This window comes from Thermobia domestica, chromosome 1, assembly GCF_964235325.1.
Source record: "Thermobia domestica chromosome 1, izTheDome1.hap1.1, whole genome shotgun sequence".
NCBI lineage: Eukaryota > Metazoa > Arthropoda > Insecta > Zygentoma > Lepismatidae > Thermobia > Thermobia domestica.
In genome coordinates this window covers 91,470,688-91,592,583 of record NC_137454.1, presented here as the reverse complement: position 1 = coordinate 91,592,583, position 121,896 = coordinate 91,470,688, and the positions used below count along the sequence as shown (strand labels likewise).

The window sequence follows — 121,896 nt, the reverse complement described above, 5'->3', positions numbered from 1 at the left end:
TTTGATTTTAGTTTAGCGTCCCTTTCAGCAGCTAGGCTATATGAGACGTGGACCTACTGATTAACGTGGAATCCGAACCACATGAGCTCCCGCTGGGAATCGAACCCGGGTCTGCCACGCCAAAGGCGCGTACGCTAACCGCTTAGCCACGAAGGAGCTCGTTTTCCCGGGTTTTCCACATTCACACCAGGCAAATGTCGGGGTAGTACCAAAGTTACAGGTCCTAGGCCACTTCCTTCCTTCCCCCATTCTTTGTTCCTTGCCTATCCCCAGATTGTGTGCTTGGCGAGGGACGTCATCCCTCAAGACGTGAAGTGCTAGCTGGCCTTAAATGCCGCAAGCCCGGAAACCTAAATCCTCACTTCCCCTATTAGCAATCAATATATACTATTAAAATAAACGTTCGAAGAAGGAATAAAAATGCTATTAAAGAATTTCATGTTTATCGAACCCATGTCTCCTGCTCACCAGTCCCACGTGCTTCCACTAGACTACTTAATTCCTCACGTTTTCACTGTTCTACTTACTGCTCACATAGTACCGGTACGTAGGGGGCCAATATCTATGAAATTGCACCTCAAAAATCAGAATAGTAATGTGTTTATATATGCGCTTTTTAAAGAGTATCATTGTGGAAATCACGTTTTATTAGCTGATTTGAATAAATAATAGTACTGTATTTTGAGTTAATCGTTCTGCTATTATTATATTTATATAATTTAGTAACCGGAAGAGGCGCTGCAGTGTTTCGTTCGTGTGTTTATATATTTCAGTATCTTCGTTCGTCTGTTGCTTTCTTCCTGTTTCGAACAGTGCATGCCTTTTGCAGATCATAGTGTTTTGAATCGCAGTGTTTACTTGTGTTAATTATGTGAGTACTTTCTTTATTATTCTTTCTAGCTTTATATGAAGGATGATTTGTATATATAAATTGGGATCGCACATGAAGTTTTAATAAGATTCTCTCGGATGGGTGAATATTTATTTGTCAGGTCCGTTTGACTTTCCATATTTGTTGTCAAATGAAGTATTACTTGCGAAGAATATCGGCATTCGAGGTTTGTTATTTGTTATTTACTATTTGTTAATGTGTAAAATGTATAATTTTAGGGAATTATTATTGTCATTTATCTCTAAAGTTTGAATCATAGTTAATTGTTCTCAGTGGCGTTTTTACGATTTTGTTTCGGGAGGGGCTTCGCTATCTTTCGGGGGGGGGGCTTTGCCTGAAAATATAAAAATTCTGCAAGATATTTCATATACTTTACTATAGTAAGTAAGATTTCGGGGAGGGCTTAAGCCCGGAAGCCCCCTCCCCCTAAATACGCCACTGATTGTTCTGATAGTTCCCGAAACATAAGAAGAGAAAGTTTGACAGACATGTTCAGGGTGTCGTGTGAGGAACGGGTTAATTCGTATATCGTGAGAAAGGCGCAATTTTGGTTGCAAATGAAGTGTGGAAATTGAAATAAAATAAAATCTTTGAATTTTATTTCCCACGGTTATGCCGGCGAGGCTAAAGGAGACGGTGATGATGAGAAATGGATGTAATGGTGGAATGAAGAAAGTGGGAGAACCCTCAGGGAACCCAAGCACAGGGTGTTTGTCCACCACAAAGCTCACATGGCGCGATCTGGGATTGAAGCACAGACCACGAGCACCAGAGGTGAATGTTCTACGACTGAGCCACCGCGGCCCCGAAGTGTCGAAATTGTTCGTTGTTTTGAAACGCTCGTTTGTATGGTAGTTGGCATGTTTTTGAATGAACTTGATCTGCGTTATGTACCATCTGGCACTGGCGGATCCAACGGGGGCGGAGGTGGCAACCGCCCCCCTCCCCAAAGGTCTGGATTTTACTTCCAGCATTTATCGTTGAAAAATACGAATATGGTCTTTTCCCGACCAATTCAATCTGTGTGACAAGCCCAACAGTCGAATCAAAATGTGTGGTACTTAGTAGAACTTAATACAGACAGATTTGAAGTGTGAATACTTACGTCCTTAGTTCATTGAGGCGGTCACCATAAGGCCCAAAGGATTGAGAATATGATTCATTCGTTGGGCGAGCAGCTGTAGGAAGGAGAATAAGACGCCTCACTCTTTGAACTAAAAAGATATATTTTAAAATTGTGTTCTAGAAAAAGGATATGGAAATGGAATACGTATCCCGAAACTTCAAGTACCTGTACCTTGAATAAAAAGAAATATAGAATCTAAACCTAAAAGCTCTCTGAATCTAAGACTTTTCGGTTGGTTGATTGGTTGATATGTATTTACTTCGTTTGTTAAAAGCGATGCTTCACAGAACGAGAACTAGAGTTTAAAGTTGGATTTGAACTACTATAGTGCGTTCTATGGTCATTCACCGGGAATCAAATCACAGAACCTCATGCATCAAAGATCAAAGATACGTTCGCTAGCTACTAGATCAACGAAGAGAGCCCCGACTTTTGGGGTACAAACACGGAAACTTTAGAAAGGGACCAGGGATTTATTGTGACTTTTAATGGCATTTCATCTTTTCTTGAGAAATAATACAAGCTGTTATATAAAAGACGAAGTCCTGAGTGAGTAACTGATCGCACAGGCCAAATCGCTCAAGCTAGAAACTTGGAATTCGGACTGTAGATAAGATTTCTGGTGTAGAGTATCACTAAGGAAGAATTTCTTGGAAATTCAAAGGGAAGCGGTGGCCATCTCTCCGAATCCCTTAAGGATGAAGACGTTTTTTGATACTTTAGTAAAATGTGGAAAAAAGGGAGGGGAAGAAAAGGGGGCGGGGTTTGCAATTATAAAAATAAGATATCAATATCTAAGAATCTTCGAAGATTAGAAATATGAAATTTGGTGTATGGACTTCTCACTCAAAATAATTCAATATGTATTTCAGCGCTTTTGATATTTTACCTAGATTATTATTATTATTATTATTATTATTATTATTATTATTATTATTATTATTATTATTATAAGATGCTCATATCTCGGGATCCTTTACGGTTAGAAAGTTGGTATTTTAATTTTTCAATTAAAATAATTAAACATATTTGAGCGTTTTTTGCCACTTAACGTAGAAGAGAAGGAAAATAGGTGGGGGTGGTTCATTAAAATGCCTTACGAGGTGTTTGAATTTCGTGACAGAGTTTTAGCTCAATCCAATGCTATATGAAAGAGATACGTAGAAGGAAGAACGCGAAAATTGTGCCACGGTAAAACGTAGGAGCATTTGCTATACTGTGTGAGGCCGTATGCAGAACAAATTGGGGGTCTGGGGGCGAAGCCCTAGCTAGGCGAAGGCTATTATAATATAATTTTATTGTTGTAAGCATAGCTATAATTATGTTTCTAACAACTGAATTTAAGAAATTACCTAATAGAGCCAATTTCCAACCTCGTATTCCTAGTCTGGTATAATTTTTTTCTTTACATACTCAATTATACCACTGCAAAAGAGGGGGCGTATTCGTACAAAATACCCTATACAAAGCATCAGCCGAGAGAATATTTCAACACTAAAGAGGTTGAAGACATGGCTTCTGTCCTGGATGGGTGCAGAATGACTTAACGACCTGGCACTACTATATGCGCACCAAGACAAACTTAGATTACGATCGTGTCATCGACAGATTTGCCAGGAACAAGATAGGGCGTAGATTTGAGTTTGTGCTGTAACTTTCACAGAGATGAACTGCAAGGTGACTAAGGCTGTTGTTTGGTTTTCGCCCGTCGTGGTGTTTGCTCGTAATTATTTTCAACTTGTGGATACTCCACAAAAGTCATGAGCGTGAGTATAAGTTGAACTCCTTGGATGTATCTGAATCGCAAACAAAATCAAGAAAGATGAACGAACTCGAAAAAGTTTCTGAAATTGCTTTTTTAAAATCTTTAACTGAAACAAAAGGGCTCAACCACAATCGTAAAAGATGTGTACCGGCATATAGGCTATATTATATTTTTAATAAACAGTTTTATATTATACATATGATATTTGTTTGTTTAACGCCCCACGTGTGCGTCAGTACGGCTAAAGGAGATGTGGACCTACTGATTATAGTGGAATCTGAACCACTTTTTCGTTCAACTGTACTCCCACCGGAAATCGAATCCGGGACCACGCGCACAAAAGGCAAGCGTGTTAGCCATTAGACCAAACGGGGTCCATATTATATCTGAGATGAAAGAAAAACAAGTTATACGTACTTTATTCTCTATTGGTAATTTCGTTTAAAGGTGATATTTTTTTTTCAAAATTAAATTTTAATTTGCATTTTTTTTAAAAAAAAATATCTGACATTGTCAAATAATATCGCCAGTCGGTATGTTTTAGGAAATATAGTTTGTGTGCTGTAATGAACGGAAACATCACTTTGATTTTACATTTCTGATCTTCTTTCGTTCATTTTGTTGTATACTTTGCTAATCTTTCAGAGTCTTCTTTACTAGTTATACATTATAATAGCTTGTATTGTAATTCTATATAATTTTAATTCGTGTACATTTTATATACATTTCGTGCTAGATCCGACAAAATTTCTGTTGAGTTTGTGTAAGAGATAGTTTAGTATTGATATTTTTGTTATTACATTATTTGCAGTATTTACTGATTAGATTGTACGTTTACCTTCGTAATGATTTATATGGTTAAGGAGTACTGCAATATGTTATATTTATGTAGGATTTATCTTCACAATTCATTTCTTTGTATGTTAATGTTGTAGATTAACATTAAATCGTCGCTCTGGATTTCTGTTAGTAGTGCAGTACAATGCTCAAATGCAGCTATGATTAGTATTATGTATTAGAAAGTGTATCCATTCCATTCTTCTGTACTTGATCTGTGCCCTTGAATGCGCAGGCCATAGTTCTTTTAAGGCAAAAGCCATAACATCCTTATTTCAAAGGGAAAGCCACGAAATTCAAGTTCGGGCAATCACTACTACGAGGAATAATCACGGAGCCACTAAACATCCTTGGAGTTCAGTTTGAATATTATATTTCTTTCTTTTCAATTTTCGATTTGCTGAATTATATCTGATATAAACAGAAATGAAAGCAATATGTAAAGATTGCTCCCCTATATTTTGGCCCATTTGAACACTGTGAGCCATAGACTATTAAACATCATTTTATAATTAATGTATTATTTTTAAGCTACAAGAAAAGTATACAGAAATAGCATAATGTATTTTGTTATTTGTTGGGGCCGCGGTGGCTCAGTGGTAGAGCGTTCACCTCTGGTGCTTGGTTCGATCCCAGCCTCCGCCAAGTGAACTTTGTGGTGGACAAACACCGTGTGCGTGGGTTTTCTCGGGGTTCTCCCGTTTCCTTCCACTTTCTTCATTCCACCATTTCATTCATTACTCATCATCACCGTCTCCTTTACTCTAACCGGCATAACCGTGGTACGTAAAACTCAAAGATTTCATTTCATTTTTGTTATTTGTTGACATTTTGTATTATTCTTTATGCATGTATACATGTGATATTGATTTTTGCGTACACCGAATCTGTCGTTTTTTTTTTTTTTTTCAACTGCTATTCCCAATTGTTATTCAAAATATAAATGATTTGAGCCAATTGTACACTTTTCCGCTAAAATGAATGCCATAGTCAATACAGTATTTTCTTTTGTGCAAGTACTGTGCAAGACAGAGCATCTGATATATTGGAGTGACTAGTAAATCATGACACCGCCATGTTTCCGAAATAAAAGTGCGTATTTAATTTATAGCTAAATCAGGGTTAGATATCCCCCTAAAGTCCCGCATTCATATGCGTCCGATTTTTGCAAAGTAATCTTCTGGTCACCTTGAGGCTACGCTTATCTTCCAGGAAGCTTACCGCGCCCCCCCCCCCAAACGATCCTTCTGGATCCGCTAGTTCCATCTGGAGGTAAGAGATGGTCATTATTCAACGTATTACGTTGGGTGGGAGTAAAACGTCGCGTTAGTAAGTGAGATACCGCGTTCGATTTTCGCGAAAAGGTTGTTTTGTCTTGTATGTTCGTATTTTAATTGTTTTGTATTTAGAAAGAAGAGTTTTGTATTGCGCGAAGCAAATATTTCTCTATTACATACGTAGAGTGGAGGGTACTTTTTGTGCGGCAATTGTTGACATGGTATCCATATAAAATTGAATGTTTGTTTTACGTCCCACATTTGTGGGGCATAGGCTGAAGGAGAAAGTGACGATAAGAAATGATTCAAGCGGTGTAATGAAGAAAGTGGAAGGAAACGGGGGATGCTCGAGAAACGCCACGGACATGATATTTGTTTAAAATAAATTTCAATTCGCGTACGCTTGAATCGAAGGAAGGACCGCATGATAGAGAGGTGAACGCTCTAGCATTGAGCCACCAAGGTCCTGGCATGATCTCGAGACGAGGTAGTATGTTAGTATGAAGCTTCGAGACGATACAGAATCGGAATAAGTTGAAGAACATACTGACCAGGCAAGATAACGTGAAATTTTCTATCGTCAGAAGTAAGGATGGTATCGAGACGAAACGAGACGAGACTTTGTACAGTCTCGGTCTCGTCTCGGTTGATAAATAACAGTCTCGGTCTCGTCTCGGGTACCAAGTCTTAGTCTCGTCTCGAAAGTCTCGAAATAAATAGTGTGAAATTAAAATAGTGATATTCTCGTACAGTCTGTCGTTCCCGGTTATTTTTCCTTTCATTTTGACTTAGAATTATGGTATAGTGTATCTCTTCATAGCTAATTTGCTAGTGCTAATGCTATTTCAGGTTCAATGATTAGTGGGTATATCACCCAAAAACCCTAATAGAACCCATATTTCACTTTCAGCAATAGACTTTGTCTCATATAGCCTCAGAACTATACAATTAAACTCTATTAAATTAACTCCAGTACTATACAGTAGTTTATTTCCTTCCTTTGAATCAGAATTGTTCAATACCTCCTAACGGATAACGCAACACATAGCAGCACGAATGTATTAATTCGTACCGAAATTGAAACTTTACAATTTTTCATTATTCAATACATTCTGCTTTGACTGTAATTTTAAAAACAGAATATAACGTTCATATTTTAACAAATAGGGTAAAGTATTACTACAATATACGTATTTTGTTTCAAATTAATGAAATGCTTTATTACTTTTTCACATCTCTGTGTTTAATTGACACTTTATAACACGAACGTCCTGAACCTTGTGGCGGGAGCTACTACACTCATCTTTGCTATCTGAGGTCTCGAGTTGGATCACAAAACAAGTTAGATTCAAAGTCCGATGTTTCGCATAGTTTGCGTTTCATTTTAAGTGCATTCTGTTTCTTATACAAGTACATAAGGTCGTAATGCATTACGTAAGCACATATCCAGTGCCGTAACATAAGATTAATCTTATTCCTGAGCTCTCAGCGGAGCATGCAATCTTTATTCAAGAAAATTAATCGTGTGTTCATTACGTTGAAATTTTATATTGATTGAAAATTACTTGCAAAACATGGACATACATATTATATAAGTATATAGGTAATTCGAGTTATTTGTATCTATTTTTTCTCACTCGCCAAAACAAGTGATTCTCAACTTTCGTTTTATTTTGTATTAATTTTCGTAGTTTTGCTGCAACATGAAGGATTGAATAGTCAAAAAGATATTTTCGCTCTACGACTTTCATTAAATTTTGGATCCATTTTTACCCTAACCTACCATGCTAAGTCACTTTTTGGCCGAAATTGAGTTAAGAATGCTCTTTTTTAATAGACTATGTTCTTTCTAGTGATGTAATAATGTAACTTTGTAAGCATCCTACTACTTTGTAACTACTTAGTATGTTTGAAAAACAGTACTACAGATCTCAGTTGAGGAACCGGTTTTTCGCTTGTGTAAAATTATGAAATTATGACTTGATTTAGTTTACCCTTGAGGTCCAGATATAATAAATTCATTACCATCATCATAATCAACCATTATCAATCCACTGCTGGATGAAGGTCTTTTCAAGTCTTCTCCACAACTATCTAACTTGGGCAATTCTTTTCCAGGTTACTCCTCAGTGGTTCTTGATTTCGTCACACCTTCTTGTATGCGGAGGTTTCCTAGGCTCTCTTTGTCTCGTGGTATCCAGTCTAAAATTGTTTTCGTCCGTCGATCATAATTTATTCTTGCAATACGTCCAGCACATTTTCCAGCTCATATTAAATTATTTCATTAGCACCATCAGTATTCATTTCTACATATTTGGGCTACAAATAGTTCGAATTCGGTACTTTCGGAATACAGACACGCTACTTTTTAATTCTCGGATCTGGCAACATGACTCAATGATTTAAATCAACAGAATGTGAGGACCCCCATTTGGTCTAGCGGATAGCCCACTTGATTTCGGTTCGCATGGCCCCGAGTTCAATTTCCGGTAGGGGTAATGTTGAACGACCGAAGTGGTTCAGATTCCACTATAATCATTAGCTCCACGTCTCCTTTAGCCGCCCTAGCATAACTTTGAGACATCAAGTGAAACAAAACAAAAATGAACACTGTGTATTACTAACTGTAAGTCCTAGAATAATTACATATAGCTATATGGTATGGATCGAGTTTGAGGTGGTCGGTGGTCCAACTAAAGCAAGTGAAATGTAATTAGGGTGTCATTAGAACATTTAATTAAGCACGGTCTTAACCTAAAGTGTTACTGAAAATGTATCAGTTACGTTTAATTTCAGTTACAATTTGCATTTACATGTATTTGTGGAACGAAGACTTAAACATTAACATTATAAGTAGCCCAAAGACTATGAAAAACGTCCTCTCTTGAAATCATTCTTGCACCATAAAACAAATTACGAGTAATTTTAAAATATTTTGCAGTTTATCTACGTTATTTGCACATATTTAGAATAATATTTAGCAATTTATTTAAGTGGACAACACTGCTTAAAATAATGTAACTGCGACTTGTAATTAAAACCACCAAAAACTATTGTTGTAATGTTATAGAAGCAAAGGAAAGCAATAATAATTATAAAAATTTAATACAAATACGTCATTTTAAGCAGTATGATCACCACTACTAATGTGTTTGGTATCTCTGAAACGATTTGAAATAACAATTGTTGTAAATGGCGTTATAAGAATTTGTCTTTTGGAAGCATCTACATGATGAGACCATACCATGAGACTCCATACCATTTGAGTTATTAGCGATCTCCAAAATGTTGATGTTAGTGATACTGTATTGTCCTTTGTTATACTAAATAATGTATGGGCTATTGTGGTTTTGTTAAATAACTAAATTAGAAATATGTAATACTTTACGTAGCGCAATTTGAGAAAATACAACTTTATTTTGCTTTAGCAACATTGCTTGTTTATCTAGTGGTATTGCAGAGATTTTTCCGACTTGGTACAAAATTTCAGCATTTTTAATATATATATCGCAGATCCTAGGGGAAGGCTATAGGGACTATAGCCCTCCTTAACGCTTAGGTATACACTGGATAAAATGGGCTTCAATCCTACTTTCTTTACACTGGATAAAGCGGTAAACCATGGTTTAGCCCCTCCCTTGATCATATACTGGATCCGTGGCTGTATATATATATATATATATATATATATATATATATATATATATATATATATATATATATAAAGAGAGAGAGAGAGCAAGGATGGCCCATTTTAATCTTTCCACGAAGATATCTGGAAAACGATTGAACATAAATGAACCGAACAAAAACTCAAATAGGAAATGCCATGGGGCACACCGAATGGTTTGGTCGCAGTGCCTCCCGGGCTCGACCTTCATGGGGTTCCAGGACCAAACTTTAAAATTTTAAATGGAAACATGGGGCGAGTAACACCTCGTTCCATAGATCTTTAAAAAGTAAAAAGCGTTGGGGCAAAGGATTTTTCATATCGGTCATCATATTCAAAATGGCCGCCAAGACGTGGTGCCTGTATCTGATAAAATGTCCAGTACCACTAATATGAAAGCAGTTGGAGATAAACGAACAGTCAAAAAGTGAAACAGGAAAGCATGGGGCGCGTCTAGTAATGTTCTCGCAGTGCTCCTAGGGCTACCTTTCAAGGTGGCCAAACTTAGAAATTTGAAACCGAAATATGGGTTAAGTGATACGTCTTTGGATAAATCTTGAAACATTAAACAGTGTTGTGGCAAAATATTTTTCATATGGGTCACCATTTTCAAAATGGCAGCCAAGACATGGTGCCTGTATCTGATAAAACGTCCAATAGTACTAGACCCCTAATATGAAAATAGTTGGAGATAAACGAACAGAATAAAACTCGCATAGGAAAGCACAGAGGGTATTTATCATTCCACAGCTCAAGTTAAATGCAACGGAGAGAAAGATTATTAAAGTATAATTGACATGATGCAAAAGAGGAAACGATAGAAAATTATCTTTCCGATCTCTGTCCGTAAGTAGGTGAAGCGGGAATGAATGGTAAAATCTCAAATGAGAATCTCACTTTTATTTGCAATAGATATGGTTTGTCTGAAACACTTGTGTGTACAAATGATTGGTACTATAATGAATAAAAACAAAGTGAAATAAGGCGAAATTCAAGTTTAACAACATTTTGCCCGCCCTTGATAATTTAACGCAATGCGTGCAAGATTTTTGGGGCATATCTGCATCAGTATGTACCGTTTCGTTACTAAGGATCACAGCTGAAATTACCAAGTTACTCGGAATGTAACTGTGGACAACATCTCAGTGAAACTCATATTCTATCACTTGCAAGAAGACATAGAAGAAAAAGAAGCGAACCAATGTCATGCAGACGACTGTTGAACAAAACCAACGTTTTAAATATTGTTCTAAAATTGCATTGTTCGACAATTTTGTTTCGCATTTCATTTGATTCATTTTTGCATTAAACCATTGCCTGCAATCAAAATGGAAGGTACCATTTAACAAGAATTTTACATACTTTATCCCGTTACAGACCCATTTATCTCTTATAAACACACATTTCAAATAACTTTGTTTCGTAGATACAATTTGCAAAAACTAAGGCTCTCATCTGCAATTCCACCGATCCTTCCCGTTTCACTCACTTACGGAGGTTGGAGCAATAATTTTCTAGGAGTTAGATTTCTTCCTTTCCATTATGGTACTTTCACTCTAATAATCTTTTTGACTGTTGCAACATTCCCGAGATATAGAATGATAAATACCCTCTGTGATTTTCTATTCGAATATTTGTTCTGGTGTTTTCCTATTAGTGATACTGGCCGTTTTATCTGATGCAAGTACCATGTCTTGGTGGTCATTTTGAAAACGGTGATCCATATGAACATCTTTTGCAACAGCACTCTTTAGTTTTTAAAGATATGTCGGACGAGGTATCACTCACCCCATGTTTCCATTTACAATTTTGAAGTTACGCCCTGGGCCCCCATGAATCGCCCTGGGAGTCTCTGCGACAATATCAATCGATGTGCCACATGACATTTTCTATTTGAGTTGTTATTCCGTTCATTTATGTTCAACCGTTTTCATATTATTGGTACTGCACGTTTTACTGTATCTGGTAGAGGCAACATGTCTTGGCGGCCATTTTGAATACAGTGCCCGATATGAAAGATCTTTTGCCAGAACGCTTTTTAGTTATTAAAGATATATCGAACGAGGTACCACTCACCCCTTGCTTCCATTTAAAATTAAATTTGGGCCCCGGGAACCCATGCAGGGCAGTCCTGGGTGGCACCGCGACCATATATATATATATATATATATATATATATATATATATATATATATATATATATATATATATATATATATATGGAGAGAGAGAGAGAATTATATTTGCATCAGCAGTGGATTTTGTTTAGGGAGAGGCTTGAGGAACGAGTAAGAAACATTTGCGTTGTACGTGCAATGCAAAAAATGATCACAAATTTATTTCGGGAGGGGTTTGAGCCTGATAACCACCCTCTAAATACGCCACTGTACATCACTCAACCGTTCTCATATTACCTAACACAGGAACGAAACAAATTTTTAATGAAGATAATTTTAGTATACATCAATATCAATATTCGAGACGAGACCGAGACTTTCGAGACTGACCTAAGTCTCGTCTCGGTCTCGTCTCGATTTATAGAGGTCTGTCACGGTCTCGTCTCGGTATTTAAAAGTCCGTCTCGGTCTCGTCTCGGTATATAAAAGTCCGTCTCGGTCTCGGTACCATCCCTAGTCAGAAGTCTGAGTGTTGCAAACAGTGGCGTCGTGTATGGGGGCAGGAGGGGGCAAATGCCTCCCCAAGGCGTTTGAGGAGTACGTATACTTAAATCGATTGTTTAGTAATATACAAGTACAAAACGTGGAAATCTTATGTAGGTGGTGCTCTTGTTTCCTCAAGCGAAGTCTGAAATGGCGCCCCTGCTTGCAAAGTGGATATTTGTTGATATCTCGTGAACGATGAGAAAAATCGCAAAAATATATCAGAAACATCTTTTCTTTAAGATCCCATGTCGATTCTCGTTAATACAAATGTATATACTAAGTTTGAAATTTATTGCAGAACACGAGCAAAACCGGAAGTACGCCAATATGTAAACAACGGTTCGGAACATAATCATAATAAATTATGAAAGAGCATCAAATTAAGTTTAGAATGAGACACACAGACGCAAAACGACTTTTGCCGATTGTTTCGCGCTACAAAGCTGTTACCTCCAAATTTAGGTAAAATCTCGGAAACGTTGCGAAAATCGCTAAATTGATCGAAAAAAATATAACGTTTTATACTCGTTGTCGATTCTGATTGGCATAGATGCATATACCAAGTTTGAAGTCTATGCAAAAAATCCAGCAGGAGAACCGGAAGTACGCCAATATGAGAAGAACGGTTCGGAAAATAATACACCGTGAAAAAGCATAAAGTTATGATTAGAAGGAGACACATACATAAATAAACGACTTTTTTTCCGAGAAATCTAACTGCAGAACCGGAAGTACGCCAATATCTGAATAACGATTCGGATTCGGCATTTACTATTGTGATACGAAACTGTGAACTGCAAACCATAAGTTAGTTAATATCTCGGAAAAGATGCGGAAATCTCACCTTTTATATGTGTTGTCGATTCTGATTAATATAGATGTAAATTTCCCCAAAAGCAATAGAATTATCATTTGAAGCAAACACACATAAATATAAACGACTTTTGGCGATTGTCTCGTGTGGGATTTACTATTGCGCTACAAACCTTGAGCTGCATACCGGAAGATCTCGGAATCTTTGCGGAAAAATCTGAAAACGATTCTCATAAGTTTTCCCTTTTTTATTCCTTGTCGAGTTTTGTTACCATAGGTGATTACACCAAGTTTGAATTCCATTACACAACTGTAGCAGCAAAAGTACGCCAATATTTGAACGGCAGTTCGGGAAATAATGAGTACAGATTGTAAAAAAGCTTGAAGTTATGTTATGAATTAAACAGAGACAGAAATTGCTTTTGGCGATTGTCTCGTGCGGCATTTAGTATTTTGCTACGACACTATGACGTGGAAAATAGATATTAGGTAATATTTCAGAAATGATACGGAATATCGCGAAATTAATCCCGAAACTCTTCCCTTTTACATCCCTTGTCGATTCTCGTTATCACAGATGAACATACCAAGTTTAAAGTCTGTTGCAGAACTCTAGCTGTAAGGGCGGAAATACGCTAATATCTGAACAACGGTCCCGATAATAATGATAATAGATCCTGAGAAAGTACACAATTATACATTTTAAGTAAAGGCATACAGACAAACGACTTTTGACGTTGTCTTTTCCGCAGCGTTCATAGTTATAGTATAAGACATATGTGGAAAAGGGCCCATTTAAATTGAATAGTTTGTCTCATGGGGAAGGTGGAAATCAACTTTCTTGTATAGTAGACACACAAGCTTATTGGCAATGAGTGCATATGACGATATAAAAATAAACGTTCGAATTAATAAAGGTAAGACGAGAAGTTTGGGGGAATCGTACCCGGATGTTCTGGTTACTATTCTGATATGTTTACATTCGAATAGACAGTTGGTTAAATTTACGGCCATTTAGTTAGTAGCGAGGTAGTAAGTAGGGGGAAGCGTGGATCGAACTTTTTTCATCTGGGTTGTTATGTACTTTTTAGACGGTAGTAGAAGATAATTTTTGAACGTAGTAGCTTGGGCGAGGGGAACACGTCGGCTTTCTAGGTGGGAGGCCCGGTTTCGCTTTTCGGACAATCCTTATTTTTGTATTTTTTTTTCCTTATCACGATTGTTTTGTATTAGAGATGTTTTTGTTTGTATTGCGTAAACAAATGTTTTCGTTATTACATATGTAGAGGGAAGGATGATCTTTATACGGTAACCTTTGAGATAGTGTCGAGACGAAGAGTATGTTAGTGTGAAGCTTCAAGGCGAGACGTAATTCTTTGCATACAATCATATGTAGCTTTCGACGCGAGGCATCAGTTGGAAGACATTCTGTCCATGGTGGAAAGACTACAAGGTGGTTGCATGCGCATGTCGCCTGGAGCGCTGTCGTGACTGTGACGTCATCTGGTTTGCAAGAGACAACGGGAAACGGCGCGGCTTTAAGTGACAAGTGGAAACTCTTCGTTACTTTGTTCTACGGCTGTAGTAATTATTACAGAAAAACTAAAGGAACTAATATAAAATATTATAGATTTCCTCAAGAAGAGGGGGAATGTCTCCAGAAATGGATTTTAGCTTGCAGGCGACAAGACAAAATAAACCTAAAATATGGTTAAGATTTATATAAAAATAATAAATAAATGCAATGTTAAATGAAATTCTATAAAGACGATTTCATTATGTACTTTATTTTTAATATAGTATATAGGGCTAAAGTAGCTTGTGTTGATTCTGTATACAAAAATCCAATAGTACGATTTAAAAAGACAAACTTCGAGGTAAGACCCGGGTTCAAAATCATGAGGGAGGGGGAGCGACAGAGGTGATCATTTCTATCATCATTTCCTTCTACATAAGATATTGAGACAAAATTTTCCTCACAGTGGCAGGCATATAACTCGAAAAGGGACGCACGGCGACCTAGGGGGCTTACCTCCCTCGAGTTACGCAAATGAAGAGCATTGAACGCGTTAAAGCCGGTCAAGCCCCATTTCATTCTGGAGGTCTGCATTCCCTGTAGCCTCGGTGCTAAAACGGGACGTTGCACTTCAAATTAACTAACGAATGGAAGGTTCGTAATAGCGATTAACGGTTACAAAGATATATAACAACGTATTAGATCAAGAGAATAAAGTAACCACCTACCATGTCAGGGCAACATTGTCGGGAGATTTTTACACTCAGATTTTGAAATTTTTGTTCATTTTAATCATGGATAATTTACTTTGGATACATATTTAGGGGTTCCCTCCAGAATAACAAAATTAAGAATGACTGCAGTAAATTTGAAAATATGGTAGATTCTCAACCAATCAGGGAAGCACGGTGGCTCAGTGGCAGAAGGCTCACCTCTGGTGCAAGGGGTACTGGTCCGCTTCTCGGCCAAGTGAGTTTCTGGTGGACAACATCGTGTCCGTGAGTTTCTCGGGGTACTCCCGCATTCTCATTCCATCAAATTCCACATAATCATTCACTTGCATTTATCTTTTGTCTTCTTTAGTCCACGGGACAGAAAAGAGAAAACTTAAGAAAATTATGTAATTTTCTGGTTTATATGTTTTCTAGTCTAGCTGTAACACCCCTACATCATCTTCACCTACGCCTAGTACTTTGTTTCTTGTTTGAAATAGTCATGTTGCAATTTCTTTGTTTGAGGTGCTTTGTATATACATATTTATTTCTATATATTTTTAGAACACAATAGTATACGTAACGTTTTATTTCGAACAAATGTTTAATAATACAGTTTGTTATGGCGTAAAATTTGACACTAATATTCAGAGAACTGTCAGTTTCACCAAACCTTTTGTTCAGATACAAATTCTATAAATAAGCGATCAGCGATTTCAAATAAGATGATTTTTTTTTATAAATCAAAAACGATGTTTAAAATATGAAATACGCGCGTCCCTGCTCAATAAAGTTTTTAACTTCCCCTGAGATTCTGACGAAACTTACATGGGAGCAACCTCTTAAAAAAAAAAAAAAAAAAAAACTGTCCAAGCATAAGGAAAATATACGTACGTGCATTTCTATTTACGAAAAGAATGAATTTTCCCTTGGGATATTCTCAAAATTTATATGGGGTCATCAGTAAAGAATTCTCTTTCAAGCAAAATAATAATAATAGTAAATCAAAACCGATCGATGTGTTACGAAAATATACTTGAGTATACATAAATATATAATAATGAAATGCATTAACGACACTCTGTGTTATAGATTATTCAGGCCTATACATACTCGAGTGTATTACTTCAGATGTTTAAAAAAGAAAAGAAAGAAAGAAAATAAAAGAAAGAAAAAGCAGAAAATGTAGTGAGTAATATTGGCTTGTTCAAGCTTCAAAGTTGTTTAATATGAACTGGTATTGCTGTTTCTTTTGCTATTGTAAATATCTTCCTTTGAGTTCACTTAGCTTAAGCATTGATTACTTTACGTTTATATAATTATTGTTTGTACTAAATGTTTACTTCGTTGAAGATCACTATAAATAGAAGATAAGTTTGCGTGTAAGATACCAGCGAGCAAGAGCTTGTTAAAAGTTCATCTGACTCTCGCTGGTCACGTCTGAGACCAAGATGACGTCATGCGCCAGAGTGACAAGAATGTACAGCGGGGGACACTTCTAAATGGTACACCTTAGCCGTAAATCTCCATATGGCTGTACCATTTAGAAGTGTCCCCCGCTGTAGTACTGCATTGCATCCACCTTGTAGTCTTTCCACCATGATTCTGTCGAGACGACACGACGCTAAACTTGGTATCTTGATAAGACTACGTGATGGAAACCAGAAGTTAGTTAATGTTTCGGAAACGTTGTGACAAGCAAAAAATGTTTCTTTTTATACCATTTGTCGATTCTCGTTAACATAGAAGAATATACTAAATTTGAAGTGTATTCCACACGTCTAGCCATAAAACGGGAAGTACGTCAATATCTGAACAATGGTACGGAAAATAATGATAATGGATACTGAACAAACAAAATTATACGTTCTGAATCTCACACAGACAAATGACAGTGTACATAGTCGTAACATACGAGATATGTGCAAAAGTGCCACTTTAGAGTCAATGTTTTATTTTTCTGCCCGCGAAAGTTGGAATTAACTTCCGTGGATAATAGAGACACAAGATTATTGGAAATTAATAGATATAACGTTGTAAAAATAAACGTTCGCAAAAATAAAACTAAGAGAAAACGTTGGTGAGAATCGAACCGGGATATACTGGTTAGTACTTTAATGTTTACACTGTACTACACGATTCGCTAAATTTTGAACTTTCTTGTTACTGCGGAGTTGTACACGAGGGCAATTGCAAAGGTTATGCAACTACTTTTTCTCGAAAATAGTAACGAATAAAAACATTCTTTTATATGCGAATGGAAGGTTAGTTCATATGTAAACATTGCATATAGGGAGATGGATGAAGGCACACATTACCATATAGATATACCACGAGAAAAAAGACGAAAAAATATAGTTTCAAACGTGTTTTACTGTCAATTGCAACAGTACATAATAGTACATTAGAAACCACGCACATTCCATGACATGAGGAGTTTCTCCAAGAATCCACAAGATGGCAAGTTACCATGACACGTGTTCCTGCCTTGTACTATTGTGTACTGTTGCAAATGACTACTGTTTGAAACGACAAAAATTTTTTCGTTTTTTTTCTCGTGCTATATGTTTATGGTAGTGTGTGTGTTAATCCATCTTCCTATATGTAGTGTTTACATGTGAACTAACCTTCCATTTGCATATTTCAGAATTTTTTTTCCGTTATCATTTTTGAGAAAAAGATAGTTGCCATGACTTTCGCAATGGCCCTCGTATAATATTTTAATAAGATTATGGAATAAAGGATTTTGATAAGTGAGTATAATAATATTTGCCATTAGGAGTATTATGTTATGCAAATGTTATTATTATTATTTAATTTAGTAATCGGAAGAGGCGCTGGAGTGTTTCATGGATGAGTATGTATATTTCAGTATTGTTTCTTCTTTTGCCGTTTTACCGTTTCCATAAGCAGATGTCTATCGGAGAATGTTTTAGTGATAGTGTTTCTTTATGTTAAATTGGTGAGTAATAGTTTTATTATTTACTCTAAGATAATTTATATATATATATATATATATATATATATATATATATATATATATAATGTTTGTGTGTGTGTGTTTGTGGTAAGTCGGCTCGTACTTGAACTTTGAACGCGTTTTACTCGCATCGATGGATGTTTATATGTGAGATGCGTTCGATTTCGCGTATTTGTTGTCAAGTGAAGAATTTACGTGCGAGGAAAAGCTTAATTGCATATTTTCATTTAGTATTTGTTAATCAGTGGAACTTGTAATTTTAGAGAAGTACTTTGTAACATTGAAAGGAAGATTCTGGTGAATTTATATAATAAAAATGTGTAAGGAAGTGAAATAAAATATTGTGTTGAAGTCCGACATTCGTCCTCCCTGAGTAAAGGACACAATAGCGAGAAGAAGTAAATGAAGATTATCTAGTGAAGAATATAGTAGAAAATGGGAGAAGTCCGAGAAAACGCACGAATATAATGTTTGTGCAGAACAATCTAATTGGCTTTTGCAGGGGTGGTATGAGAGATCGAACGCATAAGAGGTAGGTCTGAGATATCATGGCCGCATCGATTAAGGATATATATACGGTTAGATTTGAACATTACTCGTGGTTAATTACGGGTATGGTAAATGTGGATAATTTGCCAAGTGACAGTTTATTTCGTATAAATAGTAAAACGAAGATGTAATGTATTCAATAAAGTTTAAAGTGAATGATGATTTGCTTACCATATATTATTATTATTATTATTATTATTATTATTATTATTATTATTATTATTATTGTGTGTGATTGGATAGCCTATTCTGGTTTTGATTTTTTTTTAAATAAAATTAAGAAGGAAGAAGGAAAATGAAATAGCAACGAAGTGTTCATTTATTTCAGAGTTGTGTTCGTTCCATATTGTTTTTGTAAGTATTAGCTAATTAGTTTCATTCCTCTTCTTTCGTGCTCTCTTGCGTAATTTTAGTTTCTAGTGGTAGTTTGTTGTTATAGTTTATATGTATAGTATAGTTTGTGGTTATAGTGTGTAGTTGTAGGTTGTAGTTTATTATAAATTATAGTTTGTAGTTATAGTGAGTAGTTTCTAGTATTAGATCTAGTTTGTAGGTATAGGTTTTGTGTTATTTGTTAGTTAGTCTACGTGTAGATTAGTTAGTCTTGTTAGTCTAGGTGTAGATTAGTTAGTGTACATGTATGTTACTTAGTCTTGTTAATGTAGGTACAGATTAGTTAGTCTAAGTCAGCGTTTCCCAACCGGTGTGCCGCGGCACACTGGTGTGCCGCGAATGGGCCGCTGGTGTGCCGCGAGAAGATCGAAAGAAAATTAATAATTAATTCTATAACAATCAAATTGCAAGACATTGGAAAAAATGTATATTTGTATTTCACATTATACCCTACTAAGAACCTCTACTATAAATCTACAATTTTAAGTTTCATGCTCTGTTACTTTTCTGCACATTTTTAATGTTGTTAAAAGTATTTGTTATCATTGATATGACCATTATCGCTTCTTTATTGTTGCAGACTATTTCGTAACTTGAAATTTTAAAATATCATTCAATCCTTTTGCAAAGCAAACATGCATACAAATTACCTACATTTGTGTTTTGAAAGTAAAAGAGATTTGTTTGTTCGTTCCTTATTTAGTGATCTTCGTTCTTAGTGAAAGGTTAGATACAGTTTTCGAAAAAGAAAGTGTATTTTTAAAAACCTGAGTCATTCTTATTTCATTGCAATTTTTTTTTCTATTTTTAAATTAGAATGAAAAATAAGCATAATGATTTACCACGGGGAAAACCAGTGATCGAGCTTTCTTCTCTGTGGAAAGGATATCAGTAATCACAGAAAAAATACCACTGTATTTTATATTTACAAATAATAATAATAATAATAATAATAATAATAATAATAATAATAATAATAATAACATCTATACGAGTGTGCCGCGAGAATTCAAGTTACACATGTAGTGTGCCGCAAGTTGAGAAAGGTTGAGAAACGCTGGTCTAAGTGTATGTTAGTTAGTCTAGGTTTGTTCTTTTTCTGAAATTCTGTTACTTTTCTGTTAAGTTTATTATTGTTATTGTTATATTTATATTGTTGAAAGTTAGTATTGTAAAGTTATTGTTAAATTTATATTGTTATTGTTCTTTCTGTTGTTGGCATTTAATTTTATTCGTTGACGATAAGTTTACTGTGAACAATGGATGACCTTACTGAACATAATGGAGGTGATAGAGCTAGAGGCCAGGTGTTTCTGATAGAGGAGGTAAAAGTTTTGTGTTCGTAGCTCGTGGAGGCCTTGACCAGAGATTTTTTAATAGGGGGCGGAGCACACAGTGTGTTGCTAATTCAGCATGTGTTATTTATTTCGCAATGCTGATTCGCAAGAATTTGATGAGTGAGGCTGAGATATACAACTTGCTACGTGAAGGGAATGGCTTGTATATGCTGATAATCTCTGATCCTGGATTTCCTGCAGGAAAGGTTTATTGGGATGTGTATGAACTCCTGTTAGAAATGACTTTTTCGGACGTCGGGTTCATGTTGACTATGAGGAACTTTATGGAGATTCATTTCCTGCTTATGAGAGGGAGAAAAAGGCTGCAGAGGTGGAACTTGCATCTAAGTTATCAGTATTGTTTCGCATGTATGGCAATAACTGTGGGTTTATTTCGGTTGGCCAACTTTATAGTGTGGCTTTTTGGAGTGCTGGTGTAAGGTATTATCTACGTAATCATCACGCAGTAGGCGAGAATAGGCAAAAAAGTGAGGGTGATATCTGTGCTAATGTTGCTACTTTGTTCTAGTGTACCACACAGAGAAGTTTTGCATACTTCTTGTTGCTGGATTCTGCTTATGGTAATGCACGGCCCTACCAGATACATACGTATTCAGTTACTGGTGTTCATAATTTAACGGTAGATTCCTCCGCAGTTGGGGAACCTGCGGAGAGGGTTGCTGGTATTGTTATGAAGGCAACAGATACAGAACAACATATCGCTCATGATGAAAAGTGGACAAAAGTTCACCGTAGGGGCCATTGCGGAAGAAACCTCGAAGGTTCACAGAGTCTCAACAGCCTAAAGACGGATTTATGGTAGAAATAAAGGACTCTGTTCTGGGTGTTGGTTTCACTAGTGAAAGCACTGACGTTAATGAACAGGGCATTGAACATATGAGCAGTGGAAGGCCAGTTAATTAAAAACGTGGGACTAAGAGTGTGTTGAGGATGATGGTGAAAGGAGGACTATTCGTGTCTTAAGTCCACAACCTTCCGTTAACGCTGAACGTAGAGGAGTGGCTGTTGTTAGCAAGGAAGCTTCAGGAGTGTAAAAGAAGGGAAATGTTCAGCATATTCCGGCTGCTTAGCGTCGGGAAAGGCATATTGGTCTTGGTACTCAATTGGATGCTGTGCAATTGTATGTATTTAAGAAAGTTAGTCTTTTGTACTCTGACACTTATAGGTGCTCGTATTGTGGAACAAGTCTGTTTGAGGAGGAAAAAGTAGGAAGAAATTGTGTTGTGCAGAGGGGCTGTTCAAGGTAGTTTATTTTCCTCCACTGGAAGCGCCGTTTCTCATTTCGAATTTTTAAAGAATGTAAGGTATTACAACGATTTATGTTCCTTTAGCGCTTTAGTAATACTTCGGAATATGGGCGTCCTAGATGTCTTTCATTTGTGAAAATACTTGAAATATATATATTGATGACGGGGCAGCGAGAAACCAGTTGGTTGAGAAGTCGCAGCTTAATCCGGTGATAGTGAACGAAATCGGTGAGAATTTGGTTAATGTTGCTAGGAACCCATACATTGAACAGTTCAAACAACCATCAAATGAGCCCTCAGAATGCGTATCTGGTCTTTGAGAACACAAGTAGGGCTGTACATGGGGCAAATATATTAGGTCGTCCTGTTGCCCATGAGGTAGCTGTTGTTTTAAGTCGGGAGGAGCAGGCATAGTATCCGAAGAAGTTGGCTATATGAAAGATTGGAAATAGGCGTCCTCATTTGATAGACATTGTTCATTCATTGTATGGACCTTTCCAGTATGCGTTGTTCTACCCTCATGGTACACCAGAATGGCATGTGGGACCGGAGAGTAATGATAAGAAGTTGAGTAAACTAAAGTATACGAGATGTCTTTTATTGTCCAAACCAAGATTTCGAGAGTTTGAGCGGCTGTCAGAGTCTTGGCTTGTAGATATGTACACAGGCATTGAAGAGAAGAGCTACTTTGCTTAAGTTGGAGGTAGCTATCAGTAGTCATGACGTTTCCGCTGGAGAAAGAAGTGGTAAGAGAACTTGAACAAAGTGAAGGTGGATTTGTACCAGGGAAAGTGTATTTAACGAACACTTTTACGGGAGGATCTCGGTACATGAAGTTGAAGTATTTCAATGCTGTGTCAATTGTTAGTCGTCTTGGGGCTTCGACTTTTTTTTCTGACTATAGCAACTTCAGCTTCTTGGTTGGAGATCCGTGAGTCGAGGCGTACAGGCTGAACGAATAGCCCCGATGTCGTTTGCAGGATTTTTACGTGAAGTTTGAAGAACTGTTGCGTGATATAAGATCAGGTGCATTTTTTGGCCCACTGGTATACATAATGTGGGTTAAAGAATTTCAGAAGCGTGGCTTTCCACATGCGCATGTTTGTTTCTTGGTGTGCAATTCACCGGTCCAATCAGATGAGATTGATTCTTATATCAGAGCAGATATTCCAAGTCCATCTGAGACAGAGGTAGATTAAGGGAGTAAGTAACATATGATTCACGTTCCATGCGGACCCCCATAGAACGAACTTGCCCTGCTGGGAAGCTGAAGTTAAGAAATGTTCGAAGTATTTTTCCAAAAGAACAACAGAGGTGACGTATAAGGATGCGAATGGAATTGTTTATGAAAGGAATGAGGCAACAAGGCTGTCATTAAGTATGTTAGATGCGATGTTCAAATTGATGACAGATGGGTGGTTCCGTATAATGCTGCTATACTTCGACTGTCATATAAACTTGACTGAAATACGACTGTCATATAAATTTGGAATTGTCATAGAAGAGAGGTAAAATATGTTTAAATATATCACTAAAGGTATTCCGTTGGCAAATGCCACAGATGTGAATGAGGAGTCTATTAACAACGAGGTGGAAGGATAAGTTACTAGCAGGTACATAGGCGCAAGCGATGCTGCGTGGCGGGCATTGGAGTTTAAGATGACAGAGACTCAGCCTACTGTTGACATTTTACCGGTGCATTTGGAGGATCAGCAGACTATTCTATTTCAGCGTGGGCAGGAGAAGGAAGCTGTAGAGCGAAGCTCCTCTAAACTGTTACCGTATTTCCAGAGGCCGAATACAGTGGAGTTTGATAATTTAACATATGTGGATTTTTACGAACAGTACATAGTTGATAGCATCGTTTCAAAACGATCAAAGGGTGTTGTAAATTTTGATTTCCCTGATGGAGTACATCATGTTCATAAGAGGCAACGAGGAAATGTGTAGGGAGACTTTATTGGATTGCTGCAAACAGAGGCGAGCAGTATTATTTGCGTCTATTGCTTGCTGTTGTCCCTTGCCGGTTGTATGCTGATCTTTTATCTCAAGGTGGCGAGGAATGTCGAAGTTTTCAGGAGGTTGCTCGGAAGTTGGGTTTAATTAGTGAATGAGATGAATATAGAAAGTCTATGATGGAGGCATCTCTGTGTATGTTAAGCAAAAGTCTTCGATGTTTCGTCATCCTGCTATGCAACATTGGGGCGCTAGCACGTATTCTGTGGGATGAAATAAGGGGTGTACTGAGCGAAGACTTATTTGATAATGTGGTAGAAACCCTTGAGAGGGCCTATAATAGGGCGTTGATTGAGATAGACAGAGCTTTGCGTCGCCATAGCAGTAGTTTGGTGGAGCAAGGTCTTCCCCATGTAGAAGACACTACTACGGAGCTTCACCGGAAAAGGATGAGATATAGTGCCCTTGTATTGTAGGATTTTCTTGCAAAGTGGGTGCCATTATTAAATAAGGACCACCGGACACTGTATGAATATATTGTAGGGAATGAGCGTTGTGGAGCTGTTAATTTAGATGGTCAAAAAGGATATAGGAAAACGTTAGTGCTGGAGGTTACTGCAAGCCACTTGAGATGTGATAGGAAAGTTGTGCTATGTGTTGGCAGTTCTGGAGTCGTCGCATTAAACTTTGCTGGCGGAATGACTGCTCATAGTTTGTTTTGACTGTCGCTGGAAGGTTATGGCTATTGTACATACTGGAACATATCCAACGGTACAGAGCGATCATAGCTAATTCACCAATGTTCTTTAATCATATTTGACGAAATTTCTATGGCAAATCGCTGTATCATTAAAACATTGAAAAGATCTCTGAGAGATTTAATGCAAAATGAAGAGATGTTCGGAAGGAAGGCTGTGATGCTTTCAGGAGACCTGAGGCGCCTCCTGTTGTATCAGGCGCAAGGTGTTCTGCTGAAATAGTTGACGTTTCCTTCCGCTCTTCTGCATTGTAGAACTGTTAGGAAATTTAGTCTAACAAAGGCGGAGCGTAGTAGTGGAGATCCAATTGCGTGTATGCAATGCTGGAATCTGTCAGAGAACGTTCGGCGAGGGTAGAGAGAAGAAAGTATTGATAGAGTTGCCAAGGTTTATTGGAACGACTATGAATTTTCTTTATCTTCTTGATTTTGTTTTTCCCGGTTGGATTTTGGAGGATCCAGATGCGTGTGCAAAGAGGAGTATTTTGTGCAGTTTGAAAGTCAAAGTGCAAGAGATGAACGATATATTATTGGACCAGTTGAGAACAGATGCGGTTTACTTATACAGATTGGAGTCTGACAGTACTATACATCAGATCGTTGATGGGTAGTTTTTGCATCAGGTAGAAAGGAAGGGCGTACCTACTCATAAGCTGAGTCTGAAAGTAGGAGTGCTCTGTATGGCAATATGTAATCTTACCTTTGAAAAGTACCTTGTGAATGGAACAAAAGTGATTATTGAAGGAATTACACCCTTGCTGATTACTGTTCGAAAGCCTAGTGATAATGTTGTTTCTTGTATCCCTCGCATAGATTTTAAATTGTCGATATGTAGTGGGTTTCCTGAACATATGTAAAGGAGGCAGTTTCCGTTGCAAGTATGTTGCACAATGTCTATTCAGAAGAATCAAGGGCAGACCCTGGAAGTGGTGGGCGTAGATTTGCATTCGGATGTATTTGCACATGGGCAAGTAGCACTTAGCCGTGTGAGAAGGGCAGATACTTGCTAATCTTGCCTGATCGTATAATCGAAGGAAGGGCTTATGTGAGAAATGTGGTGTTAAAGGAATTACTTCGGTAAAAAAGTCGGTTTTTATACTTGTTCAAATATGTAGAGAGAATAAAGTTATGCAGGAACCAAAAAGGAACGAAATCTGGAATACTTTGAAAGCAGTTCTGTACAACTAAATGCCGCACTAAAATTGATCTTGGAGGAAAGAATAACATATTTGTACAAATCCTGAAAAATAATGCAATTTAGTAGATAATAGCCTGGATACTGCTTTCGCGGGAATAAATAAAGAGGAAATATGCTTCAAATAGATCTGACAGCAACAAATGAGTAAAAAGTGTCCTAAATACTCCTGTCAGAGATAGAAATGAGGAAATGTATTGGTATAAATCGCAGATCTGTATATGTGTCACTGATTCGGATTCTACATACTGTTATTGCATAATTCAATATCGCAAAATTTGTACAATCCCTGCAGGACAATGCCCCAAATATTAGCGTTGCACCAACGAATAAGAAAAAGTTAGTACAGTCCCTTCCCGACAATGAATCACTGTTAAACATTTAATACATATAACTCTTGGAGAGACCTCTAGGAACATATTTGTGAAAGACTTCCACCAGAAAATGTGTTAGGAAATGTGTTAAGGTTATAGTAAGAACAACCCTATAGGATGGAATACGAGCAAATATGTGTGAAGTTTGTACGAGAAAGCAAATTGTTTCGAAGGGCTCTGCTTATTACTCTTTTAGTTAAGTGTAAGAAAGAAATGTTTAGAAAGCCTGCAGAACCAAGCATTTTAGTATAAACGCCCTAAACATAAATTCTCAAGCCAGGAAAATATTCCTTTACAGAAAGTTCCCGTTACTAAATTTGTAAAGAGCTTCCAGCACAAACTATACTAGGAAAAACCATCCGAAATATAATCGTGTGCAAGGAGCACGAGCAGGTATGTATGAAGTTTCCAGGAGAAAGCATGTTGTTTAAAACTGCACTGCTTATCAATCTCACAGCTAAGTATAAGAAAGAATTTTTAAAGAAAGCCCACTGGAGCAACCATTTTAGTAAAAAAAACTAAATAAAATTATCAAGCTAGGAACAAATATTCATTTAGAAAATCCCTCCGGTACTAAATTTGTGAAAAGCCACACCAACTATGTATATTAAAAAAACATCCTAAATATACTCCTGTAAGAAGGAATACCAGCAAATATTTATGAAGCTTCTACGAGAAAGCATGCTGTTTGAAACTGATCTGCTTATTAGTCTTAGACCTAAGTATAAGAGATATTTTTAGAAAGTTTGCAGAAGCAAATATTTTACTAAAAACGCCCAAAATATTACTTTGCAAGCCATGAATAAAAATACATTTACATAAAGCCTCTTGTACCAAATTTGTAAAAAGCCTCCACCACAAGCTATCTTAGAAAAAGCATTCCAAATATACTCCTAAAGCAAGGAACACGAGAAAATATGTATGAAGTTTCCTGCACAAAGATTGTTGTTTAAAACCGCTCTTTTTATTACCTTTGCAGTTAAGTGTGTGAAAGAAATTTTTAGAAAGCCTGCAGGAGCAAACATTGCAGAAAAAGGTCCTAATTATTAAATATCAAGGCAGGAATAATAATTTCGTTACAAAAGCCTCCTTTAATAAATTTGTAAAAACCCTCAACTGCAAGCTATGTTAGAAAACAGCATGCTAAACATATTGATGTAGTAACTAATGCGATCAAGTTCGTATGAAATTTCGACGAGGAAGGGTCTTGTTTAAATCCGCTCTACTTATTACTCTTCCAGATAAATATAAGAAAGAGCTTTTTAGAATGCATGTATAAGCAAGCATTTAAGTAAAAATGTCCTAAATACAAATTTTCAAGCCTGGAATAAAAATACATTTATATAGAGCCTCATGTACTAAATTTGTAGAAAGTCTGCACCACAAGCTCTCTTACAGGAATCATGCTAAATGTACTCCTGTATGAAGGATTACGAGCAAATATTTATGAAGTTTCCTGGACAAAGTATGTTGATTAAAACCAATTCTCTCATTACTCTTACAGTTAAGCCTAAGAAAGAAATTTGTAGAAAGTCTGCAGGAGAAAGCATTTTACTAAGAAAAACCGCAAATATAAATTTTCAAAGCACGAATACAAATTCGTTTATATAAAATCTCCTTTACTATATTTGTAGAAAGCCTGCACCGCAATATACCTTAGAAAAAACATCCTAAGTATACTGCAGTAGCAACAAATATGAGCATATATGTATGAAGTTGCCACGAGAAAGGATGTTATTTAAAACTGTTCTTTATATTAGACTTGTAGCTAAGTATAAGAGGGAATTGTTTCAAAGACCGTGTAAAAGCAAGGACTTTAGTAAAGACGCCTTAAATATTATGTTTGAAGCCACCACTAAACATTTGTTTAATTAAAGTCTGCTCTACGAAAATTCTTTTTAAAAACCTCCAATACAAGCTATATTAGAAAAAACATCCTAAATATGATCTGTGGCAAAGAATACGAGAAAAAAATATGAAGTTTCCTGGAGAGAGTATGTTCCCTAGAACCGCTCCTGTTAATAATTTTCAAATTAAGTGTAAGAAAGAAATTTCTAGGAAATCTGTATGAGCAAGTATTTTAGTAAAATCGCTCTAAATATTAATTTTCAAGACAGGAATAAAATATCATTTAAAAAAGCTTCCATCACGAAATTTGTATAAAGTTTCTGCCAAAAACGGTCAGAGGAAAAGCATTCTAAATATACTCCTATAGCAAAGAATGCGAGCAAATATATATATAAAGTTTAGAGGAGAAAGCCTGTTCTTTAAAGTCTCTGTGCTTACTAGTCTTACAGGTAACTGTAAGAAAGAAATTCTTAGAAAGCCTACATATCAAGCATTTTCGTTTAAACGCCCTTATTAATATTGAAACCACGAATAAACATCTTTTTAGATAGTCTCACTTTCCTAATTTGTAACGAGCCTGCACCCCATAAGATGTTAGAGAAAAAATCGTAAATGTACAACTCTAGGAAAGAATACGAGCAAATATGAATGATGTTTGCACGAGAAAGCGTGTTGTTCAAAACTGCTCTAGTTATTACTCTTAAAGCTAAGTATGAGGAAGAATTACTTTTAGAAATCCTGCAGGAGCAAGAATTTTACTAAAATCGCCGTAAATATAGATTCTCAAGATAGGAATAAATATTCGTATAGACAAAAACCCTTTTACTAAATTTGTAAACAGCCTCCACCACAAAATATATTAGAAAAAACATCCTAAATATACAGCTATAGCAAATAATAGTAGCAGATATGCATGAAGCTTCTAAGAGAAGGCATGTTGTTTAAAACTGCTCTGCTCGTTATTCTTAGAGCTAAGTATAACAGATATTTTTAGAAAGCCTGCAGAAGCAAAGATTTTACTAAAAGAAAATCCTAAATATTTTTTAACCACAAATAAAAGTTTATTTACAAGAAGCATTCTTTACAAAATTTGTAAAAAGCCTTCAACGCAAGCTAACTTAGAAAAAGATTCTAAATATATTGTTGGAGTAACGAATACGATCAAATTTGTGTGAACCTTCGAGAAGAAAGGATCTTGTTTAAATTAGCTCTGCTTATTACTCTTACAGCTAAGTATAAGAAAGAGTTTCCTTGAAAGCCTGCGAAAGCAAGCATTTAACTAAAAATGTGATAAATATTAATGTTCAAGTTACGAATAAAAATATAGTTACATAAAACCTCCTTTACTATATTTGTAAAAAGTCTCCAAAAGAAGTTATCTTCGAAGAAGCATCTTAAATGCACTTCTGTATGAAGGATTACGAGCAAATATTTACGAAGATTCCTGGACAAATTATGTTCTTTAAAACTGCTCTTCTTATTACTTTTACAGTTAAGTGTAAGAAATTAATTTCTAGGAGACCGGCACGAACAAATATTTTAATAAAAACGCCCTGCATATTAATTGTCAAGACTCGAATAAAAATACATTTATAAAAATCTTGCTTTACTAAATTTGTAGAAAGTCAAGGGCACAAACTATCTTAGAAAAAGCATTCTAAATGTACTCCTGTAGCAAAGAATAGTAGCAAATATGTATGAATTATCCATGAGAAACCATCCTGCTTATTAGTCTTACAGGTAATTATGAGAAAGGGTTTCAAGAAAGCCTGCACAGCAAACATTTAAGTTTGAACGCCCTTAGTATTAACTTTGAAGCCAGAAATAAAAATATATTTACATAGTCTCATTCACTAAATTTGTAAAATGCCTCTACCACAAATTATCTTGAAGATTCTAAATGTACTCCTGTATGAACGATTACGAGCAAATATTTATGAAGATTCCTGGAGAAATTATGTTCTATAGAACCGCTCTTATTACTTTTATAGTTAAGTGTAAGAGATAAATTTTTGGAAATCCTGCACGAGAAAGTATTTTAGTAAAACCGCCTAATATTAATTTTCAAGACGCTAACAAAAATTCTGTAACAAAATGGTTCCTTCAGTAAACTTGTAAAAAGTCTGCGCCACAAGCTATCTTTGAAAAATATCCTAAATGTACAGGTGTAGCAAGGAATACGAGGAAATATGTATGAATTTTCCACGAGACAATATGTTGTTTAAAACTGCGCTGCTTATTACTCTTACAACAAGGTTAAAAAGGATTTTTTAGAAATCTTGCAGGAGCAAGCATTTTAGTAAAAACGCTCTTAATAAAAATACTCAAGTCACGAATAAATATTCATTTAGAAAATGCCTGCGTTACTAACTTTGTAAAGAGCCTACACCACAAACTATATTACAAAAACATTCTAAATGTAATCCTGTAACAAGGAATTCGAGCAGAAATGTATGAAACGTTTACGAGGAGGCATATTGTTTAAAACCGCTCTGCTTATTACGCTTAGAGATAGGTATAAAAGAGATTTTTTAGGAAGCCGGCAGGAGCAAGCATTTTACTAAAAGCCCATAAATATTAATTTTCAAGGCATAAATAACCATGCATTTACATAAACCACCCTTACTAAATTTATAAAAGGCCTCTACCTCAAGCTATCTTGTAGGAGAGAATGCGAGCAAATACTTATGAAGTTTCCTGTACAAAGATTGTTGTTTGAAACCACATTTGTTACTACTCTTGCAGTAAATTGTGAGAAAGAAATTTCTAGAAAGCCTGCAGGAGCAAACATTTTAGTAGAAACTCCATAATATTAATTTCCAAGGCAGGAATATCAATTCAATTACAAAAAGGTTGCTTTAATAAGTTTGTAAAAAGCCGCCACCGCAAACATCGTAAATATATTGATGTAGTAACGAATACGATTAGATTTGTATGATGTTTCAAGAAAGAATCTGGTTTAAATCCTCTGTGATTATTACTCTTACAGCTAGGTATAAGAAAGAGTATTTTAGAAAGCCTGCAAAATCAATCATTTAAGTAGAAACGCCCTAAATATTAATTTCCAAGCCACGAATTAAAATGCATTTACAAGACATCTCGTTTACTAAATTTGTGAAAAGTGTCCACCACTAGCTATCTTAAAAAAAGCATCCTAAATGTATTCCTGTAGCAAGGATTACGAGCAAATATTTATGAAGTTACCTAGACAAATTGTGTTCTTTAAAACCGGTCTTCTGATTACTTTTACAGCTAAGTGTAAGAAAGAAATTTCTACAAAGCCTGCTAGAGCAAGCATTTTAGTGAAAGCGTCGTATATATATTTTTCAAGACACGAATAAAAGTTAATTTACAAAAACCCTCTTTCACTAAATTCGTAAAATGCCTCCACCGGAAACTATCTTAGAAACAGATCCTAAATATACTTATGTAGCAAGGAATACGAGCAAGTATGTATTAAGTTTCCACGAGAAAGCGTTGTTTAAAACTGCTCTGATTATTATTCTTACAGCTACGTGTAAGAAATATTTTTTACAAAGTTTGCAGGGGCAACCATTTTAGTAAAAGAATAGAAATCCATTTACATAAATTCTCCTCTACTTAATTTCTAAAAAGTCTCCACCAGAAACTAACTTATAGAAAACATTTTTTTCAAAACTTTTGTAGCAAGCAATACGAGAAATATATATATATCTGACCTTTGCACGAGAAAGCGTGCTGTTTAAAAGCACTTTGCTTATTACTCTTACAGTCAAATATAACAAAGAAATTTCTAGAAAGCCTGCAGGAACAAGTATTTTAGTAAGAACGCTCTAAATATTAATTCTCAAGTCAGAAATAAATATCCATTAAGAAAGAGCCTCCCTTACTAAATTTGATAAGAACGTTTACCAGACATTATATTAGAAAAAACTTCCTAAATATACTCGTGTAGCAAGGAATACTAGCAGATATGTAAGTTTCTATGATAAATCATGTTGTTTAGAACTACTCTGCTTATTACTTTTAAATCCAAGAATAAGAAACACTTTTTTTTAGAAAGCTTGCAAAAAGAAGCATTTTACAAAAAGCGCCCTAAATATTAATTTTAAAGCCACGAATAAAAATTGATTTACATAAATATTCCTTAGTCAATTTGAAACAAGCCTTCATCAGAAACTATCTTGGATAAAAACATCATAAATATATTGCTGTAGTAAGGAATACGAGCAAATTTGTATGAAGTTTCGACGGGAACGGATCCTGTTTGAAATTGCTGTTCTTACTACTGTTACAGTTAAATATAAGAAAGAGTTCTTTTAGACAGAATTTAAAAGCAAACATTTAAGTAGATTGTTGTTTCAAACCGCTCTTCTTATTACACTTGCAGTTAGTGTGAGAAAGAAATTTGCAGAAAGCCAGTAGAGGCAAGCGTTTGAGTAAAAAGGCCCCAAATAATTAATTTCAAGCCATACATAATACTTCATTACAAATGTCTCCATTACTAAGTTTGTTAAAAGACTCCGCCGCAAGCTATCTTAGAAAGAAACACTAAATATACTACTGTAGTAACAAATACGATATCATTTGTATGAAGTTTCGACGAGAAGAAAATCTTGTTTAAATCCGCTCTTCCTATTACTTTTACAATTAAATATAAGACAAAGTTTTTAGAAAGCCTGTAAAAGCATGCATTTAAATATAAATGACCTAAATATTAATTTTCAAGCCTCTAATAAAGATATATTTACATACGGGCTTTTTTTTAACTAAATTTGTAAACTCTTCTCACAAGCTATCTTAGAAGAAGAATTTTTAATACAATTTTGTAGCAAAGATACCCAGCAAATACTGTATTAATGAGTATTTCGACAAATTATGTTGGATAATAGCTCTTCTCTTATTACTTTTACAGTTAAGTATAAGAAATTAATTTCTAGAAAGCCTGCACGAGTAAGTATTTTTGTAAAAACGCCCTATATATTAATTTTCATGACACAAATAACAATTCATTTACAAAAAGCTTATTTTATTAAAGTTGTAAAGAGTGCTCATGAGAAACTATCTTAGAGAAAGCATCCTTAATATACACTTGTATGAAGGAATACGAGCATATATGTATGAAGATTCCACGAGAAAAAATGTTCTTTAAAACCACCCTGGTTACTAGAATTACAGGTAATTATATTGAAGATTTTCTTTTAGAATTCTTCATTGAAATACAACAATAAATCTCCAGGAATACTGCAAGAAATAGACCATTATATATGAAACATTTCAAGAAGCTTTGCTGCAGGTAATATGTACAACTATGCCCAAGGTCACCATTGTAACGCACTGTACTATATTACAAAGAAAAACTAGTGTCCACTCAAATACTATAAACTAATCTTTAAAAAGCCTCCAACAAAATTCATATTTGTAAATTACCTGGAAACTGTAGACTTCATGGAAAATACAATAATTTAGATCCATTAACACTGCAAGTAATTGCCTAGGGTACATAAAACATTTGAACAAGTCTTACTGCAGGAAATATGTACAAGTATGCCCACGGTCAGGATCATTATGCACTCTACTTAATGACACTGTAAAACATAGTATTAAGTCAAGTGCTATGAACAAATGTTTAAAAAGCATCCAACAAATTTCATATTTGTAAATTACCTAATAAATTTTTGTGTTTATTGAAAATACAAGAACAAATACGTAGCAATACGCAAGTAATTGCGCAGTAATATGAAACCTTTCAAATAGTATTGCTGGAGGTAATATGTACAATTATGCCATAAGCCACCATTATAATGCACTCTACTGAATAACTCTGTAAAATGTAGTGTTCAATAAAATATTCTGAACAAATATTTAAAAAGCCTCCAACAAAATTGATATCTGTAAATTACAAATTGAACTCTTCATTTAAAATACAAGTGTAAAGATACATGAACACTACAAGTAATTGTCCGCCATATAACAAACATTTGAGGAAGTCTTGCTGCAGGTAATATGTACAATTATGCCTAATATCATCATTATAATATACTGCACTAAATGGCACTGTAAAATATAGTGTTCAGACAAATGCTATGAACAAATGTTTAAAAACCTTCCAACAAACTTCGTATTAATAAATTACCTACAAAATGTTACTGTTCTTTCAAAATAGAAGAACAAACACTTAGAAGAGTGGAAGTAATTATCCAGTACATACGCCACATTTGAAGAAGTGTTGCTGCAGTTAGTATGTACAATTATGCTCAAGGTCACCCTTATAATGCACTCTGGAAATGCCAGTGTAAACGGTAATGTTGACACAAATACTATGATTAAATATTTAAAAAGCTTCCAAAAAATCATATTTTAAAATTACTACAAATTGTAGTCGTTATTTGAAGTACAACAATAAATGAGCAGGAAGACTGATAGTAATTGCCAAGTATATATATGAAACATTTGAAGAACTCTTCCTGGAGGTAACATGTACGATTATGCCCAAGGTCATCATTATAACACAGTCTACTAACTTTCACTGTAAAAGATAGTGTTGACGCAAATGCTATGAACAAATGTTAAAACGCCTCCAAGAAACTTAATATTTGTCAATTACTTGTTAAATTGTAGTGTTCATTGAAAATACAAGAACACATACGTAGGAACACGGCAAGTAATTTCGCAGTCCATGAAACATTTGAAAATGTCTCGCTGCACGTAATATGTACAGTTATGCCCGAAGTCACCCTTATAACGCACTCTACCAAAAAGACACTGTCAGAAAAAGTTTCACACAAATGGTATGAACAAATGTTGAAAAAGCAAATCAACCAAATTCGTACTTGTAAATTACATACAAATTGTAGTAATAGAAAACTTAGAAAACTTACTATCCATTAAGGCTGCAAGTAATTTCCCAGTATATATAAAACATTTGAAGAAGTCTTCCTGTAGTTATGTAAAATTATGCCGAAAGTCACCATCATTATCCACTCTACTTAATGAGACTCTAAAACGTAGTTCTAAATCAAATGCTATGAACAAATATTTAAAGAGCCTCCAATAAAATTGATATATCTAAATTACCCACAAATTGTAGTCATTGAAACTATAAAAACAGATCCACTAACACTGCAAGTCATTTCCAAGAATATATGAAACATTTCAAGAACTCTTGCTGGAGGTAATATGTACAAATATGCCCAAGGTCACCATTATAATGCAAGGTACTATATTACAGTGAAAATGTAGTGTTCATTAAAATGCTATAAACTACAGTTTTAAAAGCCTTAAACAAAATCCATATTTGTGAACATCATCCAAATTGTAGTCTTCATTCACATTACAAGAATAAATCTCCAGCGAAGTCACCGGAAGCATCTGAAAAAGTCGAGCTGTCGGTAATATGCACAATTGTGCCCAGGGTCACCATTAAAATGTGCTCCATTAAATAACACTGTAAAAAGTATTGTTCACGCAGATGCTATGAACAAATAATTAGAAAGTCTCCAATAAACTTCATATTAGTAACTTACCTACTAAATTCTAGTGTTTCTTCAAAATACAAGAACGAAAACGTAGAAACACGGCAAGTAATTCCACACTGTATATGAAACCTTTGAAAATGTCTGCCTGCAGATAATATGTTAAATTACGCACATGGTCACCATTATAATGCTCTCTGGTAAGTCACTCTGTAAAACGTAGTGTTCACTGAATGTTCTGAACTAATATTTTAAAAACCTTCAACAAAATTGATATCTGTAAATTACGTACAAATTGTAGTCTTCATTCAAAATACAGGTGTAAAGATACAGGAAGACAGCAAGTAATTGCCAACCATACTAAATTTGAAGAAAGAAGTCTTGCTACAAGAAATATGTACAATTATGCCCAAGATCATCATGATAATGTACTTAAATGAAAGAGGCTGCAAAACAGTGTTGACGCAGACGCTATGCACAAATGTTTTAATTTCCTACATCAAATTTCATGTTTGTAAATAAGCTACGGAATTGTAGTGTGCATTGAACATAAAAGAACAAATAGCTAGGAAGAATGGAAGTAATAGCGCAGTATATACGAACCGTCTGAAAAAGTCTTGCTGCAGGTAATATGTATAATTATGCCAAAGGTCTCCATTATAACGAACTCTTCTAAATGAAAATGTAAAAGATAGTGTTGACGCAAATGATATGCACAAATGTTTAGAAAGCCTTCAAGCAAATGCATTTTTCTAAATTACCTAGAAAAAGTAGTCTTCATTCAAAATGCAACACTAAAGATACAGGAAGACGGCACATAAGCCCACCATATACAAAAAATTGAAGTCTTTCTGCAGGTAATATGTACAATTGTATCGAAAGTCACCATTATAATGCAGTGTACTACATTACATCGCAAAAGCACTTTTCCTTCAAATGCTATGAACAAATGTTTAAAAAGTGCCGAACAATATTCATTTTTTGTAAATTACCTATTAAAGTATAGTTTTCATTGAAAATACAAGAATAAATATCCAGAAAGGCTGAATGTAGTTACTCAATACATATGAAATATTTGAAGAAGTATTGACGCAGGAAATATGTACAACTATGCCCAAGGTCACCAATATAATGCGCTCGTGTTAACGACACTGTAAAATGTAGTGTTCGTTCAAATGCTCTGAATAAATATTTAAAAAGCCTCGAGCAATATTCATATTGTAAATTACCTACAAATTGTAGTTTTCATTGACAATACAAGAATGAATATGTACAAAGACTGCAAATAATTGTCCACCATATATGAAACATTTGAAGAAGTCCAACTGCAGGTAATATGTAAATTATGTCGAAGGTCACCATTGCAACACCACAGTAAATGACAACGCAAAATATAGTGTTCACTCAAATGCTACGAACAAATAATTAAAAAAAACCTTGAACAAAATTAATATTTGTAAATCACCTTCAAATTGTAGTCTTCATTGGTAAGACAACAGTAAAGATACAGGAAGACTACACGTAATTCTCCACTATGTATAAAACATGTGAGGAAGACTTACGGCAGGTAATATGAACAACTATACACAATGTCACCATTGAAATGCACTGTACTATATTACAACGCAAAAAGCAGTGTTTGCTCAATTGCTATGAAGAAATGTTTAAAAAACTTTCAACAATATTGGTGTTTTAAGTAACATACTAAATTGTTGTCTTCATTGAAAATACAATAATAATCAGGAAGACTGCGGGAAATTGTCCAGTATATATAACACACTTAAATTAGTCTCTCTGCCGGTAATATGTACAACTGTGCTCAAGGTCACCGTTTTTATGCACTATACTAAATTACATTGTAAATCGTAGTGTTCACTGAAATACTATGAGCTAAAATCTAAAAACTCTTCAAGGAAATTCATATTTGTAAATTACCCACACATTGTAGTCGTCAAAAGAAATACACAAATAAAAATACAAAAAGACTGCAAGTAATTGCGCAGTATACACGAAACAAATGAAGTCTAGCTGCAGGTAATATTAACAATTATGCCCAAGGTCACCATTATAATGTACTGTCAAATAACAATGTAAAACGTTGTGTTCATTCAATTGCCATGAATAAGTGTTTCAAAACCTCATAAAAACTTCATATTTTTAAAGTTATTTGCTGAATTGTAGTATTCATTGAAAATACAAGAACAAATAGCTAGGAACACGGCAAGTAATTGCGTACAGTATATAAATCCTTTGAAGAAGTCCTGCAGCAGGTAATATGCACGATCATGGCCAAGGTCACCATTATATTGCAATCCCCTAAACGATAGTGTTGACGTAAATGCTCTGAACAAATGTTTAAAAAACCTTCAACATAATTCATACTTGTAAATTACCTACAAATTGTAGACTTCATTGAAAATACAAAAATGAAGATCCATTAAACCTGCAAGTAACTTCCTAGTGTATATAAAACATTTGAAGAAGACATGCTGCAGGAAATATGTAGAATTATGCCCAAGGTCAGCTTCATTATGCACTCTAATTAATGACACTGCAAAAGATAGTGTTGACGCAAATGCTATGAACAAATGTTTTAAAAACCTCCAACAAAATTCATATTTGTAAATTACCTACAAAATGCAGTCTCCATTGAAAATGAAACAATAAAGATATGGGAAAACTTACGTAATTGTCCATATATAAAACATTTTAAAAAGTCTTGCTGCAAGTAATATGTACAATTGTGTCCAAAGACAAATGCACTGTACTATGTAAAAGCGCATAAAACAGTGTTTCTGCTAATGCTATAAGCACATGTTGAAAAAATTTCCAATAAAATTCATGTTTGTAAATTACCTGCTAGACTGTAACCCTCATTGAAAATACAAAAAAAAAAAATCTTCTGAAAGACTGCCAGAAATTGCCCAGTGTATGTGAAACATTTCAATAAGTCTTGCTGTTGGTAATATGTAAAACTATGGTCAAGGTCACCATTATAATTCACTGTGCTATATTACTTTGCAAACAGTAGTGTTCACTCAAATGCTATGAACAAATGTTTAATTAGCCTCGAAGAAAATTCACATTTGTAAATTACCTACCAAATTCCAGTGTTCATAGAAAATATAGCAGTAAATCAAGAGGAAGACTGCAAGTAATTCACGGTATATATGAAACCTTTGGAGAAGTCTTGCTGCAGGTAATATGTACAATTATGCCCAAGGTCACCATTTTAATGATCTCTACGAAATGAAACTGCAAGACGTAGTATTCAATCAAATGTTTTGAACAAATGTTTAAAAAGCCTCCGACAAAATTCATATTTCTAAATTACCTACAAATTGTAGTCTTCATTAAAAATACAAAAATTAACATCCATTACGACTGATAGTAATTGCCCAGTATATATCAAGTACTTGAAAGAGTCTTGCTGCAGGTAATATGTGCAATTGTGCCCCAGGTCATCATTAGAGTGTACTCCACTAAATGACACTGTAAAAAATATTGCTCACGCAGATGCTTTGAATAAGTGTTTAAAAAGAACTTAAGAACTTCATATTTGTTACCTACTAAATTCTAGTGTTTCTGGAAAATACAAGAACAAATACATAGAAACACGGCAAGAATTTCCCCATTATATATGAAACCTTTGCAGAATTCTTCCTGGATGTAATATGTTAAATTATGCCTAAGGTCACTATTATAATGCACACTGGTAAGTCACTCTGTAAGACGTAAGTCCACTGAATGTTCTGCATTAATATTTAAAAAGGCTCCAACAAAATTGGTATCTGTAATTGTCGTACTAATTGTAGTCTTCATTGAAAATACAAATCTAAAGATACAGGAAGACTGCAAGTAAATGACCACCATATAAAAATTTCAAGAAGACTTGTTGCAAATAGTATGTGCAATTATGCCCAAGGTCACATTATAATGCACTGTACTACATTACATTGCAAAAAGTAGTGTTCACTCACATGGTTTGAGCAAATGTTTAGAGATTCTCCAACAAAATTCATATTTGTAAATTACCTACAAATTGTGGTTTTCGTTGAAAATACAAGAATAAATATCCAGAAGGATTGCAACTATTTGCCCAGTACATATGAAAGATTTGAAGAGGTCTTGCTGTAGGTAATATGTACAATTGTGCCCAAGGTCGCCATTACAATGCAATTAATTATATGATACTGCAAAGCATAGTGTTCACGCAGATGCTATGTACAAATCTTTTAAAATCTTCCATCAAATGTCATATTTATAACTAATCTACTGTATTGTAGTGTTTATTGAAAATACAAGGACAAATAAGTAGGAAGACTGCAAGTGATTCCGCGTATATATGAAACGTCTGAAAAAATCTTGCTGCAGTAATATGTACAATAATTCCCAAGGTTCCGTTATGATGAACTCTATTAAATACTTGACGCAAATGATATGAACTAATGTTTAAAAAGCATCCAACAGAATTCATTTTTGTAAATTACCTGCAAATTAAAAATACAACAGTTAAGATACCGGAAGACGGCACGTAATTGTCCACCATATATAAAACAGTTGACAAAGTCTTACTGCATTTAATAGGTACGATTGTGTGCAAAGACTTTATCATAATTCACTGTAGTATATTACAACTCAAAAAACACTGTTCCTTCAAATACTATGAACAAATTTTTGAAAAATGCCGAACAATATTCATGTTCGTAAATTACCTACTAAATTGAAGTCTTCACTGCAAATACAACGATAAATCTCCAGGAAGACTGCCAAAAATTTGAACAGTATATATGGAACATTTAAATAAGACTTGCCCCAGGTAATAAGTACAACTATGCCCAAGGTCTCCATTATAATGCACTGTACTGCATTACAGTGCAAAAAGTAGTGTTCACTCAAATCCTATGAACAAATGTTTACAAAGGCTCCAACAAAATTCATATTTGTAAATTACGTACAAATGTAGTTTTCATTTGAAATACAAAAATAAATATCTAGGAAGACTGCATATAGTTACCCCGTACATATGAAATATTTGAAGAAGTATTGACGCAGGAAATATGTACAACTAAGCTCAAGGTCACCATTATAATGTGCTCTGCTAAATGACACTAAAACGTAGTATTCGTTGCAATGCTATGAATAAATGTTTAAAAGTCCTCAAACAATATTCATATTTGTAAATTACGTACAAATTGCAGTTTTCATTGAAAATACAAAAAAAAAATCTAGGAAGACTGCAAGTAATTGTCCACCATATATGAAACACGTGAATTAGTCTTGCTGCAGGTAATATATATAACTATGCCCAAGATCACCGTTTTCTAGCACTCTACTGAATGACATTGTAAATCCGAGTGTTCATTCAAATACTATGAGGTAAAATTTAAAAATCCTCCAAGAAAATTTATATTTCTAAATTACCCACACATTGTGGTCTTCATTGAAAATACAGGAACAGAAATACAAGAAGACTGCAACTAATTGCACAGTATATACGGAACACATGAAGTGTTGCTGCAGGTAATATGTACAATTATGCGTTAGGACACCATTATAAAGTACCCCAGTAAATGACATTCTAAAACATAGTGTTCACGGCCTGGGTATGAACAAATGTTTTACAAGCCTTCACGAAACTTCATATTTGCGGATTACCTACAAAATTGTAGTGTTTACTGACAGTACAAGAACAAATACGTATCAAGACGGCAAGTAATTGCGCAGTATGTATGAAAGGTTTGAAAAAGGCTTCTGCACGTAATATGTACATTTCTGCCCAAAGGCGTCATTATAATGGACTGTACTATATTACAATGCAAAAAGTAGTGTTCTTTCATTTTCTATGAATAAATATTTTTTAAAGTCCAGCAATATTCATATTTGTAAGTTACGTACTTTATTTTAGTCTTCATTGAGATCACAAGAACAAATATTGAGAAAGACTGCATGTAATTGTCCAGTGTATGTGAAACATTTCATGTAGTCTTGTTGCAGGTAATATATATAACTATACCCAAGGTCAGCATTAAAATGCTTTCTACCAAATAAGACTGTAAAGTATACTGTTCTTCCATATGTTATGAATAAATATTTAAAAAAGCTTCCAACAAAATTCATATTTTTAAATTACCTACAAATTGTAGTCTTCATTGAAAAGCGAAAAACAAAGATTTATTAAGACTGCAGGTAATTATCCAGTGTATATAAAACATTTGCAGAAGTTCTGCTACAGGTAATGTGTACAATTATGCCCAATGTTACCACTATAATACACTCTGTTCACTCAAGTGCTATGAATAAATGTTTAAAAAGCCTCGAACAAATTTCATATTTGTAAGTTACATACTAAATTGTAGTCTTCATTGAAAATATAACAAATCTCTAGGAAGACTGCTAGTAATTGCCCAGAATATATGAAACATTTGAAGTAGTCTTGCTGCAGGTAATATGCACAATTATGCCCAAGGTCACCATTTGCTTTCTACGAATTGAGACTTTAAGACGTGGTGTTGAATCAAATGTTATGAATAAATATTAAAAAGCCTCCTACCAAATTCTTATTTGTAAATTATCTACACATTGTAGTCTTCATTGAAATGCAAGAATAAAGATTGAGGAAGAACGCAAGTGATTTTTCACCATATATGAAACATTTGAAAGACTCTTGCTGCAGGTAATATGTACAATTCTGTCCAAGGACACTATTATAATACACTGTACTATATTACAATGCAAAGAGTAGTGTTACTTCAAAAGCTATAAACAATTGTTTAAACAATTTTGCAAAATATTTACATTTGTAAATTAACTACTAAATTGTAGTGTTCATTGAAAATACAAGAATAAATCTCAAGGAAGACTGCAAAAAATTGCCCAGTATATATGAAACATTTCAAGAAGTCTTGCTGCAGGTAATACATACAACTATGCCCAAGATCACCATTTTAATGTACTGGACTATATTACAGTGCAAAAAGGATTGATTCTGCAAATGCTATAAACAAATGTTTAAAAAGCTTCCAACAAAATTCAAATTTGTAATTTATCTGCAAATTGTAGTCTTGTTTGGGAATACATAAATAAATATGCAGGAAAACTGCAAGTATTTAGCATTTGAAGCAGTCTTGCTGCAGGTTATAGGCACATTTTTACCCAAGGTCACTCTACTAAATGACATTGTAAAAGGTAGTGTCGACGCAAATGCTGTGAACAAGTGTTTAAAATGCGTCTAATAAAATTCATATTTGCAAATTACCTACTAAATTGTAATCTTCGTTGAAAATAATTACGTAGAAAGACTGCAGATATTTTCCTACTCTTATACGACAGATATGAATTACTTTTCTTTCAGGTAGTATGTATAATGAAATCTTTAATCTTTGAGTTTTACGTCCCACAATTATGCCGGTTATGCTAAAGGAGAGGGTGATGATCAGTTATGAATGAAATGGTGAAGAAAGTGGGAGGAAACGGGAGAACACCGAGAAAACCCACGCATATGGTGTTATGTACAATGAACCGTAACGGCACCATTATAATACATTGTACTAAATTACACTGCAAAACCTAGTGTTCTCCAAAATGCTATGAATAAATCTTTAAAAAGACTGCAAAAAATATTTGTAAACAGTGTTTCTGGAAAATGCAAGGAGATTGGAAGACGGCGTGAGCTATTATGAGGCAGAAAATAAGTATTGCTTTTGTCTCTAATATGTATAGATTTGCGCAAAAACGTACATAATAAACCATGTAAATGATTGTCAGAGTACAAGTAGGAATACAGTTGTTTCTAATTAGATTGTGTATTTGCTGTTCAAAGTGAAGTGCAGGAAATAATACCGATTGAATTGAAGTGTGTGTTGCTGTCTGCTGTAAATGTAGTTAAATTCCTCAAGAGCCGTTTTCTAGAAGTTGACACAGTTGAGTTGATTTTGAGTTTAACGTCCCGTTCAGCAGCGAGGCTATATGAGACGTGGACCTACTGATTAACGTGGAATCCAAACCACACGAGCTCCCGCCGGGAATCGAACCCGAGTCTCCCACAGAAGTTGACACAGTTCATGGCAGTCATGACCGGGGGTCTGGTGGCGGAGCCCCCAGCGAGCTTTAGCAAGTATAATTAAATAGTCATGAACGAGTGCTTGGAAAGTTTCAACATACAACAATGAATGTACAGCATTAAAATCATTTCCCCAAACATCTAGTCTTTCATTTCTCTATAAACAGAGTGTTCATGAATATTTGTGTACGAACTATTGATGTTTAGATTACTAAGAAGAGTTCGTTACTGCTATGACTACGATATATTTCGCATTTGCCCCGTTCTATGTTAATTATGGAAAACACATAGCGCAACCGCAACATAGTACATAGAAAATACCAAAACAATAAAAATATTATTATCTGGCACTATTAACAGAACAAGTACCAGGTTTACAGTGTTTAGCTCTTTTATTTACACATATCTTCATGACCAAAAAGGATTTTAGAGGTTTCTAAAAGGCTAACAAGCTCGTCATTGCCCTCACAGTAAACTCTCTCCAGGAATTAGAGGTATACCGAAAAAAAAGATGTACGCTCCTGCTTAAAATTTACTTATACGGCTAATTTATCTCTAATGTTATATGAGACTTATAGCCTAAGTGTCTTGTTCTTCGCACTTCAAAACAGCTGCCCAAAACTACGGATTCTTTCCTTCTAGGGGCACGTATCTCCAAAAACCGAACGGCCCCTCGGACATTGTGGGTATGGAGATAATGAAAAGACACGTTAGTTTCCAAATATGCAAATCCCGGTGTCACATTTGAAGTTCTTCCAGTGACAGAGCTCAAAGCGGCTGGACACTGCTCATCGCTCACGGTTATTTCGACTCATGCAACAGGTGAGCTTGGTTTGGTTCTGGTTAGAACCCATTCTTGAGCTTAGTTGTGATATCCAGCAGGCCCGCATCTAGGAGTGTATTATAAGGGAGGCACAGTTCAATGTATTCCCCGAAACACAGACAGACACACTAACGAAGCTCCACTCACGCGTTGGTCGAAATAGAGCAGAGCGATCAGCAGTGTCTGTTCCAATACTCACCGATCAAGGAAGTAGGGAGTCACTGGAGATGCCCTTTAAATTAATCTTTTCGTAGAATTAATCTTTTTCTAGAAACTATATTGGAGTTCTCACCTAACCCATAGTGGTACCACATACTTAACTGCTTATTGCCCATTAAACTGTCTTCTAGGGGCATATATTAGTTTTGTGAAATTTTTCCTCCTTATACCAAAGACCCAAAAATCCATATCCATGTCTCTATGTTTATGAAGTCATCAAAAGTATAATTCTTAACACCTCGGTTACTTTATTAGATATTGACGTGGAGTTTTCAGTATTCAGCACATGTGGGTGTACTGTTTAAGCTTTCCAAAATAAATTGAAAACTAAATTATTACTATTATTATTATTCGAAAAAGACCAGAGCGATCAGCAGTGTCTGGCTGTTTCAATAATTACCGATCAAGGAAGAAAGGAGTCACTGGAGATGCTCTTTAAAATAATCTTTTCGTAGTATTAAATTAATCTTTTTGTAGAAACCATATTGGGGTTCTTACTTAACCCATAGGGGTACCACATGCTTAACTGCATATTGCCCATTAGATTGTCTACTAGGGGCATATATTAATTTTGTGAAATTTTTCCTCCTTATACCAGAAACCAAAAAGACCATATCCATAAGTCTCTATGTTTATGACGTCATCAAAAATATAGTTCTTAATATCTCGGTTACTTTATTAGATATTGACATGGAGTTTTTAGTATTCAGCACATGTGGGTGTACTGTTTAAGCTTCCCGAAATAAATTGAAAACTAAATTATTATTATTATTATTATTATTATTATTATTATTATTATTATTATTATTATTATTATTATTATTATTATTATTATTTTGTAGATCTCAATTGGGGTTCTCACTTAGCCCATAGGGGTACCATCATACCTTCCTGCAGAACGCCCATTAGGTTGTCTATTAAGATGCATATATTAGTTTTGTGGAATTTCTTCTTCTTATAGCAGAAACCCAAAAATCCATATCCAAAAGAGACTCCGTATTTTTGACGTCATGAGAAATATAATTTCTAATGTCTCGGTTAACATATTGACATAGAGTTATCAGTGTTCAACAAAGCTGATTTTAGTGTTTAACCTACTCGAAAGAAATTGAAAATCAAAAAAGAAATGGGTGTTTGGGAAACCCTGTGTTACCCCTGAACCCCATATTAGTGTACGGTTGTTATGGATTATGAGCTTTCTTCGAGTTGTTGATTGGTCTCAATAATTAGTTGTTTTTTTTTTTCAAAATTTTAACGTCTCGCACGCAAACCACAAATATATATGGCGACGCTTTTTATTTCCCCATATTTCGGTAACCATGAGGTTTAGCGAGTTGGTGTTATCAATTAACTAGTTTGTGTAGCGTCGTTAAGAACATTTCAGAGACATACGTTTCAAAATATTTAAAAGTGCAGAAATTAGGTACCCAATGGTACAACCGAACCCCATTGGGGAACCTACCAAATTTTGCTTAATTATACATTCTCAATTGTTGTTAAGCCTCAATAAGTACTTTTTCCGAAGTTCATCATTGCTCTACTCGAAACCCGCAAGTACATACCTGACCGCAGCTTTTACTTAGTCCATATATGTTACGTAGTCCATGTATGTTTTTAAGGGTTTTATTTAGCAGAAGGGGATGATGCAAGTACCTAGACCTATCATAACGTAACCAAATGTAACCTAAAATAACCTAAGCTAACATGAATTAACCTAAACTAACCTAATATGAGTAGAAATATTCGAAATTCTATCATTTTTTGGAACATTATGCAGGACTCCTACACTAGGGTTACCAACCGTCTCGTTTTTCACTACCATTCCCTGTGTCCCGAAAAAATCTCCCGGGACACCGAAATGCCCATATTTACATTGCGAAGAAAAAAATCTTTCCAAGCGCTAAAATTTCCTAATTTACATTATTATTTTCTAAGCTATGTTATTATATTGGAATTACTGAGCAACATCATTACGACGTTTGCGATGGTGGAGGTAGTGGCTGCATTATTTCCCCTCCCAAGCAGTGGCGGATCTTGCTGGGGATTGTGGGCCCTAGGACCCCAGTTTTTCAGTAACAAAAATAATTTAAGTTATTATGTACATTTTTTTGGAAGTTTATAGTAAACTCATGATAGACCTATTATTGTTTGGGTTCTGGCTGCCTCCCTCCCAGTTTTTACCTTCTAGATCCGCCTCTGCTCCCAGGCCTCCCCATTCGAAGTCCCACTCTGCAGACAACAGTGCAAGGGGCTGAAAGCTTATCAAAAACAAATGTAACCTGTTTTTGCTCTCTATTTTGGGTGGCTGAAGTCATCAGTACAGTACAGTGTTACCGTGATTTGACTAAGATTTACAAAAGGTGAACAGAAGTATAGAACTATAGGGTGAAAGTAAAAAGAAAACTAGTTGTAAGTGAAATAATGATTAAAAATAAGAAAGAGCAAATAAAAGAAGTTGAAATTCGATGCTGAATTGCTAAAAATAGTTTGTTATAATTTCTGCCGGTGACGGATTTGATCGTTCCAGCCGCAGAACTTGATACATGATTATTTAACATTGTAGTTGCCTATCTTTCCGTTGAGTAATATTATCTTCGGTCAGAGTGAGTCAAACTTTGAATCAAATAGCACTTGTTGCGGTTGTTTTACCCTGGAAACGAATTGTTTATTTTGTTACGTTCTGTGTTATCTGCTTCACAATGCCTAAGCGTGTATGCAAGTTTGAGGAGGAGCATTCTAAAGAGTGGAATCATATTAAGAAGGACGCTATGACAGTGAAGGCGAGTGCACACTTTACAGCAGTAATTGAACACTGTGATCGTCCGGACATACAACAACACATGAAATCAATAAAACATAGGAACAAGCTGAGTACGCGAAGCTGCAGCAAGTCTCAACAATTATTTTATTTAAAAAAGGATCAAATGAAGACAGAAAAGTGATAGATCAAGGGCCAAGGGGGTGATAACTCCCCCCTTTAGGAAACTTTTGCCACTATATTAGAAATGTTCCTTAGGGCCGTTAGAATCAAAAAATAGTTATTGGTAAACATATAAGTGCAACACCTGGGTCTTGGGGTCCTTAACCCTTTAGCACCGTGTATAACTACAGACATCGATGGAATCTCTTTAAATGACCGTAGACCAGACCGTTAGTGCAACACTGGAACAAGTTATACCTCGATCGATTTGTAAGATTATAGGCTTCCAGTTTACATAATGAACGGGACATTTTCATGTGTGAAGGAAAACTAATTGAGGGATATTTGAGAATATTTGTGTGAGAATTGGTGTTAAGCTTTGCAGTTTTGCAATGTCACTTTCTTGCCGCAGTTCTTTTACCTGCAAGTTTATTTTAGAAACTCTTTGCGATGAAATTTGTCATCCCAATCTGTTTCGTTTTTACATAGCATATTACAAAGAATTTTCGATTTTTCACAACACCTATCTTTTTTCCGGTTGCAAATGTCGTCTGACTGCCTGCCTTCTATTTGTTTGCCAAACTTCTCAGAATAACTCAGAACACGTGGATCTCAGAACGATTGTGCTATTATTATCAACTTACAAACAGACAAGATCACAAAGAATATAACAAATTGTTTAATGTTACGGCAATTATAGAAGACATATCACTTACTTTATTAAGTGAGATTATCTGTCTGCATATGTAATAAGAATACATGCCCTACGAAGTAACGTCGAGAGTTGTTTGATAACTTCACATACCAACAGACATGTTTGGAAGTTATATTCATTGTAGAATACCAGAACCACAGGTATTTTCAAAACAACATAATGTAACCACACAACAGTAAAAATCATTGCTTTGAAATAATTTATATTATATCATTGACCACCAAACCATCCTGGACTATTTCTCAGTACTGGGAATCTATCATAATATAATGAATGAGATAGTCAACTAGAATAACTTATTTTCTATAGAAAAATGAAACGGAACACTGACACAAAGCCATACTCGTACTTCCATGATAATCAATTATTATGAGCCCTGTGAAGACCATAAAATATATATTTCCTTTGCTGCTATTTGATGGATCAAGACGAAAAGTTCAGTTTAAGTTGAACATAATATAGGACACATAAATACATTTTATTATTCATCTAGTTTGCAGTGTTTCTACACAACAGCTAAAAGAATCGCAAGAAAGGAGTTTTTAAGGGAAATTTTCTTAAATATCCCTCAATTATTTTTCCTTTGTAAACAGAAATGTCTAGTTCAGTACGTAAATTGAAATACTACACTCTTGCAAATCTATAGAGGTATATTTTTTCCAGTGTTGCACTGACTGTCGGAACATTGGCACAAAGTTATATTCGCACTTCCATCAAAGTCAATTATTATAAACCCTGTGAAGTCTATAAAAAAAACATATATGCTCTGCTGCTATTTGAAGAATAAAGACAAAATTTTCAGTTTTAGTTGAACATAAAGTAGGGCACATAAATACATTTTATTATTCACCTAGTTTGTAGTGTTGTCACGTAATAACTACAAGAATCGGAAGAAGAGACGTTTTTAAGGGAAATTTTCTAAAATATAACTCAATTAGCCTCCCTTCGTACACCGAAATGTCCCGTTCATTATGTAAACTGGAAGCCTACAATCTTACAAATCGATCGAGGTATAACTTCTTCCAGTATTGTGCTAACGGTCTTTTCTACGGTTATTTAAAGAGATCCCATCGATGTCTAAAAATATACATGGGTATTAAAGGGTTAAAGGCCCCAAGACTCAGGTGTTGCATTTATATGTTGACCAAGAACTATTTTTTGATTCTAAGGACCCCAAGGAACATTTCTAATATAGTGGCAAAAGTTCCCTTGGGGGGAGTTATCAGCCCCTTGGCTCTTGGTCTATGAGAGCTGCTGAGCTGACTCAGGCCTACCATACGATAAAATATCATCACAGTTTTCGATCAAATGATTGTAATAATAAATTAATCAATCTTATGTTTAGTGACTCATCAATCGCATCGAAGTTCAGTTCTGCCAGAACAAAGCAATCGGCTCTAATAACTGGTGTTTTAGCTGCATTTAGCTTAAAAACTAGCATTGAAGAGGGAAATAAATCCCCTTTTTATGGCATTTCAATAGATGCGAGTAATTATAAAGCTATCACAATCTTTCTTTTTGAAATTCAGTTTTTTGACCGAAATGAAAGGGTAAAGTCAACGTTATTGAAAGTTGCTTCCCTGCCCTGTGGAAAGTCAGACGAGATACTTACAAGGTACATTCGCGTAGTGTCCCCTCGGGATTCGTGTAAAATTTATTTAAATGCAAAGTTGTCAGCGGCCCAATGTGTATTGTACTAATTTTAGCGGCCCATACGGGTAATTTGCATATTTATGGGCCTTCATATATCCGGAATTCATACACTACTATAACGCTCGATTGCTTTTAGTTTCGTTAGATATAAATGGACATGAATGTGGGTATATGCAAAACAAATTGCATCAAGTAAGGCTTCTCTGACACATGTTACTCATCCCGGCCGTCATCTTGGATCCGCCACATTGGATTTAACTTTCGGTTTTTCAAATGGGAATAGGTGCAAGTGATATATCGAATTCATGTAGAATTTTCTCGAAAATCCACTGCTGTAGTTAATATTACCGTAGCTGATACTGTTTGGAAAATATTGCATATTAAATCCCTCCAGGCACTTCGCGAATAGACATTTTAGAGTAATATCAGTTAACGTAACGATGTTGGCAAATCAAAACAATTTCCAACTGCAAGAAAACTGTATGCAGTGGCGTATTTAAGAGAGGGCTACCGGACTTAAGCCGCCCCCCCAAAATTTTATTTTAAAGTAAATGATATATCCTGCAGAATTTTCACGTTTCCAGAAATAAAGTTGCAAAGGCCGCGAAACAAAATCGTAAATACGCCACTGACTGTAGGTATAAACAAACTCTTTACAACATTGGTGTTATAATCTTATTGCATTTCCGTGAGTAATTGTTATTACTTTCATGTTATGCAATAACAAGGAAGTATTCTACTACTGTTAAAATGCCTAATGTAAATGAAGATACGACCAGATTTGGGTGAAGACCTACCATTTCCGTATTTATGTCGTGTATATGTATTTACGTTCAGGGAACATTTCGTCAACAATAAATCGTTTAAAATATTACATATACACACGGGAAACTGCACAATTATCAATTTTTTTCAACATTCGTGAAGTGCCTGACATTTAACATGCAATACCTTGCAAACGGTTCAAGCTACGTTAAAGTTAACTACACCAATGAATTTCCGAGAAAAAATTATATGAATTTGATGTATCACATGCACCTATTCCCACTTGAAAAACCGGAAGTTGAATCCAAGATGGCGACCGGGATGGGTGACACGTGTCAGAGAAGCAGTACTTGATCCTATTTGTTTTGCATATACCCACATTCATGTGCTTTATAGTAGTGGTAGATTAAATTCCGGATATATGAAGATCCATGAATATGCAAATTACCCGTATGTGCCGCTAAAAGTAGTACAATACACATTGGGCTGCGGTGAACTTTATTTTTTAATCAATTTTACACGAATCCCCAGGGGACACTTCGCGAATGTACTTTGTTAGTTTCTGCTTGAACTATATTGATGAGTTTAAATTAAATAAATACAGGTTCATTGCGTTTTGTGGTGACGACACAAACACAAATTGTGATTATTTGAACAGATAGGAAATGTAGTGTGTGTACAAAATTGAAAGCTAATTTACATGGAAATATTGATGTGAGTTGTCCAGCACATGTCTTACATAACTGCGTAGGTACAGCTGCTGATAGATTAAGTTGCGACATAGAAGGTATTGTTGTCAATTTCTTCTCTTATTTCTCTGTATGTCAATCTCTTCTCTTATTTCTCTGTATACACATTACGAACACAGAGGCTAAAAGAATTTTGTGAAATGGTTTGTCGTTGAATTTGATACTATTTTGTCACATTCCAAAACTTGTTGGTTGTCTTTGATGACTGCAGCAGAACGGATTTTAAAACTGTTAGATGCTTTAAAGGATTTCTTTTTAAGCGAGGAGAAAGCTCCGAAGATTTTGCTTACATTTTTTAATAATCCTTTAAGTGAAGCAATCCTATGGCTTATACATAGCCAGCTTAGTACTTTCCACCACAGAATTAAGAAAATTGAAGCAAACAAAAGAAGTGTTATGGAGGTCAATGATGTATTGGAAGACATGCTTAAAGCTACGTCTAAAACAAAAGAAGAACAGTTTTTATCATTTCAGGTAAAATTCGTTCTTAAAAGAATGAAATTACGCAACAGGACAAAATCAACTTCGAAAATGAAGTTAATGACTTTTATGAAACCTGCATTGAATATCTAAGAAAAATGAGTGTATCGTTCTCTACTTTTTCAACATTCAAATGGATGCAATTGAAGGACATACCCAGTTAGGGACAGATTGAAGATAGTGTTGCTTACTTCAAGGAGAAAGGTATTGAAATAAATGATTCCTTGCTTTTCTGTCAAATGCTTTCGTTGAAGGATTTTGTTAGTAATAATATAAAGAGTGAAGCAAGGAAGAAAAGAAACACTGTAGTGCCACGAGGAGTGGGTTTGTTTTTTCAAAACTTATACTAGGTCTGAGCAGCACTCTGAATTTTTAAAAATATGTCAATATGTGTTTGGGATCCCTGTCCATAATGGCAATACTGAAAGAACATTTTCGCTCATGAACATTGAAAGGACAGACGAAAGAAACAGGATGGGAGTCGAGACCCTTTCTGCAAATCTTCAAGTACTATACAATTTCAAAATGGACTGTTGTAACTTTTATAATTTTGTATCAGAAAAGAAGAAGGTTTTAAAGATGGCTAGAACAACATCTAAGTATTCTCGTGTATCTACGTCATGAAATGAACTCATGTTTTGCATTATATTATTCTCATGAATATACCTCGTTACTCATTTTAATAATTGAGAAATGTTTCATGTTTCATTTTTAGTAATGTTTTCAAATATTTCATTGTTTTATTATGTAATTAATTCTACTGCCTTTTCAATAGGTTTTAAAACGAGACGCTGTGAATTTGTCCTTTTTGTGACACATACAGAAAAAGAGGAAACGGAGAAGCTAAAAAGTAAATTTAGGGAGCAACCTATCCAAAAATAAAAGGTGTCCCGTTTTTCTTAAGTTGACAATTTGCTCACCCTATCCTACATTAACATAACAAACTAACCTAACCTAACCTAAATTACCCTAATCTAACCTAATGTGAACAGAAATTACCAAAATTTTAGCACTTTTTAGAAACAATTGCTGGACCCCTTCTGCTACACATTAGCCGCTTTTAATGTCTCACCATCGTCCTGAACACGTGTGCTAACTGATTCTTCTAACATCACCAGTAACTTCTATTCCAGTCTGTAAGGCTTGCTCTCATACTGCTTTAGAGCCTTATTTTAATAATGGTAATATGAAATGAAATAAACTCTTAAAAACTACGACTCCCGTGTCCCCATCGATATACAGGACTTGAAAAATACGGTAGATTGCGATTGTGCTGATAATTCATACACTGTGCTCTTGTATTTTTATTCTTCACGAGCAGACCGATTAAAATGGAGTGTTACAGTCAATTTCCCAGAGTGATTTCTTTTTTCTTTTTTTCGTCTAGCGTGGTACTTTAGTAGTGTCTCAATCAATATTGTTAAAATAAAATTTGGATAGTGGTGTATAGTGAAGATCTGATATCGTAGAGTTTGCAATTAACCACAATTACATTCCCAATAGGTGCAATACTTAATAAGCGAACCTGCGTGTCACCTGCGACTGATATTAAAATATAAAAAAGGGTATACATGTCGAAATAGGGTTGTACAAATCCTTGATTTTTAATCATAAAATCATTTTTTATGACATCCCAGCTGTGATGCTACTGTTAGAGAGAGCTTGATAGATTCTAGTTTTGGATCAGAAGCAACATAAACAATGTTGGAGGGGTTAGATCGTATAAATTTTGAAACAAGTTGAATTTTACTTTCCATAATTTCCTAATCTTTTAATTTCTACCAACAATACTTTGATCTTCCATAACATTGTGGCATCTTAGAGGGACTTATATATTACTTAGTCCAACACACTGATTCATATGTGTTAAACGGATTGTATTTTTGAAGTTATTGGTTAGCCTCTTAACATAAAAGCTGAAGTATATTCGAGATTTAAACTTTTACAATAATAATAATAATAATAATAATAATAATAATAATAATAATAATAATAATAAAACCTCGAGTATAATCGGACATTGTCACTGTTCAACTAAACAAAGTTTAGAAGCTCGAAAATGATCGTTTGCCCACGTTTCTGACGAGTATAGTCGAGTCTTCATTAAAGTAAGGTTTTGGGACTACGTATATCATTGTCACCTTCATTAAAAACAATTTCATTGTTACTATTAGATTTCTCCCTCATGATTGTTAGAATTTAGCAATAAAAAGTTAGATGCAAATTGAAATGCTCTTTCAGAAATAATCGACATGTTAAGGGGTTTTAAATGAGTTGGATTATTTTTAGGACAATCATTCGTACTTCCATTGAAAACTAGTGTAATGTAAAAATTGTCGTGAACACTTTCGGAAATCATTTTTGTTTAAAGTGAAGTGTCATGTTTGAAGTTCGAACTTGAAATGATAAATTTAAACCTTGTTTATCTTTTAAGTTTACTTCGATTGTGTCAAACTATTTATTCTTGATTTTTGCATTGTGGGACATGAAAAAGAATATTTTATACCCAATGATGTTAATAAAAAAAAGTTAATTTTACGAAGTAAAGGTCCATCCCTTCTTATTGTTTCACTATATCACTTGTGTTGGAATATTATAAGCAAAGTTACATGGAAATTTTCCTCGTTCAATCAGAAATTGTTCTGCGTCTCGATCCATGATAAATACAACTGAATTAAAAGAATTTGAATTTTCATTCATAGAACCGGAAATATGCTGTAAATCTTTGTTTCGATTAGAATGCACCAAAATCATGTTTTAAAAGAATGTTGAATATACACTTGATATTTGAAATGCTTATATTTTAATAAACGTACATTCTACGCGGTTAGGTTTAATATGTCTTTAATGGATGAATAATAACCTTACATTATTTTAAACAGATAAATTTTATATCCATCGTCGATAAAGGTATCAATTACAATTTCTTCATCTAGACCGACATTAGAAAAAATCCATGACATATTAATTTGTGTTAAGCCTGTACTCTTTCTCCTTCTTTAAACTCTATTGAACGCGCAAGTTATACACTAACTGATGCAGTTGCATTATCAGAGATCGATGTAGTGGAATTGGGCTGTAGAGTAACATAAATCATAAGTTGAGCTGAGTTGATTTTGAGTTTAACGTCTCTTTCAGCAGAGAGGCTATATGAGACGGGACCTACTGATTAACGTGATATCCCAACCACATGAGCTCCCGCTGGGAATCGCACCCGGGTCTCCCACGCCAAAGGCGCGTACTCTAACCGCTTAGCTACGAAGGAGCTCAACATGGAAATCATGTTTAGTCGTTGAATTCATTACAAAAACTGAATAGACTCTGATCTAATCCAAGAATTCATACTTTTTCGGACCCTAACCATCTTACAAATACCTGTTCTTGCATACGTTTAACTACTTTTTCAGTTTAATATTTGTTCTTGGAATTTATAATTACTTTTTTCTTAGTCACAAAATATTCTTTATTTTGATTTCCATTCCAGTCTTTTTTAAATTTATACGCTATAGGTTTCTATTTAGTACACTTATTTACAAGAAGTATTTTGCGGGACTAGTTTGGTAAATAACCTTTTTCAAATTCATGTTTATATTTAGTAATACTAACCTAAGCTCGTGCATGAAATTTACATGTAAATTTCTTTTAACTTAGTTACTTCCCGTACAATGTGTTACATTCCTGATACATAGCGATACATTTTTCTGCTATTACATACGATGTATTTATTTGCAATTGTCGGAATCACACTTTTTGATAATAGACACTTAATTTCTAAACGAACACTACGGTGATTAATGCCACATTCTTGAAATACATTTCTCATATAGCTATTACAAAATTCACAAGCTAAATCCCTTTGAACGGTAATCAGTAGTGGTAGTGACACTTGATTTAAGGCTGTAGTTATGAACTTACCCATTTTGGGTCTCTTTTTCGTTTTTAATGGAACACAATACACATAGCGCTAATAAGTGTCAATTGCACATATATATCTATAACTATCATTGTATTTTGCAATATTTTGCTTGCTTGCCAAGTCTAACTCTAGCGAAACACTAACATTGTTTTTGTGAAATGTTTATCGAATGGAAGCATATAATGTTTATGCATCTTGTGATTCCAACCATTGTTTAATTTTTCTTTCGAAATAATTTTATTTTCCAATGTCCTAATACTTAACAAGAAGCAGAGTCTAAATACCTAGAATATATTTTCGATAATTTTGTTATGATAAATACTCATTATATTCTACGAAACACAAAATACATGAGTTGCCGCTGCTGGCGATGAACCGTTCGGAAATTTCCCTTTACTGAAAGTATTGCCTATTTTTTTATTTTACAACTAATCTATTTCAACATACCTCATGTTACTGCTGGTGGTCCGGGTGAACGCGTGGTCATGAACTCACGAGGAACGCTAATCTCACCCAATAATAAAACTTTGAAGACTTATGGGTCGTGTTGGATATTTAAGTGTACGTACCACTTCATTCACCAAATCAATAATATTGAATGTCAGAATTGGATTTCCATGAATAGTTACTGTTTGTCTTATCCCAAGAGATTTTCGGTTAATTAAGGAGTTGTTTAACTAATAACTCTGTTTTTCTTGTTAGCGTTTTGGACACTGATTGTACTGCGTTGAGAACAAGTGGTAAGATACTACTATTACTTTCCTTAATGCTACCAGTGGTCTTATGATCTGCATTAGTTTCAACTATTAGTAAAGAAATAGATTTTCGAGGAGGTGACAATGATTTATATTGCAACTCCGCGGTTGGTGGAATGTCTGTTGATACATCTTCCATTATTGTTCAATACTAAGATCTGTATGATTTAAAATATCATTTATATCATTGTATAATCATGGTTTATATAACCCACTGGTTATTATGTAGCATTCTATTGGTCGAATAACATTTCCAGAAACTAATATTCTTTACGCAATTCTGCCATATTGTTTTCCAGATATTTATGAAGACGAAGCACCAACGAGCGTTCCGGGAACTAGTGGTAATAAAGTACTATCTTACTCAAGTAATAATTTATTTTCTTATAAGGCTTTTAACAAAAGAGTGCTCTAGGTATTATTAAGTGTACTGAGTCTTTGTTTCTGAGTATTTTTCAATGGGGAAATTTCCTTTTATAGCATTTTCACTACTTGTGAAATGGTTCGAATTAAAGCACCGTATGGGTTTTGAGAAATGTTTTCCGATGTGAGTTCTTGCATTTCAGGCGTAAACAGAGCCTGCTGTAGTACTGTTTAACCTTTAACGTATTGAAAACAAGACAAATTAAACAGGAAATCATGTGGTTTTAAAACTAGTACATATACAGAATGTATTTCTCTGGGAAATTTAAGGTTATCAGACGTAGCACATTATGCGTTTGTTATATGAAAACAAATAGTAAATAACTGTGAGGTTCACGTGTTACAACTTCAAATACTTTGCTAATATTTACTTTGTCATGGCATAATTTGTCTTAACAAACATTCTGTTTTGTAATTTGTCACGTCGGTGATTAAACAGATCAATTTAATGCGGATTTACACTTTTATCTCTTGAATGTCTGTGTTTTGGAAGAAATGTTATACAATAAATATTATTATTAATCTTTTATGGTGGTCATATTTTGTTTACAATTTTCCTACTTTCTCATTTGTTTCTGACTTTAAGTCGTTCAATATTAACAGTGAATTTCCTACTATATTAAAATTACTCATTTCTGGAATTCCTTGTAAAAGTATTGTATTTTGATTTAATTCCTAGTAAAACTGCACTATAACACCATACAATATTTTGAAATGAACTACTAAAAACGACATCCCGTTCTTTAACCATTTAACTTAAAATCACGAGTTATCTCGGGATTTTTATTTTGCCTATAAATTATGATAACGAGAATATTTGTGTAGCGCAAAAGCCTGACTGTAAATTTAAACAACGACTTCTTACGTTGCTTGTATTCAGATAAGTACACAGGTGTTCACTAGATGTAGTCAAATTTCATTTCACCAGTTTTAGCTAGTAATTTACTGATCAATCAATTAATTATTCACGTAATGACCCTAGTAAGATCGTAAGCACATGCGCATTATATCAATAATTAAATTTGCTTGTTCTGTTTCTTCGAAATAGTGGTACAGTAGAGCGTCGATTATCCGAACGTCGGTCAACCTTACGACCGCTTAACCGAACTGTGTACTCGCTCGCACCTGTTACTCTCCCACCCTACCGTCCATCATCCCCCTCACTCCCAAACCAAGTTTCCCACAGTAGTCGCCGCACTGAGCCACCGCTGGCGGAACATTGCTTCTAATGGGGCCTTCATAAGGCGCTGCTGACCGGCCAAGCCGCCAGTCGCTGTGTTTCAACAATCAGCACACTTCTGTCGGTTTGGCACTGGCTGTAGAAGTACAGTACAGTACAGTTCGATGATCCGAACAAACCAGTTTTCCGAACACCCATGTCCCCCAATTCGGATAATCGACGCTCTACTGTATTTTCTTTCACAATATTACGAATTTTTGCAATATGAATATTGAATGGAATGTTTATTTATAGTGCACTTGTTTTTCACGCTTACCACAGTTGCCACACTTGGTACAATTGCACCAAATTCAGTTCTTTTTCACATTCATTGGCCCGTTGGTACCACATTTTCAGCCCCTTTTGTGAAAACGTTGGTAGAATTCTGCCAAATTCAGCACTATTTAACAAATACATATCAGTCAATAAGACTTTTCCTACATCTCACGTTACTCATACTGTGTGTTGGACTCTTAAAAAAAAAATGATGTTGAACATTTCTGTGACGTTGCATTGCATAACGCCATGAACTTTGAGTGGAAAATTCGTAATTCGAACCATACTGGGAAACAAATGACGCTAGATGGGTGGCGCATCCTGATAGTTTATATTTTAATATTTTATTATAACGTACTGTTTACAAGTGAACTCGGAGATGATTGATTTGTTCCTCGTTTTATGTATTTTTTCATGTATTTTTCATGTTTGAAATAGAGGCGCGTTTGGTTTCCTTACAATACATACTGAAGACGATAACTATTTTCCCTTTTAATTGCCGGCCTGTGTTATACTTCCTATGTATAAGAAAAGCTTCATATTCTTCCATAGTTGTTCGGGATCCTCCTATTTGGATGTTTTCTAAAGTAATTTTTAAAAAGAGCACTTTCTTTATTTAGACTCCTGGAAGACGAGAGGAGTGTTCTAGAACTTTACTCTTTTAGAGCCACGCATTACAACTGCTATAAAGCACGCACGTAGCCAAGGGGGGGGGGTCCGGACCCCTTCCCTTCGAGACCAGAAATGAAAAAAATAAGGAAGGATGAAACAAAAAGAATAATCAGCGTTAAAAATAAAAACCTACAGCAAGCGTTTGGTTACTCTTTCTTATGAGGAGATTTGTATTACTTGCAATACATTGTTGCGAATGTCCGGGATATCCTGAAAAAGTCAGAGAATTTGAAATTTCTAGAAAAGCTACGGTATTTTCAGAATTTCTGCTACTAGTCAGGGAGACTTCAAGCTTTCGAAAGCATAGTGCCATTCTGTAACAGCGTAGACATTTTTTAGCATAATTTTTGGGCATTGCTTCTTTGCAGTATCAAACATGTTACTTCAGAGCAAACACTAGTTGACGGAATAATAAAAACAAAAAAAGTTGTGTGGAAAGAAAGTTTTGTTAACATTTGATTCAGCAGAAAAGGGAACGCAAATATTGTAAAATATTTTGCAAGATATTATTGAATATGTACTTTTTATAATAGTGAATATGTGCTTTTTATAATAGTTGAGGTCATAATGAAAGGAAAATTGTTATATTTGAAGGAACAGAGGAAGGAGCTTAGATATTGTAAAACCCGTTTCAATACTTTCTTATTATTACTTTACTCGAGGTTTCTTCATAGTTTGTTATTAAAATACTAACATATTCTCATTTTATTGTCCTAACAAACCAATGTATGTTGCCAATAAAGTAGTTTACATTGATCAAGCTCCTGGCCCTTCAATATTTCATGTTACCCCGCATTACGAAATCCTGGCTAAACGAACCAATATATGTTCCAGTAAAATAGTTAGAATAATCGAGCCCCTGGTGTGATGACTGTAGTACTTCATGTCACGGACCCCCCTTTACGAAATCCTAGCTACGTGCATGTATAAGGTAATGAATTCAGTCCTTTTTGTTTCAATTTGGTACTATTTTTCAGCCTACTCCAGGGCTAGGACTGTGGCAACACTGACGCTTACTAGAGAACATTGAAAATGGCTTTATGTGTACTATTCTGTTTCCCAGCCTTCCATACAGCAATAAATATTTAAGCACTGTTGTTCGTAAAAACATTCTCTGCCATTTAATTAGTAGCATGTGATATTGTATTCTAAAACATTTTAAAATAATTTGATATGCATTAGAATATATATTTCATTTGCTTTGCATAATATTCTAGTATAATTTGATAATACTTATTTAGAACGTATATATTTGGGATTTTAATAATTTCTTGTAGAAAGTTTCATTCTAAATTTTCATCACCCTAAATTTCAATAAAGTCAACAAGCTGTATACAATATGTTGTAAACATTCGTTTTAGCTTTATTTACACCAATAAGTCTTCAAAAAGTAACGCCAACAATAAAATACGTTTATTTATATCTTGAACGAATATACTCGTGGTTTTAAAATCTGCAATATTCAAGTGCCTATTTTGAGCCTAAATTTTGTGTAATTTTGATAATACTTGCTTTCACTCACTTATATCTTCAACGTAGAACAAAAGTAACAATGCTGAAATTTTAACATATTCCTTACAAATGACTCACTGCAAGAGAAGCTATGCATTTTCATTATTCTGGGTACGAAGAAGAATCTTTTAAAAAAGTATAAAAAATCAATGTACATAGGAAATAAATGTAATGTATACTTACGAGTGCAGTCGTTCATTGACTCCGTACGGAACAGAATATTTTGAGGAGCATTAGTCACCACATGTTTGTGTTTATGTTTTGTCTTTTAGAAGTCACCATCCTACACGTCTTCGCTTCTCCTTAAGAACATATACTCAAGTCTGGCTTTCTAATAGTTTCCATCGGGTTTTCAATGACACTTTCTTTTCTCCGTCATTCAATCATAAAAACGGTCAAATCAAGGTTGTCACTAGTTCTGTGATTAAGCGTAATTCTCCAAAGTTTATATACACATCTTTTCTCCTTAATTATTACGCAATTAAAAATGTTAAGTTCGGCGCCCAGATAGATCACTTCCTTGATTTCCCACTCATATGGTATCTCGTTTGTTAATTGTATTAAAAAATATCCTACTTTTAAGGGAACTTGCTCACATTTCCTCATGATGCTATAAATGCTGCAAGCACAATGTTCGAGAATGCAAGGCATGTGTTTTCATTTTCTGGATTTCAAGGTGTGTTTTTTCAACTAAATTCTTATCATTCACTGGTGACACTACTTGAATTTCACATTTCGGGCTGCAAGAGGACAAACAAAATCTTATATGCTTTCCATGATATCATACTGAGAGACATATCTGTCCTTTACTCCCATTTCCCCTTATGGTAGTTTAGGAAAAGCTTTGACGTATTTCTTAGTTTGGGGTTATACTCTGTTTTCACAATTTAATTTCATGCTTAAAATAATCTTGGATATATATTTTTCTTTTGCTTCTTTTGTAGTACATTCTGTGAAACCCCTGAGGCTTCATGCTTCATTTGTGAAATGCATTTCTCATAAGAACAAAATAAGTCGTCAGAAACATTATCATCTGGGATCATAAGTTGAAATTCCTACACTATGAATTTCCACCAGTTTAAATTAATCCCTAAGTACGTTATGCAATTCGGGTGTACCAAACGTGCCTGAAGATACGTGGTCAGCATTTGTATATGTACAATCAAAATCATTGTTTTACCTATAAATACATAACTTATATAAACCAGATATTAGTTTGGCACCAGCATCCAGGCACTTATCCAAGGGGAAGGGGGTCCGGACCAGAAATGAAAAAAATTAAGGAAAGATGAAACAAAATGAAATGTGAAAAAGAAAGATCAGCGTTAAAAATAAAAAAAATACAGGAAGCTTTTGGTTACTCTTTCTTATGAGGAGACTTATATTACTTGCAATACATGGTGGCGAGGTATCCTGGAAGAGTCAGGAAATTTGAAATTTCTAGAAGAGTTACAGAATTCTCAGAATTTCTGCTACTAGTCATGGATATTTCAAGCTTCCGAAAGCATAGTGCCGTTGAGTAACAGCGTGGACATTTTTTAATCATAATTTTTCGTTATCGTATCCTTGCAGAATCAAACATGTTATTTCAAAAACAATTTTCTACTGCTCCTTTAACCTGTCATTTGAAACCGACATTAGTTGACGGAATAATAAAAACAAAAATTTATATGGAAAAGGAGTTCTATTAGAATTTGATTCGACAGAAAAAAGAACGTAGATATTGTAAAATATTTTACGAAATTATTGAGTATGTACTTTTTATAATAGTGAATATGTACTTTCCATAATAGTTGAGATCATAATGAAAGGAAAATTGTAATATTTGAATAAACAAAAAAAGAAACGTAAATATTGTAAAATCTTTTTTAATACGTTTTTATCCTTTTATTACTCGACATTTCTTCATAGATTATTATTAAAATACTTACCAACATATCCTCATTATATTGTTCTAACAAACCAATATATGTTAATAGTAAAGTAGTTTACATTGATCAAGCTCCTGAGCCTTCAGAATTTCATATCACGCCCCTCCCTCCCTGTTACGAAATTCTGGCTAAACGAACCAATATATGTACCAGTAAAATAGTTTAGAATGATCGAGCCCCTGGTGTGATGATCACAGTATTTCATGTCACGGACCCCCGCCCCTTCACGAAATCCTGGCTACGTGCTTGTAGCAGCACAAGCAACATTGCAAAGTAACAATGTATTTTTACGTGTACCTCGCTTTGTTCGAAAAATACATGAGATAAGTTACTCTCAAGTATGCTTTTTGGTTCAGCATAAGTTGATCTATAGGTTCTATATGTCGCAAATTTGAATTGCATTCTAGATAAATAATAATTAAAGTTTTATAGATATGCATAATTTCGAAAAACGTTTGATTTTGTACTGTAGTTCGTCGAGTGTCCTAGTGAGAAGATGATAAATGTATACATCTTTATCAGTTTCTTTTTAGTAGGTAGCATGGTTATTATACAATTACCAATGTTTGGTTACAAAGATGTTTTTTCTGCATTTTCTCCAAAATCCTGCTTGAGGATTCACATTCTCCCATTTCAATGTGTACTTGCTTCATAAGATCTATCAATTGTTATATGCGTCATCACTGGGTGTTTCGTTCATTGCAACATATTAGAATTTTGTTTCAATGCATAATTTTCATTGATTATCATTAAAGTGAATAAATAGTATATTGTTTTGCTATTTTCTCTTCTTCTGTTACAGCCGTCTATCCTCAATCGCTACAATATCAGAGATGACCACCAGGCTGAGATATTCAAGAGAGAATTTTGGAACAGTGCGATCCTGGCTGCAAAGGCTGTTTTTTCAAAGTTGACAGTTACAGGAGTCCATAACAAATAGTTAATTCTATAGCTAATTACAGATTACAGTATGTTTCGAAACAAGATACAATTATTTGTAAAAACACTCTTTTCAATATTAATACTACTATTAAACTATGATCTTAATTTTGCATACTATAAGTTCCAAAAACCTGAAAAGCAATTATATAAATCTTTCATGTTCGACACTATTTCATCCTTGCATTGTATTCAATTTCAAACTGACACAAGAGTACATCTAATTTCATTACGTTTTGAAGACGAAAACACTATGAACATGCTGTCTAAAGCATTTGGAACATGTATTGTTCCGCAGATTAAAACTGAGAAAAAAGCATTGCATTCTTTTGAAACTAGTTCTAATCAATTTTCCGAAACACAAAGAAAAACATCACATGTTTTTGTAGTAGTACATGAACGGGAAACTCTGGATATTGTTGTAGGAAGTTTTAACGTTTCTACTACAAAGAATTATAACACAAAGTTTGTAGTTTTTGTTCACAACGAAAGTATAATATATGACATTCTGTATGAATTTGGAAGGGTAAGAATATTAAACTTTATCGTAATAGAATTGCACGCTAACAAGAGAAATGAAATATTGGTGAAATCTTACAATCCATTCATAAACGAAGTAAGCACTCAACATATACCCTTGAAGAATATTTGGGAAGTGACTTTGTTTGGTTCAACCTTATTTCCTGACAAGTTAAAGAATCTACATCAGTATCCTCTTAACCTTACAGTATATAAAGATCCGCCTTATCTTTATGAAGGAGTAGATGGAGAACTTTTCCAAGGAATGGATTGGCAATACCACAAAACTCTTTCGCAGTGGATGAATTACACTATGGGAAATATAATAATGCGCGACATTCCTGGAAAACCCTTCCGTAATAGGTCATGGTCTGGTATGATTGGTGATTTGTTAGAACGAAGAGCTGATTTCGCCCTTACTAGAGTTAGAATTGATCCTAAAAGGGCGAGTGCAGTAGATTTTACGCAACCGGCTATAGTATCGACTTTGAATTTTGCAGTTCAATCGTCAACACGCATGCCACAATGGATAACTCTAGTGTCCGTTTTCGACTGGACAGTATGGATTTGTATTCCCTTCATATTTTTCTTCACGTTGATAGTGACTTTTATATATAACAAATTGAAATTAACAACACCAACGTATGCATTTGAAAATATTTTTTACTTACTGTCTATTACTTTTAATGTGTCAATCCCACATCAGCCAACAACAGGTATATTCAGAACAATATTTTCATTGTATGTTTGGTGCTTCTTAATTATTAACTCTATATACCAAGGATCCATTATAGAGCTCTTGACTGTACCATTGTATTATGGTGAGGTTAGAACCTTAGAGCAAGTCGCAGAGTCATCTTTAATAAAAGACTGCTACTATTCACATTGTTCGTTGATAAGTAATTCATCCAGTAAAGTTTTGAAACGTATGGCACCTCTTCTACTTCAAAGGAACTCCTCAGAAGAATCCATGGAGATCGTCGCTAAAACTGGTACCAGAGCTGTGTTAGACCATTACTTTATTTTATATTTTTACACTTATTCTAAATATTATACACCTGAAGGTCGATCGTTACTGCAAATTGTTGGGGAACCTGTCCTCACCTATATCGGCGGATATCCTGTTCCGAAGGGTTCAGTGTTCTTTGAAAAGTTTAATAAGTTCACCTCTAGAATGTTTGAAGGTGGGTTTGATAAGAAATGGATCGATGATTTTGTGTTCTATTCAAAACTGACGAGCATGTTTCATATGGTTCGTTCAAAGGATATTAGACTAGCACTTCATTTAGATCATATTTATCCAATGTTTTATACTTTGTTGTTTGGAGTAATACTAAGTATTTTATGTTTTTTGTGTGAGTTTATTGTTTTTAAGAAATTGAGGGCTAAACGGAAAGAAGGGGCTAATAGACATTTTATATTTTATTTCAGGAGAAGAAATTTAAAATATTGACAGACACATTCTTTCTTTGTAAGGCTTTTTTTCTTATGTAAGTTTGTCTGCAACGAGTCACTTTTTTCACAATATTCGTAGTGTAGTTAGAAGTACAAACTATCATATGTGGTGTCCATATCAGCTGTTATGCAAAAAAATTAAAATGAGACCCATTTTTTCGTGTACACTTCAATTGAAGTAGGATAGACTACAGGAAATAGAACTAATTGTTTAAGTGATATCTACAAGAAATAGACCAAAATAAAAAAATAATCCTATTATTTGTCAAAGTTTGGTTATTAATTTATCATTATGCAAGGCGCGTTTAGGAAGTAACCGCCGATTGGTCATTGCGTGAAGCAGTAGGAGCATGCCTACCATCTTTGCATAGATGTACGCGGTAGTTCAGTCTGCATCCAGCCGTCGCAGAGTGAAGGTTATTTGACCACTAGCTCCATTTTTGTACCGTCTCAAAAGTGTGCTGCAAAGAAGATCCCGCCTTGTGCGAGATGCGAGCTGTTATACGTTTTCTTACGGCGAAACAATTTTCGGCAGCAATTATTCATCGGAAACTTTGTGCCGTGAATGGACCGAGTGGAATGAGTGAACAAGTTGTTCATTAATGGGCTCATTCATTTAAGAGTGGACGAACAAACATTGATGAAGAAGAGAAGAGTGATGGGCCATCAGTGGAGTTTTCCGATGAATTTCCAAAATTTCCAAGACTGTGTTATATGACTCAGTGACACAGACTAGGCTACAGGAAGACTTTGCATATGAAGGAGTGGCTTGGTTCTTATTGCTTAGGTGATGATGAGAAGCTGAAAGATGCTGGCTGTCACAGTCTGGCTCAAGGGACAGGCTAGTGATTTTTATGCTGATGGAATTTGCAAGCTATTATAAAGATATAATAACTGCTTGAATGTTTTTTGGAGACTATGTTGAAAAATAGAGCAAATAAGTAGTTTTCAGATGTATATGATAAATTATTTTTATTTACATTCATGTTTCTTTTTTAACCGATCGGAGATTACTTTCCGAACAGCCCTCGTAATTTCAAATTTTTTAGTAGCAACATGCGAATTTTCACACGTTATCATTTTAGTTGAAAAAGAGATGTTCCTGACAAGGAGTATTTTCAGTAAGTCAATTTGCGATCTTATTGGTGTATCATAAGTGACATATTTAGCATTTAGTTATAATTGGTTAGGGTCACTTTATCTCAGTGGTAGAGTGTTCACATATAGCTCGTAGGGTCCCTTGTTCGATCCCAGCCCACGCCAAGTAAACTTTATAATGGACAAACATCGTGTACCTGGGTTATCTCGGATTTCTCTCATAACCTCTACTAACTTAATTCTACTATTAACATCTATCTTATCAGCACAGCCTCCCTTATCCTCGATGCCTGAACACAGGACGTTAAACTAAAAAAGTGTAACTAGACCCGTGAATTTTTAGCTCCCCTCTCTTTATAAAATGTATGATCTTAAGATATATTTAAAAACTAATTTCTTATTTCTTATGATGTATATATATTAGTTTATAAAATTATATGGACATTACAACATTAAAAGTTTTGTTGCTCCTGATAAGAGTATTACTTATACTGTTCTATCTGTTGTGTACTTTTTTTTTTGTTTTGCTATGAGTATGCAATATAACGGTTTATTGTAATGTTTATTTAAAATGGTAAATATAGCATACTAAAATGTTGGACACTCAAGTTCCGTGATAACACTTCTAAAATTTTAAGGATGTTTCAACAATATAAAATGAAAATAAAATGTCCTGCGCTTGTTTCATGAAGAGTAAATGATCTAGTGATGTTGAGAGAGAATAAAATGGTGGAATAAAGAAATTGAGAGGGAAAATATAACCACCTCACATGTTGTTTGTTCACCACATAGCCAGCCAGCCCTCTTGACATGAGCTGGGATCAAACCAAAGATTCTATGCACTACTAAGCAACGTTACGCAATAAAATGCAAAGTAAATGAAAGAACTATAGATAGCCTCTGAGGAAATTATTAATATGAAGTGCTCCAATTTAATCTTAATATGGTAAAAATATTTAAATAGAAAAGTATTCATAATATGACTCTTCTAAGCAAGTGATTACTTGATTGTAGATTTTACTTTTATGTACGATTTACATTCGTAATCATGCATTACTAAGGAGTGTTTCTTTCAAATACTTTTCTTATTAGAAACTTCTTGTTGTATGAGGATGAGAAAATAATGCCAGCTCTTTCGAACGATATCACAAATCAATTTTCATAACCATGTACGGTTTGAAGATTATTAAATGATGAAATAATAAAGCTGTAGGTAAATATATTACCATTAACCTGTCAAGCGAATCAGATCATTTTATCTAATAATGCAAAGGATCAGGATTGCAGGAAACAAATGAAACTTATGTGAGCTAATCGTATTAAATAATCGTGTCATTTCATCATATCGTCGGTTGTTTCTCAAAAAAGGGGTAACTGATATTTTTGGAGAAATTGAGATAACTGCATTTTTGAACTTGTAATAAAAGACCCCATCTTCATGCAGAACGGTTATAACTACAATCCAGCCAATCCAGAGATAACTAGAGTTATAACTGACACCAAACTAGACTGTGGTTCTGTAAAACGGGTATAAGTGGTAGATGTCTCCTTATTGCATATTATCATTATAACTTTGTAACCTGCAAAGATGTGATAAATACCACTTACTCTTTTTTGCTTAACCTTTTCTCTTTCATTTTACAGTTACCTTTTATCATGAAAAATCCTTGCCTCACTCCTTTACTTATTCTTGCTTCCTTCTGATCTCTTCCTGTAGCAGCTGTCTGGTTGATATAAAGTTGGTATTACTCTTCTGTCTCTGTAAAATACTTTTAGATTCTTCAACGCTCTGAACATGATATTCCAATCTGCGTTGTCAAAACCTTTCTCTATATCTACAAATCCTACCACAGTTGGTTTGTTTATTCTGATGTGCTGTTCCATGATCAACCATAGACTCAGTATTGCTTCCCTTGTTCCTCATTTCCTCCTGAATCCAAACTGCTCCTCTGATAACGTTCTTCGATCTTCCCCTCTATTTGTTGTATGATAATTTTGCACAGTATTTTTGATGCATAGGAAAGCAAACTTAACGTTTTGTGTTCTTCGCATTTCTGTGCGCCTTTCCTCTTCGGGATAGGTACCAATATGCTTTTATAAAAGTCTCTTGGCATTTTTCCCGAGATGTACATTTCATTAATAAGATTAAATAGTTTCTTCTTTGTTGTTTTTCCGAGATTCTTAATCACTATTTGATTTATTACTGGGGCTTTACCATGTTGCATTTTCTTCAAAGTATTGTCAAATTCGCACTGTAAAATTGATGATCCTAATTGATGATGACGTCTTCTTCCTTCTCTATCTCTTCTTCGTTCACTCTGTCCCGTTTGTAGAGTTCTTCAATGTATTCCTTCCATCTTCTTGTTACCTGCTCCTCTTCTATTAGCGTTGTTCCGTCCTTGTCTATGATAATGTCTGTGTGTTTCTTTTTCTCACCGAACTGTTTTCTAACCTTTCTATTTGCCGTTTCTGTGATGCCTTTGACTATATTTTCGTCAATTTCTTTGCACAACTTGTTTATCCAGTTTTCTCTGGCTTTCTTTTCTTCTCTGTTGATGTGATTTCTGCACTTTCTGTATTCCTCTTCTTTGTTTGTTATCTTCAACTATTTTTTGCTCCATCATTTCCAATATTTCTGCTGTTATCCATTGGGTTTATATTGGTTTTCGTTTCCCTTCCTATGTGCTCATCGGCAGCTTTTATAATGCTTGTCGGATTTCGAAATGCTTGTCGGATCAGTATAGTCTATTTGATATCTTTCTTTGTCTACTGGTCTTGTTCATGTGTATCTTTTCTTAGTGGTTGTTCGAAGAGAGTGCTTGTTACAGGCAGATTGTGGCTTTTCCAGAACTCAATTAATCGTGTACCTCTTGCATTCCTTTCTCCTAGGCCAAAATTCTCAGTTACTTTCTCTTATTTGGCTTCGCCTACTGCTGCGTTCCAGTCACCTCCCAAAATTGTGAAGACTATAAGACACATATTTCCTCTGCTGCTATTTAATGGATCAGAACGAAAGTTTCAGTTTGAGTTGTACATAGAATAGGACACATAAATGCATTTTATTATTCACGTCCCTTGCAATGATGCAACGTAATCACTGTACATGGACACAAAGTCATACTCGTACTTCCATGAACATCCATTATTATGAATCCTGTGAGGACTATAAAATACATATCTCCTCTGCTGCTATTTGATGGATCAAGACGAAGTTTGCAGTTGAAGTTGAACATAAAACACAACACCTGAATACATTTTATTATTCACCTAGTTATCAGTGTTCCTACGTAATAACTAAGAGAATCGCGAGAAGAGACTTTTTTACGGAAATTTTCTTAAATATATCTCAATTATTTTTCCTTTGTACGCAGAAATGTATCGTTCGTTACGTAAACTGAAAGTCTACACTCTTCCAAATCGATCGAGGTATAACTTGTTCCAGTGTTGCACTGACGGTCGGAACATAGACATAAAGTCATACTCGTACTTTCATGAAAATCTATTATTATGAACTCTGTGAAAACTATAAAAAGCGAATTTCCTTTGCTACCATTTGATAGATCAAGATGAAATTATCAGTGTAAGTTGAACATGAAATGGGACACATAAATAAATTTTATTATTCACGTAGTTTGCAGTGTTGCCACATAATAACTATAAAATCGCGAGAAAGGACTTTTTGGGGAAATTTTCTTATTTATCCCTCAATTAGTTTTCCCTTGTACACAGAAATGTCACGCTCATAAAGTAAACTGAAAGCCTACAGTCTTACAAATCAATCAAGGTATAACTTGTTCCAGTGTTGCACTAACGGTCTGATCTACGGTCATTTATAGAGATCCCATTGATATCTGTTAATATACACGGGTGCTAAAGGGTTAAGAGCTCCAGATGTTGCACTTATATGTTGACCAACAACTATTTTTTTGATTCTAAGGACCCTAAGGAACATTTTTAATATAGTTTCAAAAGTTACCTGGGGGGGAGTTATCACCTCCTTGGCCCTTGGTCTAATGGGTATCAGGAACATGAATAATTTTCATTTTGAACGTGTTGTTATTTCAGATTGGTATTCAATTCAGAAATCTGTCCTCATTATAACAGTGCTAACGTTCCTTATTCTAGCTTCTTCGTATATAAATGATAGGTATGGTGAATAAATTTGACTGCTTTGAAACGTGAAAGTTAATTTGATTTTTTTTCAGCATTTTAAAAGATAATTCTCAGCATTTTCAAAGTATTCCTATATTTAGAAAAGTATCTTCCGCAGTTAGGCTCGAACTGCCACCGTTTGATTCTAGAATTTGAACAGCATTACTAAAGCTAATTTCTGAAGCCTTAATTATTTCAAGACATTTCATCAGATACACATACATATACATAAAATGCATGTATGTAAATACACATATACGCGTGAGAGTGTAAGTAGGACACACAGAATCACAAAAAACAATAAGAAGCGAAGACTAATCACAAAAACAAGAGACAACACTACAATACAATTGAATATCAATCGAATTATACAACAAAAAGCACGTTAGTAAACAGCTGTCGAACAGGGGGCAAATTGACGAAAGCGTAGGTCTGAATGCACTGTTTCAAAAGAGCAATGTAATCTAAAAATGTATATTGCTTGTGTCACTAGTTAATCATACGTGCTGTGTGAATAGTTAACCACTCTGTGGAAAATATTCAAAATCAAGTGAAAGTGAAGAGGTTTACTGTAAATAAACAGTAGAACAACACGAAGTATACGGGCTATGATTTCTGAAGGGCTACGCCACAAGTGCTGAACAAACGAACAGGTTTGCAATCTATAACTGAGGGTATCAGCTTTCTAACATCGGACATATTGAGTATCGTGCCGAAAACCGATTTCCCGTAAAAAAAAAAAAAAAAAAAAAAAAAAAAACACTATGCACTAAATTATATCATAAAGCTCTCAAAGCGGTGAAAAAAGAGGAATTAATATAATGCCAAATTTGCGTCCATAAACACTTAGGATGTCGAAAAACACTTTTAAGACATGTGAAGAGAAAACTTGATATTCAACTAGCAAAAGGCCATATTTGTCAAAAGAATTCAAGACACAAAAGATTCTTTACATACTGTAGCGTTTCGTGAATCATCATACCAATGAAACACGTGTCTCACATTTCGTGATGTATCTAAACTAAATTATGACTGCTATATCTTCTCCATCAACGTACTAGATATCCCTACTTCATTGCTAGTATCGTCAAATATACGACAATTGTATTGCAACTTTCAATATTTATACACATTTGGAAAAAACACATACCCAAATTTTTTCAGTAATAAACGTTAGGAGACCTATACACACTCCTACACACCAAATAACGAAAACATGTTTAATATGTTTCAGAGATATTGCAATTTTTGATTTTAGTCTTTTCTTCTCTCTCTTCATTTGTTGCCATTTTATCTGAAATTTCAAATCACTTTACCACTTTCCATGTAATCCTGACTGAAAGATCCTTTCGGAAATAGTATTAAATCTTGGCAGGTATGGAGACATTTTTGGTGCCGCGTATCCTCCTATGTATAATATCGCAGGTTCTCCCAAAATATGTGCTAATGGTTTTCCTTCTTCATTGATATATCGTGAATCTAATATATATTTCAATATTACGTAATGGTTAAGTAGAGCTGATGTTCCTAGATAAGCAACTCTAACCATAGATTCAGATGTATCAAAATTATATTGAACTTGTAGACGAGGTGCCATAGCTCGCAAATGTTCATTTGAAGAGCTTAGTATTATCGACGAATGTGTAAAATAACATTCAATATTTAAGTTGGAATCTCGAAGTTGTTTCAAACTATTGATCTGGTAATTATAAGGAGGTTTTGTAAGTATGTCAACAAGTCTTCCCCGGTAAAGGGAATTCATTATTAGAGAAAACCATACATACAAGGTGAAGATTATTCTTAATCTAAATGATGTAGGTTGGAAAGAGATAGAAATTTCGAGATAGAGTGATAACACATACAATACAGTATTTGAAGAGGCATAACTTCTCAATAGACGGAATGGGATTTTTCGAAACAAATACCAAATGAATCCTATTAATACAGAAATAGACATGCAATACAACCAAACTTCAGTTCGGAACGGAAGAACGAAAGCCATCCATTGAGGAATAAGTTTAGCTTTCGGGACTACAAAATTCATGCTTGATACAAAAGGTGGACTTGTAAACTCAGCAACTTCGGTTCGATCTGGAGCCATCCTAAACCTTATAAGTGATATATCCGCCTTATGGTAATACATATCTCCTATCATTGCAGTTCTGGTTCCATTTTCTAGCTTCTTCCCAACACTATCATGGAGAATAATTTGACCTATAGTATGGTTCATATATCGGGACAGTGTTTTATGAAATTCCCAATCTAATCCTTGAAATACTTTAGAATTGTCTTCAATAAAATAAGGAACCCCAGAAACACCTGATAACACTAAAGGATATTTTGAAAGATCTTGTAATTTATCTGGATAAAGTAATGTGAAATTTAGTTTGTCGTGTACCTGTAACACATCTGCAAGTATTATGGTATTGACTGTATCGCCTTTAAAAGGATTGAAGGAGCTGATCTTCATAATATAACAGTGATTACTTTCGTGTATGGTCAATGCTACAACATTTAATACAAAATACTTCCAGAAGGTCTTAAGTATATTCTTAATTCTATCGTTAGTGTAATTTTTTGTTCCAAGAAGGACTAGAAAACTTGCTCTTGGATTCCAAAAATCACATTTTTGCACAGCATCAAGCATTTCGTCAATGTAGATTTCATTTTCCATTAATACTAGGAATTGAGAACATTTCTCCCAAAATTTGGCTTCTTGAAAATATTTCTTTGAAGATGATGAATTTAGATACTCTAATAAAATAACTTGCTTCCTACAATCTGTGTGGATATTGCGCATAAGTACAATGGCTTTGTTACAGTTTATAGCACACAACACAAGTAAATATTTTGAAGTTGGCGATAATGTTGAACAAACATATGAAGAAAATATTGTAAATATTGACTTCGACTCAGCAATAGAATAATTGCCAGATTCGTTTAAAGACAAATTGTAAATATAATTTGCTCCTAGTAAAACCAACAGCAATGTGGGTTTCATTAGCGATGTCACTGCCATAATGGAACCTCCAGGAACCTGAAAATAAAAGCAAATAGTGACGTAATGTTGCGAAATCGTAAAATAAACAAAAGCTTAACAATTATTTTGTTTAGAAGGAGCCTTTACATGGCATATATTATATATATTTTTTCATTCTTTATATATTTTTTCTGTTGTTATCTCTTCTCGTACTATTTATAAATATTTTCAATTTTCTTTTAATAAAAATATCCTTTTGCTGCTTGTATTCTGTTTATTTGATTTGAGGCAAAGGTTCAGAGATTAGATTTTGAATTAACCTGTTAGGGACTGAGTTATTTTCTGCTTCAGAAAAAACACTTTTTGCTATTTTTTAGACACTTACGAATAAAGTGAAACAGAACTACTCAAATTTGTTGCGTAAATCATATATGTGCGTAACAGAGTGTAACCCACTGGCATAAATTCCGGGGGATGAGGCGGACATGTCCCTCTCAATCTTGTCTGGGGGGACTATCCACCCAATAATCCATTTGAAATATGTTTTCTGGGGGAAATGTGATGATTTGTGTCCGACTGTCACAAAGGAAAGTAAGATAGAATTGATGTCCCTTGCTGTATAATGTACAATAGGTTCACCTCAGAAATCAGATTCATCTACCGTAATATGATTCTCATCTCCCCAACAGAATAGAACCTAAGCTTCAAATCTGCCCGTCTCTCAATTTTAAAGACAACTCTGCTCCCTTGATCCTCTCCAGCATTGTTTTTTAACTTCATAAATCTTTTGATCATCGCTAAAAGAAAAAGATTACGGGAACAGTCTTACCCGTCCTCCAATGTTGACGACAGATTAGCGCCGATGGTGTGACGATATGGTCATGCTAGTCGTTTATGAGTACAAAGTGTAAGTATAGAAAATAGTTTATGGAGTGTATTAACTCTGCTGTGTGCTCTGTTTTAAGGCAGAATGTACATCAATACTTAGAACTATATGTGAAATGGTATCTTTTTTCTCAAGTGCAAACAATAATTATCAAAGAACCTTTAATTATATACATTGTATCAAATGTATTTCTTACCTTTAAGATGATTTATGCAGTATGATAAGGAAGGAAGAAGGAACAAAGATACCCATATTACATTTTTGCATTGTGTGCGCCAAATGCTGGTGCATTCGTCGATCGTATGTCTTATTTTCTCATCTTTCACGAACCTCTACAAAATGAGTGATACCGTTGTATCTAACCAACATCACTTAATACTCGTACGTTATTTTCCGAACGACCGGAGCCCTTCCAGAAATTTAGATATTTTAGAAGGTATGTTTGTACAAAGTCTTTCTGAAAGTTGAATTGTGATTTTTTTTTTTTACCTGACAATTCACGAATATCCAATGCATTGTGATACAATGTGATGCAAGTCATTCAAATTTATTAGTAGGGATGGGCACGAGCGAGTTTGAGCGAGTTTTCTTTGAAACTTGACTCGACCCGAAACATACATATTTCAGCTCGACTCGAAAAATTTCCTCCAACTCGACTCGAAACTCGACTCGAATTTGTTTTGAGTTTCGAGTCGAGTCTAGCCAAAACGAGCCAAATCCTGTGTGTAGTTCTAAATATTCTCTGCAAGTATCCTATACAGACAATATAATTGTTATCAATACTACTACTACTATAACACATTATTATTATTATTATTATTATTATTATTATTATTATTATTATTATTAATAATAATAATAATAATAATAATAATAATAATAATAATAATATTGTAACAACACCATGTAAAAACATGAAAGATGGGATGTTTGTATCTGAATACTAGAAACTAGTTGACTGCTTATCTCGGTAGTTGTAAAGTCGAAGAGGCAAGGATATCGTTCACAAGGTTCCGGGTTTATATTTCAGAGGAAGGTGATGGTGGGCATGGGGTAATACGTTTATAGGACCCACCAAATTAATTGCCCTAAGACATAAAGTACATTCCCAGGGAAAGTGCTTTTAGTGCCCTCAAACGGGTCGGGTTACGGTTCGGGTCGGGTCAGGTCAACTCGGGTCCGGTTATCGGGTCGGGTCAGTCGGGTCACCTCGGGTCGGGTTGTCGGGTCAGTCAGGTCAGCTCGGATCGGGTTATTCGGGTCGGGTTGTCGGGTCGGGTTAATCGGGTCAACTCGGGTCGGGTCGTCGGGTCGGGTCAATCGGGTCAGCTCGGGTCGGGTTATCGAGTCGGGTTATCGAGTCGGGTCACTCGGGTCCGGTTGTCCGGTCGGGTCAGTCGGGTCAGTTCACTTTGGTCAACTGAGTTTAGGTTGAGTTTAAACTCGGCTGGAGTGAAAAGCTGCTGTTTTTCACTAGCTGCCTAATTAAAAATAGGAATTTTCAATTGATTTTATAGAAACCATAAATCTATTTTGAACACTTGCAGCTAGTGTTTTTATGATAAATGCTTATTTTTCTACTTGTGTGTACTTTAATTTTTAAATGTGGAAGATTGATTTTACCAATCGACTGTAATATTAATATCTACGCCAATATGGAGTCTGGATTTAGAACAAAACTAGAAGTTGTTTAAGCAACGCCAAAAGAGAGATTGGATATGGACGACCAAGCTCAAGCAGGGCCGCGGTGGTTCAGTGGTAGAGAATTCATCTCTGGTGCATGGTGTCCAGTAGCATAGCTAGAGTTTTTTTCAGGGGGGGCCAATGAAGGGCCCAAGAGGATTTTGAGGGGGACTCTCCAATATATATATATATATATGTGTGTGTGTGTATTCAAGGTGAATGTTTCCATCTTTATTGTTCATGATTTTACTCTTTGGAAAACAGTGAAAATATAAGAATTTAGTACCTCAAACAACTAGGATTCATTAATGCAATTGATTTCTAATATAAGTAAATAGTTATTTAATCATGGCGTTTAAAATATGTGTAGCTGGTTGACTTAAGTGGAAGCAAATACACTTTTACAGATAAAGAAAATAACTTATAGGTTCATGCCTCTACACGATCTTTCTATTCGTGTGGGCAGCAGCAAACATATCCACAACTTGTTAAAGATCTAACGATTTAGCAATTTTCTTCTCAATATAAAGTAACACTAAGTTTTTCAACCTATCATGAGTCATTGACTTACGTATACAAGTCTTTAATCTTTTCAAAGAAGAGAATGACCTTTCACATGTAGCACTAGAAACTGATATAATCACAGAGATGATACCTAGCTTGTAGGTTTCTAGGAATGCGTTTTTGTAGACACAAAGAAGATCAACGAAATTCGTTAAGGAATCAGCTTTCGTTTTCTTCTCGTCTTCATACAACTTAATTGTTAGAGCAACCCACATTATGCTTTATTTCTTGTTTAATTATGCCTTTTTTTTAAATTATGCTTTATTGTTCATTTCAATGATTATTTTACATTAATCGTGTATAATGTATATTTATTATACATTAAATATTCTAAATATATTTATGTATTTATTGATATTTTTTGCAACTAGTTTCTCTCATATTTAATTAACTTTCTACTTAATTCATTGTAAAGAGATGTGCTTTGCTCGAATAAATTTTTTCTATCATTTGTGTGCGCCTTACAGGTACATATATACAGAAAGGGAAAGTAAAAGATGCCACCAAAAAGTACAGAAAGTGCTTAAGTTCAAAAAGTAAACATAACAATATAGTGATGACGCCAGAGGGGGGCAAGGGGGGCGAGCGTTCCCCTAGTAGCTACTTCTGCCCTCCTGTCTGCCACCTAGACTGCCCCCCCCCCCAGACTCGTACAATCTTTAAACATTCTTCATTTAGTATTATATATCAGTATCATAACCAATCTCATTGACAAATGTAGTCTACTTTCCATGAATTTACTATGTGGCAGATTAATCCTCAAGCTTTCTTCTTTGAGCGTCTGGGTATGCACACATATTTCTATTTTGTAATTTAGCCCCTTTTGAGGTAAATTTTAGTTATACTTCTTTCTTATGATTTTTAATAATTCTGCCTAGCGAACAATAGTAGATTTGGTCGACTTGTTTTCTTCTAATTGGATCAACTTCGATTGGAAACAAAAGAAAGGTAAAACCAGTTACGTAACTTGTTTGTATTTGTCCAGGTTTGAAGTTTTCAGTTTCATATTTTGTTTTATTTAAAACTTCTTTTTTCTGAAACATTATTCTCGGCTTCCAATATTCTGAGGATGTGCTTATAACAACTTAGTTTGCAACTACCAGGGCTTAATTTTTTGAAGGAGATAAAAAGAGTTGTGTTTTCCCTTCCTGCAAATGATAATAATAAAATTATGGAATGAAATTCATTCCCAATAAAATGTATTGTCAGAGTGCTGATCTTTAGTTAGTAATTGGTTTATACTAGTGCTCCTTTACTTATTTTGTTTCAAAGTACTGACGTGACGTCTACCATATTGACTAGGAACTGCTGAAAAATTCGTAGCCCAACCCAGAAGAAGTGCACGTGGATTGGTGGTTTTACTTCTTCTCTTCCTCCGAGAGTCAATATACTACCTTGTACAGTGATCCAGCTTTTGCAGAAAAGTTTTAAAAAATCTAGATTTCCTCGCACCACTGTTCGTAGCACTACCCCTATCAGATCTAAAATGGCTTCTTTCAAGTGTTAGTTAAGTTTGGGAAATAAGTACACGTAATAGTTAGACGGAGCTAAATCTGCGGAATAAGAATGATGATCTAGACATTGAAATCCTAGATTATACAATGTCAGCAGGGGCGCCGGAACCGGGGGGGCAAGGGGGGCAGTTGCCCCTCCTGAAATTTTCAAAGGGGGCAAGATACCCTTTTTGCCCCCTCACTTTCAGACTGTAGAAACATCATGCAACGCTGATTATATTAACTAAATTTTGCTTTTTATAGTAATGTGAAAAACAATCTCTATTCCAGATTAATCTTTCTCTTTGAAACAAGGGACCGGGCGCTTTTTCTGCCCCCATGTTAGACAGAAAGAGTTAGGAAAAAGAACTGAAAATTCTCTTTATTTCCATTGGTGTACATTCTCAAAACACTTTAAATTCTTTTAAAATTGTTGTTTAAGTAATCGTAAGTCTGCAATATGAAACGAGTCCTCAAGCGAGATTTTAAAGTTTGAAAAATAAGTAACACAGTTTAAATGAGAAACAGAACATTTAGGGACTAAATACATTTTCCATAAAGTTAAATTAATGTTCTTACAAACAATGTGCAGAGTGCAGTAAGTTTTATAGTGAGGAGGAAAAATGTATAAGGTAGGATTAATAATACAGAGCATATAAAAAAATGCGATCTCTATTGTCGTTTTGTTCGTTTAATCCTTTCACTACCATTTTTTTCCGAGTGAGAAACATTAATATACGGCTATTTTAAGTTGTTTTCAAACGTATAAATATATATAAAAAACATTTTCCACCGTTTCGTTTTTCGATCCCTCTGATATTTTTATGTGGGACCTGTATGTACCAGTGGTATTGACTGAATGATCATTTTGTATTTTCAATTATGAAACGTATATTGTCAGAAAAACAATTGGGTCGTATTTATGATTACAAATATTTTACATTTTGGCATCCTTTTCCAAATTACAGTTCATGCAACCACTGCTTTATCACTAGCATATTGTTCCTCACTTCCATCTGTTCCATTATCACTTTCATTGTTCACGTTCACTTCCACTACTGTCTATTTGATAATGTTAATAAGAATTCTGTGAACCATTAGCGGGCTTCTCTTTACCAGTGGATCATCAATTTATAGCAGTAAAATGTGGTAAATTACCAGGGGTCCTCTGAGAATGTATCGTGGGACACATATATCCCAGTGGTAGTGAAAGGGCTAAGATATGAGGGCAGAAACAGAACATCTATTTCAGCTCTCCTTTCAGACCAAGTTTGTAAACAAGAATAAGAAAGACAGTCACTGCTTATAATAACTAGTAGTGTTAGATATTTAGCTCCCAGTGGTCAAGCAATCAGTGGACATTTGCATAGTACGGGTAATTTGATGTCAGTCCTGGATGAAAGAAAAATGGATGTGCCTGTTCTCAACCAATGGATTAATCGACAGGATAACTGGCTTAGTGCTGATTGAAAGAATGAAATTTTAAAGATTATGGGACATGCAATATAGAGAGACTTGGTAGCAGAAGTTAGAGTCTCCATTTTATGCAATCATAGCCGACTCCACGACTGATATTTCAAAGAAAGAACAGTTGTCTCTGTGTTCGCTGTATTGACTCTGATTTATCAAACCCAACAAAATATTTGTGGAAATGATCACCCCACATGGCACAAAATCGGAAACAGAATTCACGATCAAAGATATTCTAACGAAACCTAGCCTGAATGCAGAAAATATACGCGAACAGTGTCATGATGGTGCAGCTGTCATGTCAGGACGAGTGAATGGTATGCAGAAGATAACTTCGACTCAACATCCGAAAGCTGTATACATTCATTGCAATAATCATGCGTTAGATCTTCCATTGCAGGAAGTAGCACGAAAATGCGAATCTTTGTGTGACGTGCGGGCCATAGTGAAAGACGTTTAGAAACATCAACCTGGATTCTGCAAAACGATAGACAACATACGCACGCCGACATTGTTCTTGAACCCTGTAAAACTATCAACGAAAGTAATCCTAAACATTTGCTGCCTGTTTGTCCTACTCGCTGGTGTGTTAGGCGAAAATCTCTAATCAGATTTCAATCTACTACAAACGAATTCAAATCACGTTCGAAAAGAATAATCAGTTATACAAGTGGTCCAAATGATGCTAAAAAAGTAATTCTAAAATGGCATTTGAAAAGAATGAACAAATTCGGAATATTTTTTTCTGATAAGTCAGTATACGTGCTATTGTACCTTGTGGACAACTGGCGAAAGTGCTTAAAAATTCTGATTCTTCTGCTTCTGGAGCTAAAAGAGCAGCAGCGATTCTATCTAGAGGATACTCTGAGAAACCTACGAACGGAGAGTGCATTTGAAAACATCTGTAAGGAAGCAAAGAAAAATGTAGACAGACTACACTTAAAATTGCCCACTTCATCAAGATCAAAGAGAACACCAATTAGGTTGGAGGAGACTGATAATCCTCCTATAGCAGCAACCCTAGAACCTGTATCAGATCTTCCAAAAATGTACTTCGAAATCATTGACTATTTGTTGAATGAAGTACAGCGTCGTTTCAATCAGCCAGGCTTCAAACAACTCATAGAACTCTACAAGATACTTTCTGAAGGAGCTTTATGTGCTGGTGTGCCTCTCTCAAGAGAATATTTGAAGCAGGAATTGGGAGTTCACTCGTCGGATTTTAACCTGGATAGATTATGAGCACAGCTCAGGCTGCTCCCACGTACTTTGATGACGACTGAGTCGCTAACGACCATCAGAATATTAAAAACTATTAGTGCTGAAACCCCAACTGTTCGCAGTCTTCTCGACCAAGTTGTTCGTCTAGGGACTTTCGCTCTCACCATGTCAACTTCTTGAGCATTTGCGAAAGATCATTCAGCTATTTGCGTAGTCTAAAGACATATTTGAGGACGTCCATGACGCAGGAAAGATTGGCTCATCTGCTGTTGTTGCATATGTGTAGCGACCAGACTTAAACACCATTGCAAGAGAATTAATATCAAAGACAAGCGAGAGAAAAGTTACTATTGGTCAATTTTGAAAAGAAATAAATGGGGAATTACATAAGTGAAAATATTATACGTATTATAAGTAATTATTTAAATTACAAAATAGCACTTAAAATTCAATATAAACTTGAATTATTTCTTATTAATTGTGTCGTACTTTATTAGTGTTGAAGTGAACTGAATATAATGAGATTAGGAAGAGAGGTGAATGTAATAAAAAACTGGATATACTGAAGTATGTGTAGTAAAAAATATAAATAACTCTGAATAATTAATGTAATTGAATTTTCTATATAAATTTTATGAAGTCTTTAGTGAAAATTCCATTTTTCCATTTCTGGTACGAAGTCAAGCAGGTAGAAAAAAATATATTTTCTTATTTTTTACTTAATTATGTAGCCTGTTTTATAATGTACAAGTTACTTTCTACTACAAAGTGCTACAAAGTTTGTAGTTCTAAATAGCAATTTCTGCAACACCAGAACTGGATTTTTAAAAATATAATTTTAATTTCCTTATTTCCAAATGATTTAAGTAGCTTTAAGATTCTTTAATAGTGTCCGTGTGACCATGTCCAATACAGTTAAAAATATGTACCAGTATATAAAATGGTAAAATTTGTGCTTACAAACAGTCATTGTGAGCAGTACAAATTTTACAATTTTATGTTTTTAATTCTGATTTCACTGGTTGAAAATTTCTGCACCAGACCAAAATCCAAAACAAAACTGACACGGGATTAATTAATCTAAAGATGTAAACTAAGATGCCTTTAATAGATGGAAATTTCACTCTCACGAAACTGTTTACAGGTTCATTATATTATTATTATTATTATTATTATTATTATTATTATTATTATTATTATTATTATTAATATTATTATTATTATTAACCAATCAAATCAAATTATTGTTACATTACACACATATTCGCATTATCTTACCTATGTTACATTCCCGTATCTATTTTCTAGACAGCAGTTTGCCCCCCCAGCTGAAAAATACTTCCGACGCCACTGAATGTCAGTTATGTTCGCAGGGGCTTGATGGACAGGTGTATTCTCCTGAAGGAACAGAATCCCTTTCTTTTCATTTTCCGCAGCGTTGAACTTTGAATTTTTCTTTCAGTTTTGTAAGTAATGTAGATATTCTGGATTAAATATCTGACCATTGAGGAGGTAGTCTATCATTCCATACTTATACCAGAAGAATGTTCCAAACAGTTTCTCAACCTACTTCTGTGTCTTGAACTTCTTGGGGCGATGGAGAAATGAGTGCTACTACTCCATTGACTGTTGTTCCGATTCAGGATCATAGTAGTTCAACCATATTTCATCTATGGTTACTATTCGTCAGCGAAATTGATCAGCATTACGGTCAAATTGGAAGAATACTCCTCTTAATGCCGTTACCCTTTTATTCTCCTGACATATATTTTGGGAACCCATTATGCCGAGAACTTGAGCATACCCAAGCTATTCTGAATTATGCTACCAACGAGTTCCAAAGAAATGCCCAGAATCTCTGACACAAGTTTTGCTGAGAAGGTAAAAACTGAGAAAGCGGGGTGCAGACCTCAGACTATAATAAATATAAATAGCTTAAATTATTTTTGTCACACAAAAACTGGGGTGGCCTAGGCCCTCCGGCCCCGGGCTATATCCACCACTGGCTGAAATGCTGCAATTTTCAAGAATAATGCCACAAATTGCATCCATGATTCCAGGAAGAGTCATTGCTTTTAATCATCCTGGATGTAAAGCATAATTTGTTGAGAAATTGCTACGTTTATACTAAGCCACTTACTTCTTCACCACTATATATAAAGGAGGAGAGTCCCGTGGTGTTTCACTGATTTACCTTTCCTAATTAATTTACTTCGGTAACTTTCCTTGGTGGAACAAAAATGTTATAACAGTAAGGATCTGGATGTTCGTGAAATTATCTGTTTGGGCACACATAATCACTTCAAAGGCCTGAGAAACAATAAGAATTTCATTATTAATATGAAAATTTATATTTGTACATACAGAGATATGTTTTTCTAAACTATGGTTTAATTTTTCTACCTAGTACCTACACTCCTTCTGGATTGGACTACGACATTTTCAGCAGCTCCTCGTAAATTCTCTCTCTCTCTCTCTCTCTCTCTCTCTCTATCTATCTATCTATCTATCTATATATATATATATCTATATATATATATATATATATATATATATATATATATATAGAGAGAGAGAGAGAGAGAGAGAGAGATACGTAGCATATAGACGAATGTGTTACTTGTAGCATACGCGAAAGTAATTCAATTTATGTTTAGGCTTCAAAAGTTTCATTGAAAAATATTTCATGTGCAGACATTACTTATTTGTTAGTTACAAATTTTATTTGAAATAAGTTTAATTTATAATCATATAGATCTAACATAAAAATAGCAACGAAATACACAATGTAATGTAAAATAAGTCAAACGTAATAAATATGTCATTTTTGGTATGGCAAATAGCCGCCCCCCGAAAATGTATCTCTCCCTCCTTTGCCCTCCTAAGAAGTTAAAGCTGGCGTCGTCACTGTAACAATATAGTATGGAGTTCTTGCATACTATTCATCTTTGGCGGAAAAATTTCTTCTTTTACTTTTTTCTTTTCTCCACATCAAAGGATTACACCGAAAAGTTTACAGAAATGAAAATAAGCTTTTCATTGTTGCATTATGTTCTCAATCATTTTGCATTGTAAATATTGGGTGAGCCGCAGTGGCTCAGTGGTAGAGCGTTCACCTCTGGTGCTTGGGGTCCCGGGTTCAATCCCAGCCCCCGCCAAGTGAACTTTGTGGTGGACAAACACCGTGTGCGTGGGTTTTCTCGGGGTTCTTCCGTTTCCTCCCACTTTCTTCATTCCACCATTCCATTCATTACTCATCATCACCGTCTCCTTTAGTCTAACCGGTATAACCATGGGACGTAAAACTCACAGATTTCATTTCATTTGTAAATATTGGCTTTAAAAAATATTAACACGGTATGTTAGACTTTCAATTAAAGAGAATTTTCCAAGAATTGTGCTATATATTTTAAATTATGCTTTATGCTTTATTTTCTAAAATTATGCTTTTAAAACTAGTTTCCCAATGTGAGTGCATTTTGGCGTTCACCCAGTGTCGTGACCATAGTGCTCTCAAACGGGCCGGGTTGACACGACTCGACCCGTGACCCGACCCGACCCGACTCGGATCGGGTCAACTCGGGTCGGGTTGTCGGGTCAGGTCATTCGGATCAGTTCGGGCCTGGTTGTCGGGTCAGGCTTCTCGGGTCGGGTTGTAGGGTCGGGTCAATCGGGTCAGCTCGGGTCGGGTTGTCGGGTCGGGTCAACTGGGTCAGCTCGGGTCGGGTTATCGGGTAAGGTCAATCAGATCGGATCACGGTTCGGGTCAGTCGGGTCGGGTCAGTCAATTCGGGTCACGGGTCGGGTCGGGTCGGTCTTCAACTCGACCCGACCCGACCCGTTGAGAGTACTAAGTGCATTCCTTGGCATTTCTTCACCCAGAAGCTGGTAGACCTCGGATGAGCTTAATTTCCTGCGTAATGATTCAAAACAGTATAATAATATGCAATGAAAATTATTTTCGGTGTGAGCGGTCCCGGGTTTGATTCCCGGTGGGGACACTCAGTCGAAAAAGTATAAAAAGCTTTTTACTCCAACCTTCCTCAATGAGGTTTTTCTCATTTACACCAGACCAATGCCGGGGTGATACCTAACTTATAGGTCCCAAATTGCTTCCTTCCTTACGCAATCCTTTCTTCCTTCCCTTTTCCCGGACACTGTACTCGTCGAGGAATGTCATCCCTCAAACGTGATGGGCTAAATTATCATAGATAGCGAAAGCAAAGACATCTAAAATCCATCCACAATGAAAATTATAGCATCTTTTCTGTTTCTAACTGTTCACCCTCCCTTATCCTAATAGCTTAGATAGCAGAATACACTTACAATAAAAGAACGTTTTATTGTTTAAAGAGACCTAATGTCATATGGATTGTTGTTCTGCTCTCCCCTGCCTACTTTCACGATACGCACTGATTGAAATTTCATCGACAAGCATTCAAAACACTGATAGGTCTAGATCATGACAAATCTATTACACGAGATTTCTTTGCGTAAGACAATTGGAAGTTACCTTTTAATTTTAGAACTATAATTTGTGATGCTTTTGATCTTCACTTAATTTATAACTTCAATGGTATCTTCCTCGAAAATTGGGGATGCGGAGAGTCACTCAGAGCAACCACTTTTTCGGGGCAAAATTTGGAAAACAAATGAAAGACACTTCTAGTGTCCTTTTGTGTTATAAACAATCATTTTTTTCATATTATTCTAGATACTCTTACAGCTTTAGTCCTGAAAAAGACTACAAACCTTCCTCATTCCACATAATCTATTGAATTATTCAATATATTAATGTTCGTGGCAAACACTACGTAATATTACCAGAAAAATATTATAGGCATGTCCTTTGGACAAATCACCTAGGTGGGCCGTGGTGGCTCAGTAGTAGAGCGTTCACCTCTGGTGCATGGGGTTTTTGGATCAAGCTCGTGCCAAGTGAACTTCGTGGTGGACAAACACTGTGTGCGTGAGTTTTCTCGGGGTTCTCCAGTTTCTTCCCACCTTCTTCATTCCACCATTTTCTTCATTTCTCATCGTCACTGTCTCTTTTAGCCTAGTTTGTAACGTGATTATTTTATTTGTGTCTATATTTTTATATAGCGTTACACTATAGCCCACAGTTCGAATATGTCTAAAATCTAGTCTGCTATTTTACCAAAATTCACTTAAACATTCCATCTTGATATTACCTGAGAAAAATACTGTGAACTAATAAGCCATAACCTTTTCCATATTATACACAGCTATTTTCCTGCGAATTGAAGTTTCTTTTGGAATGCGTTGAGAAATTAACATTTGCAAGAATACTCTCCTAGTGCAAGTGTATTTTAAGCACATACTAATTCTATCCCCCCTCCTTAGTCAGTATGGAAGAGGTTGTGGATCATGTGCCAGAGTTGATGACGATGGATTTTGGTGAGTCAGAGTAGGTCACAGTGGATGAGAGTGGTTCATAGTGGGTGGTGGGTCACGGTGGGTCAGAGTAGGTCACGGTTGGTGATGAATCAGTGGATCGTGGGTCACGATGGATGTTGGGTCAGTGGGTCGTGGGTTAAGTTTTCATTAACTCACGCCAACTCTGTTCCGCATACATAGCAGTCATAACTCATCCAGTGTCGAACAGCAGTGGATGTAGCGAAGCAGCTTGTTCCCATGTGTTTGTTTTATGACTTCAAAGTGGGCCTCAGTTACCACATCAAGTCACTGCATATGTCATTTATTTGCGGAAAATGCCGAGAACAAAGGAAAGGCCAGGCAATAGTTAAAGAAATATCATTCGAAAGATATTTCAGATAAATCTAGCAGTAGGTGATGACATGTGTTGGATTACGAGGCGCTGAAAGTAGTAATCGAAGAAGACAGTGGTCTAACGTGTGATGAATTTGCAGAAAGATTCCGTTGTTTACGCTGAAGCAGTCAGGCTGCATCTGCAAGGAACAGAGAAGTATACAAGTTTAGCAAATTGATATCTCATGCATTGTCGGCAGCTAACAAGGAACAGCAAGTGACAGCGTGTTTGTTCTTGTACACTCGGCACCTGATCACACCCATCTTTGATCTCTTGCTCACTGCTGACGAAAATTGGATTCGCTATGTCACTCCTATCCATATCAAACGTTGGTTGCCTCCAGCTGTTCCTGCTTCTCACATCTCAAGACAATTTTTGCACCCACGAAAGGTTTTGCTTCACTGTGTCATGCACCATATTCACCGGATCTTGCGCCAACCGATTACCACCTGTTAGATTCCATAGACGACCACCTCCGTGGGAGATGTTTCGCAAATGCACTTACGGCCTTCTTTGCACCATATCCACCGCATTTTATCACTAGCGTATTGTTGCAGGAAAGTTGCCACCAATTGAATCGTTTATTTGAGAAACCCGTCAACCGACATTTTTTCACAAAATGACTTTTGTACAGAATAAGTTACTCATATAATAAACATACATGAGTGCAAACATCAATCACCTGCCGTGGCGTCAAATGGGTTATTATTAAACCCGAACATGCCGTTTAGTGCAGAAACTCGTCAATGATATCGCATAACGTGTTTCTGCAATAAATATAATGTGCACCTCTCTTGCCAACACTGCATTGCTAGGGACATTCGTTGCGTTTGTGTTTTAGTGCACTTCATTTGACATTTTTCAACGGGTGAGGTTAAATTTAAATTGAAGCTACACCACCCAAGTGTGACGTAATGCCACGTGGTATTAGTCCATTTTGCACACACAACTTTATTGATTAAAAAAGTGAAATACTTACGCTATGAAACATAGCTGAGCGAGCGTTGGCGAGAAAAGGACGTTAGAAGCCCCGCAGGACTAGTTTAATTCCACATTTTTCACAATGATAATACCACGTGACATTACGTCACCCTCGGATGGTGCAACTTCAATGTAAATTGAACCTTACCAGAGTGACTACACTACAGGTTATGAAGAGCTCTATAACGACATCCTTCAGTTACAACGAGATACTTTGTATCGTTTAATAATTATCTGTATCTTGGGCAGAAAGTGCTTCTATAGAAGCACTATACTTGATATAATGCTAATTAAAAAATAACAAAAGAAGAATGTTTTTAATATATGTAAGAAATATACATTATTGTATAATTGGTTGCTATGTAGTTGTTTATAGATACCTAATCAACATGTATGTTTGCAAGACAGTTTGTGTGAAAATACGTTAAAAGAGAATCAACTAATAAATTATTTAATACTCATCATCGACTTGTAATTTCGATAGAAAAGGTGAGAATACTAGTGGATATAATTACTGAAGATATTTTAATGTGTAAACAATTACTGCCACTAAAGATTTACTTATATTATTAGCCGAACCAGGTTGACGACTACCTTTGGTGAGTCGTTGTACAGTGGCGAACTATAGAGTACAGAGGCCATGTGTAACGTAGACAGGAAAGTTCCAGACACACGGACATACATAGTAGTTTACAAGGGTATACTGTTGTCTTTTGTAGGACACTGATAACGTGATTAACGTTATTACTATGGGTACATTCCTATTCTAATCATCTTCTGATTATACATTAATACTCAAATACATAGGTATAGTTAATAATTTTATTTTTCTTTTTAAAGCAGAATACAATAGCAAATGTTATTTCGCTTACAAACTTTACATTTTCTTCCGACACAACTAGTTCTAATGCAGATATCCGTTAACTGAAATTTTATATATTTTTTTATTAATTACGGAATAATTGTTATAATTTAGTTACAGGCAACACCCAATTCGCGAGCAAATTAACTAACTCTCCAAATTTTGTGGAACGCTTAAATTTGTTATCGTTTTCCCCAAACTTTCGAAAAATACATTTAACGGGTTTCTGAACTATATGATTCGGTTGCAGGAACGTTAGCAAACGGTGTTGGATGCTAATAGAGATTACTTGGAAAACTGAAGGTAGATACCTTCCATTGTATTGCACTTTGTTTACCAGTGCTCTAGAACTGCAAGATCTTTCTTGTTACCTTCTCTCTCTCTCTCTCTCTCTCTCTCTCTCTCTCTCTCTCTCGATATATATATACATATACACTTAGTGTAAAAATATAACCTGCAGTATGCCTACGCCCGGAGATGAAAAGAAAAGTGGTGACATCGGAACCACAAATGGAACATGCTTCATGCAATCAGAATCCATTGTCAATATGCAAGGAGACAGTATTTGTATCAGTAACCTTTATTACCAGTTAGATGTACCAAATTTCACAGAAGTAAATCCTCACATTAAGCGGGTTGGCATATCCAGACTCCTAAGTATGAAAACATTTACATTCACTCCAACCTCAATCGTTTCATGAATTCAACCTGATTTACGTATGTTGTTAGGGCGTAAGATTGAATGTGATTTATTCTAAAAACACTTTTATACATTGCAAGAGCTGTGACGTCCAAATATTCACTGAGAACTCATAGTCGTATCGGAATAAACAAAAGCGAGTATAGAACAGTAAACTGCTTTCACGAAAATCAAAAGGTCTGCAAAGGCATACAAAATGGTCGAGTGGTTTGTGTCGATACTCTATCAATCATATTTTTGTGTGTTTAAACCCAGTAACATGTTGTTTCTTTTTTAAGTGTCTTCTTATTTTCATCCGGAGGCGGAACACATTTCTTTAAGTAACTCATTGAAAACTTCTTTTGTTTCCAATTCAATTACAACGGTACATCGTATCAATTGCAAATCTAAAATCCATAGCTGAAAACAAAATATTAAGTATGTTCACTACTCCATTATTGTCCTCTGATTTGTAGCGAAAAACTATTTATGAAAAGTTGTGATTTCAGAAAATTATCCTTGGGGGAATTTTTAATACGGGTGGATGGCATACTGGTAATCTGGTAATCCACATTAAGCACGATCGAAGATGTGGTCCCGAAGGCAGAAATTTCTTAGTGTGAGAGGGGTCTCACAATTCTCCCTCAGATCCCTCCCTGAAATTATCACTGATTAAAAGCATTTCGTAACAAATATAATATTGCATTTGTTTCTGGTTCTGCATTTTGAAATGGTAGTATCATAACTTATACAGAATTATAATAAAAACATGAAAAAATTATAATACTAATGACATAAAAGTTATTCTGTAAGTTACCAATGTTGGTTGGGATTAAATAATTTATTCGCATTGCACTTGTTTAATTTTCTTTACTAGTAACCTAGAACGACAGGGACATAAACACAGAAACATCGAGGACAGTTAAAATTTCAAAGGCTCTCCCACTAGGAATCGAACCCGGGACCCCGTACACTAAAGCGGCAAGTGCAAGCCACTGGATCAGCGGTGAGGGCATCCACTGGGCTATTGTGAGAAGTTGTGATTGTAGTGAGCGTGTTTCATGTTAAACCTTCTGTTACAGTAGGAAAGTTATTTTGTATTACCTGAAGTTTAAGCCTATTTTCGCCTGATGTAATATGTTTATTGAATTTGTTTCATGTTTACTGTATTCTTTACTTTGACGAATGATATATGTTGTTGATATTGGTTCCATTATGTATTAGTTCATAAATATTACAACAATTATTAGGATTACTTATGATCTTTCATAAAACTTTACTGGTGCATGCGCAGTAGAAACAGAAAGATATACTTTACCGATATTTCTCATACGAGTCAGAACTCAAATTTCTAACAGGTTGTCAAAATGCCTCGTTCTAAAGACTGTGGAGAACTGTCTGTTGCTCTGCGAGGAGAAATCATGGACCGAGCAACAGTGGGACAAACTCTGCCTCACATCGCTAGGAATCTGGGCTGTGACAAGAAAAGAGTCAAGAAATGGATTCATAGACATAAAAAGGTGGTGAATGGTTCAATTCTCCGTCAGGAAGGCTAAGGCCTAAAGCGACAACTGCAGCTCAAGATCAAACGTTAGTTACAGAAGTAATCAGCAGACTTCTACGCCACGCGTCGATCATTTCGGACAAAGCCATAGAATATAATTCTTCTCACGAGACAATACAGAGAAGATTATTTTGGGCTAGTTTACACTCTTCAAGACCCGCTAGGAAGACCCTTCTAACTGAAACTCAAAAGGTCGGACGAATGGAATGGGCACAGGAATATAACCCAATCTCAGTCATATAGGGACTTAGTCATCTGGACCGACGAGAAGGTTTTCAAGTCTAACCAGCAAGGCACAGTGATATTGTATAGCTCACGCGGAACCAGGTATGCTGAACAAAATATTATGAAAACTTCTCGTTCAGGACGAATATCAGCACACGTTTGGGGATACATGACGGCTGCTGGTCCTGTAGATTTGGTTGCAGTACCTGAGAGAATAAACAGCAGTGTTTATGTTAATATATTCGAAAATACGTTGTTACCGTCCTTAGAAAGGAACTTCTCTGAACAGAAAGAATATATATTTATGCATGACATGAGTGCTGTTTACACTTCCCGGCAAACACGAGAGTGGCTAAGTGAACATCCGGAGTTAATTTGTATAGAATGGACCCCTCTATCCTCAGACTTGAACCCAATTGAACATCTGTGAACCTAGATGGTGCAAGAATGGGAAGAGAGACGTGAAGACAGAGACGAAACGTTTCTTCAAAATCATGTTACGGAACAGTGGCAACACCTACGTGACATGCCATCATATTGCTCTAACCCAGACTTCAAGAATTTATTGACTCTGGAGGTGACTACATGAAGTACTAGTGTGTTACTTTTTGTGTAAACATTTATTTTTCATTTATTTATTATATTTTTTCAAGAGCAAGACATTCGTTCTTCGTTCTTTTGTTTGCTTACTTATTAGTTCGTTAAAACGTAAACGAAGAGTAGTATATCTTCAATAAGTATTTATAACTTTAATTTGAACGTTTTTAACTACAGATTTATTTCTTTTTCTTACTCGTATATCATGCCCAATATTACTTTCATTTCAGTTCATTAATGACTTTATTTCACTTCTTGGATAAAAGTATTCTAGTCTTTTTAATGATGTTTTTCCTTTTGGTTGTTTAATTTCTAGTGACAAGTATTATCTCAATTCAAATGAATAAACCTCATTTTGTTTATTGTCACTTCTTTAGCTGAGTTCGAATTCGAGAACAATGTAGTGTAATTTACGTTCTTGATTTTTCATATAGTATAGTAATGGCAATATAAATTATTATTTTTCACGAGTCCAGTTGATTAGTGAGAACTTGGAAAAACATTAACTTCGTAATACTTCACGCAATGACAAGAGTAAAATACATTTTAGCTGTTCCTTATACTTCAAAGCGATGAAACCAATGTTTTGTATTTGTTAAAAATAAAGCAACGAGAAGTTTCCTAAGAAGACCTTTCCTTCCATACAAAATCTACATTAAAGTGAGGCAATACATTACTAAAATATAAGTAATATTTCGAATTCTTAACCTCCTATTGTTACACTTTTCAGGCTTAGTTGAGAAGAAAGAGGGAAAATGGAAGTGCAAAGACTTACAATAAACTACTTAACATTTCCTGTCATTGTAATTGTGGATATTTTATTTCTAAAAAAGTATAATGAACCACAAATATATTTAGTAAGTCATGTTTCTCTATTATTCGATTCTCTATTACTCTAACTTGAAAGCTACAGTTTAGGCAGTGACGTATCTAAGAGTCATGGGGCTAAGGGGGTTATAAACCCTCCCATTAAAACTTTTATATTATATTGAAATAAAAATTAGTGCAGTTTTTAATCTTGGACCAACAAACACCGTGTGTGGAGGACGGTTAATTTATACTACGATTTATCACTTCCAAATGTGTAGAAGATGTGGCTGGATATTGCGTATAATCATTCAAGAAATTTAATGAAACGAAGGGACTTAGTAAATCATTCACGCCTCCGCAGGAGGAGGAAGCGCGCCCCGGTTGAAAACTACTGCTTGCGAGCAAAACATTCTAAGTCTGTTGGCATATTCTTCCTCGCCTTCCTCCGTGTACTGCGCATGCACCAGTCAATTTCTATGGAAGATCATAAATAACCTTGATACCTTCTGCAGTATTTATGAAAGAATGTGTAATAGAATCTATATCAACAACATACATCATTCTTCAAAGTAACGAGTAACATGCTCATAAAACAAATTAATAGTTATATTACATCAAAGTAAATTAGGCTTAAATTTTAGAAAATAGAAAATACATGTTATTCTGTAAGAAGAACTGCTACTCGAAGCCTTTGCTACAATCGCTAGTTGTTACCATAGCCGAGATTGGCTTGTAAAACACAATTTGAGCTTAGTTCGAGTCCCCGCAGAGTACAACACTTTTTCTCTCTCTATTTTCACGTGTTCTCGACGTTTCTATATGTACTCCTGTCGGATTCGATTAAATAGAATTTCGAATAGAGACCAATATATATATATATATATATATATATATATATATATAGTATATATATATATATATATATATATATATATATATATATATATATATATATATATATGATAAATGATAATTTATTTGCGAGTCTACACTCGTCTAGTATACATTTTCGAGAGTTTGATTTTGAAAATGCGGTGTATATAATATTGAATAGTGAAAATAGTAAACTAAAAAAATATTCGTATAAATATTGATTAATTAACTGGAGTTAAGCATGGCTTTCCAGTCAGGATTATATAGAGAGGAGTAACTTTTAAGTGCAATGCGAAACAAATTATTTGAGTTTCAACCCCAACCAAAATTGGTAACTTACAAGATAACTTTTACGTGATTAGTATTATATTTTTTTCATGCTTTTATTATAATTCTGTATAAATTGTGATAATACCATTTCAAAATATAGAACCAGAGACAAGTATAATATTATATTTGTTACGAAAAGGTTTTAATCAGTGATAATTTCAGGGTGTGATCTGAGGGAGAATTGTGAGACCCCTCTCACGCTAAGAAATTTCTGCCTTTGGGACCATATCTTCGATCGTGCTTAATGTGGATCACCAGATTACCAGTATGCCATCCACCCAAGGATAATTCCCCCAAGGATATTTTCTGAAACCCGCTGTTTATAAATTGTTTTTTGTTACAAATCAGAGAATAATAATGGAGTAGTGAACATACTTAATATTTTGTTTTCATCTATGGATTTTAGATTTGCAATTGATACAATATTCCGTTGTAATTGAATTTGAAACAAAAGAAGTTTTCAATGAGTTACTCAAAGAAATGTTTTCTGCCTTCGGATGATAGCAGAAAGACACTTAAAAAGAAACAACATGTTACTGGGTTTGAACACACAAAAATATGATTGATAGAGTATCGACACAAACCACTCGACCATTTTGTATGCCTTTGCAGACCTTTTGATTTTCGTGAAAGCAGTTTACTGTTTCATACTCGTTTTTGTTTATTCTGATACGACTATGAGTTCTCAGTGAATATTTGGACGTCACAGCTCTTGCAATGTATAAAAGTGTTTTTTAGAATAAATCACATTCCATTTTACGTTCTAATAACATACGTAAATCAGGTTGAATTCATGAAATGATTGAGGTTGGAGTGAATGTAAGTGTTTTTATACTTAGGAGTCTGGATATGCTAACCCCCTTAACGTAGGGATTTACTTCTGTGAAATTTGGTACGTATGCCTAAAATTCATTTCCCGTTGTATGTACGTACAAATTCTTTAAAAAGCAGGGATTTTAATGCAATGATTTTACAGTTTGGTGAGCTTGACTAGATCCATTATATATGTTGCATATCAGTCATATAGCTTTATTGAGTTACGGTATGATAATAGTTTCAGTGGTGTACTGGAATTGGAAGTAGTATGATGGTCACTGTGTGTCAGTGTTACTAGTAAGTACACCATTGTTACAAATATGTGTATCACTCCCAGGAGTATGTGTCAAATTAAGAAAAGACCCACAGTGAGAGATGTAATCTGCAACTTACCATTTCTATTTAAAATACGGTACAGAAATAAATAAAGAATCTGTTTCACGCAGATAAAAACTATAAATTACACAGCCATACAAGAAAAAAAATGTTCTGTGCACAAGATCCCAGAATGTAGATTCGATGTATTTTGTTACACAGAATCTAAATTTCGAAACTTCAGGACGATTGAATGTGTCAGTTTTATTTTATGAGCAAAACACGTGTGTTGTCCTACGTACAAAAATTCGCACTAAAATTCGCTAAAGTTTTTCACCCCTAAAAATGAAACTGTTGATCGTCTTGGAGTTTCAAAATTTGGATTATGTGTACCAAAACATATCGAATTCATACTCTGGTCTCCTCTGCACAGAATTTGCTTTTTGTATGGCTGTCTTACGTGTATTGTTCCTATGCAAAATCGCTAAAGTTTCTCGCTCATAAAAGAAGTCGACACGGTCGGTTGTCTTGGGGTTTCCAAATTTGGGTGCTGCGTAAAAAAATACATCGAATACATTTCCTGGGGTCCGGAGCACAGAACGTTTATTTTTGTGTGTGTAACTGTGGTTTTATTGGCTACTAGCGAACTAACTTTAACGCCATTGAAACTATTTCTTTCGATTTTGTGGTACCCTATTGTACTCCTGTTTTCTAGTGTTATGATGAATGTTTTACGAGAGTAGACTTTTGTATCGGTTTTACACCTCAATGCCTGATGTGAATATCGAATAACATCAATTTTTGAATTCACAAAAAAGTTTTAATAATTTTTCTCGAAAACGACACATGCCGATTTACAGTATCTAATCATGGACAAAGTTTTTGTTTCTTTCCGTTAAACTCTAATCATATACTTATTGTTTAATTGCTCTGACAACCTTCACGAACTTATCTTTTTCTTTCACTTATTATACTCGTACCCCAGTCTTCTCAATTTTAGGATTTACTCTTAACTTATACTAAAATGTCTCCAATGTTACAAGCTCTGTACTAGACGTAAAATGATTAGTTCTAATAAATATAGGCACTATTTTTGAGAGACATTTCAAGGAAAACTGTACCTCGACAACTGCAACTTATGATCTAATAAGATAAGGGTTTTACACACGTAAAACCGTTGCAAGTAAATTATACATTACACATAATAACTTACTCGTATCACCCGGTATCTTAGAGCCTAATTATTATTATCTTTCATGCACGTAAAGTTATATTGTGTAGTTGATAGCAATGACGTGTTACATATATAAAAAAACTGTTTATTGCCAACACAGCACGTTGCTAGGCTATCAAACAATACATGAAAACTAATCGAAACTGTGTTTTATGTGCTATGATAAAGTTGCTTGTTTTACTAAGTTTTTACTGTAAAAATATAGATTTAAAAGGTTGGCACATCCATCCGTTTCCATCATTTGACACCATCAACCCATCTATACAACCACCATCAACCCATCAATTATACTCGACGTGATGACTACTGATATTAACTTGTGAACGACATTGTGGTTCCCATTTCAGGAGACTTCATTACAGCTGTACTTGGAATATATTGTCCCGCTCCTGTTTGTAAGCTTTCCAGAGACCAATTGCCATTGGATGAATGGTAGACTTGCTGTTTGAGAAGTCCAAAATCACAATAATTCATGAGATTAAAGTATATACTTTAACGGAAATAACCTCCAATAGAATAGCACAAATACTAGATGTAAATGTCACGTGTCGGTATATGACAGTTAGGGATAGAACATAAACTTGGTAAGTAGCATAGGCTGATTTTCACATGTTTTCGACCATTCAAATCTTGAGTTTATTTCTGCACCAAGAGTCAGAAACAAACATAAAACATTTCAAGAAACTTTCTTCTCATTGACGCACAGAACTACATCGGTCTTTATCATGAGTAATTTTGTAGATTGTGGCTTGAAGTTTTCCACAATACCTTAGGATGATCCATTACCACAACAAATTTCCAGCAATAACTAGCTACGTGGCGCTCCTACAGAATTCTGTTCATGTTAATTTGCTTTAAAATATGCGTCGTGGTAATTCATGTAGCTACGCAGGCCTTGAGAACAGTTTGAAGCCTCAATTTGGTTATGGATTGCATGATTTTCTATCACATTACCCACCTGTAATCGTATCCATCTGTATTATTCTAACAGAGCACCATGTCCCGGATCTTCCTTACCACCGAAATTAACAATTTTACTGAAACTCTTTCTGGATGCGATTTCTTTCGAAGTGTGAGTTGCAAAGGAGTTTATTCTGCCCAATGTTTCGTTATGATACTAGCAGTAGCCCGTTCTGCCACAAAAAGATCTTCCGATGTTGTTTTACTATGCAGAAACAGCTAAAGTTTATGTTGGATAGAGCCATGACATACACTTCCCAAAAGCAATTTTAATCACCAGCAATTTTTTTCACATTCAGCATCTGCACTCTGCTTAAAATAGCATAGAGAGAGGCTGATACGCAGGTGCATACAGTTTTATTGCTCAAAGTCAGTGAAACCATTTTCAACAGTTTCGTAGTCTGCAAATTGTTTGGATCGAAACGGATCAGCTTGTGTTGATAAGTATGATTTGAGAAAAGATAGTGTTATAACAGGATAGAATGATAGCAGAAAAGAGTTATAATTATGAAAAAAAGAAATCAAATTCGATGTTTCAACGAATCTACACTTTCCATAGACTTTGTTTACTGAAAATGTAATTCCTTTTATATATGTTCTTTCGTTTAAACGGTATGTGTACTGTACACTCAACCAGAAACCATACCGTTCAATGTATCTTGGTTAAATTTGAAACTTCAGTGCAGATGTTATAATTTTCTTTCTCAAAATAGGGATAGTTTACTGAAGGGTGAAAGTGATAATATCTTCTCTCAAAAGGGGTCTAACGTTATTGTTTCATGAGCACCCTTATAATATAATAGTTGTTTCTCTGAAGAAGTCGAGAAGGGGTATTTTCTGTCCAGGTGAGTTCTTTGAGGACAATTTTCTCAAAAACGACTGAGACTAATATGCATATATTTCATAATATGTCCCATTAAAGCACTTAGAACATGACATAAGTCACGTTGGATGTAAATATTCAAAAAAAAATATATATGTATTTTGCGATTAGAAGTGAGTATTTGTTAACTTTCTCTACAACTATTTAGTTGATTTTGTCCTTATTTCATTAAAAATATTCATTACTAATACTTCCATACGACATAAGTAATTTTACATAAAAATGTACATGAGGGATAATTTACTCTCGACGGTGAGTTTTTAAGGGACGATTAACTCAAATGTGATTCAAGCAGTTTTGTGCTTAATCCATAAATAAGTATTTCATTAACGTATTCATTATTGACATATTCAATCACTCGTATATTAATTTAATGAAAAAGATTCTAACGCTTAACATACGGGTAATATGGGTATATGTCCTTTCCAGGCATTTTTTTAAACGTCGTTCCAATGAAGTCACAAATGAAACATGCTGTATGTAAGCAGAATGATGTTTGGTATCACTGAACTAAAGGAGGGCTTATATCAGTTCATTCTCCATAGATACGCCACTGAAAGGTTGATTTTCTTGTCAAAGCCTAGTTTTCCTTTACACGCATTTAATAGACACCAAGAACGTCAACATTTCACTAATGGAGATATAACACTGTGACTTTTTACTTTCTTGCACAAGGATTCACCTTGTGCAAAATACTGAAGTTAAATGACCATCCTTCTATACTGTCTCATGTTCAAGAATATTAATTATAGACGAGAAGGCAATATGGTTTAATATATATGACTTATAATACTGTATTGCATAGCTGTGATATACAGGCATTTATAACTTACTTACATTAATATATGCATGTTCTTTAGGATAGAGAACAGGTTCTAAACAAAAAGAATAAAGTAATTTTCTGTAGACAGGATTCGAACCCATGCTAAAATGCACACTTACTCACAGATTTGCGCTATCAAAAATACTTTCTAAAATATGAGAAATCGTTACTTGTGTGTGCACTTAGAATATCTTTTCTTAGAAACAAGAGTTTGAAACTCTCATTAATAAGAAATGAAAAAAAGTAGATGAGGTTGTGTAAAGCTAAACGAGAAAATATACTGTTACATTCCTTATGAATGAGAATCGCCAAATCTCATTTCTAAGAAAATATTGTCTCGTTGCACAGATAAGAAACGGTGTCTCAAATTTAAGAAATTATTTTTAACAATGTTTAATGCTAACCACTTTTCTTTAAGTACTTTATCGTCAGGTAAGTCACAAATTATTCAGTGATAAAGTCAATACATTCAGCGTTTTGTTTTACAAAATTCGAGGTAGAAAGAATACCAGGAATAAAATATTTAACAAAATATATTAAGATAAGGTGTGAAAATAATGATCAAATTGCTTTCGTTCATACATCACGTAAGTTTGCTTTAAATGATATCTTAAGAAAATGAAATGAAATCTTTAAATTTTACGTCTCACGATTATGCCGCTTAGGCTAAAGGAGACGGTAACGATGAGAGATGAGTGAAATGGTAGAATGAAGAAAGTGGGAGGAAACGGAACATCCCCGAGAAAACCCACGAGCACTTTGTTTGTCCACCACAAAGTCCACACGGCGCGAGCTGGGATGGAACCAGGGACCCCAACCACCGGAAGTGAACGCTCTACCACTATGCCACCGCGTAATATATATAACAACAACGTAAGTTTCTTAAGATTTTCTTAATACAAATAAAAAAAACGACATACGTAATATAGAAACTAGGGAGATGCTCCCCCTAGAAAATTTTGTTCGGGCCCTCAATGCCTTACATCTAAGTGTCTCTCATTTCCTATAAATAAACTAATTCAGACTCTATATTAAATGAAATAGTATTAGTTTTCCTGAATCACACAATTCAATTCACAGCTATATTATAGTAATTAAATTCTTGGAGAACAATTAATATTAGCGAGACATATAACATGAATAACTAAACAATGTTAGTTGCACAGGTAACTTACTTATATAGAAAACGAGCTGACTACTATAGGCAAATTTACAGTTTTTTTTTTTTTTTTTTTTTTTTTTTTTGCATACACCTCATGACAGTGTGACAACCTTTCATATTTGTTATAGTTTTCTATGAAAACCTTAACCTCTCACTTATCTGAGATTGATTAAAGTACAGTAACGACCAACGAATTCTTGGAAAAATTAGAAACACAGTGATCTTTCAACTGTAAAAATATGTAATGACGCTAACACAACTAACATTGAAATCTCTGTTAATAACTTTGTGATAAAAAAAAATCTTCTGATATCTATTAATTACGATTTATGCGCTCTTACAAGTGAATAACCTCCGCACATAAGAACTTCGATGTTGTTAAAATCCAAATTAATAATTCATTAAAAATGAATGCCCGCCTTAAATTCGAGGTTATCCATGAAGAGGTAGAAAATAAAAAAAAATATATATATATTCATTTGAGAATATCCTTACAATGAAACCAAAAGGCGTACAATCAATATACAAATATCCTGTATAATTTCCATCTGTGTAACACAGAGAACCATAAATAACTTGAAAACATCAACAAATGAGAGTAACTGTATTTTTTTCTCCTTCTCGCCTGGGAATATACGATAGCTAACAACGTACTTACATTTATAGATATAATCATTTTTCCTATGCTGTATTTCCTTTCTGACGAAGTCACTTGGAACGACACGGTGTTAGAACCTAACACTACTATTCATTTCACAAAGATAGGCCCCTGAATTCGCGGTGCTGCCGTGACGTCCAGTCAAAACTTATATTGTATTGTCATACCTCGTTGGAATTGTCGGAATGTTGTCTTTTCAATACTTAACACATAAAAATTTTCTTTGTATTATGTAGTGAGAAAAAATAAAATTAATGAAAAAGTGCGTATTTTTTCGTACTTTTTTGGTAGATCAATGTTTATAGGACTATATCTCAGAAAAGAGATAACGTGAAATAATTTCCTCTGCACAATATGCAGATGCATCCATTAGCTGTAAGTTGTGAACAATTCAATTTTCATCACTTGATACTTTTTGTGTAATTAAAACAAATGTAAGACGCTCTGATCTTCTTTACTATGGTAGGTAGAGAAACGTACAAAACACTGTTCGAAACTTTGGAAGTCTAGTGTTCCAAATATTTGGAACTATTAACAAAAAAGGGTTTAGTTTGTAGAGTATATCTTTTTTGAAAAGAAAAATGTTTACTTCAACATATTCTCTGCGTTAAGCGGTGAGCAACATATTCTCTGCGTTAAGCGGTGAGCCATGTTGCAGCCCAATCTTTAAATTCCCCGCGCTTATATGAAGAAACAGCATACAGTAACTGGAAGTGCGGCAACGCTGTCGTGCAGTGTTGTCACGTTCAGGAAACTTGTAGCGCGAAGCCTACTTCATAAGCATGTAATAGGAAAAGTATTTATTATAACCTTTCACAACATCAAAATAATACTAATAATGCAAGTACACTCATGTCCAAAATTATTGTCCCATGTCTATAAATATGTTATTGTAGGAATATAATTTGATAACGAATTTGTCTGGTATTTCTTATAATGTTAGTATGTGTATAATCGGCAAAAACATGTATGTGGCAAATTTCATGTCAAATGAGCAGTAAATAAGAACAATAAAATGAAAATATTCTTAAAAATCCATTTAGCAACATTTTGTTTTACTCATGCTAATTTTGTGTTTTACTCATGCTAAAATTTTGAAATGGCCCTCCCTCGTTTATTTGAACAATAGAAAACTTTTATCCTAAGGTGGACAGAAATTGGACAAAATTCTAAGCTAGTAAAAATTCGAATCTGGAGATGTCTTACTACAGGTGAAGGAAGTGTCTTAAGTTTTAAAGGGCCCTTCCTCCTTTATTTAAATGGTACAAATTTTTTTGCTATTTTATTTTAGCCGAACCATTTAGCTGTGGTGCATCTTCAAATTAGAATTAAAACTACCTTTTTTTCAATTTTTCTTCATTTTTTTCCACCCAAGAATAGATTTTGTACCATTCAAGTAAACAAAAGAGGACTATTTCAAAACTTGGCAAAACTTTTAGTTTTAGTGCGACATCCTCAAATTCGAATTTTAACTTGTTCAGAATATTGTCCTATTTTTTCCTTTTTTCCACCGAAGAAAATGTTTGTATCATGCAAATAAGCGAGGGGGCATTTCAAAATTTGGGCACTTCGTTCACCTGTAGTGCCTCATCTTCAAATTCGAATTTTAACTAGCTCAAAATTTTGTCCAATTTTTGTTCACCAAAGAAAATATTTTGTACTATTCCAATAAACGAGGAGGATCATTTTGAAACTTGGGACACTTCGATCACCTCTAGTACCACATCTTCAAATTTGAATTTAAGTTGGACAGATTTTTTTCCATTTTTTTCCACCCAAGAAAATATTTTGTACCATTGAAATAAACGAGGGAGAGCAATCTCAAAATTCGACCACTTCAGTCACCTGTAGTGCCAATCTTCAATTTCGAATATTAATTATTCACAATTCTCTAGCTTTTGTACATTTTTGTACCAGCAACAAAAAAAATTTCCAATGAAATAAAAGAGGGTATTTAAAATTTGATCACTTCCAACAGCTGTTGAGTGACATCATATTCCAATTCGAACTAGCTCAGAACTTCGTAATTTTTTTTTACCATCAAGAAAATTGTACCATTCAACTAAGCAAGAGAGCGTCACTTGAAAATTTTCCCAATTCGATTACCTGTAGTGCAACAATGTTCAAATTCGTAATTTCATTAACTAATATTTTTTTCCGAATTTTGTACGTTTTTGTACCATTTAAATAAGCGAAGGTAGGCTATTTTAATTCTTAGTCACATCGATCATCTGTAGTGCGACGTCTTCAAAATCGAATTCTAACAAGCTTAGAATTCTATAAATTTGTGTACATTCTTGTATCACCAGCAAAACATTTTATAGCATTCAAATAAACAACGAGGAGTTATTTCAAAATTTGGCAGCTTCGAACACTTATTGTGCGACACCTGTAGTGCAACTTAATTAACTGGAATTTTTTCCGGTTTTGTACATTTTTATATCACGTAGTAAAAATTTTGTAACTTTCAACTAAACCACGGCCAGTTAAAATTACGGATGGTATCGAGACGAGACGAGACGAGACGAGACTTTATACAGTCTCGGTCTTGTCTCTGTTGATAAGTAGCGTCTCGGTCTCGATCTCGTGGCGAGTCAAAAATCGCCGTCTCGGTCTCGGTCTCGTCTCGGTCAACAGATGCTTGTCTCGATCTCGGTCTCGTCTGGAAAGTATCGAAATAAATAGTGTGAAATTAAAATTGTGAAAGTATTATTATCGTACAGTCTGTCGTTTCCGCTTCTTATTTTTTGCCTTAATTCTTCACTTAGAATTATGGTGTGATGTGCCTCTTCGTAGCTAATTTGCTAGCGCTAATGATTTCCATGTGTGTGTTCCAGCTTCAATCATCAGTGAGTATAACATACTTGGGATAAGGCAATAATAGTAACCCATATTTCACTTTCAGCAATAGACTTTGTCTCAAATAGCGTCAGTGCTGCCTATACAATTAAACTCTATTAAATTAACTCCAGTACTATACAGTAATTTATTTCCTTCCTTTGAATCAAAATTGTTCAATACCTCCTAACGGATAACGCAACACATAGCAGCACGAATGTATTAATTCGTACCGAAATTGAAACTTTACAATTTTTCATTATTCAATGCATTCTGCTTTGACTGTCATTTTAAAAACAGAATATAACGTTCATTATCTTAACAAATAGAGTAAATATTTTGTTTCAAATTGACCAAATGCTTTATTACCGTTTCACATATCAGTGTTTAATTGACACTTTAAAACAGGAATTTCTTTAACTCTGTGGTGGGAGCTACGTCACTCATGTTTGCTATCTCTGGTCTCGGGTTGGATCACCAAAGAAGTTAGATTCAAAGTCCGATGTTTCGTATAGTTCGCGTCTCACTTTAAGTACATTCTGTTTCTTATACAAGTTCATAAGGTCTTACTATATTACATAAGCATATGTCCAGTGCCTTAACATAGATTAAGCTGATTCTTGAGCTCTCAGCGGTGCATGTGATCTTTATTCGAGAAAACTAATCATGCGTTCATTACGTTGAAATTTTATATTGATTGAAAATTACTTGCGAAACATGGACATACATATTATATAAGTATATAGGTAATTCGAGCTATATGTATCTATTTTCTCTGTCCCGGCAAAACAAGTGATTCTTAACTTTCTAGTTTTCTTTCCTATTAACTTTCGTAGTTTTGCTGCAATATGAAGAATCAAAAATATTTTTTTTTTCGCTGTACGAATTTCGTTAAATTTTGGATCCGTTTTTACCCTACCTTACCTAGTAAAAGTTATATATATGCTAATCATGTTATTGGATTTTCACATAGTAGTTTTGTAGCCAACGTAATTATGCCTCTATCTCTTCTCTTGTTATTTATTGCATTGTGCTCAAACCATGAGTTACTTGTATATATATCTGGGTATTCAAATTATTTTTCTGAAATTTTAATTTTATTGCTAATTTCAACCCAAGTATCTTCAAGACTGGTGCATTTCGAACGTTCTAAAATCGTAAATCTGATCGACATTGATACTTGATAGTTGCCTCTTGCATAGATCTCCTGTAACTTCTTCAATTTAAGTGAAGTTCCCGTTTTCTGATGTTGCATATTTCGTGTATTCACCAAAGAAATATTCTTTCGTTATATTTAACAGTAATATCCCTGAGAGCAGGTAGTGATTAGTTACAGCTACAGTTCATGTAAGTGACTAAGCATTATGCTAAACTGTCTTTCTCTATCTAGCTTAACGTGGTCAATTTGAATAGGGAATTTTGGTCATTTGGTGAGCCCGAGTATATTTATTTATTTATTTATTTATTTATTGAACAATTTCCCAGATACAGCATAACTTTGCCATTTTACACAGGGACATGCTAACAAAAGAAAGAAAAAAAAAACAAGACAACAATAACAACAACATAGAAAAAAAAAGAGTGTAAAAGTAAAACTATTCCGTCAAAGCTCGTTTAATTGCTCTTTCAAACACTGGGTAGCTCGAAAAAATGTCCACATCAGTTGTTACTTGATTATAACTGTTTGGTATTCTATAAAAAAGAGACCTCTGTGTAACAGCCAACCTAGGACGGGCAAGATGGAATAGGTGGGTATTCCGAGTGATGCGGGAAGGGACACGTAAGGATAGTTCCTGAAGTAATATTTCCGATCTTAAGGTTCCATTAACTATTTTATGTAGATATTTCAGGTCAGAGATAATTCTGCGTACTTCAGGAGTCTGAATATTAAGATGTCGCAAGAGCTCCTTCTTAGATAATATTCGAAGTGCAGGAACACGAAATCGGACTATAGCAATGAAGAAATTGAGAACAGAATCAAGTCTGGAGAGATGTGTAGGTGCTGCCATGGCCCATATGGGAGAGCAGTATTCGATCTTGGGCGCTATTAAAGTCTTATAAAAAGTTGCTAATGAAGAAACAGTGCGTAGTTCGGTGAATCGATAAAGAAGTCCCAACATGCGCATTGAATTCTTTAGTATTGAGGAGATGTGGTCAGAGAAGGTGAGTTTTGAATCAAAGATGACACCAAGATCGTTATGACTAGCAGAATGTGTGATAGGGGAATCGTTGATATGGTATGTGGAGGGAATAGGAGACTTTTTCAAAGTAATAGTAATACTGTTACATTTCTTACTGTTGAGTTTCAAGTGCCACATTTCACACCAGCCTGTAAGGTAATTTATGTCTTCCTGTAGAGCAATTGTGTCATGGAGACACGATATTTCTCTGTATAACTTACAATCGTCAGCAAAAAGCAGAAGACCACTAGGTTGAGCTGATAAGTGCGTGTAGAGATCATCCATATACAGGACAAACAGTAGAGGCCCAAGTACACTCCCCTGAGGCACCCCTGAGATCACGGGTTGGGGGTTAGAAGTCGCCCCTGAAATTTTGTACTCTTTATGATAATGGTTTCGAATTTAGCACTATTTACAAGTCCAACACCGAAGTAATTACTTCCCGTATGTAAACTTTCATTTTCTGTAACAGCTTTGACTTTTTTTTTTTTTTTTTTTGTATTACCTGCACTGCATTTAAATCCTTTAATAAAATTTTCGTATAATATCTCGGGACTTGGTCAAATAGTGATTCTACTTCTTCGTAAAATCTCTCTTTTATATCATTCTTCTTATCTTTTATTAGATAATGTACACTCATGTGCAAAATTATTGTCGCATATCTATAACTATCTACTTGTAAGAATATAATTTGATAATGAATTTGCAGGGTATTATTAATACTGATACTATGCGTATAATCGGGAAATGTATATTTGTGTTACATTTCATAGGAAAAGAATTATAAATACGAAACTTAGAATGAGTAAAACAAAATGTTGCAAAATGGACAAAAAATATTATTTTTGTTTTATTGTCCTTATTCATTGTTCTTATGAAGTGAAATTTATTACATACATGTCTTTGCCGATTATACACATACTAACATTATAAGTAATTGTGACAGGACACGCCTCCCCATCAGCATTTGTGTACCGGTTGTTTTCGCGAGTTTTGCGTTTTGCTCACTTCGAGCGGTGTGACTGAGCGCTCCGCCCAGTAACCTCCTGAACTCCAGCTTAGCTGTCTAAACTTTACTGCCAACATTGATGACACATGACCAGCAGAAGCATTGTGTGTGAAAAGGAAGAGCAAGTGGGCAGGCAGAAAGAGAAGAATAAAAGAAAGATGCAGCGATGAAGAATAATTTTTAAGTGGTTTAATAATGCAGTAAGAAGCATATGAGAAGGAACGATAGAATGTAAATACGTACTTTCACCTACCAGTCAAGGTAAGAAAACGGATTTTGCGTGAAACTAAGGCGTATTCGTGAAGAAGCCAGATACTGCAAGTAAATATTGCATATTACTATTGAAGATCATCGTATTGAAAATACTTGGATTATATACTTTGTTTGTATGCGTCATAGTAAAAAAATAGATATATAATCAATTGAATTTAACGTGAATTCACGTACTAACGTCAACGAAAAGGATTAAAACAAGTGATGTAAGTATACGGTATACGACACACTAAAGCATGCTGTGCACTCCTAACGTTATAGAATTTTTTTGATATAACCATAGAAATATATGCGCATATAAGAAGTAAATCTGAAATATTGATCTAGTATTTACCTAAAATGATATAATAATACTCATTTCGAATACGTCACTTACAATCTAATCTATTTTATTGGATACGGTATATCCGTGATACAAGTTATAAATATATTTAAGTTTCTTGCGCCAGGCAGTATTAGTAGAAGTTAATAACTTGTATATACACTCTATAGTATCAGTAAAAAAATCGAACGTTATGTATATAGTGAGCGCACAATATGAACGCATCATTTTGTATTGAATTCTTTAAGACTTAAGCTCAAGTTTGGAATAAATGTCCATAAAAAGCGTTTGGAACAAAATCAATCTATATTTGATATAGGCCTATATAATAGCATAACTTCAATTTATAGCTATAGAGATATCTAACAACTAAGGTAGTATTATGATATCATTACAGTTATTTCTGAAAACTGTGCTAACTAATATTTAACTGTGAAGAATGTTTGAAATAATCGTAATACGTTGAATTCAACCTAAATAAAAGTTTGCCAGTCGCGACCATCAAGTGCCATTTAGTTAGTCACTTTGTATGTAAAGCAGTATTAGACTAGCGAATCATCTGTTCGGGTAAAGGCAGAACTGAAGATAGAAACAATTATACCAAAGTGGCAAGTACAATATAATAGTTCAGTGCACCAGTAAAAACGAAATAATTAAAAATAATAAATAAATAAAAAATATAAATAAGAGATCAAGCTTCTCTAAAACATATTTTTTTCTAGACATATGAAATAATATAATTTGCTACTGTCGTCTGGACATTCATTTATACTGAAAAGACTTATATAAGCATAGTAGAGAAACCTTATTGAGTTTATTATTATTATTATTGTTGTATATAGTATTTTGTATGTTTCATTGTTCTATATATCATCTTTCTTTTGAGTACTTGTCAATCTCAGGTTTATGTTGAACTGTATCAATAATTAAAGTCAGTGACGTTATCAAATCATTATTGAAGCGACTGTTTACGTCAGAATATTGTCCATTTGTGGTGAGCATTATCTGTGTGTATATGAATACTATTTTGTGATAGAATGTTGTATTATAGAATCAAATATAGCAAATAAATACATATTGTTTTTAATAACAAGTTTACGGAAGTATATTCTGAAAATTCAGAGACTAGGTTGCATCATCTCTCTACATCCACGCTACGTCTGACAATTTCGTGAATCACATCAGTGTGGAGATTAATATTGAAGGCTTGAAGGGTAAGTTGTCGATTACAACCCAAAAGTGTTGTAGTATTAATATCGGTATTCTTATTTGAGTTCAGTATTTCTTGACACTTTGTTTTCGGAGCGTGCGCTCCTGCTACCGAGATTCCGGATAACGACAGATTATTAAAAATTTGTTTCTTATTTTAACCACTAATACCCTCCACCGTTACCGTCACCGTCACAAAATACCGGGCGAATTTCTTATCAAATTATATTCCTAGAACAACATATTTATAACCATGCGTGATTGCCTTACGAAATACTGGTTTCCTGCTAGCAGAGCTCGAACTTTGAAATGGCGTGAACAATTAACATGCGTTCTTTTCCGCAGTAGCCTTATTTTTATATACCGAAACTGTATACTATATCTATTTATCTCTATTTCATAATTTTCTTGAATAGAAAATAAAGTTTATCATACATGAGCACCTGTATTGCCGGTTGGCGTGTCGAGGCTTTACATATGCGTACTGCGCACAATAGGAATACTAATTAATAATTTATTACTTTCACAATTCAATTTTGCTATCAATTATAGTTTATTTTTCTCCGTAAATGGGAAAGAGGCAAATATATAAAGTAACAACTAGAAAAACAAGAAACAGACGAAACACATTTTATTATATTATTTCTAATATGAAATGATGTGTAGAAAACTATTATGTAGTTTTTCCCTTTTTAGGATATCAAAAATACATTTATTATTTAAACTCAGGCTTCCGTTGGAACCAATAAGAAATTAAAATAGCTTCTGTAAACAGGATTGTCAATCGAACAAAATCAAGTAATACCAATGATAGACATTTAATCATATGTTTTCATAACACTAATTCATAAGAAATGTGAAACACATGATTAAGAGAGGAAGCCGATTTTATTTTTGACTTTCGTTTGAGCAAGTTACATGAAAGATTCCAATAGTTTGTATACGATTCTTTTGGCCTATTTCTCACGCTGCCTCAGAACGGTCATAAGTTTCTACGGCTTAAGGTTAAAAAAAAAAAAAAAAAAAAAACATCCACGCTTTGAGCCCCACCTTGGGCGTTTTTCACTTAAGCATCGATATATAATCGTTTTAAGGTAGGATCGGTAAATTTTCGTGTACTAAAGGAAAAAATGTACTTTTAAAAGTATTATCTGTTTTTTAATTACTCAATATTCTAATGACGAATCATAGTTGCAAGCAAAAATGTATACGGACAAGATGCTGTCCTGCACAATTTTGTGAAAACAATGAAATTTTTTGACATTATTATCTTCGTTATATTAGTGCACGAAATATCTGCAATATATAATCTAAATATGCAATATATATGAACGTTGTAAGTTCAGGTATTTCGAAACTTTTAACTCTAAAGTTGCCAAAGGAACTAACTTTATCACCCACATACTTTTAACAGGAAAAGAGTTTCCAAATATACTTTCGAACGTTCTCCATGATCCCATTCCTTTCCTGTAAAAAGCGAGTATTTAATCTACAATTTCATGTATATTGTGCATCTTTTGTACGTCTAATGCAGAATCTAATACATTTCATTATGACTAAAATATGCGAATTAACTTCAACAACAGAAATCGATTTCGTGGTATTTAGCAAAATTTCAAAGATTCTAGTTCATTCATCTTATCTCGTTTAAATGTATTGAATATAATTTCTTTACAACATATGCAAGAATAAAAGTTATGTTTCACAAGATAAACACACATTTAATTTTAGTTAACAGTAAACACAGAAAGATTTGACGGTAGTTTCGTTTGAAACAACCCTCCTTCAGATTCCGATATCACAGATTTAGATAGTAATTAGAGTATAAACCTTAATAATAGTGCAGATGTTCCTTTCAAAACATATTCTGTTCTTTCTGATCTGACCTTAACATAGGGGGGACATGCAACATAGTTACAATTACATATAACGAATTGAAAAATAAATATAAATACCTATATATCTTTTATACTCTGAAGCAGTATATATTCCTCTTCAGAGAGTACCTCTTCTAAAAGTCTATTGCTTCTTTGCTTAACCTGGGATGGAAAACGTGAGCTCCTGCACTTAAATCTTAACCTCGAGTGAAGGGAATTTCCTGAAAGAATTGGCATTATATAACACGAAAATGTATACTGATTATAACACAAAAGGAAAGAAATATATTTTTCTACTAATTGTATCTATATGTTTTCAAATGGAGCACGATAGCAATACTAAACGTCATTTAATATTAATAGGTTGGAGAAATATTGGAATACGAACAAAACATATACAGCTTTATATCGTCCAACGAGAAATTTATACTTGTGTGATATAATCAAGTGTTTCATAACTCCTATTTCTTCGTATGGAATTATGTGTAATAATAGAGGAATTTTCTTTTTGGCTTTACTACTTGCTATTTGCAATTTATCTTCCTCTTTTAACAACAAATGACATATTTTTCATTTGGCACCAGGTAGTCTTGTTAGATGATTTTATTGTTTTCTGCTTTGCAGTCCCGCAACCAGGCATAGAGGTTTGGGGGAGCATGAATATCTTAAGAAGGGCCAAGTTATTAAAATTTCACTTACAAATAGCTAAATTATGTCTTTTTGTATTAATATTAGCATTTTGTGTTAAGGTCTGGAAGGGCTACGAAACGTTTAGGAGGGCCATGCCACCCAGCCCCCTGTGGTTGCATGACTGCTGCTTTGAAAGAATATTAATCTGGAGTGGCCATAACGCCCAGTTAAAAAAATAAAATAAAAAAATGTGGTATTGAAACTTGGCGGGTGGGGGGGGGTGCAGACGGATAAACTTAGGTGAAACATTTGAAATAGTGTTACGAAAATGTATAAGGATTATTGAAGTTAACCCAAAGGCCGAAGTCTGTTGCATTGGTATTAAATTTAATTAGAAATATTAGCATAATGAACAAATGTAACAATGAAAAGCAATACATATGTTTTCTAATTTAAAGAGTAATAAAATATTTTAAACATATATGTTTTATAGATACTTATTTGGAATTATTTATTCAATTGCCGGTATAAATGAAAAATTATATAATGATAATTTAGTTTTACATCTCACTGCAAAGGCCGGTATCCAAAATGAGGCGGATTATTATTAAAAATTAACTTATATAAAAGGAAGTGGTACAATAAGAATGCAGCAGAAAACGAGAGAAACCCTCTGAAACCAAGGATACAATGTTATAAACTACAAACTACCATAACTCCTAATATCATAAGTAACTAAGCTAACATATTTCCATTCTTCACTTCAAACTAGGACTAATATTGTATTTTCATTTTTGTATCCATACTTGATATATTTTTTTATTTTATTTTTTAAACTCAAATTGGTAAATCTATTACGAACTTGTAAGTATTGCAATATCACAAGCCGCAATAGAGTAAAATCACAGTTCATAGTTCAGCAGGTTCGTTCTATGTTAACATGTGGTTCTTCTCTCCATTTATCACTACTGCAATATTCGGTCTTAAGTATATACTTGTTTGTATTTGAACTTTTGCATTGCAGATCAGAAAACATTGGGCACATGCCAAACGGAGATTTTCTCCAATAGTTACACCAGTTCCTTTCAACCTAACTCTTAAGTGAAAATTTCTGATCGTGATTTCTTGAAATGTTTACAACAAGCGAAAGGGGTTTGCTTTCTGATCTAGGCGCGATGAAATGTTTCTGCGTATTTCATTCGGTTCTAATTTTACCTGACACAAGCGCCACATTCACAATATTTTTACTGTCTTTTCCAGGATCCAAAAAATTCCTAGGTTATTAAGTTAACCTTTGGAGGGCGATTTGGTACTTCTCAATTTCCACAATTTTTTTCATTCTAATGGCCTATTTCATTGTCTTTAATTTCCTTTTGCAGTTTACAAATTTCTTCCAAATTCAAGTCAAGAGTTTGTTGTATCTGGTCCAAGACAGCTTTTGCAACTGACTCTACCATTTGGTCCACCATGATTATATAATACTTCGGTGGCTTCTTAGAGTTCTGTGGATAGTCATGCTATGATGTCTCAACTACGTATGTGTTATTGTTTCTGTACTATGGAGATGTTGAAACCGGAAACGTTGAGACGTTGAAACCGGAAATGTTCAACTCGAAACACTTCCGGTTTTAACACAGGGTTAACTTGCAAGCAACGTACAGAACAAGGCGGGATCAGATCCAACTCAAACTTCCAACTCATACATGTAACATGCTAAATTGGAGGTGGCCCCATCCTAAACACTTTAAGTATGCTCTGCAACATAATGCACCACGCGGCAATAGTAAACGTTTATGCCGAAGACGGAATCTGCGATTAGCACGAGGAAGATATCAAAATACCTGATATGCTGTAACACTGACTTTTCGGCCATCTTGAAAGCCGCGATCTTGCATGTAACGTAAGTTATTGAAATGGCAAGCGACGTGCATGATATATCAATGTAAGGTAAAATGCAAAACGAAAACCAATTATGTAACCGCGAGAAACATACGTATAACGGTGTTAACGGGACGAATTGTGGAAGATTCGGGAAAAACAAACATACATACGAAGTCCAGGAATAATAAGGCCAGACTCCACGGCAATGTTACGCGACATTATACTTTTCGAGGATATTGGGATTCCGTTTGAGACAGTCCGAACCGAAGTTGCAGCCTGCAATACGAGCACTCGTTTGGAGACTACATGAATTACAAAGGACTATCTGTTGTGGAGCAGCAAGTCGGCAGTTTGTTCCGAAATGTAGGAGGTATCTTGAATTAGTGATCAAATGCACTACCTACCTGGTTTTGAAGCCCACTCCTGGAAAATTGAGTGGATTTTGAGTTTAACGTCCCTTTCAGCAGCGAGTCTATATGAGACATGGACCTACTGATTAACGTGGGATCCAAAACACATGAGCTCCCACTCCTGGAAAATATTTTGTGCGTTTCTTATTTAATTTTCTGCTTGTTTCGTGTGAACAAAGGACACTTCGTCCTACGTTTGTGTAAACTACAATATCTCAAACAAAGTGTAAACGGATGAGAAAGCCCAGATATGTTTTAAATTACATTTCTTTACGAACGTTTTTTCCCCTTTGCGCGGTTTGCTACACTGTTTGGCGGCAGTCCCGAACAGAGTCCCAATACTAGCCAAAGTCAGCGTTCTGTATTGAATCGATGAGTTCAATGAACTGTTGCAGTCTCCTACGAGAGGGCTAGTTTACCACACAATGAGATGACTCGAATTTTGCCTACTGATTTCACTCCCAAATGGAACGCATTGAACGTGACAACAGGGTCAAGCCAGTGAGAAGCGATACTGTGCTTGTGGCATACACAAGTCGAAATGCGCAATATTGGCGTACTGAATGTGTCAGCAGTATGGTTCATCTACAAACACCACGTAGAGCTGCAATGACGAACCAGCTCAATGTGGTGTTAGTGATACAAAGTGTACTTCCGAAACAATATACCTTCAACCAAACCAACCAATGTATTACGTACAGTAGCCGAACGACAAGATAACTGAAGATATGCTGCAGATTAAAAAAAAAAAAAAAAAAAAAAAAACACGATGTAACATAAGTGAATGTGGATGAGACTCTCGACATTGATGAGTACGAAGCTGATCCTATCCAAATGCGTAAAGAGGATGCTGCGGATAATGGTGACGGAACGCTGCCATGAAGTGAGTCTTCGCTCAAACCACAGACAACAGCGTCCTGGTACACCAGTGAATATGCACCTTGTGGGAATGAACGTAGTAGGAGATATTATACGGTAGAGGTGAAAGTTAATATGTTGCACAACTGGTTTGACGTAGGAAAGTATCAGTGAGCATCAGACATTCGCACATCGAACATATTGCAGATTCCAAAACTGTCCTCCGTGACTAAACGGTTAACGTACGCGGTTTTGGCATGGGAGAACCGTGTTCGATTCCTAGTGGGAGCTCATGTGGTCCGGATTCCACGTTAATCAGTAGGTTCATATAGCTCATAGAGCCGCGCTGCTGAACAGGACGTTAATCTCAAAACTCACCAACTGTTTCTCGGAGAGAACATTTTAAATGGGAAGTACAACGCGACAAAGACTTGCTGAAAAAAAACATGAAATATATCACGAAATCACAGAACATGTGCAGCAACAATTTTCAGCAACGCGACGTAATAATCACATTGTGTACGACTATGACCTGAAATTGTGGGCAAAGCAGCATGATCTGAAGAGTAGTCTCTGCACGTTCAATCCTAGTCGCGCATAGATAGCGAGACTCAAACAACCAAACAATATCGTGAGTCGTGAAGCCACGCCATACGCCACAATAAAATATCCACACGACGAGAAGGATATTGATTCGGTTATTGCTGGATTGCATGATGACACCAAGAACATTATGGAGGGTTTTGAGAATGCAAATATATGGAATACTGATGAATCCGGTTTTTCGATATAGTTGACAAGAGGCCGCACACTAGCTAGAAGAAGGTCATCCCACATTCACGTCTGTGTCCAGTATGTGCACACAACGACTCATAGTACACTGTGGTTTGTTGCTGTCGAAAACAGGGATGGTGGAGAACAAATTCTTGATCATTTGTCAGGAAACCGTAGTTTAAAATTCTCTTGTTCAGGAGAACATGTTCTTCGCGCCAAATTTAGTGGTATTCTAAACGCCTTCTGGTAAAATGACAAGTGAAGCGTATTTGTTTTACATCAAAGAGTACGTAATAATACAAGTAGCAGCAGATGTCACTAAGATACACACAGTCTTCTGTTGCTTAATTCATATGGAGTTTCTAATGACAGAGACACATTTGCTAGGGTACTCCATTACTCCATGAACGTGGCTTCCACGCCAATCATATTCGCAATCATATTATACCTGAATATACTACCTCGCAGTGTCAACTGTTAAATCTGTATTACTTTCATATGTATAAACAGATGATGAGACGGGTTTTAGACACATGGCGTGACCATCCCAAATGTGAATCTTCACCAACGACACAATATCCTTAAGCTGCTTTCACTGGCTGCTACAATGTTGTAGTCCATGATTTCAGATGAGGTGTCAATGCTGGTGGAAAGTAACTAAATTAGCGGGGGACATTGCTTTTCCGTACATCACAACTGACTTTTACTACAATCTACGACAGCGTGAGTGTTGTACATCCCAGTGCTGAAAACGTTATGTGAAAAAATGTGCATTGTGTTTGCGATAGCTGTGTGTCATTCATTGTTTTTTACTTACTATCAGTATTGCCGAGATTTTAAAAAATAGGTAAGAACTTGACACACCACAAACGTTGTCATATGCAAATTCTGCCTGTCTGAACATTTCTCTAGCAGTGTGTTGCATGTTGTCGAAAACATAGCCTTGCCTTATCTACACCGTTGTTTTATCCCGGTTGTCCATTAGACACACATCTCTCTCTCTCTCTCTCTCTCTCTCTCTCTCTCTATCTATCTATCTATCTATTTATCAATCTTTATTTATCTATCTATGTAACTATATTTGTATATGTGAGTGTTGTTTGCTTGTGTATGTGTGTGCATATAGCATCCCGACTCATACGGATCTCTATCTCTCTGTATGTATGTGTTTCTTTGTCGTGTCATGCATGTGTTTCGGATTCCGTTTCTCTTTAAGCCTGTTAACAACATAACTGAAGTTGTTTTTTTTAACAATAATGATTTTCTACTCGTGGCTATTCCAAGAAAATTTTGAGTCCAAGTCTAAGATTGAGGCAAAAAATAAACTTGTTTTCTCCATCTAAATCGTGAACAAAGACAAGAAAAAAAGACCAACTCGAAAATTTGGTGAAATTATTTTAGCTACATCTTCAACTGACCCAACGCGAGCTGGGATTGAAAAAGAGGCTGTTTTATCACTGATCAATCGTGACCTCGCAGGTAAAAATAGTATATATATATATATATATATATATATATATATATATATATATATATATATATATATATATATATATATATATATACGAAGGGAGGCTGGAAAGTTCATGAAATAACCAAGAAGAACCATTTTAATACATTATTCAACGTATTCCTCCTGAAGCTTAATACACTTTTCGGGACGATGTTCCGACATTTCTAACCCTTGCAAATGGGTCTTGTCCTGCTGTGCAAACCAGCCCTCCACCTCCTCAATGAGTCTCTCATAGGATAAGAAATGTTTTCCTTTGAGATATGTTTGGAGATGTGGGAAGAGGTGATAGTCGGAGGGGGCCAGAGCAGGTAAATAGGGTGAATAACGTACACAGGTGAAGCCCAGATCCACCAGCAATTGCATGGTTTGTTGAGTCTTTTGGGAGGATGCATTTCTTGGAGAAACTGAACACCACTGCTCACTTTTACCCAACGTTTTTTCTTGAGAGCCTCCTTCAGTTCAATCCAATAGTTGGAAGAAACCCCAGCTTCGATGGTTTCACCATTTTTAACGAAGTTGATGACGATGACACCGTCCTTACAACAAAACACCGATGCAAGCACCTTCCCAGCTGATCCTTGGCTCCAGGACTTCTTCGGTCGAGGAGATAAACTGTTTCGCCACCCCATGGATTACTGTTTAGTCTCCGGATCATAGTACTGCAGCAGTGCTTAATTTTCTGTCACCAGATTGCACAAGAACTCAGAAGGGTTTTGAAACTTTTGCAAAATTTCTTGTGACATCTGCACCCGTGTTCTCTTCTGGTCAGCATTTAAACATTTTGGAATCCATTTAGCACTGACCTGCCCCATGTCCAAATATTCTGATATTGTGACGCTCACACGCTCACTCGATAACCCCACATACGCAGCAATGTTTTTGATTGATATTCACCTATCCTGCATGATCATGTAATTGACTTTGTCGATGTTTTCCGTGGTCACTCCACTTCAAGGCCTGACTGAGCGAGGTTCATATTTAGTCTCGCGACGACAGTCTTAAACGCCTCACTCACTTCGCTACTGTTGTATATCCCGGAGCGTGTTCCCCAAAGTACGTATCTTTCAAAGATTAATGAATTCTCATAGAGGATTTGCAACACAAAAACTTGATGACAGTGCGAAGTTCATTCTTCTCGAATTTCCTTAGATCCTCCGCCATGTCTTTTTACAGAACCTGTAACAAAGGAAATAAGAATGATAAAATGATTATATACGAGATGAAAGGTTCACAATAGATGACCTTTCTAATTACTACAATGGCATGTTTCAATTTTTATTTTTCTTGATGATTTCATGAATTTTCCAGCCCCCTCGTATATACATACATAAAGATACATGATACATGATACAAGATACATGATACATAAAGAGAAGAAAATATTTTAGATAATTTTGTGATGAGAGGAAAACAATAAATTTTATACTGTAGCTTATTTCCTCTTAGTTAAATTGTATGTTTTCCTTAATAGCATTTTTTGTTTCTTTGAAAGGCGAATACTTTCCAAAAGTATCTTTAATTTAAAAGTGTTATTCAAATCTCTGGTGTTAGATGAAAGTTCAGGTTTTTAAAAAAGATATAATTTGTAGGAAATATGAACAGATATATAATTTGATTTTTTTGTTGACATTTTCTTGTTAATTTATTGCATTATCTTCTACCCTTTCAAGTAATTTAAATCCAGCTCCAATGGATTTTTTTACTGTTAATGTAAGATGAGAATTTTATTGTTATGCTAAATACGATCATTCACATTCCAAGCGAGAGGTAACACAATTTTTTTCCGAAAATTTCTCATTACAATTCACAACTCTAAATTGAGTTTAGTTGATTTTGAGTTTAACGTCCCTTTTCAGCAGCGAGGCTATATGAGACGTGGACCTACTGATTAACGTGGAATCCGAACCACATGAGCTCCCGCCGGGAATCGAACCCGGGTCTCCCGCGCCAAAGGCGTGTACGCTAACCGCTTAGCCACAGAGGAGCTCAACTCTAAATTGTGTATCAAATTCTGACGTGGGCATGTTCATCGATGTTTAACTCCATAATCGATACTTACTTGTATCTCAATTTAATACTAGCAAACGAACGAGAATTATGTTACCAATTCGAACAATATTAGCAATTAGTTATGAAGTTATAATTATAGAAAACTTGTTTTTAAATTTGAAGTTTCCTTCAAATATTTTGGGCAAGTGTTCGTCCAATCAGAGGTTATTGCTTTACATTTAGGGGCTAAAATACACTGAAAAATTTCAGAGAAGACAAACACCGTAACCATCGGTTTTCTAGATGTTCTTCCCTTTTTTCCAAATCCTTCATTCCAACATTTCATTCATTTCTCATCATCACCGTCTCCTTTAGCTTAGCCAGCATAACTCTAGGACGTAAAAAATTAAAAATTTCATTTCATTTCAAAATTAGAGAAGATAGTCTAATGTACATTAGGTCATTCCAATAACAAAGAAACATTTTCTGGTGTCACACGAAATGTGGAACGAGACTATGGTCGATCTATTTGAGTTAGTGAACACGAAAATCCATAGACGAGAAACACCCTCGATCGCAACTATTTCATACTTATGGGGGGAAGAATAAGGACACTTGCAACACAACATGTAATGGATAATGAGACGAAATATGGAACGAGTTCCATGAAAATATGCGTATGAGCACATTATACCTATACTACAATGTGACATATTCGACAATACTCTGACAAGTGAGGGCAGGGACGTAGCACGATGGTGGAAGGGGCAGGTCAGTGCAACGAAAATGGTCATATAATTGAGGAAAATGGGAAGGGAATAGTACAGTAATAATACATGGTCAAGTAATCAATCACAAACTATAGACAGCCTATAGACGACACCGTGAAGCAGAAATGGAAGAGAGCTATCGAGGGTATTGACCATAGGGTCCGGACCCCCTCCCCTCGTAAAGTGTGATGTGTATAGACTGTTGCATACATGTAGGCATTTATTTTCGTATGTTTATGATGATGATAATAATGACATAAAAGAAAGACAACAATATATGTCCGTGTGTGAATACACTGCAAAGTGCAATACACCACTATACGTTGAAAGATCAATTCAGGAAGTTGGGGGCTATTGCCCCCTTGCGTTTCAACTCTCCACCCATGTACTTGATCATGTCTAGGATATATTAGTATGATATTGCCCTCAAGTCCGGCTCCTAATGTGTTCATACCTTCTATGGAACTTATCTCCTACTCCATACTCCACGCTGCCCGTCCTCCTTCTCCGTCTTTACGTGCTAAGCCTCTGCCCTAACTTGTCAGACTATTGTCGGAATGTTATGTCACATTGTAGTATGCGCTTCTATGCACACTTTCGTCTAACTCGCGCTATATTTCGTCTCATTATGCACAACGTGTTTAGTGGGCAGTGTCCCTACTCTTCTTTCTATAAGTATGGAACTGTTGCGATCAAGGGGTTTCCAATGTATGTGGTATGGTGTTTACCAACACAAATCAATTGACCATAGTTTCGTACCACGTTTCGTGTGATACCAAAAAATGTTCCCATGTCAGGGTAAGAAATATTTCAAAAGGTTTTATGCACACATTAAGTTGAAAAGCGACCGTCTGAAAACGTAACGTGTTTAAAGTAAATAAAAAAGACTACTTCGAAGTAAAATTACGAGAGCTCAAGCTGTTTTCTTTTTATCTCGTAAAGTAATTTCAAATTAGGTGATGCATTCTTAATATTTACAACATAATTTACTCTGGGTGTTTTGCTAAATATATATATCTTTCGGTAAAGACCTGGTGCTATATTTTGCTCTAATACAACATTCTGATGGAAAATTTACTCCTTTTGTTTAGTAACTTTAATTACGATATGTGTATCTTTGATCGTGGACTCGAAAACTTAGGGAAATTCTTACAAAAAGTTATTTTTCCATTCAGTTAAATCTCTACGAACAGTTTAAGTCGAAACCTGCTAAAAGTCTTTGCCAAACGTTTGGTAGTTTAGGAATAGGATGCAGGGTGTTAGCTCAATCAAAATATTGAATCAGTTATGTGTCCCTTTGCAGAAATAGTAAAAATGGTACACTGAAAATTTAACCAAGGTACAAGCTATGACTTCCTTGTCTATTGTTTAAAATTTTTGTGAAGAGAAGGTGTAGAAAACACCATCACAAGTATATCCATATTTTCAATATTATACACTTAACAGCCAAATAAACCTTATTTTTCTTCCAAGTATGACAATGATTAAGTATCTGTTTTAGTCTAGGTAAAACTTGAAATTAATTAATATTATATATTTTCTGACTATTTATTTATTATAATCTCTGAATATGTTTTTCTAATACTACAAAATGTTACGTAGCTGCATTAGAATGTATTCCTATTTCAAGTGCTTAAAACGTTATTAATACTGTAAAAATTAATTTGTTTGTAACAAAGTCAAGGATATGTTCCTTTTTCAAATAATACAATGGAATTTACTTTTCCAGTGTTGGTCTTCTTTATAAGGAATCATCTAAAGAATAAATTTACATTTGCGAAATATTGTTTAACATATTATAAATATTTCCATTCAAAACCTGGAACCTTCTTTCGTAGGTACAATTTAAGGATAGAATTTGATACCCAGGAAAGAACTATAAACATATGGTACTGTATTTTTAAGAACATTGATACCGTGACTTTGTTATAAAGTTGTATGACAATATTGTCATATTTAACAAATATTTAAATATTTCAAACAAACATAATTAGTAAAAGTAAAACTACAATTTTGATTTCTAGTTTAATATTTAAGGATTTGTTCGATGTATAAACACAATTTTGAGATCATATGAAGATCGTAATTAACCTTTGAATTCTAAAATCAAGATAAACCTGGATTCTTTACTCGTAATGTAATAGTGCAATGAAACTATCATATGAGTGAAAAAAAAGAAAAGAAAGAAGTTAGCTCAACGGTTTTAAAAAAGAATATATCAAAAAAGATTTTTTGACATTATTTTGTAGTGATAAAATATATGTGTACTTAAGTTAGATAACAAAAGAATTTTGAAATAAACAGTCACACTTATTGTGGACTAATGAGGTTCTCCGGCAGTCACGTAGCGTAAGAAGTAATTAAGTGAACAAACAAGGCTGTTACGGAGAACCTCAGGGTTTGGCTGACGAAATTAATAGCATATAAAAAGGTAAGGGAGAGGTCCAAGCATCATCTCGGAACAACCAACGGATCTATCAGCAACCAACCAAGATCTGCAATAACATGGGTGGTATACCAGCATACTTAATGTAAGTTGTATTTTTCATTTTCATAACTTGCTGTCATTCATATAAGGCTCTAAGCTGGACGAATGGTCTCCTGCGAGAGAACATAATCTAAATCTGTAATTGTAACCTCTAATTCATGTAAAATAAAGTCTTGCTTGTTGAAAAGGAAATTAGTAATCTGTTAACTGTCATCTGACAGGCAAGAGATCACTAACTACCGCATTATTTTAACATGGTTCCCAGACGAAAGAATACAGCTGGGGCCCTATATTAAATGACAGCAGTTTTCTTTATACCAGACTTAATTTTTTTTTCTTATCTTCCTTTTGGACGTTTTTTCAATAGTGGTATAGTTTT

General features: G+C 34.9%; 1 protein-coding gene across 1 annotated transcript; it reads left to right on the top strand.

Annotated features, from left to right (window-relative positions):
- Positions 1-770: 770 nt before the first annotated feature.
- On the top strand, positions 771-66,774 carry LOC145687270 (glutamate receptor 1-like). The gene is made up of 2 exons (XM_081760745.1): positions 771-871; positions 63,276-66,774. Exon 2 carries the CDS (start codon positions 63,444-63,446, stop codon positions 65,382-65,384), a length of 1,941 nt encoding a protein of 646 aa, XP_081616871.1. The 5' UTR covers positions 771-871; positions 63,276-63,443; the 3' UTR covers positions 65,385-66,774.
- Positions 66,775-121,896: the final 55,122 nt, after the last annotated feature.

What these genes read in the sequence shown, in the direction of transcription:
- LOC145687270 (XM_081760745.1), top strand. Translation starts at nt 63,444, where the DNA reads ATGTTTCGAAACAAGATACAATTATTTGTAAAAACACTCTTTTCAATA.